The 144,179-nt window shown below is 38.5% G+C and overlaps 2 protein-coding genes across 4 annotated transcripts in view; one reads left to right on the forward strand and one right to left on the reverse strand.

Annotated features, from left to right (window-relative positions):
* Window positions 1–13,788: 13,788 nt before the first annotated feature.
* On the reverse strand, window positions 13,789–50,181 carry RAB18 (RAB18, member RAS oncogene family). 3 transcript variants are annotated; one of them, XM_055352431.2, is made up of 8 exons: window positions 49,677–49,935; window positions 44,189–44,244; window positions 27,058–27,119; window positions 22,334–22,420; window positions 21,371–21,443; window positions 20,100–20,218; window positions 19,959–20,025; window positions 14,118–16,070 (listed from the first exon to the last, which is right to left on the reverse strand). In XM_055352431.2, exons 1-8 carry the CDS (start codon window positions 49,742–49,744, stop codon window positions 15,895–15,897), a joined length of 708 nt encoding a protein of 235 aa, XP_055208406.1. In that variant the 5' UTR covers window positions 49,745–49,935; the 3' UTR covers window positions 14,118–15,894. The 3 variants fall into 3 exon arrangements, with proteins under 3 accessions (XP_055208407.1, XP_055208406.1, XP_004049255.1); XM_004049207.5 differs by lacking the exon at window positions 22,334–22,420 and having other exon boundaries at window positions 49,677–50,181; XM_055352432.2 differs by lacking the exons at window positions 19,959–20,025; window positions 22,334–22,420 and having other exon boundaries at window positions 13,789–16,070.
* Window positions 50,182–140,376: 90,195 nt separating this feature from the next.
* PTCHD3 (patched domain containing 3) overlaps window positions 140,377–144,179 on the forward strand; it is a 17,955-nt gene continuing 14,152 nt past the window's right edge. The window contains 4 exon segments of the mRNA XM_055352433.2: window positions 140,377–140,398; window positions 140,401–140,604; window positions 140,607–141,466; window positions 142,709–142,830. Coding sequence (XP_055208408.2) covers window positions 140,377–140,398; window positions 140,401–140,604; window positions 140,607–141,466; window positions 142,709–142,830 — 1,208 coding nt within the window.

A 144,179-nucleotide genomic window follows, 5' to 3' on the forward strand; every position in this document is an offset into this window, starting at 1 on the left:
GAAATTTTAAATAAAAAGTATTTAAAATTTATTTTAAAGTTTTTAAATAAAATCTTGGTTTTTGAAAACATGAATGAAACAGATTAAACCTCCAACAAGGCTGAACAAGGGGGAAAAAGAGAGATTATGGAAAATATACAAGTAGGAAGAAGAAATAAGATATCACCCCAACTACAGCTGATACTAAAAGTAAGAGACATGATATACACAATTCAGTGACAATACATTCAGAAACTTAGGGTAAACTGATCTACTATGGGCCAGACACGTTTTTAGGTAGGGTCTCCTGGATAATCACATAATTTTTGCTCACGGAATCCCCAGGAGGCACCATTCCCACAGAACACAATGGAACCCACTAGAAATCTACAGGGGGAGTACAACTGTGTCTATGAACTGCCCTCATTATAGGAGCTTACTGTAGATCAATTTACAAGACCCCATCTATGCCTTTCTGCAGCATATAGATGCAAAAGCTATAAATACACATATGAGTAAGTCGAATCCAGCAGTGCATTGAAAAAAATACAACATGGACAAGATACATTCCAAGAATGTAAAGATCGTTTTGAAATAGAAAATCTTCAACATAATTCATTATATAAACTAGCAACAAAACCATTTGATGATATCAATAGTTGGCAAAAAAAAAAAAAAAGAATCTGAAAAAATTTAGCTGCTATTCCAAAAAAGATTAAAGTAAAATATTAAAATAATACAGTTAACTCAATATTCTAAAATAGTAAAGACTATTTCTTAAAATAAAGGAAAAAAAAAGCAAATCGTACCTTAAAAGACAAAGTACTAAAACTATTGTTATAAAACAGGAACAGACAAAATTATCTTTACTCACACATATTGTGATGAACCTAAAAAACAAGAAACACTAAAAAGAGATTAGCATTAGTAGCAAATTTGGTAAGACGCTGTTATAAGAAATACATAAACAGTAATTTTTTTCTTTTTATGGAGAAAAATAAATGAGAAATGGAAATGGAAAAAAACCTAGACGCACGATAGTAACCACATACGATAAAATACCTAGAAATACATTAACAAATGTAGCTAGACAGTCTATATGAAGGAAACTCTAAAATTGTATTAACAGACATAAAACAAGAACTGAATAAATGGAAAGGTATGTCATGTTTCTGGATAGGAAGACTTTTTAAAATGTCACTTTTATAAATTAATACATAAATTTAATGCAGCTCCTGTCAGGATTCCAAAGGACTTTATTTTGTAACTGGGCAAAATGCTTGCCAAAATAGTAGTTACTAAAAAAAAAAAAAATAGTGAGAGGAGAACTTAATTTATAAATATACTGTACATCAAAATGGTTGTGATTTTGGCATAGGACTATGTCAGTGAACAGAACAGAATCTAGAAACAGACTCGACTGTATATGGGAACTTACTCTTTGAAGAAACAGAAACTCATTCTCAGCAAACTATCACAAGGACAAAAAACCAAACACCGCATGTTCTCACTCATAGGTGGGAACTGAACAATGAGAACACATGGACACAGGAGGGGGAACATCACACACCGGGGCCTGCTGTAGGGTGGGGGGAGGGGGGAGGGATAGCATTAGGAGATATACCTAATGTTATATGACGAGTTAATGGGTGCAGCACACCAACATGGCCCATGTGTACATATGTAAGAAACCTGCACGTTGCGCACATGTACCCTAAAACTTAAAGTATAATTAAAAAAAAAAATTATTCATCCAGCACCGGGGCCTCCTCCCTTTCAACTTTATCCCAGGTTATAACCTGGACCTACCCTCAATGTCTGAATGTCAAACATCTCTCTGACATTTCTTTCCAGGTCCCTTGCCTGAGTATATCTAGGCCGAAATATTGGCCACATTAGGAACACCCACCCTTTGGTTCTATCTACTTTTTTCGCCCTCCATCATCAACTTCTCACTGACCTCACTTCTCTCTTTATCCAGTTGAGATTCCATAATGCATCATTATAATTTGTCCCTTGTGTTTACTTTTAGATAACTTGTGGGGATGGACCTATCCCCATTTCGCTCCCTTAGGAAAATCCCAGCCCTGCTTAAATTCAACTTTTTACCCACTCTGTGTTCCTAGATGAACTTCCTAGAAAAACACACAGAATTAAACTGACTGGCCTCTATTTTTGACCACACATTTTAAAAAATCACTTTGCACTACTGATAAGTTCTATTACATTACCCTAATAGAGTTTCTTTCCTATTGTCCTAGATAATTATTTCCCATTTTCTTTTCTCAAATCCTTTCTTCCATTTACCTTAGTGATGATCTTGCTTTTTACATGAATAACACAGAAGAAATCAGAAGACAACTCTCACATCCTCCTACCCCAAACCTACAAGTCTGTCCATATGTGTGCTCCCCCGCAGTCTTGCCATCTGATATGAGGGCTGCACTATCTCTGCTCCTGTCTGAGGTCACTGTCTCCACTCAAGAAGTAGATCCCATTCCTCCTTACCTACTAAAGAGCTTTGTTCCTACCAGTTTCCCTTTTCATGACTGTTATTTTCTTTCTAGTAGATCATTTCTGATGCAGGGCAGGTGAGCCCCCAAACTGGGGGTTAGCCCAGGGGACCTCTTGCCTTCGCCCAGAAAAGAATTTAACAGCAAGTCAGTGATGTTGGACAGTAACTTTTACTGAAGCAGGGGGTGGGGGACAACAGCAGAGGGACTGCTCCTTGTGGAACGGGGCTACCCATCGGCAATGCACCCAGAGCAGCAGCCCAGGGGCAGTTCTGCAGTCATATGTATACCAACTTTAAATCATATGCAAATTAATGGACAGGTTATTTAGACATTTCCAGAAAAAGGGTGGTAACTTCTGAGTGTTGCCATGGCAACCGTAAACTGACATGGCACTGGTGGACGCATCTTATGGAGAGGTGCTTTCACCTCTTCCATACAGCCAGTCTTCAGTCTGGTCCAGAGTAAATTCCTGCCGCCTACCTCACTGTCTCATTCCCATCAACACAAAAGCATTCTGTAACATGTCCCATTTTCTCTCTTCCTAGGCCCACTTACCCTCTCCTCACTTTCAGCTAGGACTCTATTCCAACAAGACGTCTATTCTCTCTGCCTCCACTTGCTTCTTTGCCTATCTTCCTTTAACCCACTCTCTCTAGGCTTTCATTCCACCCACCTCTGAAATCCGTCAAAGTCACCAGTGACCCCTCCACATTACCAAATTCAAATGTGAATTCCCTGTTCCTATATGTCTCAGCTCTCAGCAGCAGGGGATAGTGTCTAAAAGCACTTTACACCAGAGGACAAGAATCTGGTCTTGAATCAACTGTGAAAATATGGGCAAGTTACTTACCTCCCTGTGCCAAGGTTTCCTCATTTGTAAAACGACGATGATCATACTACTCTAACACTATATTATAGGGTCGTGGAAGGATTCTGTGATTTAATATGTATAGAGCACTTAGACCTTGTCTGGCACAACATAACAATTCAATAAATGTTGGCTATTATTAGTATTGATTGTTCGCTTCTTCTTGAAACCTTTTTTTAGACTGACTTCTAGGATACCACACACCCCGGATTTTTCTGGCAACTTCCCAGTCTCCTTTGCTGACTCTTTCTTCTCCTGTCTAAACAGCAAAGGGTTCTAGGATTACTTAGCACTTTGTTATTATCTATCTATTTTATAGATATATTCTCCCCTTGGTGATCTCCTATATATCTCATGTGTCTATGGCTTTAAATTTCATCTCTGTGCTAATAATCCTCAAATATATATTTCCAGATCTCTATTCTCTCCTGAGCCCCAGACTCTTATACTCTTATATTCAAATATCTATTCAAGGCCGGGCACGGTGGCTCACGCCTGTAATCCCAGCACTTTGGGAGGCCGAGGTAGGTGATCACCTGAGGTCAGGAGTTCGAGACCAGCCCAACCAACATAGAGAAACCCTGTCTCTACTAAAAATACAAAAATTAGCCAGGCGTGGTGGCACATGCCTGTAATCCCAGCCACTCGGCTACTTGGGAGGCTGAGGCAGGAGAATCGCTTGAACCTGGGAGGCAGAGGTTGCGGTGAGCCAAGATTGCGCCATTGCACTCCAGCCTGAGCAACAAGAGCAAAAACTCCATCTCAAAAAAAAAAAAAGTACAAAACAAAACAAAACAAAAAACCTCTATTCAAAATTTCCACTAGGATATCTAACAGGCAACTCAAATTTAGTAAGTGCAAAATAATTTTTCCCCAAGTCTGTTTCTCCCTCCATATTTCCCATCTTATAATGGAGCACCGTTACCCAGTTGCTAATGCTAAACAACCAGGAATCATCCTTTGATTCCTCTCTTTTCCTCATCCAGTCTCTTAGCAGGTCTTACTGCATTTACCTTTAGAATACATCTTGGATCTGACCACTTCTCACTACCACCCTTAGTCCAATCCACCATCATCCCTTCGTTAGACTTAAGCAACACCCTCCTCATAGATCTCCTTTCACTCTTACTCCCAAATACCAGTTTAGCAAATATTTTGAAATAAGTATCAGATCACATTACTTCTATGGCAAAGTTGGTTAATTATCTTCCCAATAACCACCTAACACTTCTTCCTTACTGCCATTGGAGACAGCAATGTGCCTAACCTAGACTATATTTTCTAGCTTTTTTTGTTAGGTGTGGCCAGGAGATTACATTCCAGCCAGTGAAATAAATGGGAACGGTATACGTGTATCTTCAGGAAGTTCCCCCAAAAGACAACTGACTCAGTAGAGAGTGTGCCCTTTTGTCTTCCTCTCTTTTCTGCTGCCGGGAATATGGATGTGATAAACAGAGCTCTCCCACCCTGCAGCCACTTTGGACCATGAGGTAGTCTTGAGGATGGATAGAAATGGCCAATAGAGTCACTCTCAACAGTCCTGAATGATCATTTTTGGACTTCTCTGGTATGAGAAAACAAATCCTTGCACATTTAAACAACTATTATTCTGAATTTTCAGTTAATATACATCCAAACCTAATCCTAAATAATACAACTCCTTTGTTTTTTCTTAGTCATGCTAGTTAACATATCCACCACTTCATGTACTTATTTTTCTGTGGTGAGAACTTTTTTATTGGTACATAATTTTTGTATGTATTTATGGAAAACATGTGACATTTTCATACTTGTATAAAATGTGCAATAATCAAGTTATTTGATTATTCAGACTACCCATCACCTCAAGCATTTATCATTTCTTTGTGGTGAGAACATTCAAAATCCCCTCTTCTAGCTATCTTGAAATATACAATATAGTGTTAACTATAGTCACCCTACTGTGCTATTGAACATTAGAAATTATTTCTTCTATCTGTATTTTTGTAACCCTTAACCAACTTCTCTTCATCCTCTTGCCCATCTTCCCTTTCCAGCCTCTGGTAACTATCATTCTACTCTCTACCTCTGTTAGGTCAACTTTTTTAGCTCCCACATATGAGTGAGAACATTCAATATTTGTCTTTCTGTGCCTTGTTTATTTCACTTAACATAATAACCTCCAGTTCCAACCATGTTGCTGCAAATGATTTCATTCTTTTTTATGGTCTAATAGTATTCCTCTTTCTTTATCCATTCATCCACTGATAGACACTTAGGTTGATTCCATATTTTGGCTATTGTGAATAGTGCCACAATAAACACCGGAATGCAGATATTCCTTTCATAGACTGATTTTTTTTCCTTTGAATAAATACCCAGTGGCGGAATTGCTGGATCAAATGGTAGTTCTATTTTTAGTTTTTTTGAGAAATCTCCATTCCATGGTCGCTGTGCTAATTTACATTTCCACCAACAGTGTAGAAGAGTTCCCTTTTCTCTGCATCCTCACTAGCATTTATTTTTGTCTTTTTGATAATTGCCATTCTAAAAGGTGTGAAATAATATCTCATTATGGTTTTGATTTGCATTTCCCTGATGATTACTGATGTTCAGCATTTCTTTTTCATATACCTATTGGCCATTTGTATGTCTTCTTTTGAGAGAAGTTTACTCAGATCCTTTGCCCACTTTTTAATGGGATCATTTGTTTTGCTGTTTGTAACTTCTATATTTAAAGCTCTTCAGTGGTTTCCCATCACACTCAGCATAACATCCAAACTCCACAAAGGATCTACATGTTCTGACTCCTGCTTCCTTCTTCTAACACCCTCCTGCTCGCTTTCTGTGCTACATAAACACCGGCCTTGTTATTCCCTGAACTCACCAAGCAGGATCTGCTCAGGCCCTTTCACATTTGCCAGTCCTTCTCCAGTAAACTCTCTTCTCCCACACGTAGGTGTATGCATAGCAACATCTTTTCTTGTTGACTAGAGCCTCTGCTCAAGTGTCACTTGCCCAGAGAGGACTTGCTTCAGACTGAAACACTTTTTATCCAGTTAGTGTGGTCTATTTTCTTCCCACTCTTATTTCAAAATCATGTAATTAATCTTTTTACTCTCTTTTCCACCCTACTACATACACTAACATGAGGACATTGATTCCGATTTATTCACCTCTCTATCCCTAGGACTTAGAACCGTGCCTGGCAAATAGGAGGTCTGAAATAAATCTTTGCTGAATAAATCAACAAGTTATGGAATTTCTATTCAGGGGAGAAAAGATTAAATTGTGTTGGCACAGTTTGCTATCTGCCTGGAAGAAAATAAACATCATAAAAACACCATAAACACAAATAAATTCCAGATGGATTACATAATAAAATGTGAAGACAAATAAGCAAACAACAAAACTATGAACATAGTAGGAAAAAAATGTTTGAGAATGGCTGTATAATCTTGGGATGGGGTTGCCTTCTTAACTAAAAGGGAAACATGAAAGCCATAAAGGATTAATAATGTCGTCCACACAAAAGTGAAATAATTAAATTTAAGAGTTAAAAAACAAATGATTGACCAGGTGCAGTGGCTCACACCTGTAATCCTAGCACTTTGGGAGGCCAAGGCAGTGGATCACTTGAGCTCAGGAGTTCAAGACCAACCTGGGCAACACAGTGAAATCCTCATCTCTACAAAACAAAAACAAAAGAGCCAAATGACTGCTCTGAACCATTGCGCCCGGCCAAGAACAAATGCTCTGTCTCTGACAGAGCATGAGTTGGTTCTCATGCCCTCCCTGAGAACATGTTAAAAATATACTTTAAACATTAAAGAACTTTGGGAGGCCGAGGCGGGCGGATCACGAGGTCAGGAGATCGAGACCACCCTGGCTAACACGGTTGAAACCCCATCTCTACTAAAAATACAAAAAATTAGCCGGGCGTGGTGGCGGGCGCCTGTAGTCCCAGTTACTCGGGAGGCTGAGGCAGGAGAATGGTGTGAACCTGGGAGGTGGAGGTTGCAATGAGCCGAGATTGGGCCACTGCACTCCAGCCTGGGCGACAGAGCAAGCCTCCATCTCAAAAAAAAAAAAAAAAAAAAAAAAAAAAATTAAAGAAAAGAACAAATCTTTGTTGTTTTGTTTTTGTGACGGAGTCTTGCTCTGTCGCCCAGGCTGGAGTGCAGTGGCGCAATCTCGGCTCACCGCAACCTCTGCCTCCTGGGTTCAAGTGATTCTCCTGCCTCCCAAGTAGCTGGGACTACAGGCGACCACCACCATGCTTGGCTAATTTTTCCATTTTTAGTAGAGACGGAGTTTCACCATGTTGGTCAGAATGCTCTTGGACTCCTGACCTCAAGTGAACTGCCCACCCTGGCCTCCCAAAGTGTTGGGATTACAGGCGTGAACCATTGCGCCCAGCCAAGAACAAATCTTAATAGTAAAGGGCTGAGGCGGAAGGATCACCTGAGCCCAGGAGGTCAAGACCAGCCCGGGCAACATAGAGACTCTCTCTCTCCAAAAAGTAGAAAAATTTGCAGGGCATGGTAGTGCCTACCTGTAGTCCCCACTACTTGGGAGGCTCAGATGGGATGATTGCATGAGCTCAGGAAGCTGCAGTGAGCTATGACGGCAGCACTGCACTCCTGCCTGGGCAACAGGGTGAGATCCTAACTAAAAATAAAATAGTGAAGGCAGCGAAGAATATCATCCTGAGATATTTCTACAGATTTATGCAAGACAGAGGCCTCTAATAGATAAAGGAAGAGAAAAAGGAAGTCTAGAACACGTAGGTAGAGACTGCAGAGTGATGAGAGCCAACCTGCCTCGGGGTGGCCAGGAAAGCCCTGATCAGTGTCAGGTATAGTAGAGGTGGGAGGAAGGAGACCAGACATAATCACAAGGAAACTTTCTGGTAATACGAATATTCTGTATCTTAACTGACAGTGGTTCTTTAGGGAGTGGGGAGGACAGGGTCTCACTCTTGCCAGGCTGGAGTGCAGTGACACAATCACAACTCACTGCCGCCTTGACCTGGGTTGCTCAAACCATCCTCTCACCTCAGCCTCTGGAGTAGTGGAAACCATAGCTGCACCACAATATGCTTGGCTATTTTTTTTTTTTTATAGTTTTTTGTAGACACGAGATCCCACTATGTTGCCCAAGCTTGTCTGGAACTCTTGGGCTCAAGCAATCTTCCTGCCTCAGCCTCCCAAACTGCTGGGATTACATCCGTGAGCCACCACACCTGGCCTTGATTGTGATCGTATTTATACAAGTGCATATACTTATTAAAACTCATCAAGATGTAGCCTTATGTAATCAAAGTAGATTACAGTACTTATGGGAATTTCATCTAAGGCAATAAACATAAACACTGAAAAATTACAAATTGCATTTTTGCTATTTTGTCTAGAAAATGAAAGAAACCCTAGTTAAACCAAAGTACCAAATGAAAGAAATTAATTAGGTGTCTCAATAAACTTAGAAAAGTCTATAGCTTTTCTTTATTAGTGACAACTACATAGAATTCTGAAATGAAGAAAACCTACGTTCTATTCACACTGACAAAACAAAATTCATAGGGATAATTTTAATAAAGAAGGTATAGGTCCTATGTGAAGAAAACCATAAACCACTAAAAACATAGAATCTGAATACAGAAAGATACACCATGAATCCTCATGGCAAGTCTTGTAATAAAATTATCAGTTTTCTCACAATTAATGCAGGAATATCATGTAATCCTAATTAGAATCCTGATTTTAAAAAACTAACTAAAAATTAAATTTTTGGTTTTTAAAACTTTTAAGGATGCAAAACTTCAATCAAATTCAAAAGACAAGTCACTGGGTGAAGATGTCAGCAATACATATTAATGACAAAAGATTAGTAACCATATTCCATTAAAAGAAATAAACCTCCTTCATATGAATATTTTTTAAAGGACCCACCAAAAGGAAAAATGGGTGAGGGATCATTTTGAAGATTCATATGTGAAGAAAAAAAATAAAGCACATAGAAGGATTTGCCTTACAAGCTATATACTATGCTTTCTGTTATCTAAAGCCATGATCAAGACTTTTGCTTTACCAAACCCCTGTGGCAGTCTGATGAAACCTGCAGAGCTATTTTAAGAATGTTTTTTAAAACATAAAATACACAGGATTAAAGAAAAACCAATTATACTAAAATACATTACTTTCCAAGGTTAAGAGCCCCTAAAATAGAAGGTCAAAGTAGATTACAGTACTTATGGGAATTTCATCTAGGGCAATAGCAGTACTTCAGCTCAGTAGGAAAAGCCAGGCTTATTTCATGTTTTGTGCAGAACAACAAGCTACATTTACGAAGAAGAATGAGATGGCTCCTTATCCTGTGCCATAAATAAGTGAATTCCAAGGGATTCAATATTTTAAAAGAAAAAAATAAAATAAAAATCTCAGAAGAGGTTAAGGAAACTATGTCAAATTTAAGAGCTGAGGAGCCCAGAAGCAATAAAACATTTTTTTAATTGTAAGGAAAATATAGTATAAACAAAATTTAAAAAGGCTTAGGTTTGAAAAAATGCTTATAACATACACATTTAGATTAATATCTGTAGTATACAAACAGCTCATATAATAAAACCACAAAAAACTGAACAGAGAAACTGGCAAAGGATATAAATAATCATTTCAAAAGAGTCCACAAACATGAAAACGACTGCAGAAAATGCAAACTAAGTTACACTCAAAAGTTACACCTGGCTGGGCGCGATGGCTCGTGCCTATAATCCCAGCACTTTGGGGGGCTGAGGGGGGCAGATCACCTGAGGTCAGGAGTTCGAGACCAGCCTGGCCAACATGGTGAAACCCCGTCTCTACTAAAAATATAAAAATTAATCAGGCATGGTGGCACATGCCTATAATCCCAGCTACTTGGGAGGCTGAGGCAGGAGAATCACTTGAACCTGGGATGCAGAGGTTGCAGTAAGCCAAGATCACGCCACTGTACTCCAGCCTGGGCGACACAGCCAGACTCTGTCTCAAAAAAATATATATATATATATATACTATCTGGGAAAGATTCATTTGTATTCCAAACCTCAGCATCACACAATATACCTTTGTAACAAACATGCACATGTACTCCTGAGTCTAAAATAAAAGTTGAAAAAAAATTACACCTTATAAGTATCAAAGTAACTAAAATGTGGTAACACCTCAGGGCTGATGGGGAATGCAGGGAAAGTGATATGTCCATAGTTATTACACTAGTGGAAATGTAGAAGGTTACAGACTTTGGGAAGCTATTGACAAAATATATCAAAACTTAAAAAATGCATTGTCTGATCTATGGATCCAACACATAGATATCTAACAAAAGGAAATGTGTACAAGGATATTTATCGTGGTACTATCTATAGTAGCAAAAACATAGAAACAAGATAATTGCCCATTACTAGAGGAATAGTTGAATAAATTGTGGTATCTGACACATTTAGAATTTTAATGTTGTACCATCACAGAAATGGATCTTAGATGTACAGAAATTGGTTTGCAGGGATTTTCACAATCTACTGTTAGGAAAGAAAAGCAGCCAGGTGCGGTGACTCATGCCTGTAATCCCAGCACTTTAGGAAGCCAAGGCAGGATAGCTTAAGCCCAGGAGCTTGAGACCAGCCTGGGCAACACAGGGAGATCCTGTCTATACAAAAAGATGTTTAAAAAATTACCCAGGCATGGTGGTGCACACCTGTAGTCCAGCTACTTGGGAAGCTGAGGTGAGAAGATCACTTGGGAATGGAAGGTTGAGGCTGCAGTGAGCTGTGATCACACCACTGCACTCCTGCCTGGGCGACAGAGCGAATGCCTGTCTCTAAAAAAATAAAAAAAAAGACAAAGAAAAACAACATGCAGAGATGAATATACAGATGGTTCCAATTTACAATATATATTTAAAGAAAACTGTAACTATATAAATATATATGTATCTATATGTATTTGTATATGATTATAAACATCGAGAAATACAGAAAGAGCATATGTGCTAGGATGCAACAGATAGCTCAGGGAGGAGAGGAACGAGAGGGCATGCTCGGGTGACAGAGGAAATGAAAAGAAACCACATCATATATGTATGAAGTTAACTCATTTACAGTTTTCTATGTAGATATCCATAAAGAAATACGTAAAAGTATTCTAAAATGTTAATAGTTATTTAAGAGTAGTGGCTTTTCAAGTGGTTTACTTTTTTTCTTCCTTATGCAAATAATCAATCTATTACTGATGTAACTAACTTGACGTACGAGCACCTCTGTAAATAAGAAAAACACACACATTCTCACACTACTTATATTTGGTTGCAAGAAAAAAGAAAATCCAAGTCAAATTGCCTTCAACAAAAAAGGAATTTATTGGCTCACATAAGTGAAAGCTGAGAAATAGATCTCAATTCAGGTCCAATTTGATCCAGAAGTTCCCAAGGGCTCCAATAGACTCCCTCTCACCCTGGTACTGCCTCAGGCTGGCTCCTTTATATTAGAAAAACGAGCTGCAGCAAGTTCAGAATGTGACTCCTCCCAGCACACTATCTCCAACAAGATGTCTTCAATAGCTCCTGAAAAAGCCTAGGCAAACATCTTTATCTCAGTAGTCTGGTCTGGGTCAGGTGCCTACCCCTGAACCATTGCTACTGGGGAAGTGGGGCACTGCTAAAAGGTAACTGGGTTAATCTAGAAAGCCGAGGGTGTGACAATGCCACCCAAATCACATGCACGATTGTTTGCAGGGGTGGGGGTGGGGGTGGTATGGTGGGAGAAGGAAGTAGGTGCTGGATTGGGCAGCCACAGCACACACAAACAAGAAATTAAAGTCAGTCACAAACATATCCAATAAAATATTAAAAGTACTCAAGCTCACTAGTAATCAAAGAAACACAAAAAAACTACGTAATTTGTTGCTTCTCCGGTTAAAAAAGAGGAAAAAAAAAAAAACAAGAAGTAACCTGCATGAGAAATGGTAAAGGGGACAAGACTGAGAACAGGCATGAACACACGACTATTCAAAATATGTGTGTAGGTGTGTGTGTGCTTGCATTCATGGAACAGCTTTAACTAAGGGGCACTTAAGCAAACATTATACCACAATCAGAAACATGACTGATTCCCAAATATGAAACAATAAGCTAGCAACAAAACAGTAAAATGTAAAGCCCCATCACAGTAGTCCTCCAGCATGATAGATGTTCCCAACTGGGGAGAGAAAAATTTAAAAAAAAAAAAAAAGACCTGGGTGATTCTATATTCCTTAGCCCCTAGTCTTGACTTAGCTAGCCTGTCTATGTCTATTTATTCTCGTCTTTCAACAGTTTAGGCAAAACCCAGGGTGAAGTCTATATAGTTGAGTATACACGGCAGGGTCGGAGTCAGAACAATGTCTTCTGAAAGCTGAATAACATTTTTACCCCTATACTTAACTAGGGAAATACACGAAAGACAAAATAACTTCTTAAGTATTACTAGTGAAATGTACCCCCAAGAAAGAGAAGCATAATGCTTGAATATGGAGAGGATCTCTGATCTATAATACCTGAAGAATTGTTGAGTTCATTTGAAAAAAATACACAGAAAAAATATGTATTAAGTTGTACTTAAAGACACTATGGATATTAGGTAAGTCTGTGCCAACTCACAGGCAGAACAAGTACTGTTGTAAGAAGGATTCTTTTATGAGCTATGGTGCTAGCCCCACCCTTAGTAGAGAATCATGTCTCTTGACCATGCAAGCTACGATGAATCAAAATCAAGTCTATTTCCACAACACTCAACTAGAATGTCAACACCAAGTATGAGTTTATGGATGGCAATCAAATACATGAAATGAAAACATCACCCCAGATTTCAGTTTTGAGCAAATTACTGTTTCCATAATTTCTATTCTCACATAAAAAGTGAAGGTACCATAAGTCCCCTAACTTTGTACCTTTTCTAAGTCAGGATTTTCAGTCCACTCTGAGCAGGTGAAAGAAATAAGACCACTTACTCCACTACCTTAACTTTTATGTCACATGACTTATGAGGTAGGTTTACATCATGGGATTTACTCTATAACCCAAAAGTGTGAAATACTTCTATTACATATAACAAAAGAGTGATAAAGAAATAGTGGAACTGCCTTAACTCGGTTGTGTTACAAAAAGCTGCTAACTACCCATTGTAAAAGCAGCGATGGTGAAGAGTATGGGCTCAGAAGTAAAAATGCCATGACTGGAATCCAGCTCAGTGACTGAGTAGCTATGTGATCTTTGGGGGTTACCTAACATACCTACATTGTGTTGTCCTCACCTTTAAAATGGGCATAATAGGAGTACTAATCTCTTAAGGTTGCTGTGAGGTTTAATGAGATAATTCAGCACTTAGAAAGGCATCTGGCACCAAGGAAGCTTTCAATAAATATTAACTATTACTCAGAAATTGAATAGTTTTTTATTTGTTTGGGTCAATCTCAGTACTCCTAGAACTCAAAATACTATATTCTAATTGTTCTAATTTGTACCATCTGCAAAAGACCCTTTAAGACTGCTTCAATGATTCTGAAAAGAATTAACAAAACCCTGTTACTAGGTGCCTGACCTTAGATATTACAACTGTTTCATTTACAAAACCTCCACTACAAAACACTAAGCTTGCAACAAAATAACAAAATGAAAGCCACATAATTTGAGTAACACAATAGTACATATTCCTCAGCTGATGAGAGTAATAGGCAAATGTATATACTTCCTACACAAATGCATCTAGGGAAAGCAGGCTATATTTATTCAAGAACTAGAAAAAGGTTACAATATAAATCTATCAAACAAAATTCATTTTTGTTATATTCAAGTAACTCATATATATTCAAATTTAGACCAAATCAAGACAACAATCCAATACACAGATTATTATATAGCTCAAGGAGCAAAAAACAACAGTCTTGTCAATACAGACTCTACATAAATACACAAATCTCAAGTTTTAATATAACATGAACAAATCACAAGTACATGTGTTAGTGTTCTTTCTCCAAATTTCTAGTAGTAAATCTTGTATATTTAGTAAAAGCATATAGAATGTATAAAACCTTCAACCACATGTAATGTAGACTAGGAAGTGTAAATCAAATAGAATGTGAGGTTTTTATATGTAAAGATGTACATTTCAGAAAGAACCCAACATGAAGCAAATTAACAAACATATTGCAAAGGTGGTCACTCACAAAAATGCTTATCATTTGCAATTGTATACAGAGAACAAACTGCCCACAAATTAATACTGGAATCTTACTGAGGGGTATTATAGTAACCAACCTTAAAGGACAAATAACTTATTTGGGGGGTTAAAATAGCAGAGATCAGTGTAAATTAAATAACACATGAATGAAAAAAATCTACAATATACAATAGCAAGAGGTGAGAAAACTGAATACTGTGAAAAAGATTAGTCTGTACAAGTTGGTTTTGATGAACTATTGGTTACTTGTTAAGTAAATTGTCAAGATTTTCATTGTGACAGTATTTTCCCTCACACATCAGAATCTGGAAGTATTATGCCTTTTTCAAATTATCACTTAGTGTTTTTTTTCCCCACCCCTCAAAACACAGAAATAGGTTTTTGAATATCAACTAGCCATTATGGAAGCCGTAAGATACAGATATTCATCAACATTACACAAGCTACAATTAAGGTACCTGGACAAACACTACCAACATTTATGAAAAAAGATGTTGGTTTTAAAAGTGTATGAGGAGTTACAATAAACACACTATTCATGTCCTCCTGAAACCAAAATGGGGGAAACCCTTATTGTCATTCTGCCAAACACCACATAACTAAAAATGCTGCACAGAGTCATGAATCCAATGTACATATCACAGGATTAAAACTCCAGTTAAGCAACTGAGCTAATCATTGAAGTAAATTAAAAATACCAAGCTTCTTTAACCTATCAATGCTGTTTTAGAAGCATCATCCGAACAAATAGAGATTTAGTTATAAATTGGCCTGGGCTACATTCTGTGATGAGAATTTTGCTCAGTACTAAAAAAGAATCTCAAACATCCCAGAAAAGCTGTGGAATCATGCTCTTTATTATTCCTGAAAGAAAATTTGCCACGTTTGATGATACCTCTATTCTTCCCCGTGGTTCTAGGAGTTCTAAATACCAAGTAATTTAGAAAATGATAGGAGTATTTAAGCAAAAAGAATAGCAAAAGCAGACTTTGTATCAACATATCCTAGATAGATGGATTTTTTTAAAAATTACATGATAAATGTAAATCATAAAATTGAATGTACTTATAAAGGTACACCTATTTTGTGCTACATAAAAAAACTGTAGACTGCAAACTGTGCATGCTTACCATAACATTTTACCCGGGGTCGATGAGTGGGATTTCTTGCAAATATTTACTGCTATGATATAAAACAATTATGTGCAAACTGCAAGGTCCCTAAAATAGCAGTTAAAGAGTTTGTATACAGAAAGATGTCACTATCTGATCAAATATGCAAGAGATGGAATTTCCCAGAGTTTATAACACAGAGCAATAACCACCACAGGCTCCTCCTCCTTGGCCTTCTTCCCTGTGTGACAGTTTGACTCCTTTATTCTGGTTCTCACTTTCCCACAGTCCAGGGGTCTGAATGATCTTTTCAACAAGTTCTTCAAAGGCACATTGTACACCATCACAGGTTTTTGCACTTGCCTCTGAAATTCAAGGAAAAAGGTCATTCATAGTATATTCCTTTCTGGCCATATTCTCATGTTTTTCTGGGAAACTATCAGGGCATAAATATCAGCCTACAATATATTAAGATCCAAATCAGCAATTTTTCCCCAAAGGTCAATAACTAGTGAATTTCCAAATCTCAAAATTGAGCTAATTAAATTCTATCCATAAGAATACTAGTATATAATTTTATACCAAAAAAATACTGGTTTATAATCTTAAAACTGTGATAGAATTGTAACTTGTAAAGCCCTACTTAAATAGCAAGTGAAAGTTTTTTCCTTAAGCTTTCAGTTAACTCTTACAACTCGCTCCCAAGGCAGATATTATTCCTATTTTAAAATAAAGAAATTCATAGAAGTTAAACAATTAACCTGATTATTCTGTGCCTTCAACCAAGCAGCTCCAGGCAGCTGGACAAAATGACAAACCACCATGAAAACTGGTCCCACAGCAAATGTTTGCTCATGAAACTCAACTGGACACTCAGCACTGCTTTCCAACCCTGCGTTTCCTTAGTAATGATCTTTCTCACCATCTGAGATGAGTACTTTATTCCTTCCTCTCAAAACTCCATCGCAGCTAATAATCTAGCTGCATTATGCTGAGAAAATCAGAAGCAATCTGGCAAGAACTGCCTGATCATCCCACTAATAAATTTACCAAGCTACCTGCATATGTATCCTCATGCTCTGCTTTCCCTCCTGTGAGAATGGATAAACTGTCCCTGCTGCTATCCAAGCCATCGCCTTCTTTTGTTCCTGGAGTCCCATCCCTTCTCATTCACCGAAGGACCAAATGCTCTCTCTATTGGATCATACCAATCAGCCTAAAAGTCTGCCGAATTATTTTCCATCCTATTAAAAAACAAACTTGCTCTCTAGGCCACATGCCCTTCTTGTAGCCACCCATTTCTCCACTCTCTTTGAAACCTCTTCTAAAGAGTTATCCACATAAGCTGTTTCTACCTTCTTATCTCACGTTCTTTCTTCAAACTACTCTAATTAGGCTTTCATTCCCACCACTCCACTGAAATCATTCTTTTCCAAGACCACCAACACCCTTTATCTTGTCAAATCCAATATCCTAATTTTATTTGACATCTTTGGTATCTGATACTGCTAATCACTTCCTCTTCTTTTAAACAAGTTGTTCCCTTGACTTCCAGGACACTGAACATGCCTGAAAATCCTCTGAGCCCACTGACATGTCATGTGCAGCCTTGTTTGCTGGCACTTCCTCTTTCTGCTGACCTCTAATTGCTGGAATCCCCCAGGGTTCAATCTTCTGCCATTTTCTTTGTTTTGTTTTGTTTTGTTTTTGAGACAGGGTCTCACTCTGTCACCTAGGCTGGAGTGCAGTGGGAGCTCCACTGCAGCCCTGGCCTCCCAGGCTCAAGTGATCCTCCCACCTCAGCCTCCAGAGCAGCTGGAATCACAGGCACATGCCACTATACACAGCTGATTTTATTTGGAGATGAGGTCTCACTATGTTGCCCAGGCTTCTTCAGCCCTTTTCTATCCACGTTCTTTCCTGAAGTCACCACTCTAATCACATGACCTTGAATGCCACCTAAATGCCAATGACCACCATGTCCACCGGTTATCGGAAAAATGTCTCATTCTTATGTCAAAGTGAAATTCTTGATTCCTCACTTCCCTACCCTAAACCTGCTCTTATCTCAATCTTTCACATCCTAATTATTGGCAGCACAATCTACCTCACTGCTCATGCCTAAAACACGGAGTTATCTCTGATTGCTCTCTTTTTTTTTTTTGAGACGGAGTCTCGCTCTGTCGCCCAGGCTGGAGTGCAGTGGCGCGATCTCGCTCACTGCAAGCTCCGCCTCCCAGGTTCAAGCAATTCTCCTGCCTCAGCCTCCTAAGTAGCTGGGACTACAGGCACCCGCCACCATGCCCGGTGAATTTTTTGTATTTTTAGTAGAGACGGGGTTTCACCGTGTTAGCCATGGTCTCGATCTCCTGACCTCGTAATCCGCCTGCCTCGGCCTCCCAAAGTGCTGAGATTACACGCGTGAGCCACTGCACCCGCCCGATTGCTCTTTTTAATTATCCTCCATACCCAATCCACCCACAAATCCTGTCAGCTATACCTTCACTGTATCTCCCAGAACTGCCAATTTTCTACCACCCTCTACGGCTACACAGTCAAACCGCTTCTTCCTTCATCTGGGCCACTGCAAGAGAAGAACTAGTCTCTTGCTTCTGTTTCCCCTAGTCAACTTTCTACACAACAGGATCTTTTTAGAGTATCAGGTCACACCGCTGCTTCCCTACTTTCCACCACAATTGGAATACAATCCATCTCTTTACCATTTGAATGGCATCTCTCACCATCTGCCTTCTCCTTAACACACACTATGCTCCAGTACACACGCTTTCTTCCTGTTCCTTTAACACAGTAGCCTGATTCCCACCTCAGGAAATATTTGCTCTTCTCTCAGCCTGAGATGATCTCCCTCTAGACTAGGGGTGTCCAGTGTTTTGGTTTCCCTGGGCCATATTAGAAGAAGAAGAACAGTCTTGGGCCACAAATAACATACAATAACACTAATGATAGCTGGAACTTAAAAAAAAAAGCACAAAATCTCATAATGTTTTAAGGAAGTTTACAAATTTGTATTGGGCCACATTCAAAGCCATCCTGGGCCACATGCAGCCCATGAGTTGGACAAGCTTGCTCTAGATCCTCACCTGAGGGATTTCTGCTCAAATGGGACAGCCTCTAAGAACTTTCCCTAAGCAGTCCCCACTCCAGTCATTCTCTCTCCCCTTATAATGTTTTATTTCCTTCATAGCACTACTTACTTATTTAAGTCTGTCTCCCTTACTAGAATGTAAGCTCCATGTGGGCAGAAAGTTTGTCAGTTTTGTCCACCGTTACATCTTGAGTGTTCAATAAATATTGGGTAAACTAATGTATGGAAATGAGGGACATACAGCAAGTAAAAGTACTCGATTCCTTTCTGAAAATCTCAATACTTTCCACTAATTCCATTCTGCTTCTATCTATATATGAAGTCCTCTCAACTTCATTTGCAGACTCCTGGTAACTTCTAACACCATGGAATGGTTAAATCCGTAATTCCTAAAGCTGGCTTCACATCATAATCAACTAGAGTGCTTTCAATAAACTGCCTTTCAAACCTGTAATAAGGCACAGGGCCCAGGTGATTCTGACATAGCTCATCCAATTTTCTAGATGAGGGGTTGGCAAACTCTTTCTGTAAAGGGCCAGATAGAAAATATTTAGGCTTTGTGGGCCATATGGCCTCTGTTGTAACTACTAAACTCTGCCATATGGCACAAAAGCAGCCACAGACAACATGTAAACACATGGACATGGCTGTGTACCAATACAAATGGTGGGGCCAGATTTGGACCAGGCTGTAGTTTGGCAACTCTTGCTGGACCGTGTTTCTCAAAAATTAATGTGCATACAAACCATATGAAGAGCTTGTTAAAATGCAGATTCTAATTCAGAAAATCTGGGGTAGGGCCTGAGCTGAAGCACTGCTAACAAGCTCCCAGGTGGTGCTGATGGTATCAGCATATGGACCAGCAAGGCATAACTTTAGCACTGGGTGCCAAACTTTACTGAATGCCACTATATCCTGTGAGGAATGATTTGGCTGTTTTTTAATATGATTTCACATAATATGATCACACATTTTACAGGAAGAAGAATAAAGAACCTTGTTATATAGTTAGATTTTGTAACACAAGGCAACTAGGAACAATACTCTAAACACATTTTATGGTTCATAAAGAAATAAACTTGGCAAAAACTCCATTCAAAAATTCCTCATTAATAATGAAAGGACAGATATTCATTCACACACCTACCTATAAATAACATGGAATGCTTTCGTGCAAATTTCAGGCCTTCATTTCTATCGACTTCACGATTTTCCTAAAATATAAATGCAATGATTAAGAAAGGCTACCAAAATATAGAACCAAAATGCCAAGTGTCTGCCTTCTTACCTTATCGATTTTATTTCCAACTAGCATGTTTACTATGTCATTTCTTGTACAGTATGTTTCCAATTCATTTAACCAATTATCCAGTTTAACAAACGTATCTCTTCTTGTGACATCATAAACTGAAATAAAAGGAGTCATTTGTTAAATAAGCATTAAAGAAAGAAGCAATGGCATATTTCTGATATGTAGCTAGGAGTTAGCATTACTAAGCAATATAGACAAGTCTGTTTTTTATTGTCTTCAACGATTAATATTGAGTGTCTACTGATCCAAATGGAAGAAACAAGTGTTTTTTTTTAAAAGCATACACATTTCAATCCTATTAACATATACCGTCACAGAAATGAAATTATATCCTGTGTAATAAGTGAAAACACATTTAATACCCATTAAAGCAAAACAACAGCTATTCCCATTCATAATGATGAATGAGGTCTATCCAAAAACCAGAGTGTTTAGATTCAAATCTGTGGCAAAATATTAAAAAAAAAAACATGAATGTAAACATCTATGACCCCATTAATTTATTACAAGAACCAAAATTTACAGCTTTGAAAAAATTGTAGTACAGTTAGTAGATGGGTTCCTGGTGGTCTTCCTGTTATCACTTTCATCTTATGTCATTCTGCATTATAACAAAAACCTTATTAAAGTGTTTTATAAACTCAAGAGATGCCGAACCAAAAGGCTGTCACTACCAAGCCATAATATTTAAAAAAAGAGAATTCTACCTATTAATACAATTGATCAATATTCATTTTAAACAGTTTCCCAGGAATATCAAGAACAAGCACTTTTCAACAAATTACACTGAGAATCCACATCTGGTTTCTAAATTTTGTTTGATTATAAATCAATAGTGTTAAGTGCTTTGTGATATTTTTAGGACTAATAAAACAGATTCTACTAATCAACAAATACTTTTCGTCCTTTATAAACTACAGCAAATATTAATATGCTGATAACTGAAGCCCAGTTTCTGTAATACTCCAAGACAGTCCAACATATGCTGATTAATCCTCAATTATGTTCTCATTGACATGTGTTTTCAAACCAAATAAATTAGCCTTGTCTTTATTTTTTAAGTGCTAGACAAGACTAAAATCAAAAGTTTTAATATTCATTAATGTTACATGAAGTTAATACAACTACAAGTTACATAAAAGTAGCTCTAACGAGAAGTAAAACAAAAACATATTAACTTTCACAGACTAGGACAATCAGAAACTCCAATAAATATTTTTAAATAGTATATTAAAGTAAACACTTACCTAATATAACACCCTGTGCACCTCTATAATAGCTGGGAGTTAATGTTCTAAACCTCTCTTGACCAGCAGTATCCTAAAAATGATCATTATTATTAAATTAAACAAAGTATAAATAGACCTTCAATATACTAGTTTAAGAGTAGAAAGTCAAACAGCATTACTAAAAATAGTATTAATGCATGAGCTCATTAAAAAACTGGAACTTAAATAAGATGTGTTCACTTACTGACAAGTGTCACAAAATAACATTATTTATAAATGCTGATCTCTAGAAAAATGAAACTATGTAAAGGTTTTCTGCTGTTTTGAATTTAAGACTTTTATCATACATGAAATGAAACCCATGGTTCTAAACTCCAGCTGCACAGTGAAATTTTCTGGGAATCTTGAGTCTAACCTCCAAAAAATTTCTGCTTAATTGGTCTAAGGTAATGACAGGAATTTTTTTTTTTTTAAATCTTACCAGGTGCTTTTAATGTAGAATCAAGGCTGAGAACCACTGATTTGAAGAAAATTATGGGATGTCTTACTTTAGGTAACTGATTTTTAGGTTGGGCTCTTTTAAGTGTTTTCTATGTATCTCCTTTTGAGAAAATGCATATAACCAAGCCATTCTTTATTACATGTTATTTCTGACTCATGTTAGGGTTAGTGAACAATGTACACTAGGTAGAAAATGTAAATTTCATAAAGCAGGGACTCATCTGTTTAATCACCAGTTTAACCATTGTGCTGAGACCAATTCTTGAAAAAAGACAGTTGCTCAGAATTTGTTGAGAAAAAAAAAAAGAATGAACCTATTTAACAAGCCTTTACTTCCAGGCCCAATTCCTTCTCTCTGTTGTCTTTCTACCATCCTTGGACTATGGATTCAAGGTACCTAAGATTATACAAAGCAGCTCAGCCCACCACCTGTTTTATTAAATAAAGTTTTATTGAAACACAGCAGGCCTATTTGCTTACATATTGCCACATGGCCCACTTCAGGATTGGACTATTTCCTATCTGGCTCTTTAAGAAAAAGTTTGCAGTCTGCTGATGCAAAGTAACCTAAAGAAAAGTAAAAGTAAAAACATGTATCAAACCTCAACTTAGCTACCAGTCCCACTGCTGTAAATGAGGGTTTGCTATGGGACAAGCAGAAGCTCCCCCAGATATAAAAATGTTAGAATAACCTGTAAGAGGTTTATAAGATTGGAGAAGAATTCAAACCAGGGGCGTGAAGGGCTTCAGCAAGACAGTAGGGAGGATCTGCAGTCATTTATAACCCCAGAAGAGAAACTTAAGAGGAAAGTAACGTTTCAATGTAAACCACTTCGAACATTCACCACTCTTCCACAGATATACTTACATAAATTTGAAAGCCTTTCCTTCCAGATCCTTACCACCACAGAAACTAATCCCCACCCTGCCATGCTTAAGTGAAGAATTAACAGATTTAAAGTAAATGTTCTGAACAGATAAATTTATAAAATAAATAATTTTTCTCTTTACAAAAATTCTCTCTGCCTCTAAGTTTCTTACAAAACCTGCCTTGGATTTTAAAATTATTCAATTTGCATATTTACTCACCTTTTCAAGAACAATAATATAAATTAAAAGCTGTTTAAAGCAAAGTGAACTTGCTATATAAAGCAGATTATAACTTTGATAACGAGACAAGTCAATATTGTAGTCCATTAATCATTAATGAAACGGTATATGGATGCCCAGTGATCTTTTTTGATCACTATGCTCAAGTAATCAAAACCCAAATTTGCAGGGAAAAAAAAAGTAATCAACTAGAAGCCAAAAGATGTAACTACTATGCATATCATAGTAAAATGATTACTATGTGTATCAGTAAAAGTGTCACCACTTTTAGGAAGCAATTGGTAATATATATAATAAGAAACTAGAAATGCTCTTCATAGCCTTGTACTAGTACCTATTTCAGACAATCTGATTCATAAAAACTCAATAAAAAATGTATGTTTTTAAATGACAAATCATTATGAGAACGTATCCTAGCTATTTGCTTACATGCAAAAAATGACAAATCAGTAATATTCAAATTATTCAGTATCCAGATACATTATAACTTTGAGAACTGCACCATGTTAAGCATTTAACTTTTAGTAGTACAGACTATCTGTTTTAGAGAGAAAGAAAGAAGAAAGAAGGAAAAGCCATTACTGAAAAGACAAGCCTTGGATTTGGAACAGCGAATTACTGAATTACTGAATTTGGAAATTTAAGAAGCAGCTATTTTTCTATACAGTGAATTAGTGAATTTGGAAATTTAAGAAGCAGCTATTTTTCCGTACATGGAACACTGTTCTATATTCATAACAAATAGTTTGAGGCAAGGACCAAGTATGAAATATTTTAGCCCCAAGACTTTTTGATAACAGGAAGAAAGTTTATTCTATTTGCATAAGGAAACTGTATCCATAACTTCCAGAGCTGGCAGAAAAACAAGTGAACATGAACTTTGTTCTCTCTGGTCTTCATTCAGATCAACTTCAAAAACTGCCTTAATGAAACACAACATAAAAATCAGAACTGCAATTCCAGTTAAAATATCCATAAATCCTGATGTTTTAAAAGTAAAAACCATAGCAAGAAAGTTTTAATGTTGAAATATTACACTTGACTTTGAAACTTTGCTTGTGAATATTTATTAATAATTAGGCCAGATGTTTAGAGGCTTGCCATTTTTGGATTCACTTATAAAAGTGTTTAAATAGGTGTTATAATTTAGGGGGTGGAGGGAACCATGTGCAATAGCATTGCATCAGGATTTATACTAACTATAAAGTGTATATGCTTAAATAGAAGTTAGATTGTTGCTTGTGTTTGTTTTCAAAACAGGAATATGTGGTAGGTATAATAACATCTTTGTAAGATAAATGAAGCACAGCTTTTTGTCTCTATCCTGTAGTTTTATTTTCTGATGGGGGAAGGAGAGAAGAAATTACTGAAAGATATATAAATAAATTCAGGGCTAGGAAAGATCTAGAAAGGCTTAATAGATGTAGGGAGTGAAAGTGAAGCAAGGACATAGAAAAAGGCAGTAGAAGAAAATAAGGTCATGATGAGTATGCACTTTCAGGAGGTAGGAGGGGCAGGGCTATGCTTAATTATTCTATTTCATCCTAGAAGAAGCTTCCAAGTAGGAGAGAAACTCATTTTATAAATAAAACTATAGAAGAATTAGGCAACTATGGATTCATATATTTCTAATACAGAGGAAACGCCTTCCTAAATACGTTACACCCAAATGCCATGATGAAAATAGCTGATCCAACCATATAAATATTAAAACCTTGAAATGACAAGAACACCCTTTACCTCCTCTTCACCTCCCCATCCCCATATTCATCCTTAACAATATTGGAAGGTAAACGACAAACTGGAAAAAAAAATCTGTAGCATATGGCAGTACCACACACACACAAGAACACAAACATATATTCAACTGATACATGATTTTAAAGGCAAATGATAGCTTAGAAAATTGTACCACATGACAAAGAGCTAATAATTTTATTATATAAAGACTTTAATGAAGAAAAAGATGAATGCTAACATATAAAATGGGTAAAATACGTAAAAAGAAAACTATTTTTTAAAATGATCAATAAACAGGCAAAAATCTCTTATCAAAAGAAATGCAAATATAAGTAAAACAGCAACACTCAGAGGCAAAAACAGAAAGAATGATAACAGTAGAGATAAGGATGTGGCAGAATGAATATGAATACAATTGGTGGGAGTATAAACTGAAAAAAAAGGCTTTTTGCTGTACATTAATGTTAAGACTTCATATTCATTTCTACTTCCAGCTACACATTCTAAAGTAACTGGACAAGTACACACAGATGTATAAATCAGGATGCTCAAAGAGCTCTAATCTTTGTGAAAAGCTGGCAAAAATGTAAGTATCTCTCACTGAAGGCTGACTAAAGTACAGCTATGAAATGGAATACTAGCTGGCCATCTAAACGGATACAGCACATACTATGAATGGGGGTGAGGTGGTAGGAAAGGAGGACAAACAGGTTTAAAAATGTAAGATATAATCCCTTTGTTTTGGAAAACTCACATACTCGTATGTATAGTGGTATGTATACATATCCCTTGATATTTTAAAGAATGCTCACTAAAATGTATTCAGTGGTATACTTTTATAGATGTTCTTCTCTGCTACTGTCTTATTGTCTCAATTATCCCTTTTAGAATGACCCTGTATTATTCTTACAGCCAGGGGGAAAACCTCTCTTCTTTAAAAAATGTTTATAGGCCTATGGTAAAAATGTCTCTTCAATAATACCTGCCAGCCTTTTTATTAGGCAGGAACTAGAAAATAAATTTAAAACAAAACGAAACTATGAGAGAAAAATCTCACTGCAACCAGCAAGTCTCAGATACTACTCTAATCTACGTATTTCACAAAGCAGCAGCAAGGCCGGAAAGGGATAATAAATTAACCATGAAAAGCATATGGAAATCAGGCCCCCACTTTAGTATGGAAAAAGCCAGCATTCTTATATCGTTCAACACATTTTACCATAGTCTAGTCCAACATTTTCCAAATTGTTTTCTGTTAGACATTACTGTTCTGATTGATATTAAACATATTTGGGGGAAAGGGGCAAACAGGTTAACAAATTTAAAGTATTGTATGTTAGGAAAAACTGACATAAAAACATTAAACACACTTACACAATTATTTGTTATTTGGGGATAAATGTGTATTAGAAACAGTGTGCCATTCAGAGAATGCCAAGAAATATGACATCATACAATGCATGAACACTTGCTGTTTTCAATCTGTGACTGATGTACAAACAGCATTTACCATTTAACCACCATGTGGAAATAAGTCTCAATTTGATGACTGATCAGTTCTAATATGACTTCTTATATTACAAACATATATGTATAATTATCACAGTCTATGTGAAAAGTAGATCTATAAAACAGTATATATTTAGAATTAATATAGGTATATATATAACCGATATTTAGATAGACAGATATAGATAGATCGGTATGTAGGTGGGTAAATAGACTGATGAAAGGGAGACACAGAGAGAGACAAACACAGACACTAAGCATCTTGGATATTTTTGACAGTTAATGCTACCTTATTTGACACTAGCATGAGCGGTCTAGCTAGTACAGTAACGGGGATCAGAATGGTTGGATTGACAGGAAAACGAAAAGAAGCCAGTAAGGAAAAACAAGGCATTAAAAATAAGCCCAAAGTTTGAAACCTCAAATTTTATAAATATCTATACTAACAAACAAGAAAAATAAAATTTTTTCCTAAATATCACGTCATTCCTCCTCCCCTTAAAAATTGTCTTTAGTGTTAGTTCAGTCTAGATGGTCTTTTTAAAACTTCAAAGAAACATATCCAATTATGATTCTCTTTGGCAGATGAGATGATTTTTTAATATTCTGTTCTGTTTTGAAATATTCATAAAGAATTATGCATTGTGAAAATTTAAACAAAACATAGCTGCCTAATTACCCAATTATAAGATATTACTGTTTATCCTTTAATCAGTATCAAATCTCCCAAAAGTTATTTAATACAAATTGTTCATTCACCACCTCTAGAACACTACACAAATCAATTTCTGCATCCTTAAAAAGTAAAGTTTAATATTTTAAAAATACATTTTAAAAACTCTTACCCATATTGCAAGTTTAGCCTTATTTCCATCCACTGAAATTGTTTTCACCTTAAAGTCAACACCTTAAAGAAATGAAAATTTTGATAAGTCTCCCAGTAAAACAGACTTTTAAAATCCATTACCAAGAAAACCAGAAAACAGAAAAGTCACTATTATCAAATGTCCAATTCACACCCCAACTTCTTAGAATTCTGGATGTGGAGATAAAAAGTGTCATTAAAATCCAGGATCTTAGGATTTAATCAGGATAAATAAAAATCAAATGCTTGTAGAATTCACTCACTCACCTACCTTCTGTTCTTCCAAAAAGGAAAAACAAAATTCAATTGAAGGTGATAACTCACTATGCGTGTTAAAAGTCAAGAGCTGCAATTACAATGCTCACATAAAGAAGACTATCCATGGCTGGCTGTGGGTCATGGCAGCTTCCAGGGGCTCCCTAAGCATCCACACGCTACTGTTAAGAGTGCTGTCCACTGCCAGCCAACCACTAACTCAGATCTTGACTGTAAGCAGCTTGGGGAACCGGTAAAAATATTAAACGGCCACTCACTCCTTGTCATATAATCTCTTTATTTTATTTTTATCCTAAAAAAATACTATTTTTATGTAATAACCTAATCAATAACTTGCTACAGCACGATTTCAATAAAACAATTTATACATGAAAACATTTATATACAACCATCTAAGAATCTTCACAAGTGAAAGAGGAGTGCCCAAAGTTCTATGAAAAGCTTCTATAAGTACTAATTTATGTAAAGAAAAGAGTTTCATAAGAAGTCACACAAGGCTTTATTACAGCAGCCAAAAAAGAAACCTCTCCCTTTCCAGGAAAAGGAGTTGACACATGCCATCTGGCTTAAATGAACAGCAACTGCCCACATGTCTTTAAAGAGTTCAGTCTACCCCACTGGCCAGAGGGAAAACATTAGCTCAAGAAGCTTGGAAAGAAACTTTCAAAAGATCTTATTAGCTTGTCACAATTAATTCAGAACAGCCCCAACTAAGATGAACAGCACCCTCACATACTAAATGCTTAATAGAACACCTGTCACCAATATGGAAATATATTCGTAATTCTTGGAAGACTTGTGGTGATCCACTACATATACAAATTCGGTAATAAAAATGCACATTCAAAATGTGCATTATGCCAGGTCTTTCTGTATACCAAATATATATATTTTTAAGTTTGGTGTTTTGAGCTGGGGTGATAAAGGAGTTGATAAAGCCTAGAATGATGGGCAACCATTAGTAAAAGGACAGTGCTGATTACATAGCCCAACAAAAACCTAAATATAAAATTTCTTCACAGCCAAACAAACAAAAAATCCCACATGCTAAATAATCTTGTATTAACCAGGTCTAAATAAAGAAGTTACTATGCCATTTTAAAAGTGGAACCATCTACATAAACAACATGAAATTATCTACATTTTCTTCCTATTGCTTTAAAAAAAAAAAAAAGCAAAGCACAAACCCTGAGAAAATTCAGAGGAGGAAAATGGTTCTGACTTGGTGCAGGTACTAAATGACAGCCACTGGCAGACACCACACAGAGATAGCCTCTGTCATGCACACTCTACAATTAAATTCTCAAGGCTTTTCAGGGAGTATATAAAGAACTAATTTTTTTCCTTAATAATCCCAGATACATGTTCAAGAGCAGACAAGCATCTTTCCTAACTATCAGCTAATTTGTTTACCCAAGAAAAGAAACCCACCGCTTCCAGAATGTATGTGTTTTCTTCCCATACCCCAACTCCTCTTTCTCTATTATTATTTCCTGGTTCTGCAAGTTTGTTGTGAACAGTCTAATGACTGTCTCTGACATAAGAATAATTTGCATGTGGATAACTAACAATGTCTCTAAGTTATGCTTTTGACATATTATATCTGAAACTTACCAATACCATCCACAGGAGACACTGACCACTGTCGTCCTGCCATCAAAGCCAACAGACACAGGTAGCCTGAAGGGGCACCTAATCTAAATCCAGACCCCTAAAGTCCCCAGTCATCTTCCCTAGGTTCCTCTGGTGAATCTCACATGCAGCAACTGAGCTCTTCAGATCTCACACGCTAAAACTGCTTCTTCATCATGCTTCTCTTTTGTTAAGTGGCTGATAATTTATCTTAATTGCTAGCAGCAGTGGGAGTCTTTTTGAGAGATTTGATTTTGCCAGTTTCTTACCCAATTTGATTAAACTGTGTCTTCAATCTCTTCATGTGGATAACATGGAGCTCACAACAGAAACAGAAGAACTGTCATCTCAGCTTTTCCTTGTTCATTTGTGTTTGCGTTTTTAATATGATCTTTAATTCAGTTTCTTTGCAAGAATCTTTTTTTAGGCACACTGGTAAATTTTCATGTTGCACTTACTGCTTATTTCAAAGGCTCCATTAACTATATTATCTAGTTTTAACTAAAATAACCTTCAAGAAAAAGGCCAAAGAAAATATGAACTCAACAGTAGATATATGTGAATGGGAGACCAGAAGATATTAATGGAAGCAGAAGCACACATCTTGTCGAAGAGGAGAAAAATCAATCAATAGAAACTGACTCGGAACTGACACAGATGTTACAACTGTACACCACATGTTCAAAAAGTAGACATGAGTGACATAAAAAAGGATCAAACAGAACTTTCTAAAGATGAAAATGGGCTGGGCACAGTGGCTCACGCCTGTAATTCCAACACTTTGAGAGGCTAAGGTGGGAGGATCGCTTGAGGCCAGGAGTTTAAGACCAGCCCCCGGCAAAACAGCAAGACTTCATCTTGACAAAAATAAATTTTTATTTTTATTTTTTTTTGAGACGGAGTCTTGCTCTGTTGGCCAGGCTGGAGCGCAGTGGCAGTGATCTTGGCTCACTGCAAGCTCTGCTTCCCGGGTTCATGCCATTCTGCTGCCTCAGCCTCCCGAGCTGCTGGGACTACAGGCACCCGCCACCACGCCCGGCTAATTTTTTGTATTTTTAGTAAAGACGAGGTTTCACCGTGTTAGCCAGTATGGTCTCAATCTCCTGACCTCGTGATCTGCCCGCCTCGGCCTCCCAAAGTGCTGCGATTATAGGCGCGAGCCACCGCACCCAGCCAAAAATAAACTTTTAAAATTAGCCAGGCATGGTGGCTTGCGCCTGTAGTCCCAGCTTCTCAGGAGGCTGAGGTACGAGGATGGCTCGAGCCTGAAAGGTCGAGGCTGAAATGTGCCGTGGTTGTGCTACTGCAGTCCAGCCTGGATAACAGAGCAAGACCGTGTCTCAAAAAACAAAACAAAACAAAACAAAAAAAGGTAAAAATGGCAATGTCTGAGATGAAAAATACACTGGATGGGATTAACAGCAAATTAGGTGCTGCAGAAGAAAACATCAGTGAATGTGATGACACAGCAACAGAAACTACCCAAAAGGAAGTACAAAGAAAAGGTTCAAAGAAAATGAGAGACCATCAATCATCTGTGGGACAACTTCAAGCAGCCTAATATGCAAACAATGGAGTTGATGAAAAAGAAGAGAGAAGGGGGAAAAATATATCTGAGAAATAATGGCTGAAAAATTTCAAATTTGATGAAAAATATAAATCCACAGATCAAAAAAGCTCAATAAGCCCCTAGCAAAAAAAAAAAAAAAGAAGAAAAACTCGGAGACATCATAATGAAATTTTCTAAGTATTTTAAATTAAATATTTTAAACAAAAAGAAAAACAACATCAAAATTTGTATGATGCCACTTAAGCAATACTTATAGGAACATTTATAGCACTAAACACCCATATTAGAAAAGAAAAGTGATCTAAAATCAATGACCTAGGCTTCTAAACTAAGACAATAGAAAAAGCAGCAAATTAAATCCGAAGAAGTAGAAGAAAGAAAATAAAGTTCAAACCAGAAATTAAAAACAGAAAAACAACAACAAAAATCAATGAATCCAAAAGTTGCTTCTATAAGAAAACCAATAAAACTGATAAACTTCTAGTCAAATTGATCAGGAAAAAGAAGACAAAAAATATCATTACAAAGGATGAAAAAAATCACACCATTTATAGACTGTACAGAAGTTAAAGGAATGACAGAATGTTATGAACAAGTTTATGCCAATAAATTTGACAATTCAGATAAAAATGGACAATTTCCTTGAAAGATTAAAAGCTACCAGAATTTACTGAAATAGATCACAAAGAAAATATATATAGAATATAGATAAAAAAGGAAATGTGAAGAGAGTCGAAGCATATTATTATGAAAAATCCCTAAACAGATAAGAAGGCAGTAATGGTAAGAATTCAGGAACAAAAACTCTTTAAGGAAATAAATAGCAAAATGGCAGAAGTCCTTCCTTATTGGTATATTAAATGCAAATAGAATAAACTCTCCTATCAAAAGATTGGCAGAATACTTTTTAAAAATTCAACTACATGCTTTCTATCAGAGATTCACTTTTGGTCTAGAAACAAATATAGGTTGAGAGTGAAAGGACAGGAAAAGATATTCCATACAAATAGTAACCAAAGGATAGCAAAGGTAATTATTCTAAAATCAGACAAAATAGACTTTAAGTCAAAAACTGTTAGGAGACTAAAGACAAAATATTTTGATAAAAAGGCCAATTCTCAAGAAGATACAACAATTATAAACATATACACCACAGAACAGAAGTCCACTATATACGAAGCAAACACTTGATAGAATTAAATGGAAAAATAGTGTTACAACCATCGGAGATTCTATTTATTTATTTATTTATTTTCCTAAACACAAGCCCTCCACTGAAAATACTGATTATTTTTATTGCCTGACTGAATTCCAAAACGTCTTTTTTTTTCACAAATTACATTTTATTTAGATTTTTACAATTACAGTTTCATTACAAAGGATACAATATCAGGACCAACCAAAAAGAGAAACACATAAGGATGAGGTCTGGGAGGGTCCCAAACACGGAGCTTCCATGCGTCTCCCCTTCCTCTCCCTGCAGAACCAGAGCACATCACCCTCTTGTTTTTTTTTTAAATCCTCCCATATACTTTATCCTATTTTTTTTTTATTTCAATAGGTTTTTAGGAACAGGTGGTATGTGGTTACATGGATAAGTTCTTTAGGGTAATTTCCCAGATTTTGGTGCACCCATCAACCGGGCAGTGTGCACTGTACCCAATGTGTAGTTTTTTAAATCCCTCATCCCTCTCCCACCCTTCCCCCTGAGTCCCCAAGTTCCACTGTATCATTCTTATGCCTTTGTGTCTTCATAGCTTAGCTATCACTTATAAATGAGAACATACAATGTTTGGTTTTCCATTCCTGAGTTACTTCACTTAGAATAATGATCTCCAGTTCCAGCCAGTTTGCTGCAAATGTCATTATTTTGTTCCTTTTTATGGCTGAGTGGTATTCCATGGTATGCATATGCCACATTTTATATACTCATTGATTGATGGGCATTCGGGCTGGTTCCATATTTTTGCAATTGTGAATTGTGCTGCTATAAACATGCATGTGCAAGTGTCTTTTTCATAGGATAAACAGTCGGAGATTTTAATACACCACTTCCAATTATGAATAGTGTACTGAGATATATTATCAACAGAAAACAAAGGGTTTGAAGGCCAATTAGAGCCAACAGAATACTCCGTATAACAACAAATTTTTTTCAAGTATACATGAAACATTCTCCAGGATAGGCCATATGTTGGCTACAAAACAAGTCTTAATACATATTAAAAAACCGAAATCATGCAAACCATTTTTCTGATTACAATGGAATAAACCTAGAAATTAATAACAGAAGGAATACTGGCAAATTCACAAATACGTGAAAATGAAACAATACCCTTTTAAACAACCAATAAAATCACAGAAAAAAAATTAGAGAATGCCTTGAGGCAAATAAAAATACAATATATTAAAATTTAGGGAATGCCGTGAAAGAAATGTTAAGAGAAAAAAAATTTTCTTTTTCTTTTTTTTTTTTTTTTTTGAGATGGAGTCTTGCTCTGTCACCCAGGCTGGAGTGCAGTGGTGCGATACCGGCTCACTGCAACTTCTGCCTCCTGGGTTCAAGTGGTTTACCCATCCCAGCCTCCCTAGTAGCTGGGATTACAGGTGCCCGCCACTATGCCTGGCTAATTTTTGTATTTTTAGTAGAGACGGGGTTTCACCATGTTGGCCAGACAGATCTCGACCTCCTGACCTCAGGTAATCTGCCTGCCTTGGACGCCCAAAGTTCTGGGATTACAGGCATGAGCCACCATGCCCGGCACAGAAATTTATAGCTGTAAATGAATATATTATAAAGGAAATAAAACTTCAAATCAATAACCTAACTTTATACCTTAAGGAACTAAAAGAGAAGAGTAAACTCTGTGCAAAGCTAGCAGGGCAGAAGTAATAAATAATATGAGCAAAGATAATTAGAGAATAAAACACAATAAGGAAAACTGATAACCAAAGTTGTTTTTTCTTAAAGATCAACAAAATAGACAAACTTTTAAACTAGATTAACTTCAAAAAAAAAAGAGAGTGAGAGAAAAGGTTCACATTACAAAACTCAGATATGAAAACAGGGTCATTACTACCAATTTTACAGAAAAAAAAGGATCATAAGAGAATACTATGAACAACCGTTACGTCAACGAAATGGATAACATAATTAAATGGGCAAATTCTAACAAATACACAATCTGCCAAAATTTACTCATGAATAGAAAACTTGAATAGACCCATAACTAGTAAGAAGATTGAATCAGTAATCAATCAAGTTTATTCCCAGAATGCAAGAACAGTTGAACTTTAAGAAAAATGAATCAAAGTAATACATCGCATTAAAAGAATGAAGGTTTTTAAACACATGATCATCATCTTGATGCAGAAAATGCATTTGACAAAATTCAATTCCCTTTCATGATAAAACACTCAACAAACTAGGAATAGAAGGGAATTTCCTCAACATGATATACACCATATATGAAAAACCCATGGCTAATGTCATACTCAATGGTGATAAAGCTTCGGTTTTTTTCCAAGTTGTTTTGGCTAGTCTACTTCCTTTGCATTTCCTAGTGAATTTTAGAATCAGCTTGTTGATTTAAAAATAAAAGCCTGCTGGGATTTTGATAGGGATTATGTTGAATCTATAGATCACTTTGGGGAGAACTGACCTCTTAGCAATATTAAATCTTATGGCTACTGAAAAAGTTATATCTTTCCATTCATTTAGGTCTTTAAAAATTAATCTGAAAGTATTTTGTAATTTTCAGTATTACAGGTCTTCGACAAATTTCGGTAAATTTAGCCCTGGGTATTCCGTAGATTTTTATTTAAAATTGTATTTAAATTTTTCATCTTCCTTTTATTCATTAATAATAAACAGAAATACAATTGATACTATAAATATGGATTTTGTATTCCTGTGGATTTTTACATTCTTCTTTTCCAATCTGGATGCATTTCTTGTCTTACTGCCCTGGCTAAAAATTTCTAGTACAACAGAAGTGGTGAGAGCTTATATTCTTATTTTGTTCCTCATATTAAGGGGAAAACATTCTTTATTTTATCATTAAGTATGATGTTAGTTGTATGTTTTTTATAGATACCCTTTATCAGGTTTCTATTCACAGTCTACTGAAAGATGTTATCAAGAATACATGATGGATTTTTTTCAAATGCATTTTCTGCATCTATTGAGATGATTACGTGATATTTCCTTTTTAGTTTAAAGTAGTGAAGTATGCATTGATTTTTTTTTTAATGTTAAACCAACTTTTCCTATGTGGGATAAACCCCACTTCGTTTTGTTGGTTTATTATGTGTTGTTCTTCATATGTTTCATATCAACTGATAATTTTTCAAAAGTGCAAAAGCAATTCAGTGTAGAAAGGACAATCTTTTCAACTAATAGTGTTAGCACAACTGGATATCCACATGCAAAAGGAAAAAAAAGAACTTCATACCTCACACTGTATTCAAAAATTAATTCAAAAAATTATACTTAATGTAACACTTTATAAACTATAAGACTTCTGGAAGAAAATATAGGGGAAAATCACTGCAACCTTCTGTCAGGCAAAAGATACAACACTGAAATCATCATCCATAAACGGAAAAATTAAGAAGTTAGATTTCATCAAAATAAAAAACATATGCTGTTAGAAATATACTTTTACACGAATGAAAAAACAAGCCAGAGACTGGGAGGAAAACATTTGCAAAGCATATATCATCTAATAAGAGACTTAAATGCAGAATATATTTTAAAAACTCTCAAAGCCCAAAAAAAAGCAAAAAACCCACTTAAAAATTAATGAAAGGCTTGAACAGACACTGCAAAAAAATACATACATACAGCCTATATAAATGTGCGTATAGACGTTAAAAAGATACTCAACCTCATTAGTCATTAGCAAAATTCAAATTAAACCACAATGAGATCTGAACACATACCTACTTACTCATTTGAAAATATGGTTAAAATTTCAATAAGGCTGCTCGTAGATATATAATAGGTGAGGGGTATAGAAGAATAAGAATTCTCATATGAAGCTAGTGGGAATGTAAAAATGATACAACCACTTTATAAAAATATGGCCAAACTGTTTTCCAAAGTTAAATATGCATTTATCATATGACCCACCAATTCCATTACTGGGTATGTATTCTAAAGAAATAAAAATTAGTATTCATACAAAATCCTATACCTGAATGTTTACAACAGGACTATTCATAATCACTAAAAACTGGAAACAACACAAATGTCTTACAATTGATGAATAGATAAACCAACTAAAACTGTGGTACATCCACACAATGGAATATAGCTCAGCAATAAAAAGGAACAAACAATTCACAGGAACTTGGATGACGCTCAAAGGCATTAAGCTAAGTGAAAGCAGTCTCAGAGGTGCACATGTACCCTAAAACTTAAAGTATAATTAAAAAAAAAAAAGGTAACATACCATATGATTCCACTTACATGACATTCTCAAAAAAGTTAAAACTAGAGACCAGCTAAGTGGCTGCTGAGGTTAGAGGCAGGAGGACCAGACTAGAATAGAACAGAAAGGGATAGCACCAGGTAGCTTTGGGGATGATGGAACTATTTGGTATGCTGACTGTGGTGGTGGCAATTATATGACCATAAACATTTGTTTTAATACATATGTTAAAAATCAAACTGTATACCAAAAAAATCAACTTTAATGTATAATTTTTAAAAAAATGCTGCTATGAACTCATATGTAAGAAACACAATAGGGCAAACATATTTTCTGAAAGAATAAATTATCAAGAATATGTATTGTAAAACCTCTACTTCTTTTCAATTTAGGATTTACTTTGTTGTTGTCAAGTCTGAGATTGATTCTGTATATTGTTCCATGGGCTTTTAAAGTAGTGAGGTCTTTATTCAAAAGATTTGCTGATTTTGTTAGTCCAATTCCCTATGCCTTTATCTGTATCTTTTGGGTCTATGTATCTACAAAAGAAATGCAGCAAATCTAATATAACTGTATTTTCATCAAATTCTTTTTTTTTCTTTGAGACAGAGTCTCGCTCTGTCGCCCAGGCTGCAGTGCAGTGGCACAATCTCGGCTCACTGCAACCTCTGCCTCCCGGATTCAAGTGATTCTCCTGCCTCAGCCTCCCGAGTGGCTGGGACTACAGGTGTCAGCCACCATGCCTGGCTAATTTTTGTATTTTTAGTAGAGACGGGGTTTCACCATGTTGGACAGGCTGTTCTTGAACTCCTGAAATCAGGTGATCCGCCCTCCTCAGCATCTCAAAGTGCTGGGATTACAGGTGTGAGTCACTGCACCCGGCCCTCATCGAATTCTTTTCTTGTGTTTTGAAGCTTTTATAGAGAGCTTCTATGTTTGGTGCCTACTTGTTTATGACTGTTATAGCTGCTTAGTTAATTTACTGGGCCAGCATTACATACTATCCACTTTATTCTGTCCAGTGCACTAACCTTAAATTCTACCTAACTTAGGCTATATTTTACCATACCACTTTTGCATTTTTGCATTTGCCTGGTTCATCTATTTTCAACCTTTTCTTACTTCTTTTTCAACTCTAGCTGATAATTTGAATTATTAAGAGAAGTGGACCCAGGCACATTTAATTAATTAACATTTTTTTTACTGCTTCCCTCTTAATTATATTTAGCATTCTTTGACATTCAGGTCAAATCTGTGGTTGATATACTGTGAAATAATTAAAAGAATTCCAAATTAGAAGTTGGGAGGCTGGATTTAGCCCCAGCCTTCTGACTAAGGTATAGCCTAAGGAATATAGACTAAGGTATAGAAATCAAAGATTTCTTTCTTTTTTTTTTTTTCTTTTTGAGATGGAGTCTCTCTCTGTCACCCAGGCTGGAGTGCAGTGGTGCGATCTTGGCTCACTGCAACCTCCATCTCCTGAGTTTAAGCGATTCTCCTGCCTCAGCCTCCCAGATACCTGGGATTACACACACCTGCCACCATGCCTGGCTAATTTTTGTATTTTTAGGGGAGATGGGAGGTTTCACCATGTTGACCAGGCTGGTCTCGAACTCCTGACCTTCAGTGATCCACCTGCCTCGGCCTCCCAAAGTGCTGAGATTACAGGCGTGAGCCACTGCGACTGGCCCAAAGATTTCAAATGTTCAAAGGGGAAAACTAAACTGAAAATTCAAAGTATCCAGAGCAATGACAAAGAAACACTCCATACCAAAACCTATGGAACACAGAATTGGTTCTTGAGAACATCTTTAACAAAGAATAAGCATTAAAAATAAGGGGACTTAATATTTATCTTAACAAACCAAAAAAATAACACCAAAAGAAAAGCAGGAAGAACAACGAGGGAAAAAAATTAAAGCAATCCTCAAAACAATAAAATAGATACATTCCTTAGGAAAAGACAACAAAAATAGACAATTTTAGAAATGAAGAGCCACGATCACAGATAATGAAAAGTTTCAAATAATACTATGTGCAACTATCTTAAGAGAAAATGAATACTTTCCAAGTTACACTCCCAAGACTATTCTAAGAATAGAAAACTTGAAGAGGTTGGAATGATAAAGAAGGAAGGAGGATCAGATTGATTCAACAGGTAAAATGTAACCTTTAAAGAACAGATAATTCCAATATTATTTAAGTTTGTCATGAAAAAAAATTTTTTTTTTTTTGAGACAGGTCTTGCTCTGTCACCCAGGCTAGAATACAGTGGTACGATCACAGCTTACTGCAGCCTTGACCTCCCAAGCTCAAGTGATCCTCCTGCCTTGGCCTCACAAAGTGCTGGGATTATAGGCATGAGCCACTGTGCCCAGCAGAAGTCATAGGTATTTTTGAAAGCTCACTAAGGAAATAACATCAACCCATAACAACCACAATTTGTCTAACTGTAGTTGAAATATACCAACCCTCAAAAGACATTTTCACATATTTTAACAATTATAAGTCTTAAAATAGATTAAGAAATATGTTGTGACCCAGTCTGAAGTAGAACAATGGTTTTACATTCATTTTCTAGGTTTTTATTTGAAAATAGTTTTTAAAGCACCCTTTTTATAGTCAAAAGGTACATAAAACAGGGTAAATAAAAAAATAAAAAACTTAAAGCGAATTGTGCCTATTTAATCAGATTATATAAAATTAGTATAACTAATTTCTACAGGATCTAATTTCCATGCTTACCAATTCCATCTATGCTACCAATTACTTAGATAAGTACCTGATTAAGGACCACCATGTGATCCTGTCATAGCAGAAAAAGAAACCTAATACTATCTTTTATCAAACACTCCTATGTAATAACCAAACAAACAAACAAAAAAACTGGTCAAGATATTTTTGCAGGCTGAGAGCAGTGGCTCACACCTGCAATCCCAGCACTTTGGGAGGCCAAGGTAGGAGGACTGCTTGAACCCAGGAGTTCAAAACCAGCCTGGGCAACAGTTTGGTGAGACCCCATCTCCAAAAAAATACAAAGATCACCCGGGCATGGTGGCACGTGCCTGTAGTTCCAGTTCAGGAGGCTCAAGCAGATCACTGGAGCCCAGGTGGTTGAGGCTGGAGTGAGCTATGTTTATGCCACTGCATTCCAGCCTGGCGACAGAACAAGACCCTGCCTCAAAGAAAAAAAAAAAACAAAAAAACAAAACAATTTGCAATTTTGTGTGTATGAATGTTTATTTTTATGTCAGAAATGTTGTCTTGTACTACATTTTTAAATATTTGTGTTTCATTATGTTTCCTTCTTAGTCTCAAATATGCATATGTTGGATTTCCTTTTCTGATTTCCATATCTATCATTTTCTAATTCGTTTTAACATTTTCATTAATTTTGGTAAATTCTACCTGCTTTTCCCATTTCTAGACTCTGTCTCTTACTGTATTTTCCACAGTTCTCTATTATCTATGTGATCCTTTCAATTTCATCTTCATTTCAGTAATAGTTTTATTTTCTAATTTCATTTATTTTTCTTTCCACTCAATCAGCTTACCTTGCATTTTCTCATGCAATCATTCTATTTCTTCCCCGGCCTCTTATGTCAAGTGCGTTGTGCTCTCAGCAGTAAATACTTCATTAAGTTTTCTAAACTCATGGCAAAATGTTTGATCACAATATTCATCTTCTTTATGGCAATATTTTAGGTTACTGTTCTTCATCTGTCCTTTGTTTTTCTGTTTCTTTCTTCCTTTTTTATTTCCAAACATTTGTGGCAGTCAAGCTTAATGAATTCCTTTTGATTATTCATCTCTGAAGAAGTGCTGGTTGTCCAGAACCTGATATTTGTAGGAAGTTTATGCAGAAGGCCAGAGTGCCTCCAGTTCTGGACTGACAACTTTTTTGTGATTCAGAGATTTACCTAAGAGACAGTTTAGCATTTTACTTCTCAACAGCCAATGCAGACAGGCAGTCTGGAGGTTTTTCACAATGCAGTCATCTCCTCCCCAACTGCTATAGAGATAGACACATATTACTTCCTGCAAAAATGGCTTGTTTATGTGACTCCTTGTTTGGCTTCATTTCCCCGACTTCTTAGAATTAACCCAGGTGCAGGAAAGCTCCTGCCTTGAGCTGAAGAAACCCACTTCACTTTTGTAAACAAGGGGTTTAGGTTTTATACCTCAGGGGGGCCTTGCAGTTTCATGGGTGTTTCTTGCTGTCTCTGAGCTTCACAGCCACGGCATCCTACCTACTTCTTCCCACATGCAGCCAGCCTGATGGCCACTGCTCCTGGCAACATTTCCACCTATTTTGTGGCTTGGGGTTTTTAACTGTCTTCTAGTTTAGTGGAATGCTGGGTTTGTGTGTCAGTTTTTCCCTCTCTTTGTTGTTTTTAGCTAATTGCCAAGAAAGAAGAATGCTAACTTTATAGTACCATCTGCAAATCCCAAATCCAACAATTATCTTAAAAGAGTATTTTATGCAAGACAGAAACTTAAGTGTCTCACTAAGTTACTAAAAGGTGACAATACACTTCCCTTACTACTATTTTACTGTGGGGTAAAATACCAATTTTCATAAAACACTAATTTTCACAAGGCCGTTAAGTAATTGTTTTTATGTTTAAAACTCATGTGTGGGCTGGGCGTGGTGGCTCACACCTGTAATCCTAGCACTTTGGGAGGCTGAGGCGGGTGGATCACTTGAGGTCAGGAGTTCAAGACCAGCCTGGCCAATATAGTAAAACCCCATCTCTACTAAAAACATAAAAATTAGCAAGGCATGGTGGCACACACCTGCAATCCCAGCTTCTTGGGAGGCTGAGGCAGAAGAATCACTTGAACCTGGCAGGCGGAGATTGCAGTGAGCTGAGATCATGCACCACTGCACTCCGGCCTGGGCAACACAGCGAGACTCTTGTCTCCAAAAAAAATAAAAATAAAAAATAAATAAATAAATAAATAAATAAATAAATAAATAAATAAATAAAATATATATGTTATTACCTAAGGCAGAAAGTAATCTGATGTTTCAATGTAAAAGATATTTTGTTCAACATATTCAAGATCTAGGGCCTATTTGGGGAACAAATTACATATATTTTCACCAGCATACTATAATCTTAGTATTTGTCTTTGCAGAAGACAAAGCCTTTTTAGTAATAAAGACAACCCACGATTTGTCATGCTACAAGTCCCCAAATTCCATTTGGGTTTGTAATGAAGACAGTTAATATTATATGTATGTTCATTCCTTCAGTAAAATTTTAACTTTAGGCAAGTTTATTTTCCTGCCAGTTGCTACTGCTCTCCTCCTGGCTAGCCAATACCAATATGTACTCAGGCAGGTTCTGACCAAAATAAGGTTTTACCACTAAGTAATTTTTTATAGGAGTAATACACTAGTATGGGCACAGTGGCTCACATCTATAATCTCAACACTTTGGGAGGCCCAAGGTGGGTGGATCACTTGAGGCCAGGAGTTCAAGACCAGACTAGCCAACATAGCAAAACCCATCTCTACTAAAAATACAAAAATTAGCCAGGTGTGGTGGTGCATGCCTGTAGTCCCAGCTACACAGGAGGCTGAGGCACCAGAATCACTTGAATGGGGAGGTGGAGGCTGCAGTGAGCCAAGGTTGTGCCACTTCACTCCAGCCTGGGCAACAGAGCAAGACTGTGTCTAAAAATAAATAAATAAAATTAAATAATAATTATTATTATTATAATACAACAAAGACAAATTACAATGGATTTTGAATTCGTGTTTTAAATGATTCCCTTTCCTATGACACAAATAAGAGTAAATCTGTAAATCTTAATATCATGCAAAAGCTAAGTAATGCCTAATTTATTGAAAATTTAGAGGCACCATGAGTTCATATGAAGAAAAAGAAACAAACAAACATGAGCTCCTCCTGAGCTGGGCATGGTGGTACATGGCTGTAGTTCCAGCTACTTGGGAGGCTGAGGCAGGAGGATCACTTGAGCCCAGGAGTCTGAGGCCAGCCTGGGCAACACAGTGAGACACTGCCTCACAAAAAAAGAAAAAAAAAAGAGCTCTTACTTACAGAATTCCAAACAAGATACATAGACAGAGTGATGGCATTTTAAAAAAATCCCCATTTGATAACCATCACAGTTGGAATGACAAGATCATATACTGTCCTTATCACTTGTCACAGGCAAGAATTATCAATGGATGCTACAACAGGAGGGCAAAAAGTGTAAGAAGGAGGATACCTATACAGTCTCAATGTATCTCTCTACAAGAAATATATTAGTTATGAAGGGAAAAATAATAACTTCACAGAGGAGTAAGTTGGCATATATCACCTTAAGTAACCAAAGTCCCACCACCAGTAAATGGGATAAACAGACACAATGTGCCTCCTGACACTATGTTCTGAAAAACACTTCTGTGGAATTGCTGCCAAAACTGCATAACCTGAATCTAACCGTTAAGGACATACTGGACATACACAAATTGAGAGACATTCTACAAAATAATTATTTACTCTTCAAAAATGTCAAGGCCCTGAAAAGGCAAATAAAGACTGAAGAATTGCTGATTAAAAGAGGCTGAAGAGGCTCGACGTGGTGGCTCACACCTGCAATCCCAGTACTTTGGGAGGCCGAGGTGGGTAGATCACTTGAGGTCAGGAGCTCAAGACCAGCCTGGCCAACATGGTAAACCCCATCTCTATCAAAAACACAAAAAAAATTAGCCTGGCGTAGTGGCATGTGCCTGTAGTCCCAGCTACTTGGGTGGCTGAGGCAGGAGGATCACTTGAACCTGAAAAGTGGAGGTTGCACTGAGCTGAGATGGTGCCACTGCACTCAGCCTGAGCGACAGAGCTAGACTCTGTCTCGAAAATAAATTAATTCATTAATTAAATGAAATAAAAGAGGCTAAAGAGAAATAACTAAAATCAGTGTATGATCCTGGACCCGAAACAATTATTTGTCTTTTGCTATATGGGACATTAATGGGACAACTGATAAAATCTGTGTATAGACAATAAAATGTATCTATGTTCATTTAAGAAATACACATTAAAGTATGCAGACATTGAAGACATCATGTCTACAATCTACTCTCATTTTTTTAAAAAAGAATACTGTGTGTATGTAGAGAGAGAATGATAAAGCAAATGTGACAAACATTAACATTTGGAGTAATTTAATAGGATACACAAGAATTATTTGTGCTATTTTTACAAATCTTTGAGTCTGAAATTGTTTTACAATAAAATTTTAAAAATAGACATACAATCAGTGAAAACAAATAAAGCCCGTTAAGAGAAACTCTTTATTTTCCCTAACAATAATGCTAGGATCATCTTTACTATATTCTCCTCATCAGATCATGAAATTTTAAAGCTGAAAAAAAAAAAGTATTCTCTCTCCCCAAAACCTCCCAATTTACAGATGAAGTCAGTAAGTCAAGTGACTTCATCAAGATTACATGTAATTCAAGGCAAAGTCAACCAAGGCTATTATCTAGCTCTGACTCAGCTCAGCTACCTTTCAACTATTCCAAGTCGTCTCTTCATCCCTTTACGTTGTCTGCAGTCTAAACACATGATACCAAAATACTTACCTCTATCTTCTCATATATTCTCATAAGTTAGTGTGACTAACCACTTTCAGGCGATCTAAATCTTATCCTTAAAAGGCATTTAAGTATCATTGCTCCTAACAATCCTTAATAACTAGTATCAATACATATGTGAAGATAAGAATACATGTCAAAACACTGTAGCAAATGCTGAACATACAAAATTAACACACTCTGTTAGGTCCATGATGACAGAGACCAAGTTTGTTATTCAATATTATAACCCCTCCTCTTAGTAGCAGTCCCTGGCATACAATAAGTATTCAAATAACTGTTGTATATTACAAAATAAAAGACAATCCATAGTATAGGAAAGAAATGTGTATACAGATAATCACATTAGCAGTTTTAATAAAGTATCATGAGACAACAGATAAGGAAGTTATTTTCTCTTGGTAAGATCTAGAAAGGCTTCAAAGATTTAATGAAACCAAAATTAAGTCTTGAAGGACAAATAAGATTTCAAGAGACATGGAGGCAGCGGGGTGGTGAGAGGAAGGTAGAAGGATTTAGATTAAAAAGGCCAAAGGCAAGAAAATACTGGCCATTTCTATAGAATTTTTAAACACAGGCTTACCTATTGTTGCTGCAAGTTCTGGATCAAACGTATCATCTGTGAACCTCAAGAGCAGGCTGAAAGAGATATTAAAAAGACAGGTTGGGAACTTGAATTTTCTAATCATATGATAAATGTGTTCATGATTATTTGGTCACAAATTATTAGATGTAGATAAAAATAACTGATGTAGGCCTGTTCCTAGGAATACTGCCTCAGAGCAGGTATACACAGAAAAATTAAATTACTAGAAAGGCAATTTAAAAATCCCAAGAGCAAAGTAGTTTACTATGAAATATATTCCCCGTGCTCTCCTACACAATCCCCCAAGTACAAAAGGTGGGGGTTTTTGTTGTAGTTGTTTTTTAACTGTTCTGGTATGTCCTTCTGAGAAAATGATATTAGCAGCATGTCATGCTTTAACTGACATAGATGAAAACTGAAAAAATAAAGTCTCTTAGAATTCAACAAACTAGCTTTAAAAAATCTGATTGTGTAATCCACTCTGAATTCAAGCAAAACCAGAAATATATCAAAGCCAAGCATTCTGTAACACGCAGTATGGCTACTACCTAAGAGAAGATACAGTAAAAAGAGAGGTTAAAAGAAACATCACAGGACAGAGTAGGTAGACTTGGGCAAACACTAGGTAGAGTGTGTAAAACCAAGTAGACAACTGGAGGCTACTGGAGGCTTTTAAAGAAAGTTAAGACAAGTACTGCTCTTTGTTTTGAAAAGTTAATACTAACAAAAAATGGAAGAAAATCAATGGAAGACAACCGCCATGGTTATGGCAAGAGAGAACAAAGGACTAAACCTAGGAAATGGTAAGAAACTAGAAAGAAAGGATAAAAGCAAAAGACACCAGATTAGAAGGGTACTCTAAGATTTTACATCTTCCAGAATTATTTTACTTACTATGAAGCAGAAGTGTCAGTTATTAGAAACTCTTCAAAAATAAAATCTAAGCTTTTGTTAAAGCCCTTGATTTTAAAGTCATTCAATCTTCCCTCATGTTAACTTCTGCAGTATAAGACTCTCCTAATTGACCTGTTTGCATGAATAAAATCAAAGAAACAGCCATCAGATATCTAAATTATAGAAAAATCTTATGACTCTTTCTATAGGTTGTGATTATTGCTGGTAGAGGTATGTTTTGTCCATAGAGTTTCTGCAAAACATAATGGCCTCCTGGTAGTTTCCAAACCCAGTGTCATTAACTATATTTGAACGATTAACTCTCCCTTACTTGGTTTTGTTTTCTTGTGTTTACCATAAAACCAGCATCATAAAATCAAAGTAAAAAAGAAGAGTCAAATTCTAGATTTATCTACTTAACATCTTGACTATATTTACTTACTTGGAACATAGGTAACAATACTAGTAAGACTCTTAAAGACTACCTATAAAATTTTTCTTCTCTCCCAACATACTCAGTTACCCATAATTTAAGAAAAGATACATAACATCTACACGTGGTCACCACAGAAAATATTACTACAAAAACATAAGTTAAGATTACCTTGTAGACTAGTTGTAATAATATCATAATAATAATACAATAATGATGATATTGGGTATTATTTATTGAACATATGGCAATGTGCAGACACAAAGCCAGAGGTTTTTCTCTCATAATTGCTAATCCTTAAATGGCCTTTGTTATTAACAGTACTTTGTAAGGAGAGGCAGGGAATTGGTGGCATGGTGTGAAGCAACAAATTTTAATACAGGCTCTGGGTATACATCAGATCTTAGACAGAGGTACCCTGGTAGCCCAAAAAGTATTCTAAATTCTACGTGTGCATTTTTCTAGGCAGAGAGTCCATTTCTCTATTAGACTTCGAAAGGGACAGAGAGTCCATTTCTCTATTAGATTTTGAAAAGAACTGACAATCTCAAAATAATCAAGAAGCACACTTTTTTTTTTTTTTTTTAAGAGAGAGGGTCTCACTCTGTCACCCAGGCTGGAATGCAGTGGCACAATCACAGCTCACTAATCCTCCCACCTTAGCCCCCCAAGTAACTGGCATGACAGGTGTGCATCACCATGGCTGGCTCATTTTTTTATTTTAATTTTTTTAGAGGCATGGTCTCGTTATGTTGCCCAAGCTGGTCTCGAACTCCTGGCCTCAAGAGATCCTCCTGTCTCAGCATCCCAAGTAGCTAGGATTACAGGATGAGCCACTGCACCTGGCAGAAGCACCATTCTTATAGTATTGTATATTTACACCCTCATATTTTCAAAGTTAAAGGAGCAAAATGTTTCCCATGCAGAAGTAGAGATGGAAGGAGTAACTACCACCATGGCATTTAGATGTGACCAAATTTATAATAAACAGAGTGTGATTATAACTAATCTGCATTTTTAAAATTTACATATGAAATTCGCCAAAAAAAAAAAAAAAAGGGAAGGCAAGGGACATAGGAGGGACAGCAATTTAGATAGTAGGTCTCTCTAATCCCTTCCAGTTCTTGATACATTCTGCTACTCTTTACCTTACCAGGCCTAGCCACAGAATCGGAGTCTTACACATTTAGGGTCTGAGAGGTTTCTATTCCAACCCCCTCGCTTTTGAAATGAAGGCCTACAGCATTCAAGTATCACACACAAGGTCACACAAGTGGCAGCCCCAGTTTCATAATCCTGATCTCCTGACTACTATCACATATCCTTTAGACTCTAACACTATGAAATAGACTAGAAAGTAATCCACTAATTTGGATTAAACATATCCTTTGTTTTCCCCAACAGCACAAGTGCTATCTCACTTCCACTAGCTCCAGCTCTGTAATGAAATAGAAACAAACTTGTTTAAAACAATCCTTTAAGATCATATCCACAACAAATGTTTTTGTACTAATTCACTTTAAAAGGCATAGACTTCTATTTCAGTGGAGTCATTTATTCTCATCTTATCCACAGTGTTGAAGATTGTTTTCCACAGCATATCACACAGGCCAATAATGTATATCTAGCTAGACAAATAAGACAACTTTCTCACTATATGTAATCCTTTCACAAAAGAAATAAAGTGACAAAATCCTGCATCGAGCAGTTGATAATCCATTGCTACGTATTGAGGAAAAAGTTTAAAACAGATTAGGCCCACGGTAAATTTGTTTCTTTGTTTCGGTGGCATGAACTAGGGAGACTGATAAATCCACTTAACAGGCCTTACTCTACAAGGAGAACCTCGGTTGGGTGTCATGCCTTGTGTCTGTAATCCCAGCACTTTAGGAGTATGAGGCAGGAGTTTGGCTTGAGACCTGTGTGTTGGAGACCACCTGGGCAACATAGGAAAATCCCATCTATGCAGAAAATTTTAGAAGTAGGGCCGGTTGTGGTGGCTCATGCTTATGTTCCTAGCACTTTGGGAGGTCAAGGCAGGAGGATCTGTTGAGCTCAGGAGTTCGAGACAGCCTGGGCAACACAGTGAGTCCTCCTCTCTATAAAAAATAAAAAAACACTAGTCAGACATGGTGACTCGTGCCTATAGTCCAGCTACTCAAAAGGCTGAGGTGGGAGGATCACTTGAGCCCAGGAGATTGAGACTGCAGTGAGCTATGATCATGCCACTGCACTCCAGTCTGGGTGACAGAATAAGACCCTGTCTCAAAAAAACAGCGGGTAGAGCAGAGGAATTTTGTTTATATACTCCAGTTAACCTTCCAGAAAATTTTAACATACCCTAACTTGTCATCCATGCAATACATTTAGAAAAAGTGCTAACCGACCATGTATTGGGTTGAACTACATGAAATGACAACCAACCATTCTTGACTTCAAAAACACTAATTTCATATGCCTGAACTTAAATGATATCTCAAGGAAAAAAGGAGAAAAGAAAAAGAAAGATCACAAGGCTGTGAAATTCCTATTAAGACAATGTTTACATTAACTTTTTAACACTCAAATATGTATGTGCAATAATAGATAATCATGTAAATAATTTTACTCATGCCTTTTACACACACACAACTCATGCTGGTTTGCTAACTCATAGTATTTCATTATTCTGTTCCTTGGTATGTGCAAATCATTCCAGTAGACACAGAGGACATTACATGAGGAACACTATGAAAATGTGTTGTCAAACTGGTGGCTCACGCCTGTAATCCTAGCACTTTGGGAGGCCGAGGTGGGCGGGTCACGAGGTCAAGAGATGGAGACCATCCTGGCCAACATGGTGAAACCCCATCTCTACTAAAAGTACAAAAGTTAGCTGGGCATGATAGTGCGCGCCTGTAGTCCCAGCTACTCGGGAGGCTGAAGCAGGAGAATCGCTTGAACCCGGGAGGCGGAGGTTGCAGTGACCCGAGATCGCGCCACTGCACTCCAGCCTGGCAACAGAGCGAGACTCCGTCTCAAAAAATAAATAAATAAATAAGTAAATAATATCAGAATATATTACATAAGCTTTCAAATTCTGAAGAAGCTTTTAAAAAGTAAGACTTTATGAAGTGACTTTTACAAGTTATTTGAGGAGAGCTTTCATTCGAGTTTGTAGAATTAAGGCTATTTCAATTTATGAAATACAAAAAATTATTTGAAAGATATGTGTATCAGAAGGTATAGCTAAAATATGAAACTGATTACAGCCCCTGGAGTGCAAATGTGGTTTAAGGATCAGGACGGCCTTGAACATAACCTACTCATAATCAGATGGCAAGAATGACATCAGCTGGAGAACTCTGTTCCAAGACCTGGATGAAATCACAGCCCTCTAGCAACATCCACCTAGATCCATCTTACCTTATACTCAACTCCACTGTCAGTATTATTTTCTCCAAGGAAAAAGTAAAAAATGAAAGCACAACACTAATCCTCTGTCTCCACAGGATGTGGCAAAATAAGAAATAACAATTACATTTTATTTTCAAAGGTGGCCCACGGCTGAAGCACTCGGACCTTACACTAAAGCGAAATTTTCCAGCAGTCACAAGATCCAGTTCATTCACAGCCGACTAATAAAAAAGTAAAAGAATCGACATTAAGCTGCGCCCAAACAGGCCAGGAATGGGACCTAAGGCGTCACGAAACTTCCCGAGGACATTATGTATTTAGAAAAGGCCCCACAGAAATCCTCAAGTGGGAAAGTTATGCCTCCCGGGTCTCGGGGTGGCAGGCAGCCTGAACCCCGAGAGGTTCGAGGCAAGGCGCCCCCGGCCGGATTCGGGCCCAAACCAGCCCGCCACGCCCTGAGCTCCGCGCAGCAAACCGGCCGGCCGAGCGGCGGCCCTCGGAATGGTGTTTTCTCGGCGCTACAGGAGGGAGAGCGACCCAGAGAACTTGGGCCTGGCAAAGGCCGGGAACCAGGCAGGCGCGGGTGGGGAGAGGGAAGCAGAAGTCGCGGGAGAGCGCGGCCCAGAGGCCGAGGAGGGCGCGAGCGGAGCCGGCCCGAGCCCGCCGCTGCAGTTTACAGTTCCCGTCGCGGCCCAGGAGACAGCAGCCACCGGGGCAGAAAGAGCCCAGTCACCCTCGTCACGACCCGCACCTCCGCCTCACCTGGACTTGCCCACCCCACTCTCGCCGATGATGAGGATCTTCAGGGTGGTTAGCACGTCCTCGTCCATTCCGACCCCGTTCCGCTCCGAGCCCAGCTGGCCGCCCGGGTGCGCCTCTCAGCCCTTCAGCAGAGTGAGCTGCTGCGCATGCGCGCCGCTCCACGTCTGCCACCTTCCTTTCACACCGGGTGTTCAGGCTGCCGAAGCCCTGGACTCCCCAGTTCCGCCTTGAGGTAGCTCCACGGCTGCGCAACCCAGAATCCCCGGCGTTTTTCCGGACTGCGTGTTCCTCCCCTGCGCAAGCGCAGGTGGGGAGCGCTGTGTGTGACTTTGTTGGCTTCTTCTTGAGGTCTAGCTCCGCCCCAACCTCAACCTAACACTCCTTTTGAGTCAGTGGGAGGACTCAGTCAGGAGAATATCAAGCTGTTTTATTTCAGCAGCTGCTCATAACAGCTGCACTGCGGTGGGAAAAGCACTGTGCTTGAAGCAGATTATCTTAAATTTAGGTCCAGCTCTACCTTATAACTGCCTTGTCATACTACCCAGCTTTCTTAGCCTTTCTCCATCTCTGAGAGACACAGTAACACTTCTTAGAACATCTGCTTCTTATTGTTATGAAGGTTAAATGAGTTAATTTGTGAAGACATGTTGTTAACCAAAGTGCTCTATAAAGGGTGTGATCAGGTATTAACTTGCTGGCTTCCCCTCTGTTATAGTGGAGAGCACCCTCTGCACCCTAATTCATCTTGAAAGGGAGGCGTAGACTTCAGGTAGGTCAGGTGCATTACTTCTGGCGGTGCAACTTCAAGTCAACTCTCCCTCCTCATAAGAACTGCTACACCCAGACTGCAGGAAGTGTATGTCTACACCTTGCCTCCTGCATTAAGTTGTAAATCTAAGTGAAGGTACCAAACCTCATTCATAATACTTAGCACAGTGCCTGGTACATGGCAGGCACTCAATAAACCTCAGCTCTCTTGTCTTATCTCCTTATACCTGCAGCTAATGTCATATACAATGGATATTTGATTAAAGACTACATATAAATAAAATTTCAAATGTTATGAAATTAATTTGTTAAATAGCTGGAAAAGCCCTTTCAAAAGATATCCAAATGGCTTCTCCTCCTTCAGGTCTTCACTCAAATGTTGCATTCTTAAAGAGGCCTTCCCTGTCCATTCTACTGAAATATGCAAATCCCTCCAGCATTCTCTAGACCTCTTTACATTGTTTTTCTGCATAGGATTTAACCACCCTCTGATACACTATATATTTTACCACTTTATTAGAAGTCTCATGAAGGCAAGGATTTTTTGTTTTGTCTACTGGTATGTCTTCAGTATCTAGAGTACTTCATGGCACATAATATGTGCTAAATAAATGTATGCTGAATGAATTAATTGAATGAATGTTGTAGAGTCCATTCCTAACCTTAGAGAATAATGTCAATGAAACAACTTCCACTTCTCATCAGATAGCCCTTGAAACTTCAGTCAAGTCTATCTAGCTTACGTTTCATTACAACAAGAAGATCTTATTTATGAGGTTCACAGTATTGTCAAGCTCTCCTGCCCTGGGGTCCCCAGATCCCTAGAAATCCCTGAAAACCTTTCAGGAAGGTTGCAAGATCAAACTATTTTCATAGTTAATATGTTATTTTTTCATGCACATTCTCTGATGATAATATAATGGAGTTTTCCAGAGGCTATATATTAATAACATGTAATAGAAAAACAGATTGAAGGCAGAACAAGATATGTGAACTTATTGGTTTTCTATGATATTAAGCCAGATATTAAAGGGATTTCCTAAAACGTAAAACATTGCCACTGTTCTCAATTTTGTTCTGTTTTAAAGTAGTTATTTTCATAAACATTTCTATTAACTGGTAATAGGTTTATTATTGTTTTTAAGTAAATTAACATGTTTGAAATTTTCTCAGTTTTAATTTCTAGTAGGATAAATAAGAGATGTAATCTCTTTGGGGTTCTTATAATCAAAAGCTCTTTCAGGTCCTCAATGATTTTTAAGAGTATACTATAATTTGTACAACCAAAAAGTGTGAGAACCATTGCACTGTGCTATTCACACCAAGATAAATACAAAAACAAAAACTTCATCAATAAATCCAGTGCTATCTCTTGCAACCTGTAATACTGTTGACAGACTTTGGCAATATCATTTTCTCTTGGATTTCCTCCATCTCTTGGCCATTTCCTCTCTTTCTTTTTCTTTTCTTTTCTTTTCTTTTTTTTTTAGGAGATGGGATATTGCTATGCTGCCCAGGGTGGTCTCTAACTTCTGGGCTCAAGAAGTAATCCTCCTACCTCAGCCTTTGAGTAGCTGGAACTGCAGGCATGCATCACCATGCCTAACTAATTTTTAAAAAATTTTTTTAGAGATGGGGTCTTGCTATGTTGCTGGTCTCAAACTGCTGGGCTCAAGCAATCCCCCTGCCTCGGCCTCCCGAATTTATATCTCTGGCTGAGATTTTTCTCCTGAGGTTCAGGCCAACATACACAACTGCCAAGACATCCCCACATGGGGGCTGGCAATAAAGAGATGTATTTAAAAGACACAATGAATAACTGTCCCATGCTTAGTGAAGGAGAGGGGAAAGAAAAGGGAAAGAAAAACATCAAACATTTCTCTAATGTTTCAAGCCTCAGCACTACCAATCTGAGAGAAAACCCAAGACAGAAACAAGAAGGAATATGAGTTTCGTTTCAGCCATAGTGAATTTTATGTAAAGGTGAGCCTTGAAGGCAAAATTTTTCAGACCTCTTTTAGAGCAGTGGTTCCAAGATTCAGGACAGATAGCAAGACACTAAAAAAACGAACCAAGGAGATGGCATTCCTAACCAACAATTTGGTCTAGGTGTTCTGTTCTATATACTATTATCCTTACATCCCTGGAAAACACAGCCAAATCCTTTCTTAGGTTTCAGACATACCTGACTGCCCTTTTCCCTGTGGATCCATCTTCTAGTATTAATTATTTTTACCATACTCCAAATATATGATCACCTCATAAAGGAATGTCTATGGCAATATTCTTAAGACCTGAAGTTTGGGATAAGCAATGAGCAAGCCCAGTATGTAGGAAGAAATTGAAATGGCGAAACCACTTGGAGATGTGATGGAGAAGGCCCATCACACGTTGCTGTCAGTAACATGCCTACAGCGGGCAGCCCCAGAGACAGACAACAGATGAGAGAAAAAAACAGATTCAGGCCTTTGACTTTTCTCCATCCTTCAGCATCAGTAATGAAGATAAGAGAAATGCTGCTTGCAGAACTCACATTCTGTGAACAGGTACCAACATGAGCACTGTGACTCATGGCTTATGTAGGACTGCTTGGGTCCAAGTGTAACAGGCGTCTGTGGCTGGAGTTTAGGAGTTGGTAATGAGAGAAGTCATACAGCATTGCCACCTCCGCCCCCAGCTCCATTGCCCCTGGCTGAGCTGAGGTTCCGAAACAACCCCCACCCTCTCCAGGTACTGCTTCTCCTTGCCTGGGTTGATATGCACAGGAGCTTTGGTATGCAGTCAAGGAAGAGTTTACTTTTTGTTGTTGTTGTTGTTGTCGTTAGAGATAGGGTTTCACTATGTTTCCCAGGCTGGACTCAAACTCCTGGGCTCAAAAGATCCTCTTTCCTTAGCCTCCCAAGTGGCTGGGACTACAGGCACATTCCACCATGCCTGGTTTAAAGAGGAGTTCATTTCGTTGTTTAATTATTTGGGTGAAGGCTTGGGGATTTGAGAGAGAAGGGTTAGAAGTAAAGTCTGTGGAAAAGGTAGCTGAAATGTCATTTTGACCACTTGGGTGGGGTTTTAGCCCTATGATTAGAGGGGTCAGGGTCAAGAGCTGGAGTAGCTACTTTAGGCTTGCAGCCTGACACAAGCAACTCTGTCTGAGGGCCCATGGGACAGGATAGCTGGGGCTGAGAAGAAGGTCCTTGCACTATCTTTTCCATTTGACCCAAGACCCTTTTCCAACCTTCTCTGTTACAATCTGTATAATATCACCTTCTACCAAGGAACTTATTTTACAGCAGAAGTGTGGCTGTGGGCTCAGGCATGCCCTTGGACTTCACTGGTGTTGTCACCAGACCCCACTTCAGGAAGCAGCTAGTATGATAGACAATGGGTTGGCCCAATGCCCACTCAGTTAAGGTGGCAGCAGGGAGATAATATTCTGTAAGGTTGCACTGCTGCTCTATAGGATGTAGTAAAAACTTTAAACCTGCAACCTACAAATGATGCTGTTTTCCTAATAAAATTCACAGTCAATGAGGAGCATCTGACCTCCTGGATCATCACATGTTTCTCTTATGTGACTCCCACCCTGGCCCCAGCACTTAGTGGGCTATGGTAACATTATTTTCTGCCTTTGCTTCCTCAGATCTAGGGTGGAAAAGGCTGCCTACTGAAGTTAATTTCTGGGTTCCTCACTTTTTGGTGGCCCTAACCTGGCCATGCTGCTGTAAATAGTCTTTTGGTTATACTCTCTTGAGACATCTGAGTTAGATTTTGTTTCTTGCTGGGACCCTGACTAACCATTCTATTCATTTATTCATTGACCTGAGCACCTAAAGCTCACTTCCTTGGAAGAATTAAGAGATAGCATCTTTGGCACAAATATTAGTGTTTTCAGGAAAGTTACCGTCAGCAGTGATGATTAAACTTTTTTTTTTTTTTTGAGACAGTCTCGCTCTGTCACCCAGGCTGGAGTTCAGTGGCGCCATCTTGGCTTACTGCAAGCTCCACCTCCCGAGTTCTCGCCATTCTCCTGCCTCAGCCTCCCGGGTAGCTGGGACTACAGGCATCCGCCACCATGCCCAGCTAATTTTTTGTATTTTTAGTAGAGATGGGGTTTCACCATGTTAGCCAGGATGGTCTCAATCTCCTGACCTCATGATCCCCCTGTCTTGGCCTCCCAAAGTGCTGGGATTACAGGCGTGAGCCACCGGGCCCAGCCAGTGAAACTTTTTTAAGAGGCGGTTTCTCGCTAATTCCCAGGCTGGAGTGCAGTGGCTCTTCACAGGTATGATCATAAAGCACTGCAGCCTCTAATTCCTGGGCTCAAAGGATCCTCCCACCTTAGCCTCCCCAGGAGCTGGGACTGTAGGTGCATGCCACCATACCCAGCTCTGATTACACAACTTTAAGAGGCTTTGTGGGCAAAAGACATCAATCCATGATAGCATGAGCAGGAGGAAAAGATGGCAGAGTCAATATGATAAAAGCCTGGCACCCACATAAATAGTCAACTGATCTTTGACAAGGGGCAAAGGCGATACAATGGATAAAAAATAATCTTATCAACAAATGGTGCTGGAAAAACTGGAGAGCCACATATGAAAAAATGCATCTAGAAACAGACCTTACGCTTTTCACAAAAATTAACTCAAAATGGATTACAGACCTAATGTGTGACACAAAACTATAAAGCTCCTAGAAGGTATCATAGGAGAAAATCTACATAACCTTGAGTATGGCAATGACATTTTAGATACAACACTGAAGATGTTTCATGATCCGTGAAAGAAACTGATAAGCTGGACATAATTAAAACTTTAAAAATTTTCTCTGAGAAAGACAATGTTAAAAGAATGAGAAGACACCTCTGCCAAAAGACTGCTATCCAAATGTACAAAAAAACCTTAAAACTCAATAATATGAAAACTAACAATCCGACCAAAAACTGGACCAAAGACCTTAAGAGATACCTCACCAAAAAAGATATACAGATGGCAAAAAAGCATATGAAAAGATGCTCCAAATCATATGTCATTGGGGAAATAAAAAGAAAACAATGAGATACCACTATACACCTATTAGGATGGCCAACATCCAGAACACTGACAACACCAAATGCTGAGTAGGATATGGAGCAACAGGAACTCTGTTTCATTGCTGGTGGAAATGCAAAATGGTACAGCAACTTTGGAAGTCAGTTTGATGGTTCCTTATACTACTACATATACAGACTCTTACCATGTAATTCAGCATGCAATTCAGTTCTCCTTGGTATTTGCCGAAAGAAGTTTAAAATTTATGTTTTAACTTTTTTAACACAAAAACCTGCCCTCATATGTTTATAGCAGTTTTATTCACAATTGCCAAAACTTGGAAGCAACCAAGATATCCTTCAGTAGGAAAATGGATATGTGAACTGTGTTCGAGCCAGAGAATGGAATATTATTCAGCATGGAAAAGAAATGAACTAACAAGTCATAAAAAGACATGGAGGAAACTTAAATGCATATTACTCAGTGAAAGAAGCCAATCTGAAAAGTCTGCATATTATATAATCCCAAATATATTACATTCTGGAAAAGGTACAACTATAGACACAGTAAAAAGATCAGTGGTTGCTAGAAGTTAGTAGGGAGGAAGGGATGAATAGGCATAGAATAAATGATTTTTTAGGTCAGTGAAACTACTTTCCATGATACTGTAATAGTGGATACATACCATATACATTTATTCAAACCCATAAAATGTACAACAGCAAGAGTAAGCCCTAATATATACTATGTTCTTTGGTGATAATGATGTGTCAGTGTAGCTCCATAAATTGTAACAAATATAACACTCTGAGGGGGAAGGATTTTTTTTTTTTTATTTGAGATGGAGTCTCGCTCTGTCACTGGGGCTGGAGTGCAGTGGCGTGATCTCGGCTCGCCGCAAGCTCCACCTCCCGGGTTCATGCCATTCTCCTGCCTCGGCCTCCTGAGTAGCTGGGACTACAGGCACCCGCCACCACACCTGGCTAATGTTTTTTTTGTGTGTATGTATTTTTAGTAGAGACGGGGTTTCACCGTGTTAGCCAGGATGGTCTCGATCTCCTGACCTTGTGGTCCACCCGCCTCAGCCTCCCAAAGTGCTGGGATTACAGGGGTGAGTCACAGCGCCTGGCCTACTGTCTATTGTCTTTGTCTAATTTTGATATTTTATGCTGACCTCATAAAATTAGTTGGGAAGTCTTTTCTTTACTATTTTCTAAAAGAGATTTTGGAAAATTGACCTAAATTCAAACTTAACTCTTCCTTAAATGTTTGTAAAATTTACCAGTGAAGGCATCTGGGCCTGGTGCTTTATTTTTTGAAAGGTTATTTGTTATTGATTTAATTTCTTTAGAAGCTGCATGGAATTGGTTTTATTCCTTCTTTATATGTTTGGTAGAATTTACCAGCAAAACTATTTGAGCCTGGAGATTTCTTTTTCAGAAAATTTTCAACGGAGAATTAATGATTTACAATAGTCACAAGACTATTGAATTATCTATTTTATCTTGCTCAGTTTTGGCAGTTTGTGTGTTTTAGAAATTATTCTTGTTCAACTAAGCTGTCAAATTTATGTGAGTGAAGCTGTTTATTATCTTTTTAAAGTATGCAGGGTATGTAGTGATTTCCCCTATTTCTTTCCTGATATTGGTAATTTGGACTTCACACTTTTTTTGTGTGTCACTCTTGCTAGATAGAGATTTATCCTATTGATCTTTTCAAAGAAACAACTTTTAGTTTTATTGATTTTTCTCATTTTTCTGTTTTCAATTTCATTGATATCTATTCTTATCTTTCTTAGTTCCTTCTTACTGCTTGCTTTTTGTTCTTGTTCTTCTAGTTTTACATAAGGAAGTTTGGTTATTGATTTGAGATCTTTCTTCTAATAAAGTATCTAATGGCAGAAAATTTCCACTAAGCACTGATGTAGCTGCATCCTACAAATTTAAATATGATATATTTTCATTTATTTCATAGATTCCTGTAACTTCCCCCTCTTCTGTTATGGCTGTCTTGTACATTACATCTACATTCATTGAAATCCTCACCAGACATTGTAACCACCCAGTGGGTTCACCTTGCCTGCTGCCTAGACAGAGCCAGTTTATCAAGACAGGGGAATTGCAAGAGAGAAAGAGTAATTCACGCAGAGCCAGCTGTGCAGGAGAGCAGAGTTTCGTTATTACTCAAATCAATCTCCCCAAGCAGCACTCAGGGATCAGAGTTTTTAAGGACAGCTTAGTGGGTCAGGGGAAGCTGGTGAGCTAGGAGTGCAGATTGGTCAGGTCAGAGATGAAATCACAGGGAGTCAAAGCTGTCTCCTTGCCCTGAGTCCGTTCCTGGGTGGGGGCCACAAGATCATCAAGTGTATCAATCTGGGTGGTGCCAGCTGATCCAACAAGTGCAGGGTCTGCAAAATATCTCAAGCACTGATCTTAGGAGCAGTTTAGGGAGGGTCAGAGTCTTGCAGCCTCCAGCTGCATGACTCCTAAACCATAATTTCTAATCTTGTGGTTAATTTGTTTGTCCTACAAAGGCAGTCTAGTCCCCAGGCAAGAAGAAGGTTTGTTTTGGGAAAGGGCTGTTATCGATTTTGTTTTAAACTAAAACTGTAAACTAAGTTCCTCCCAAAGTTAGTTCAGCCTATGCCCAGAAAGGAACAAGGACAGTTTAAAGGTTAGAACCAAGATAGAGTAGGTTAGATTAGCTCTCCTTCACTGTCTCAGTCATAATTTTGCAAAGCCAATTTCAACATTGTTAAAATTTTTGCTTTCAAACATATTTAAAGGACTAAAGAAAAAATAATAGCCCATTATATATGCCCATATACCTATTATTTCTGTTGGTTGTCCTTAATTAATAGTTTTCCAAGTATACTTAATCTAAGAATGTCTTTCACTTTTATTCCTGAAACATATTTTTTTAACCAGATATACAATTATGAATTAACAGTTATTTTCTTTCATCACTTGAAAACTGTCTCACTTTTTTCTGGCCCCTGTGGTTTCTGAGGAGAACTCCATAGTCATTTGCATCATTCTCTCCCTGTAAGTAATGAGCCATTTGTCTCTGATGGCTTTCAAGATTTTTTATTTGTCTTTAGTTCATGTGTTATATATATACTAGTTATAATGTGTCTTGGAATGGGTTTCCTTGGTTTTATCCTGTTCAAGGTTTGCTGATTTTCATAAATCTGTAGGTTTATGTTGTCTGCCAAATTTCAGGATTTTTAGCCAGTTTTTTTAAATAGTTTTTTTGGCACCACGTTTTCTTCTCTCTTTTTGGGACTCTGGTGACATAAAGGTTAGGTCTTTTGCTATTGTCCCATAGGTCCCTGAGTCCAAGTGGGTGTTTTTATATCTTTTTCTCTGTTACTCAGGTTAGATCATTTCTATTGAACTTTGTTCACATACACTGGGTCTTTACTCTGACATCTCTATTTTGCCATTAAGCCCATACAGTGAGTTGTTTTTGTTTTTGTTTTTGTTTTTGTTTCAATTACTGTGTTTTTCAGTTCTCAATTTCTATTCAGTTTTTATGGCTAGAGTACATTAGCTTTTCACAGGCATGATTATCGCACATTACAGCCTCAAACTCCTGGGTCCAAGCAATCCTCCTGCCTCAGCCTCCAGGGTAGCTGAGACTACAGGCATCTGCCACCATACCTAGCAATAATTTCTGTTAAGTAAAAATTATAGATCACTTTTTTGAACTAAGCTCTTGCTCTAGGCCCCAAAAGACCAAACTAAAAATCAAAATGGAGACATCCATGCTACAGTTTCATGTCACCAAACCCAGACTAAGTTGTTATCTGATCTTCAGAGAAATCGCAAGAGACATAACAGCAATCTTCAATCCAATCTTCAATCCATATGATAATGAAGTTTCCTCTACTTAACTCCTTACACAAAAGAAGCAGCCTAAGAAATCTCGATGGTGTTTTTGTGGACAATATCTGTGTCCACAAAGTGGCTGTGCTAATTTATGTTCCCACCAACAATAAGAGTTCCCTTTTCTTCACCACATCCTTGCCAGTTTCCCTTTTCTCCACATCCTTGCCAGTATCTGGGTTTTGTTGTTGCTGGGTTTGTGTGTGTGTGTGTGTGTGTCTTAATAATAGCCATTTAATTGGAGTAAGATAATATCTCATTGTGGTTTTGATTTACATTTCCTTAATGATTTGTGATGTTGAGCATTTTTTCATGTACCTGTTGGTCATTTGTATGCCTTCTTTAGAGAAATATTCATGTCTTTTTCCCACTTCTTAAGGTGATTATTTGGTTTTTTTACTATTGAGTTGTTTGAGTTCCTTGTACATTCTGGATGTTAGTCCCTCATGGGATGAGTAGTTTGTAAATATTTTCTTCCATTCAACAGGTTGTCTCTTCACTCTGTTGATTGTTTCCTTTGCTATGCAGAAACTTTTTAGTTTAATATTATCCTATTTGTTTATTTTTGTTTTTTTGCCTGTGCTTTTGAGGTCTTAGCCATAATATCTTTCCCTACACCAGTGTCCTGCAATATTTCTCCCATGTTTTCTTCTAGTAGTTTTATAGTTTTGGGTCTTGCATTAGTCTTTAATTCATCTTGAGTTGATTTATGTGTATGGTGAGAGATGGGTCCAGTTTCATTCCTCTGCATGTGGATATAAAATTTTCCTAGCACTATTTATTGAAGAGGGTGTCTTTTCCATAATGTATGTTCTTGGTACTTACGTTAAAATTCAGTTTGGCTGTAAATACATGGATTTATTTCTGGGTTCTCTATTTTGTTCCATTGGTCTAAGTGTCTGTTTTTATACCAATACCATGCTGTTTTGGTTACTATAACCTTATAATATATTTTGAAATCAGGTAGTGTGCTTCTAACTTTGTTCTTTTTGCTCAAGAAAGCTTTGGCTATTCAGGCTCTTTTTTGGCTTCACATGAACTTTAAGATTTTTTTATTTCTGTGAAAAATGATATTGGTATTTTGATATGGAATGCATTGAATCTGTAGATAGCTACAGAATAAAATAAAATAAACATACATTATGGAAAAGACATCCTCTTCAATAAATGGTGCTAGGAAAATTGTATATCCATATGCAGAGTAATGAAACTGGACCCTTCTCTCGCCATATACAAAAATCAACTCAAGATGGATCCCATGAGCATGGGATGTCTTGTTTGTGTCCTCTTCAATTTCTTTCATCGGTGTTTTGCAGTTTGTCTTGAGAGCTCTTTCACTTCCTTGGTTAAATTTATTCCTAGGTATTTTATTTTATTTTGTTTTATTTTATTCTGCAGCTATTAGAAATGAGATTGTTTTCTTGATTGCTTTCTTAGCTAGTTCATAATTGGTGTGTAGAAATGCTACTGATTTGTATATGTTGATTTTTTGACCTGTAACTTTAGTGAATTTTTTTAAATCAGAGCTCAGAGTTTTTGAGTGGAAAAACTAAAAATTGAACTTCTTTATGCTCCTGCAATCCCACTACTGGGTATTTATTCAGAGGAAAAGGAATCAGTATATTAAAGGGATGCCTTCACTCTTGTATTTATTGCAGCACTATTCACAATAGCAAAGATACAGAATCAACCTGTGTCCATCAACAGATAAATGAATAAAGAAATGTGGTACATGTACACAATAGAATATTACAAGCCATAAAAAAGAATGAAATCCTGTCATTTTCAGCAACGTGGATGGAACTGGACATCATTATGTTAAGTGAAATACACCAGGCACAGAAAGACAAATATTGAATGTTCTCACCCATATGCGGGAGCTAAAAAAGTTGATCCCAAGGAGGCAGTGTAGAATGATAGATACCAGAGGCATGGAAGGCTATGTGCTGGGAGTAAGGGAATGAACACAGATTGGTTAATGGAACAAACATACATTTAGATAGAAGGAATAAGGTCTAATGATCAATAGTGGAGTAAGGTGAGTACAGTTGACAACAGTGTATCATATATTTCAAAATAGCTAGAAGAGACAATTTGAAATGTTCTCAAAATACAGAAATGATAATTACTCAAAATGATGGATACCTGAAATACCCTAATTCAATTATTACACATTCTATGCGTGTAACAAAATATTACATATACCCAATAAATACATATGAATATTATATATCAATAAAAAAATTTAAAACACACGCAAAGTAGCCTGAAGCAACCTGATATTAACTAATCAGTTTTTTTCTATTGTTCTTTCTCCCTGACCCAGCCTTACAAGAAAAAAAAAGCTTTGAAATGACTAATATGCTCTTTGTTCTTTGCTTCTGCTTTCTGCAGCTCTTCTCTGTCTATAAAGCCAAACTCTTCTGCTCAGCTCATCAGAACACTTATTCTGTTTTGTGGAATGAAGTTTTGCCCTATTCTGTAATTGCAATGAAGCTAACTGAAATCTTTAAATTTGTCCTACTTTTGTTCTTTGATATTTCAAAATCTGCATCATCTCAGCACTGGAATCTGCTTATTGTCTTTTTGAGTTGTCCCTGATTCTTTGTAAACTGAGTAATTTTGGATTATATTTTGAACAGTTTACATATTATGTTATGAGACTTTGAATCTTATCTAAATCCTATGTAGACTGTTTACATTTTGTTTAAGCAAGGAATGAGGAAACAAATTTCAAACTACCTTCTTCAATTTTCAACAATTTTGCAGGGCTATTGGATCTATCCAATGTATGCACTACCCAATGGCCAATTTGGCATAAGAGCAGTCATCTTTGGTATGCTGGATAGGATCAGACCCAATTGTGTGAGCTTGGTAATTAGTCCAGGATAGTTACCCCTGCTATGCCATGAATGTTCATAACTGAGCCCATGTCCATGGTCATGATAGAGGCAGGAGGCAGACAAATCTATGGCAGACAGGGGCGGGTCCCAGTGAAACCCAACCTTCAAGCCTAAGACAGTCCTGGGTAAATCCTTGGACTGGATTGAGAACCTCTTTTCCCATTTGGCGTGCTTTCCTCTGATTGATTCCCACCCTTCACCTATTTTACACATACCTACCCTTTCCTAATTGGTTTTCTGAACTGTTGTGCCCACCTTTGAGTGGTGCCTTTGTTTTAGCCTTTTTTTTTTGCATACTCACAAACCAATCAGGACACACTCCCCATTCTGAGCCCATAAAAGCCCCAGACCCAGCCACACTGAGAGACAGACCACCAAACTTCAGGTGAAGGATCACCCTCACATCCCCCATCTGCTGAGAGCTGTTTCATTGCTCAAAAAAATTCTTCTCCACCCTCCTCACCCTTCGATTGTCAAAGTAGCCTCATTCTTCTTGGACATGGGACGAGAACTCGGGACGCAACAAACACAGGTAGAAAGAAGGCTGTAATACTGTGGCCATCTGCCCTCTGCCATCAACCCAATTATATTGTCAAAGAAGTATCCATTTAGGAATAGGCTGCCTCTCCCTCCACCAAACCAACAATGAGCCAGTCCAGCACCGTATCAAAATCTCTTGCCCTGCTGTTCTCATGTAAGGGTACTCATGGCTAGTATGCCTATAGCTCCAGGGCACAAGTAGGTGCTGGCAAATACACACCATGGAAAGTTTAGGCCCCTACCTAACTCTCCTACCTACAGCACTTGGAGAGTCAGAGCTTCTCTACTCACAGTGCCAGCTGGCTGGAATCTGCTCTATGAATCAGGCCAGCTGGCTGGATTCTGCTTCCGGCCTCATTCCTGCCAGTCCCATTGCCTGGGGGCTGTGTCCTGTTCTTTTCCTCTAGTTTTGGGATAATTCTTAGAACAACCTGGCTCTGTGTCTAATACTCCCACTGCTCCTGTTCCAAAGCATGCTTGTGTCCTTGTCTTTTAGATTAGGTTCTCCTTGATGATAAACTGAACTGAATCTGTCCATGTCTGTTAGTTTTGATCTTTTGTTGATAGGACAATTCTCCCACTTTCTGTTTACTATACTTTTTGTATCTGCCTTTTATTTTAATGCATTGACTACTATTTTAGAAAAAATAAAATAATAGTGACAATAACATGCATCACTTTTTTCTTATTCCTAATTTTAATGGGAATATCTGTAGAGCTTCACCTATGGTTTGTCATTTCTCATAGCTTATTAACGCAATGTATTATGTTGGATTTTGTAATAGATTTTGTTATATTATTTTGTCCTAAGATTCATTTGGTAAGTTATTCCTTTATATACTGTTCAATTACATTTTCTGACATTTCATTTATGAGTTTGCATATGTAGACATATTCCCAAGTGAAACCAATTCATATTTCCCTTTAACTTACTGTCACTTAGATACGGGAAAGCACAGCAGGCACTGTTCTAAGATAATCATTGATATAGTGTACACGCAATTCTTTATGTAAGACTAGATATCTGTTGTTTCTTATTATCCCAGATCTGTTTCTCCTGGTTCAGTTAACACACTCCTTTTTCCTTGGGAAACCTCTCGCTTAATGTCCTTTGAAAGAAGCTGATCTCCTATCTCACCAATTCCAGAGGGTGCCCATTAAAAAGGTCCAGCCTATCAGCTCACTCCCTGTGTGAAAATGAAGTAATTCAAGGATGGGTACATTACTCAATGGGGTGAAATTCTGGGACCCTTGCAAAAACTTTGAGAAAAGAGAAGTCCATTTTGCAAGAGATGCCAACAGGTTAAGATAGGGCCCTGGAGGTATTAGGAGCCCTCTAGCTGCTGAAAATGAAGAACCTAAATAAGAATAGCACCTAGAGAAAAGAAAGTAACTCCAAAAGCTGGAGACAGCTCCTGACACCACAACTGGATCCTCTGGATTGAGTCAGACTCACAGCCAGATACTCATAGATCTTTCTGTGACATGACCAGTGGATTCCCTTTTTAAAGAAAATTATGAAATATTTTAAACATACACATCTATAGAGAATAATATGAATAACCAGTTTTATCAAATGTATTAAGCATCAAACATTATGTTATTAATGTGAAGCACTAAACATTAAAGACAAGTTCAAGACCCCCCTGTGTGCTCCTCCCTGATCCAATCTATTATTTTCCTCTCACCCAGAGGAAAACATGATATGATATGAAAATTGATATGGTTTGGCTGTGTCCCCATTCAAATCTCAACTTGAATTGTATCTCCCAGAATTCCAATGTGTTATGGGAGGGACCCCGGGGGAGGTAATTGAATCATGGGGGCAAGTCTTTCCCATGTTATTTTCATGACAGTGAATAAGTCTCACAAGATCTGATGGGTTTACAAGGGGTTTCCACTTTTGCTTCTCCCTCATTTTCTCTTGCTGCCACGATGGCAGCCTCTCACCATGATTCTGAGGTCTCCCCAGCTATGTGGAACTGTAAGTCCAATTAAACTTCTTTTTCTTCTCAGTCTTGGGTATGTCTTTATCAGCAGTGTGAAAACGGACTAATACAATAATTATTGTCATAAATTCAGTGTTTGTCATGCCCATACATTATGCTATATTTTTACCTATATATTTATGCATCCTCAAACTTACAGAATTTTATATATTATTATTTTATCAAATTATACAAATACTTCTGCAACTTGTCTTTTTCATCCAGGGGGTTTACCTATGTTTTGGGTGTTTAACTATGTTAAGAGATGTAGCTGTAGTTCATTTAAAGTGCTGTATTCTACGGCCATAATAAAAAAAATCAAAAAGTAGTAGATGTTGGCATGGATGCGGTAAACAGGGGACACTTCTACACTGCTGATGGGAATGTAAACTAGTACAACCACTATGGAAATCAGTGTGGAGATTCCTTAAAGAACTAAAAGTAGAACTGCCATTTGATCCAGCAATCCCACTACTGGGTATCCACCCAGAGAAAAAGAAATCATTATACGAAAAAGATACTTGCACATACGTTTATAGCAGGACAATTTGCAATTGCAAAAATGTGGAACCAACCCGAGTGCCCATCAGTCAACTAGTGGATAAGGAAACTGTGGCATATATATATGATAGAATACTACTCAGCCATAAAAACGAATGAATTAATGGCATTCACAGCGACCTGGATGAGATTGGAAACTATTATTCCAAGTGAAGTAACTCAGGAATGGAAAATCAAACATCATATGTTATCACTCATAAGTGACAGCTAAGCTATGAGGATGTAAAGCCATAAGAATGACTTTGGGGACTCAGGGGGAAAGAAGAGAAGGGGGTGAGGAATAAAATACTACAAATAGGGTGCAATGTATACTGCTCAGGTGATGGGTTCACCAAAATCTCACAAATCACCACTAAAGAACTTGCTCATGTAACCAAACACCACTTGTTCCCCAATAACCTATGGAAATAAAAAAATTTAAAAATAAAAAAAAAAAATAATAAAAATAAAGTGCTGTATTCTATATTCCATAAAGCTGTGTGTTCATCTGTTCTTTCACTCTCTGGTGTTTCTGTAGGGGATCAAAATATGCAACCCCAAAATGTGCCACTTTGGCATATGGATTATTTTGAACCGAAAGCATTTGAGATCCAACAGATGCAGAAAGAATCCTTCCCAGAGCTAAAATCAGAAGCTTTTCAGAAATGAAGATTGCCATAAGTCCCCTTTCCTGGAGAAGCTTTACGGCCATGAAGAAGATCGAAAGTGGGTGTCAAGACAGACCTTCAGAAACAAATCCTGTTCCATTTGCTTCTCCCATATATTTACCTTCCCATAATTTTCAGACTTTGAAAGCCTAAAGCCTCTTCCTTTGTTTTCTCCATAAATTTATTGTCCTTTGTTAAGATGTTATATAACCCCAGATTCTAACCACCCCTTTGAGTTACTTATCACTGGGTTTCTCTTGCGTGTTTGCACGCTGCATATGGTAATAAACTATGTTTTCCTCTTGGTCATCTGTCTTTTATCAGTCTAATTCACAGGTCCCCAGTTAGAAAACGTAGGAAGATAAAGAAAATTAAGGTTTTCTTCCTCCCCTACATTTCCAATGTTTTGCCAGTATACTGTCTTTTCCTTTAAGCCAGATTACATTTGGGTTCCCCTTACTTGCCAACCAAAGAGTGCTGACTGGCACATTCAGAAAATCTCTAAAAGCTCCCAGTATTACTCTCCCTTCAAGGAGCCTAAAATCCCTAACATTAGAGTCAATCCTGGCTGAGGCATTGTATTTGGAAAACTCCCATAAAGTGAAAGTACTATCCAGGAAGAACCAAAGATGAACTCATCAGATTTTGCACAGAGCATAGAACTGTTGCTATTTAGGAGATAGGCAGCTATCTCCTAAAAGAAGACAGGGCCCTGAGTGGAGAACAATAGATAACTACTTTTTTTTTTTTTTTTTTTTGAGATGGAATCTCACTGTCACCCAGGCTGGAGTGCAGTGGCACGATCTTGGCTCACTGCAACCTCCACCTCCCAGGTTCAAGAGATTCTCCTGCCTCAGCCTCCTGAGTAGTTAGGATTACAGATGCGTGCCACCACATCCGGCTAATTTTTGTGTTTTTAGTAGAGACGGGGTTTCACCATGTTGGTCAGGCTGGTCTCAAACACCTGACCTCATGATCAACCTGCCTCAGCCTCCCAAAGTGGTGGGATTACAGACGTGAGCCACCACTACTTTCGAAGGAGGAGGACAGCCCTGAGCTGCGTTGTAACTGGGGAAGACTTGGGGAATCTAGGGTTGGGATAAGAGCACCAAACATTTAAGAAGAGTTAATGACTTTGCCTTAGAGGGGAGACATGAAATATCAGCTTTGTTTATTAAATATCAGCTTTGTTTATTGGCAGCATCTAATCAGACAGACTTAATTTCAAAGCTTCATTCAGTCATTTGCTGTCTGTACGATCTTGAGGCAAGTCATTCTGGTTTTTGAGCTTCGATTTCTTCACTTGTAAAATGGAATGAATTATACCTACCTTTAAGGGTCGACTGCATTATTTAACACAATGAATACATAATGTCTAGAAACTAGCACATTTTTAATAGATAATGGTTATTATCATTATCATTAATTTAGCCAGTCCCATAGATAATAGTTACATCAATGACAGTGATTCCCCCAGGGGTTGTACTATGAAGGGCTGACTTGAGAACCCGGGTTCAAAGCCAGGGCTTAAAGGTAAGAGGTTTATCAGAAAGTATATTTTTTCTTCTAGCAAAGGTGACCCAAAGAAGGCACAATTTAGTGCTAGAGAAGACTGGGCTTATCCTGAGAGTGGATTCTAATGATCAGATCTCCATCCAAGGTGATCTGATCATTCCTGCCCAGTGCTCAACAGAAGTAAATTGGGATATAATAGGAGGGTTCTGCCAGTTTCTAACAACTTAAGGACAGTCTCTTAATGTGAAAAAAACAATGGTGCCCTATCCAATGTTTAAGAGGTAGAGAATCAAGCTTGAGCTAAATTTGATCATCTTGATAATGTAGTTCTCTCAGAGTTGCTGATACGTCTAACACTGAGATGGAAGGGAGCTTCACGGAGAGGGTGAGAAGTTGCACTGCTTTTCAACCTGAGTCACACTTTAGAAACACCTGGAACTTAAAGCTGTTGATGTTGGATGCCATCCCTCAAGAAAGTCCCATGCCTTAGGTCAGGGTGGGGCATGAGCTTTAAAAAAATTATTCAGATAATTCTAACATGCTGCCAGAGATGAGATCCATTAGGTAGAGAATTCCACAACTTTGGGTCCCATATATACAGGAACAACTACAGTATAAAATGGTGGTGTTGGTGATTCTGGTAGCAATAAGTATCACATGCAGTTAGTGTGAGCTCTGCTGGCAGAGCTGGCATCACTTACTAGAATAAATCATATCCGTGGAACCCAAGGAAAATCAGGAGTTCTCAGGTGATAAGGAGAGAGCCCTACCTATGAATGACTGATGGACTCTGAAGAATCCCAGGACAAGGAGCTATGAAGTTGCTCTCTTTCCCTTGTGAACCCTTAAACCACAAGATTAACACAATCACTGCATTTTCAATGACTTGTATACAAACTAATATAAGCAATTGTGCCTCATGTAGGCATTTCTGACTAGATACAACACAGTAATAAAACCAGTCACTCATTGCAAAGCTCTTGGTTAGAGACCAAAGGCTGGCATATACAAACTCTTTGTCATTAGAAAATATTACACTGATGGGTAGAGGGAACAGAGGGTTCTGGAATGCTTGTACTGTTCTGTTTCTTGTTCTGGATGCTGGAGACACGGGTATGTTCAGTTTATAAAAATAGGTATGTACACTTATGAATTGTGAACTTTTCAATATGTATTTTATACTTCAGTAAAGTATATGACAAATATTAAAAACTGACTAACCACTGCTTCCTTTCAGCATGTGTATGGAGGATGGCTAGATAATTCTTATCAATGGGAAAATAAATGTCCACATTGAATTCTTCCACTTACAGAGCTTGGGAGGAGTTACACAGGGAAAGGGTTACAGAAGAAAGATGGAAATTGCAAAGTGTTTGCTGGTTCTTCAGTGCTACCCAGGGGTGAACAGGTGGTCTTTTGTTTAGCAAAGTGATGAATGTGTTTTCAAACATGCAGAAGGTGAACAGACCTCAACATGAGGAAGAAGCAGAGAGCTCATTGCTCTGTCCTGTAATTAAACAGATTCTAATTTAGGAGAAAGCTAAAGGTGAAGGGACCTGGGGAATCAGGGAATAAGAGGAGATACCTGAGAGAGAGGATTGCTTAGGCTATGCGATGGCATATTGCAGCTTGGGAAAAGATGCCCATACAGACTGGGAATGCATTCTGAAGACGCGATGGTTAAAAGACTCTTAAGAAAAGAGAAATCTATTATTTAATTTCAAATTTGTTTGTGTGACTGCAGTGAAAACCCCATCCATTGATTCAGACCCTTGGTAACATCTGCTACCTTAGCTACCCTGTTACCCACCTGTTTTGTTGTATTTATTTATTTACTTATTTAGAGACAGGGTCTCACTCTGTCTCCTAGGCTGGAGTGCAGTGATGTGATCTCAGCTCACTGCAGCCTCTGCCTCCTGGGTTCAAGCGATACTCCTGCCTCAGACCCCACCAAGTAGCTGGGATTATAGGAAGGCATCACCATGCCAGGCTAATTTTTCCATTTTTAGTAGAGATGGGGTTTCACTGTGTTGCTCGGGCTGGTCTCGAACTCCTGACCTCAGGTGATCCACTCGCCTCAGCCTCCCAAAGTGCTGGGATTACAGGTGCCCACCACCATATCTGGCTAATTTTAAAAATATTTTTAGTAGAGACAGGGTTTCACCATTTGACCAGGCTGGTCTTGAACTCCTGACCTCAAGTGATCAGCCCACCTCGGCCTCCCAATGTGTTGGGATGACAGGTGTGAGCCACCATGCTCAGCCAGCTACTTAACATTTCTAAGCTTGTTTTCTTTTGTATAAAATGGGGGAAAATAACTCTCAGGCAGAGATTCTGTGAGACCTAAATGAAAAGGATGTATTTGAAGCAAGTCCCTTACCAGATAGCATATAGTAAATAATAAATATTAACTCCTTTCCTTTTTGCTCATCCATAATATGGCATATAGAAATATTTTATAAATTACAAAGTGCCATACAAATAATTGTTAAAAAAATTAGTGATAACTAAAATTTGTTGACTGATTACTTGCAAAGCATATTCCTTCCTAACAATTAATTTCAAGAAGTAGAAAGAGTATTTTCATACCATAAATTCAGTGAATGATTTTCATGCAGTGATTTTCACCTGGGAGCATTTTGGCCTCCCGAGGGTCATCTGGCAATGTCTGGGGACATTTTCGATCATCACAGCTTGGGGAATGCTACTGGCATCTAATGAGGACAGGCCAGAGACGCTGTTAAATATCGTACAATGCGTAGGACAGGCTCCCACAACAAAGAATTATCCAGCTCAAAATGTGAATGGCTCCACTCTTGAAAAACAGTTTTGGTGGCAAAGCAAGTTAGTCCGGTTTGTCTTCATATCAATTTTATTGAGTGCCCACACACACGTCAACATCTTTTAACCTTAAAGTATCCCCTCCTTATCCTGCGAACTCTCAAAAGGAATGAGAAAATTCACTTCTAAGGTGACCCTGTTCTTAGATGTTCAGGCATATAAACCATGAGCCTGTAATATCAATGCAAAGCTTGTGTTCTGCCCCAGAAAAGTCTAGAGAACTCTCTCACTAGACACTCTCCTCCACACCCCATTAAAAGGTGCGTTATATTTTGTACAGTGTTACCACTTTAAATGACCTGTACTGTCCTGCCTGTCTCAAGCAATACTTAGTAAATCAAATTCCATGGTACTCAGCTCATTTCATGATTCAACAATGTGGATAGAGCTCTTTCCGGTAGTGAAGATGATTGCTTCAGAGTAAGAACCTGCCTTCACAGCAATCCTGAATCTTAATTTTAGAAATCAGAATGAGACAATTCACAGCTAATGAAAAGATTGTTCAGAAACATTTCTGTTATCGCTAAGTAAACGTTCTTCCCGGCTATGAACCTAACAGAGGGTGGAGCTAGTAACCTGGGGCAACAGAGCTGTTGATATTGTGCTGTTCTGCTTCTTCATCTCCCACCGTCCCTGCTACTTTCTTAATCCCTGGCTCCATGAGAGCAGCCAGAGGTCCTATAACAAAGTCAGAGCTGGGTCAGGGGCAAAGGATGCTGGGAAAGCTGTGTGCAACATGCAGTGGAGTTGTTCTAGAATGCAGTAATAATTATTCTAAAATTTACTTTGTATTTTCACAACACATTACTTTTTTTGTTTGTTTTTGTTTTTGTTTTTGAGACAGAGTCTCACTCTGTGGCACAGGCTGGAGTGCAGTGACATGATCTAGGCTCAGTGCAACCTCTGCCTCCCGGGTTCAAGCAATTCTCCTGCCTCAGCCTCCCTAGTAGCTGGGACTACAGGCATGCGCCACCACACTGGCTAATTTTTCTATTTTTAGTAGAGGTGGGGTTTCACCACGTTGTCCAGGCTGGTCAGTCTTCAACTCCTGACCTCAGGTGATCTGCCTGCCTCGGCCTCCCAAAGTGCTGGGATTACAGACATGAGCCAACGCACCCAGCCCAAGACATAACTTATTTGATCTTTCCAACAACCCAATGATGTAAATAAAATAAATATCTTTAAGCCTACTTTACAGATTAAAAGAAAAAAAATCCTATAAAGGTTAAATGTCTTACTTTAAATCCTGCAACTATTAAGTATCTAGAGAGCCAGGTACAGTGGTTCATACCTGTAATCCCAGCTCTCTGGGAGGCCGAGGTGGGAGGATCACTTGAGCCCAGGAGTTCAAGACCAGCCTGATCAACATAGCAAGACCCCGTCTTTACAAAAAAAAAAAAAAAATTAATTAGCTGGTTCCAGCTACTCAGGAGGTCAAGAGGCTGAAATGGAAATATGGCTTGAGCCCTGGAGTTCGAGGCTGCCATGAGCTATATGATTGCACCACTGGTCTCCAGCTTGGGCAATAGAACAAGACTCTGTCTTAAAAAAAAAAAAAAGAAAAGTATCTAGGATCCAAGCCTTCTGTGATGGTTAATATTGAGTGTCAACTTGTTTGGATTGAAGGATACAAAGTATTGTTCCTCAGTATATCTGTGAGGGTGTTGCCAAAGGAGATTAACATTTGAGTCAGTGGACTGGGAGAGGTAAACCTACTACCCTCAATCTGGGTGGGCACCATCTAATCAGCTGCTAGCATGGCTAGAATAAAGTAGGCAGGAGAAGATGGAAGAGCAGACTTGCTGAGTCTTCTGGCCTTCATCTTTCTCCTATGCTGGATGCTTCCTGCCCTCAAACAGCAGATTCCAAGTTCTTCAGCTTTTGGACTGTTGGACTTACACCAGTGGTTTGCCAGAGCTCTCGGGGTTTTGGCCACAGACTGAAGGCTGCACTGTTGGCTTCTCTATTTTTGAGGCATTGGGACGCGGACTGATCCACCACTGGCTTCCTTGCTCTTCAACTTGCAGATGGCCTATCATGGGATTTTACCTTGTCATCACGAGTAAACTCTCCTGAATAAACTCCCTTTCATACATACATATATCCTATTAGTTCTGTCCCTCTAGGGAACCCTGACTAATACACCTTCCAACTCCTAAGAGTTCTTTACACTTAGAGTACACAAAAATATAGTTTGTGCTCCTTTTCTTCCAGTTCTCTTCATTTACTTCCCTTTTCTCTGTTGCAGGAGTGCAAAAGAAAACCGGAGATACTGACCTGTTGTAACCCAGCCTGCAGACTCCAGAAAAGGTGCAGAAATCCTTGACTTAGCCTGCTGGTATTCTCCAAATCAGAAAGTATCTGCCCTGCAAAAATGCCTATGGGAAATCATTCATTTCCTAAAAACTCATTTTCATAACGTAATTAATCATCCTGGACAGATTTTTCAAAATTAGCCATTATTTTTTCCTGCCTAATTTCACCTATTACTGTAATTTAAACCATATTACTGTGATTTAATGTGCTTTTCTTCAGGATTATTACTTTAAACATTGGAAGACGACTTGTTCCAAATTAGCAATGTCATGACCTGAATGGATGTACTTATTCCCTTCGTTAACTCTTAGCTATTCATTCTTCCTTGAAAGGATCTTTCAGTTCCCTTAACTTCCTCTTATTTGAATACTCACTGTAATTTTGTTCATACAGAACATAAGGATCTTTTCTTCCTTTCTGAGAAGTTAGAGCCACCCTTGTTCCAGTTATAGGAAGTTTTAATGAGGGTTTTAGGTGTGTGTATGTAGGGAGATAATTTTATTATTATTTTTTATTCTTGGAGGGGTTAAAAATTTGACAACCAGCTCTTAATATTATTAAAACTTAGAAATTTATTATATATAGCTACAAATTGTAGCTTGTCTCTAGAACTGTGAAGGACAAAACCAAGAATGTAGTACTCCTGTAGCAGTGTATGGGCCCTGAATTCAGAATACATACCTTCTAACTTCTGTAAACATAACCCAAAATTATACTGTTATTCCTTTTTGCTACTGTACTTTGAAAATTCATAACTTCAAAGGCATAGTAAAACTCTGAGTGAGCAGATGTGATTCATTAACTTCTCCATAATGAGGGAGGCTTCAGCTGGGAAAACAGAAATATTCTGTTCTGGTATCTTCTACCTCTAGGAGAAAACTTTATAATTACTTTGAAGTCACTAAGAACATAGGAAACTTCAGCACAGATAAAGAAGGGCAAGGATGTCACTGGAGGAAACAGACAGTGCTTGAGCTCACCAGCCCTTTGCTATGTCAATCTTTGTCTACCTTTGAACTATACCATCATGACTTCTCTTCTTGTAACTGAATGTTGAGTTTCTTGTCTTCAATTCCTTTTTTTTTTTTTTTTTTTTTAGACAAGAGTCTCCCTCTGTCACCCAGGCTGGAGTGCAGTGGCGTGATCTTGGCTCACTGCAACCTTCGCCTCCTAGGTTCAAGCGATTCTCCTGCCTCAGCCTCCCGAGCTGTAATCCCAGCACTTTGGGAGGCCGAGGCGGGTGGATCATGAGGTGAAGATATCAAGACCATCCTGGCCAACATGGTGAAACCCCATCTCTACTAAAAATACAAAAATTAGCTGGTCATGGTGGTGTGTGCCTGTAGTCCTACTTCCTTTTCTTTAAGCAGTAAAAGCTTTATTGTTGTTAGCAATTCCTGCTTCAGTGAACAAGTTTACTGGGACCACATATGCCAAACCAAAAATCAGTCTCTCTCAATCACATACAAACATACATTTTTTATTGCGAAATATTATTCATATATAAAATGTATATGTATAGTTTAACAACTAGTTGAAGAAACATACACTGGTGCAACCATCATATAGGTCACAAAATGGAAATTTTCTAGCACTGCAGCAACTGATCAGTGCAGTCCTTCCTACTGCCAACCCATCTACCCATTCAAGATCACTGCTATCCCAACTTACACTAATCATTTCCTGCTTTTTTTTAAAATATATAGTTTTACCATATGTACTTTGTTTTCTCAATTTTTTTTTTTTTTTTTTTAGATGGAGTCTCACTCTGTCGCCACACTGGAGTACAGCGGCATGATCTTGGCTCACTGCAACCTCCGCCTCCCAGGTTCAAGCGATTCTCCTGCCTCAGCCTCCCGAGTAGCTGGGACTACAGGTGTGCACCACCACACCCAGCTAATTTTTGTATTTTTAGTAGAGGTGGGGTTTCGCCATGTTGGTCAAGCTGGTCTCGATCTCCTGACCTTGTGATCTGCCCGCCTCAGCCTCCCTAAGTGCTGAGATTACAGGCGTGAGCCACCATGCCTGGCTGTTTTCTAAAATTTTTAATAAGATGCATACATATTGTGTGCAAATTTAATGCATCCAAGTTCGTTGCTGTATTAGATTCTACTTTATAAAAATACCACAATTTGTCCTTTCTGCTGATAATAACCATCTGGGTTGTTTCCAGTTTGGGGCAATTTTATCAACACTATTGTGAACATGCTTGTACATGTATCTAGGGTATACCTTGGAGTGAAGCTTCTGAGTCACAGGGTAGGCATATCTTGAACATTACCATATAGCGTTAAACCATCTCGCAAAGTAGTTGTACAGATTTAAACTCTTATCCATTGTACATGTGAGTTCTTGCAGTTCAACATTCTGGCCAACTCTTGGTACAGTGAGATCTTAAATTTTTGCAATCAAATGGTTTAAAGAAAGGTATGATTCTTGCAACTTTTCTGTCAATCCAAAATTATTTACCAAAATCTCTTTGATGGTCAATCTCTCCTACCATTTTCAACAAGTGGAGCTCCACATACCAAATGTCTAGATATTTAAAAGATGCCAAGCTAATAAGCAGTGAAATTCAAAAGTCACCTATATGATGATGTTGTAGGAGTATCTCATTGTGATTTTAATTTGCATTTCTCTGATCACTAATGAGATCACTAATAAGCCCCTTTTATGCCTAGTTTCCATTTAGATTTCCTCTTTTGTGAAGTGCCTGTTCAGGGTCTTTTGTCCATTTTTAGCATTCTCTATGTTTTTTCCATCATAGATGTTCTCTAAATGTTCTGAATACCACTCCTCTGTCAGTTATACAGTTGAAGATGTCTTCTCCAATACTTAGTATATAGTTTCATTTATTTTATGATGTATTTAGAAATTCTTAATTTCAGTGTAAAAAGTAATGAAATGTGGCCTATGGTTGAACAAAGAAACAGTCTATAAAAGCAAACCTAGAGATGGCTCAGTTACTGAGTTTATCAGACAGGGACTTTAAAATAACTATAATAAATATGTTAAAGGATCTAGTTGGTAAAAATGGGCAACAGGCATAAAACAGGTAGGTAATATCCAAAGAGAGCTGGAAATGATAAAAAAATTAAAATGTAGAAATAATAAGTACAATAACAGACATGAGAATCATTCAGTGGTCTTAGCAGACTGGACATAACAGAAGAAAAAAAAGTCGGTGAGCTTGTAGACAAGTCAATTGAAATTATCCAAATTAACCTAAACAGGAAGGAGGTGGGGAAAGAAGGTTAAAAAAAAAAACAGTCTGAGTTCCATGGGACAATAACAATAGTGGCCTAACATTGTACATGTCATTAGAGCTCCAGGAGGAAAAGAAAGAGTGGAACATGGGAAAAATTGGAAGAAATAATGGTTGAGAAATTTCTTTTCTTTTCTTTTTTTTTTTTTTTTTGAGACAGTCTCACTCCATCACCCAGGCTGGAGTGCAGTGGTGTGATCTCAGCTCACTGCAATTTCTGCCTCCTGGTTTCAAGCAATTCTCCTGCCTCGGCCTCCCAAGTAGCTGAGATTATAGGCATGCGCCACAACGCCCAGCTAATTTTTGTATTTTTAGTAGAGATGGGGTTTCATATATGGCCAGGCTGGTCTTGAACTCCTGACCTCAAGTGATCTGCCCCCCTCAGCCTCCCAAAGTGCTGGGATTACAGGCGTGAGCCACTGCACCTAGGCATATCAGGAGTTTTAGAAGTGGAATAGACACACAGAAGAGCAGTTACGGAGAGGCCAGGGTTGGATCAGTGGAGAGGGGGCATGACTCTGGCCAGCTTATAATGGAGCCATATATGGCAAGGAGATAGTTGAATGCCTCTTTGAGGCTGTAGGTCAAGAGAGCTCCTTGTTCTATGCAGCCAGCTGAGGTGAGTCAAAGCCTTTTTCTTTCTTTATCCCTGTTATTCCTGCTGCTCTAGTTTACAGTTCACAGCACATATAGTCCCAGAACATGTCCCTTTTCCCCCTTCCAATGATAGCATAGTGGAAAATGTGGGAACTGTCTTCAATTTTGCCGACTTTTCTCCCCCTTAGTTTCCAGTTTTGTTTCCAGTTTTTGTCCTTTTGTGTATCTTCTTGGGTAATCTAATGGGAAAGTTGGAGAGGTCCCATCAGGCACATCTAGCCTGGTTTTCTTCACAACTTTTTATTATTTAAATTTTCATATAGACAGGGAAGTGGGAAGAATTTTACAGGGAACATCCATATACCCACCAAATAATTCTACCTAAAGTATTATTTTAACTTATTAACAATAAATTTTAACTTGTATACATGCTTTATAATAAATTTTAGTTTAATTCAAGCAGATTCTTATCATGCACATTCTCAGGACCTATAAGCCTTAGATAGACTTTAAAATATTAATTATAAAAAAATTAACTAGAGAAACAAGAACTGCAGTATATGTCATTGGGCTACAAATGGTATGTCTGCATTATATTAATAAGTAGAGAGTTGTAGCAATCATTTTAATAACTTCTGTTTTAAAAAATTTTGTGATGGTTGGTTTAATAATTTTTTACAACTGTCCACCTCATTCCATAGATAAAAACTGGTCATAAGAGTTGAAAAGAGAAATAAAGTGATCCTGATAACAATTTGGGCCGTATTGTTTCATGTAAAAATTTACCTAAAAATCAACCAGCTGTAGTGGCTCACACCTGTAATCCCAGCACTCTGGGAGGCTGAGGCAAGAGGACTGCTTGAGCCCAAGAGTTTGAGACCAGCCCAGCCTGGGCAACATGGTGAAACCTTGTATCTACAAAAAATACAAAAATTAGTTGGGCGTGGTGGCGTGCACCTGTGATCCCAGCTTCTCAGGAGGCTGAGGTGGAAGGACTGATTGATCCCAGGAGGTCCAGTCTGCAGTGTGCTGTGATCATGCCACTGCACTCCAGCCTGGGTGACAGAGCAAAACCCCGTCTCAAAAAAAAAAAAAAAAAAAAAAAAAGAGTAAAATATAAATCAATCTTGAAATTCACGGAATCTCCTTTTGTAGATTTTTTTTTTTTTTCAGAGTCTCACTCTGTCACCCAGGCTGGAGTGCAATGGTGTGATCTTGGCTCACTGCAACCTCTGCCTCCCAGGTTCAAGTGATTCTCCTATCTCAGCCTCCTGAGTAGCTGGGATTACAGGTGCACGCCACCATACCCTGCTTCTTTTTTTTTTTTTTTTTTTTTTTTTTTTGTATTTTAGTAGATAGATATGGGGTTTCACTGTGTTGCCCAGGCTGGTCTCGAACTCCTGAGCTCAAGCAATCCACCCACCTTGGCCTCCCAAAGTGCTAGGATTACGGGCATGAACCACCACACCTGGCCGATAATTTTTAAGGATACTATATAGTCACATAGTCTTGTGGCAGATGATGAAGACAACAATCAGAAGATTCTTCTTGGTTTGTGATTCATCATTTTCCAGTCCTTTCATGACTTGAGAGAAAACAACAGTAGCAGCAGCAAGTGGACTGACTTCTTGCGAAGCCCAAGGATGGCCTCAAAGTTCTTTAAAAGGAGTGCTTAGATCTCAGTCTTCTTAAGAAGGATATGTGTTAACAAAACCTTGGATGTAATGTTCCTAAATTTTACATTATTTCCCTTGTAATAGCGTTTGAAACATCCCAGCCAAAGGACTACAAAGCAATCTTACTTCTATACGACAATTCGCTGCATATTGTTATTATTATTTTTTTAATTGCATTTCCCTGGCACACATTACAAAGAAGTTTTCCTACAAGTCAAAACCAAAAGCTTGGATGAAGCCAAAGTGAGTTTCAACTTGAATCACCACCCACCTGGGCCTGCCTCAGGCTGGCAGCCCGAAGGGAAAATACTGCCTAAGTATATTACCAGCCTCTGGATCTGTCCCTTCTCAGGTGTAGAGAACCAAGATTAATCGGGAGAGGTGACAAGGCAAATTTGACTGGAGATGAATTCTTGGAGGCAGCAGCTTTTAGAGTAGCCTGGCCATTTGGCAAGGAGTAGAAGAAATGACTTTTGATTGGAACAGTTTGAGAAAGAACAAGGTTGTTCATGATTCCAAACTGTTGCCAGAGCTTGCTGAAGCCTTTTAGCTAGAAATGCTTTCAAGAGAACACTTTTCCTACTGGAGAAGCTTAAGACCTGAAAGCAAGCCAAATTTTGCTATGATGAAACTTGACAATATGTAAAATGTTAAAACATAGACTCGGGTTCAAGAATTTACTTAAAACAAAAAGAAACCAGAATTGATCTGTTGTTGATTCTAGAGATCCCTTTCAAATCTAGGTTTTTTATATACTAAAAGTTCAATCCTTTTTCAAATTAATTTTCAGTAAAAGGAAGAGTAGTTTTATTAGACAATTATTGTTCTTTCCTTTTTCCCACCGACCAGATTTTGCCAGGTAAGTAAATGGTGTTAGTTGGCTGAGTCTTTCTAGCTTTAATTATCTTTAACTCTCAAGCCTCTGGGATACTGCTCGTAAAGAACAGGTATTAATTATTCTCTACCCAAGAGCCTAGCAATGTGGTATGGGTCTCCTAAAGTTGGTGAAGAGGAGGTGTTGGTGTTGTACACCTTTCTGGGTTGACTCATGAACCCAGAAGCCTGGGAGTGTATGTTGGCTGCTCTTGGGAGGTTTTATAGATGTGCCTGTTTGGAGAACTATGACAGAGTTTCCACTTGCCCCACTTAGTGGCTGGATAGATTGGGACAAGTTACTTAATCTCTAAGGCCCATTTCCTCATCTGTAAAATGGGGCTAATAGTAATGCCTATATCATACAGCCATTTTCAAGATTAAATGCTAAAAACAAAGCAAAGGAAATGCTAAACAGATGTTAGCCATTTTTATCAGACGTGTGTGCACACGTCTGTGTGTCTGTATATGACTCATGTAGCTCCATTAAGACCTATTTTTCTTTTGCCAGCAGGATTTCATTGTCAGCTTGAGTCAGGAATATTGTGTTTTTAAACATCTCTCAAGATTGTGAAAAGATCACAAAAAAGAAGCAGCGAACTGGCCAGGCGCAGTGGCTCACGTTTGTAATCCCAGCACTGTGGGAGGCCGAGGCAGGCAGATCAGGAGTTGAGGTCAGGAGTTGGAGACCAGCCTGGGCAACATGGTGAAACCCTGTCTCTACTAAAAATACAAAAATTAGCCAGGCATGGTGGTGGGCACCTGTAGTACCAGCTACTCAGGAGGCTGAGGCAGGAGAATTGCTTGAACCCAGGAGGCGGAGGTTGCAGTGAGCCAAGATCATATCACTGCACTCCAGCCTGGGTGACAGAGCAAGACTTCGTTTCAAAAAAAAAAAAAAAAGGCAGCAAACTGAACCAAGGCAGAGGAAGAACAGAAATCCCCAGGAATTGTCACTCCCAATATCTTTTTCAGGCACCTTTGGGAGGCCTCTATGGAGCAGGCTTTGTGTGTTTTTCTAACGTTCCTCAACAAATATACAGAGCTTTGCTTTGGGAACACATGTCATAAATCCGTAAAAAGAAATCCATCAAAAACCATATTATGGATGTAAAAAATATTGTAGGGACTTCATTAATGCATGGCTACTTACACAGTATTTATGTTTATGAAGACACCCTTGAAATAACCCAAAATGTTGACTCAAATAGGCACAACTTGAGCATGCTTTTAATCTCACTGGTGTCCATATGACAATGAGCTATAATTTCATTTCAAATAAATTAGCAATAAATGAAATTACAAAATGTGGTTTCTGTCCCCAAGTGGTGGTTTTTGTTGCTTTTACAATTTTGCCAAGTACATTTTCAAGATAGAGACCTGTATACCCAGTAACAGTAAACAAGATAATTGGATATTAAGAAATTAGCTTCAGTGAAGGATATCCAGATTCTTGGAAATTTTAATTTTCACTTTTCTGCTTTCTTTTTTTCTGTAAGAAGAATGTAATTAGTTTCTTGCTTCTATCTCTAGAGAAACATGAAAAGAGTCTTCATTTCACTGCCATTTGGAAGGTGATGTAATGCACACTTTGGATTCTGATACTTGTGCAGACATTCTGAGCCACGGGGGAACCCAGCTCAGAAGCTTTCAAATTCACAATATGCCCACTGACATCATAGGCAATTATTTTATTGTCCCTTTGGCCAAATATTAGGCGAAATTTCAGACATTCAGTATGACTTTACTAAATATTAACAACATCTCTGGGTATTTATAATGTCTCTGAGTATTTATAACACATTATATTCTGGTATCACCCACGGTGCTAAAAGAGAAGGTTTTTTTTTTTCTAGTTTATATAAATTCTTGATTTTCATCTTCTGAGACCTTACATTGGACACAGAAGTCTCATAATGTCATAGTTATCTTAATTTTACACACAGACAATGGCATGAAACTAAAAGGATTTGGTCCAGCCACTGTAATGAATTTATTTCTATGTAAATTCCCCAAATCTAATATTAATGTTTTGATTCTGCTGTAATGTAGATACTTCAGGGAAATAATAAAACCAAGAACACTTGACTTCAATCGTGTAGTCAAAGAAAGATCATTAATTTCTTAAAGCTGGAAATGCTCCAATGTATTTTAGACAAGTTTTACCAGGAGATTTCTATAAACATGAATACATTTCCTAATTATGCTCTACAGCACAAAGTTACTGTCTTAAATATTTACGGAATACTAAAACTTTTAAAATTAAGAGACCAACCTTACCAACTGTTTGTTAATTGAGGATATTTAAAACAACAACAAAAATCTACCATTTACTACCCGGCATCATTTCACCTCAAACATCAACACGTAAAACTAAATCCTTGATCCCTTCCTGCCAACACAAACCTTTTCACTGATGTCATCTAACTTAATAAATGGCACCCACCATTTACCAAAAAATATTTGCTCAAGACAAAGCCTTAGAAGTCAGCCCTACTCCTTTATTTCTCCCATATCCAACATTCAATTTAAGAGCAAATTCCTTTGGCTCTGCCTCCTCCAATTCTCTCCAGTCCAACCACTTCACACCTTCATCTGCTAACACTTGTAGTCTAAACCACTGATCTTTCTAGCCAGATTTACAGCAGTAGGTTCCTAACTGATCCCCTACTTCTGCTCTTGCACCTGATATTTAGTCTATATTCCATACATCTGTCAGAGTAATTCTTCAAAATATAGATTACATTATTTCACCACCCAGCTCAAAATCCCCCTATGACTTCTTATCACGTTAGAATAAACCTGAGTTATTTCCTTGCCTAACAGGGTTCTAAATGACCTGGCCCTTGTCTACCTCTCCAATCTAATGCTACACCATTCTTTCCCTCACTCATTCTGCACCACCCAAACTTACCTCCCTCCTCTTCCCAGGGCAAGCCAAGCATCCACTCACTCCAGGACTTGTCTGTGCGGTCCACCTAGCCGAATGCACTTGAGATATGCTCTTAGCTCATTCTCTCTCTTCATTCATACCTCTCCTCATGTTACCCAGTCTACCTTCCCACCTAAAACAGTGTGTTTTGTCATTCTCCAACCTAGTGGTTCTCAATGCTGGCTGTACATTAGAACCACCCAAAGTGCTTAAAAATCCATATTCCCAAGCTGTTTTCCAAACCAACTGGAATAGAATCCCTCCAAGTAGAACCAAGGTGACAGGATGTTTTAAAGCTCTCAGGTATTTACAGCATTGGCCCCAGGTTGAGTCCCACTGCTTGAGCTCCTGGTTCTGCTTCACGTCTCTTCAAGCACTTACTACTATTGGCATGGCATTATATATCTGCCTTTTTCTGTATTCTAGAATTTGCTCTTGTGCTTTGAGCTAAGTCATATGCTGGGAACATAGGCAGCCTCCCTCCAGCCTCAGCCCCACCAACCCCTCGCCGAGGGCCTGGGTTCCCCCATCCAGCACTAGAAGGGTCCCTGGACTATATGCCTAAGCACTATTGTATTTTGGCTTGCTGCGTATGCTTTTCATTGAGTAAAATTCCTGTTCTTTTTACGATTCAACTAACTATTTCATTTACTGTAGCTTTGAAGACAAAAATTGTAAGAAAAAATTCCAATGACTGTGCTTTGGTTGAAGACTTCATTCCCAAGGTGTTAATATCTGCCTTTTCCCTGTCATTTTGAGGAGGTATTTGACTCCTCCTCCTCCTCCCCTAATGGCTTGTAGTTTTTCCCATGTCATAATAAAGCTACATTTTATTCTGGAGGGGAAAAAAAAAGAATTTGCTCTACATGCTTAGAGATGCTCTGTTTTGTTCACTGTCAACTCCTTAGGACCTAAAACAGTTCTTGCAAATTTCATGTTTCTTATGTCCTTCCTCTTATGAAATTAATTTCATACATTAGTTATGATTAATTTCATAAGACGAAGGACATTCCTCCCCACAAAAGAGAAAGAATATGATCTAAAGAAAATGACAGTTTTTTCTAAGAAAGAAAAATTGGCAGCTTTATACTGATTTTATTTTCACTGTGATTGCTGGAAAAAAATTGTATGCTATTCCACTGCAGGTTGTGTGATCATTTGTCCCCTAGATCCATGTTTCTAAATTAGGAGTCTTCAACATTGCAAGAGAAGTGGAACTCAAATGTCCAGCTTGTTCAAGTACTTCATTTCTAATTCTCCACCAAAAATGGAAGGAACACTCACTGCTCTTTTACTCAGCTTGAGGGAGTCCTCCAAGGTACCAAGCAGATTCCTAGCACAGCCCAGGAGGACGAGCCCTCACCATCCCTCCAGAGCTGAGGGCTGGGAGCTGCCCTCGTGCATGAGTGATGGCTGAGTATGAATGGGCCCTGCCATCCTTTTCCAGCCTTCAGTAGCCAAATCCCTGGGATTGTTCTTCGTCTCAGTCACTTGCGGGGAAGACGAGAGAAAATGGATATAATCCTTCTGAGTTTCATGCACATCCGTGTGAAGAGACCACCAAACAGGCTTTGTGTGAGCAACAGGGCTGTTTATTTCACCTGGGTGCAGGCGGGCTGAGTCAGAAAAGAGTCAGCGAAGGGAGATAGGGGTGGGGCTGTTTTATAGGATTTGGGTAGGTAAAGGAAAATTACAGTCAAAGGGGGTTGTTCTCTGGCTGGCAGGGGTGGGGTTCACAAGGTGCTCAGTGGGGGAGCTTTTTGAGCCAGGATGAGCCAGGAAAAGGAATTTTACAACGTAATGTCATCAGTTAAGGCAAGGACTGGCCAATTTCACTTCTTTTGTGGTGGAATGTCATCAGTTAAGGCAGGAACAGGCCGTTTTCACTTCTTTTGTGATTCTTCAGTTACTTCAGGCTATCTGGGTGTATAAGTGCAGGTCACAGGGAATGAGATGGCTTAGCTTGGGCTCAGAGGCCTGACATTCCTGTCTTCTTATATTAATAAGAAAAATAAAATGAAATAGTGGTAAAGTGTTGGGACGGCGAAAATTTTTGGGGGTGGTAATGGAGAGATAATGGGCGATGTTTCTCAGGGCTGCTTTGAGCAGGATTAGGGGCGGCATGGGAAGCTAGAGTGGGAGAGATTAAACTGAAGGAAGATTTTGTGGTAAGGGGTGATATTGTGGGGTTGTTAGAAGAAACATTTGTTGTATAGAATGATTGGTGATGCCCCAGATACGGTTTTGGATGAATTGAAAAACTAAACGGAAGATACAACATCCGAATACAAGGAGGAGAAAAATAGGTATTAAAAGACTAAGAATTGGGAGGACCCAGGACATCCAATTAGAGAGTGCCCAAGGGGGTTCAGTGTAATTACTTGCTTGGTTGGCAAGTTTTTGGGCTCTATCCTTGAGTTTTTTTTATGTTGTCATACACCAGGCCAGATTGATTTAGGTAAAAACAACACTCTTCATTTAAGAATATACAGAGTCCTCCTTTTTCAGCAGTGAGTAAGTCAAGGCCTCAGCGGTTCTGGAGGACAACTGCAGCTAAAGAGTCTGGAGGACTGATAAAGTTTGTGATATGTCTGTGATGCTAGCAGAGAAGTCATTAGTGAGGCTACGGAAGGTCGTGACAGAGGTTGAAATGCCTGCTATTGCAGTACCGAGACCAACAGTGGAGGCAGAAAGTCTTAAACTGACAAGCAAGGGAATTAGTGGAATAACTCTTTTTTGTCGTGTCGGTGTCAGGAGGGGAATGGGGAGCTCTTCGGTCCTATTTGCAAATTGAATTTTGGGAGTAAGGAAAACTAGTGTGCATGTGCCTGTCCAATTAGCAGGTAGATACATGTAGGCAGAGGATCCATAGAGGAAGAAGAGACCTTGTGCGAGGCAAAACTGGAGATGCAAAGTGAAAAGGTGAGAAGGAGTGCTGAAAGGGGTGTCTTGTACCCAGACTCCTAGGGATCCAGCTAGGGTGGCAGCTGACAGAGGTTGTAACGGGGACTGATGGGGTAACTGTGTAGAGGGGGAGGTTCGATTTTCATGGTGTATGAGAAAACGTTGAGTGTCTACGAGCAACCTTTCACTGCTATTTTCGGGACTGGGTATAAATAAACAAGAAGAGGGCCTGGGAGGAGATTCTGACAAGCAAGGGGAAGGTAGCCAAGGATGGAGTGAAATACAGGGTAAGTGTCTTCCTAAGCAATAATTACTGCTAATGTTTTTAAGTTTGCCCATATTGATAGAGGGCTTGTCTGTAATATGGAGCTGGGAGCCTCCAATTGTTTCAGTGATGTGTGTAGTTGGGCTTTGGAGAGGAAGAGTAAAGAACATTGAGAAGGTGAAAGGTTACTTAGGGGAATTCCAGTGGGTCTTTGCCGAGAGATACATAAAGGAGCGGCCACAGGAATAGTAGTTTGTGTTGTGAGAGGTCCAAATATGGGGGGAGTAGAGCTGATATAAGGAGAAAGGTTTTTTAAGTAAGTGCGGAGGAGGGTGGCAGCTTGCTGATGTGAAATGTCTGGGGAGGTCTTGCTGGACCTGTCTAGAAAGCAAATGAGTTCTTCAGGAGGGTAAAGGTGAGGGCTGTTAAAGGAAGTTCGGAGGTGTAAGGAGACAGGAGATGTTGCCTAGTCTGCATGTAAGGCGGGGACAGCTGTGTAAGCGCTGGAAGAAAGGGAAATGCAAAGCCAGCAGTTGTTTGCTAAGGAGGGATTAGAAATGGCTAGGAGAGAAAGGGTAAGGTTGATAGTATGGTGGAGATAGCTGGAGAGAGGAAGAGGGTGGCATAAGAATGGGAATGAGAATAAGAGTGAGTATAAAAGTAAAGAATAAAAGTAAAGAATAGAACTTCATCAGGGTGAAAGTATTGGAGGGTCTCCTGCCAGCAAAGATCATCTATCCACTCTAAGAGGGAATTAAGAGTGGCGGTTTGGGGATAGCACCAAGAGATATCAGCTGTGATGGCTTGAAGAAACAGTGTAAACCGGCAGTGCAAACAAGAGTGGGGCATTTATAAGTAGTTGAGAATGGAGAATAGGAGTATGACTAGACAGAAGAGAGTAGGGATGATTAGTTTTTGGGGTCCGGTGTAAGTAGTGGGGGTGACTGCATAAAGCCCTGTTGCAAAAGTAGGGTAAGGATGAACAGACCTAATAGAATGAAGGGATGTATTAGGCTTATAAGGGTTATTAGTGTTCTTCAGAAACATGAGTGAGTTTAAGGGAAGTAGGGGAGGGTACTTGTGACTTCCAGGAGGAAGAGGAGGGATTAGGCTGGCTGTCCAATGGACATAGCTTTATTCTGGAATGGTGAACCCAGTGGGGAGGATCCTGCAGGCAGACCGCAGTTGGAGTACTATAGATGACTAAGTAGGGTCCCGTCCATCGAGGTTGTAGAGTTTGAGGTCAGATTCTTAGCAAGAACTGATCGTCCAGCTAGGGTGTCTTCATATGGCTGAGAATCCTCCACTGTAAGAGTTACCCGAAGCTCGGTGTGCGTGATGGTCCAGGGGGCTTCCGAGGCAATCAGGCAGCGTCAGTCTTCAGCTGCTAAGCCGAGGAGATCTGGGAAGGAGTCAGCCAAGGAACATTGGATTTGGGCTCCAGGGGCTTTAGGAGCGGCGTCAATGTGAGTCAGACAGTCCGACCTCCAGTGGGGGCCCGCACAGACATGGCACAGCCTAGGAGGAATCCCGGGCTGTGGGCATTTCTTGGCCCAGTGGCCAGGCTTTTGGCATTTGAAGCAAGGCCCATGAGGATGTTTTGAAGGAGCCCCTGGGAGCTGTGGCTTGGATGTTCTGAAGTTCTTGTATGCTGGAGACGTGTTTGTGGGCTGTCTTACAGCGGAGGCAAGTAGCTGTAACTCAGAAATGTGTTGCTGTCTGGCTACCTCCTGTTATCGTACACCTTGAAGGCGAGGTTGATTAATTCCTGTTGTGGGGTTTGAGGGCCAGATTCTAATTTTTGAAGTTTTTTCCTAATGTCAGGAGTGGATTGGGTGATAAAATGCATATTAAGAATAAGGCCGCCTTCTGGCCTTTCTGGGTCTGGGGCAGTAAAGTGTCTAAGGGTTGCTGCTAAGCGGGCCATGAACTGGGCTGGGTTTTCGTCTTTACCTTGGGTAGTTTCTTTAAGCTTGTCATAATTAACAGCTTTGTAAGCTGACTTTTTAAGCCCTTCAACTAGGCAGGAAATCATGTAATCTCGCATAGCTATACCTGGGGAATCTGCCTGATAGTTCCACTGGGGATCCTCTTGGGGAACTGCTCTAACGCCTTCCTGGAGGTCTGGCTCGTGAAGCCGGTTGTTATCAGCGTGAGATTGGGCTAGAGAAAAACCTCTTTCCCGTTCATCTGGGGAGAGGGTAGAAGTCAGGATGACATTTAAGTCACTCCGAGTTAAATTGCAGGACAGAGTTAGATATTGGAATTATTGTATACATTTAGTGGGGTCTGATGAGAAAGAGCCTAAATGCTGACTGATCTGAGAGAGGTCTGATAGAGAAAAAGGTACATGTACCCTGACTATGCCTTCAGCTCCAGCCACTTCTCTAAGAGGAAATTGTCAGGCAGGTGGGGAAGAGCTAGTCACGGAACTAAACTGTAAGCCGGACCGGGTGTGAGGAGGGGAGGTGATAGAAGGATTATAGGACAGAGGAGCAGAGGCTGAGGAAGAATTGGGACTTAGCTCAGCCTGGCAACGAGCAGCCTGGGGAGGAGGGGAGAGGTCAGATGGGTCTGTAGATAAGGAAGACTGGAAAGACTCAGCGACGCTTGGGGTTGGGACTGAGGGGACAGGCGGGAGGGAAAGAAGGAGGATTTGGGAGGAATCGCTTTGGGAACAGAGACTAGGGAGGGAATGAAGTGTGAAAAATGCCTGGATGTAAGGCACCATTTGCCCATTTTTTGACAAAAATTATTTAGGTCTTGTAGGATGGAGAAATCAAAAGTGCCATTTTCCAGCCATTTAGAGCCATTGTCAAGTTTGTATTGGGGCCAAGCGGTGTTGCAGAAGAAAATAAGATGCTTAGATTTCAGGTCAGGCGGGAGTTGAAGAGGTTTTAAGTTCTTAAGAACACAGGCAAAGGGAGAAGAAGGAGGAATGGAGGGTGGAAGGTTTGCCCATAGTGAAGGAGGCAAGTTTAAAGAGAAGGGTAGAGACATGGAAAAGGGGGTGGGGAGCAGCCCTGGGCTGCAACGTGGGTGAGCAGCCAAAGCAGGCATCCCCGCGATTGACTTGCCACTAAGGGAATGTGGGTGAATGATCAAGGTAGGCGTCCCCGCAGAGATCAGACACCAATCGAATGTGGGTGAATAATCAGAGAGGTGTCCCCACAATGATTAAACACCATGGGAAGGCTGGCTTCAACCAAGTTCATGACCGGCACCGGAGTTTTGGGTCCACAGATAAAATGTGTCTCCTTTGTCTCTACCAGAAAATGAAAGGAATTGAAATTAAGAGAAGGGAAAGGTTGAAGTGTGGAGCCAAGATTGAAAGGAGAAAGAGGTTGAGGGATAGTGAGGGAGGTTGGAGAAGAGAGTAAAAAGAGGCCGCTTACCCGATTTGAAATTGGTGAGATGTTCCTTGGGCTGGTCAGTCTAAGGACCCAAGGTCGTAGGTGGATCTTTCTCATGGAGCAAAGAACAGGAGGACAGCGGATTGATCTCCCAAGGGAGGTCCCCCGATCTGAGTCACGGCACCAAATCTCATGCGCGTCCGTGTGAAGAGACCACCAAACAGGCTTTGTGTGAGCAACATGGCTGTTTATTTCACCTGGGTGCAGGCGGGCTGAGTCGGAAAAGAGAGTCAACGAAGGGAGATAGGGGTGGGGCTTTTTATAGGATTTGGGTAGGTAAAGGAAAATTACAGTCAAAAGGGGTTGTTCTCTGGCTGGCAGGCATGGGGGTCACAAGGTGCTCAGTGGGGGAGCTTTTTGAGCCAGGATGAGCCAGGAAAAGGAATTTTACAACGTAATGTCATCAGTTAAGGCAAGGACTGGCCATTTTCACTTCTTTCATGGTGGAATGTTATCAGTTAAGGCAGGAACAGGCCATTTTCACTTCTTTTGTGATTCTTCAGTTACTTCAGGCCATCTGGGTGTGTAAGTGCAGGTCACAGGAGATGCTATGGCTTAGCTTAGGCTCAGAGGACTGACACTGAGGGCATGAAGATGTCAGGTTAGCACATCTTTCCCCATCTCAAAAGGGAAACAGTGGTTTCCTTAATCTTTTGAACAAAGAAGAAACTTCCTATTTCACCTCTAAGAGCAGAAAGTGGAACAGATGACAAGCTGTTTGTGAAGGATGCAAATATCTTCATGTCAACAGGAAACCCAGGGCCCCTGTGTAACTCTGAAAAGAAGAAAGGTGCCTTCTACTCCTGATTAAGTCAGGTTCATCCGAAATAGAGGAACTGGGCATTTCTTGGTGGCTGGATAATCTTCTTTTTCTCTAGGTGCCATCCTGGGGAAATTGATTACTAAATAATCTATCCACCGCTTCTCAATACCTAAGACACTTGAAGGAGAGTTAAGTCAATTTACCTCACAAAAGGGAAAACCAGGCCAGAGAGTTCTTTTCACCATATTATGCGGGTTTCTGAAAATAGCATTACAAAGACAACAACCTCACTTAAAATTTCAAACAGCATAGGATTAAAATGTAGACATCTCCTAATTCTATATTATCCATTTCACTCCTAAAGGGCAAATACTGTTTGCAGTTTGGGGTGAAACCTACTAGACATTTTCTCTGTACACACACACACAATGATTTCCTCCATTCTGTAATGCCATTGAATGTAAAGCCCAGGAGTGAACTGGTGCCACTCCTCAAGGCTACTGTCCCCTCCCATTGCGTCCTCTCCCATTGCACCCCAAGTGTAGGCACAGCCCAATCCCTTTCTCCACAGCAAGATTGATCAAGTAAGTGATGGTTTGCATAGTGATACTGGTATTTTTGAGGGATAACTGGCAGGAATTACGTCACAGAAAGTGAAACTAGATTATTGCTCTGGAACTGGACAGCCTAGGTTCGTATCCCAGCTTTTCTACTCACTAATGGCCTGACTTTGAGAAAACTACTGAAGTGTCTCAATTTTCTCATTTGTGAAATGAAGATAATAATGGTACCTGCCATATAGGGTTGTTCACAGAATTCTATTACATACATGAGAAGAGCTTATAGCCCTGCTGGGCAAGAATGAGTGCTTGGCAAATGTTACATTTGTTTTACTCTTCCGAAAATCCACGCATTATACCATAAGGATGGGGTCAGCAAACATTTTCAGTAAAAGGTCACACAGTTAATATTTTAGGCTTTGGAAGCCATATGGTCTCTGTCAAACTCTTCAACTCTGCACAGGGGAAAACAGCCCTAGACAATACGTAAGTGCAAGGGTCTGGCACTCTCCAATAAAGCTTTACTTATGGACACTAACATTTGAATTTCATATAATGTTCCCAAGTCATGAAATATTGTTTTTCAAACATTTCTCAACTATTTTATGTAAAAACCATTCTTCACTCCTAGGCCATGCAAAATCAGGCAGTGGGCTGGATTTGGCCTACAAGCTGTAGTTTGCCAAAAAATCCCCTCACTACCATCACAGGTGTCCCCACCTGGCCACTTCTGCACCCTCTCTTCTCTAGGTCCCCATCTCCCTGTTTTTGCTCATCTTTCCTCTATAGGAGAAAGCAAAACTCAGTAACCACCTTTTTACTCAAGAAGAGCCCTTTCCCATTAGGACACATGTAGCATGGTCCCCCTGTCTCAGGCTCTACACTCCAGGTTGAGCTCTGCCCTCACCTTTGAAAACTAGAGGGACCGGGGAAAATGGTCACATGTGTTGTAGAAAGAAGCTCACCTTCTGTTGGGAACATATATTTTGCCTGCATAGCAGTCAACTGCTTGAGTCCACCAACTTCTTTAACTTGTCCCTTTGTAATTAAACCCCATGTTTAAACTGTAATCCCCAGTATTGGAGGTGCGGGCTGGTGGGAGATGATGGGATCGTCGGGGGTGGAGTTCTCATGAATGGCTTAGCATCATCCCCTTGGTGCTGTCCTTGCCACAGTGAGTGACTTCTCGCAAGATCTGACTGTTTAAAAGGATGGCATCTCTCTCTCTCTCTCTCACACCTGTTCCCACCATGTGAGATGCCTGCTCCCCCTTCACCTTCTACCACAATTGTAAGCTTCATGAGGACTCCCCAGAAGCACATGCTGTGTTATGCTTCCTGTACAGCCTGTGGAACCATAGGCCAATTAAACCTCTTTTCTTTATAAATTATCCAGTCTCAGGTATTTCTTTACAGCAATGCACAAACCAGCCTAATACAGTAATGAATGTCTATATTACATTGTTTTCAGGTTTCAGGTTTGCACTATTACAAAGAATGATGAAAGAACTCTATGAGAGGGGAACAATTCAATCCCATTTTACAGATGAAGGAATGGAGGCACAGAAACTTTGAAGTAATTTGGCTAATCTCACACATGGTTATGATAGAAACTGCTATGACCCCACTTCCTGGATACAACTGACTGACCTCCAAGAGTGGTCCCCTGAGCCAAGATGTTGTTACTGTAGTAATTCATTTCCTTGCATCAGTTGACTGGTCTTTAAGCAGGCACATGGTCCATGCTAAGCCAATCAGTGGCCTTTTCCTAGAATTTTACAACTGGACTTGTGAAACTCTTAACGATTCAAACTCCGGTCTCCTAGCAGACTTTTGGAGAAAAATTCACCTGTTTTCAAAAAGAAGGAAGCCAAGACAGGCAGAAAAAACAAATAAACAAACAAACAGATAAACCATAAGAATCCTGTGGGCAAACAAGGCTTGGTTCCAGGTGTCCTTGAGGCCCAGCTATCCCCCACATCTTCCAGAAGCTACATTGTTTTATAAGAGTCCGTAGTATATATTTAATAAATTACTGATATGGTTTGGCTCTGTGTCCCCACCCAAATCTCATCTTGAATTGTTATCTCCATAATCCCCACATATCAAGGGCAGGACCAGGTGGAGGTAATTGGATCATGGGGATGGTTCTCCTGATAATGAGTGAGTCTCACGAGATCTGACGGTTTTATAATCTTCTAGCATTTCCCCTGCTTGCACTCACTCAGTCCTGCCACCCTGCAAAGGTGGTGCCTGCTTCTCCTTTGCCTTCTCCCATGATTGTAAGTTTCCTGAGGCCTCCCCAGCAATGCGGAACTGTGAGTCAACTAAAATGCTTTCCTTTATAAATCACCCAGTCTTAGGCAGTTCTTTACAGCAGCGTGAGAACGGACTAATAGAATTACTTTTTTTTTTTTTGAGACAGAGTCTCCCTCTGTTGCCCAGGCTGGAGTGCAGAGGTGTGATCTCGGCTCACTGCAAGCTCCGCCTCCCAGGTTCTGGCCATTCTCCTGCCTCAGCCTCCCAAGTAGCTGGGACTACAGGTGCCCGCCACCATGCTCAGCTAATTTTTTGTATTTTTTAGTAGAGACCAAGTTTCACTGTGTTAGCCAGGATGGTCTCGATCTCCTGACCTCGTGATCCACCAGCCTCGGCCTCCCAGAATTACTTTTTAAAGTGATTTTATTAAAAAAAAGATTTTCCTTCACTATACCCAAGAGAGTTCTAATTATTTTAAGTAAATTAATCAGCTGGTGGTACTGTAAACATAAGAAGACAGCCATCAGGATAAGGACTATTTCTCTGAAGGCCACTGAAAGTTTAATAGGTTTGTAAACAAAATAAATTCCTAAGCCCCTCCAACTGACTAAATGGATTCCCTCTTGGCCAAGGGGACCCCAGAGAAATCTGAAAAACTGAATTAATGACATTAAAGGAGGTTGGACACACCTCATTATACCCCCTCCCTTTTGGAGTTTAGACACAACTGACCAACATTACAATAAATTTTAAAATAAATTAATTTAATAAAATAAAAGTAATAACTTTTATTAATAAAAATAATAAAATTAAAGTACTTAAAATAAATTTAAATAAAATTAAAATAGAGATCACAAGACTGAAAAAACAGACTCTTTGTGGCAATAAGCTACCAAATTCCAACCTGACTCTGGTGTAGGATTGCATGACACATAGCAGACCCAGAGAGAAATCAAAATATTTTAACCCAAAATATATTTATTTGACATATTATGAAATTGCCCCACAAAGCTGTCTTTGTGGGGGAAATTTGCATCTGTAGAGAATCTCCATTAATGCAGACAGGCCTTCCCTTTGCAGGCCTTTCCTGGATCTAGGAGAGATTAACCAAGCATCTGATACCTTTAAAGATACAAAAAGAGACATTTACTATCTATTCGCTCTGAAGCCTGCTACCTGTGAGACTTTATCTACTTAACAAGAACTTTGGTTTCCATAAGCCCCCTTATCTTAACTCAAGCATTTTTTTCCTACTGACTTCAAGTCTTTAGACAAAGCTTAACTCTTTCAACCAATTGCCAACCAGAAAAATCTCTGAATCCACCTATGACCTGTAATCCTCCCCACCCCCACCCCTCATCTCACTGCCCGCTTCAAGATATCCCACCTCTTTGGGCTGAGCAAATGTTTACCCTCCATGTATTAATTTAGTATTTTACCTGCAATTCCCATCTCCCTAAAATGTATAAAACCAAATTGTAACCCAATTGCCTAGGGCACTCTTTCTAAGAAGTTCTCAAGACCGTTCCCTGGGCTATGGTCACTCATATTGGCTTAGAATAAACCTCTTTAAAATACTTTACAGAGTTTGAAGTTTCTTTCCATCAACAAGTTATAGACTCAACACAAGTATTTCTACTGAATAGCCAAAAGAAAGTACATTTAGCAAACCGAGACGCATACTCTATTAGCTATGGCATAAAAATAGACAAAAATAAAGCCATCAGTGTTGCAGAACTTTCTTTGCTAAAAATAAAGAGGGAAAAATATAGAGAAGTGAAGTAGGAATAACAGATCCCAATCACCAGGACTAAACCATTTAAGCTCTTCTCTGTAACCTCCAAAGTTTTATGTAAGATAAAAGAGGTAGCGCAGATAACTGCCTAGCTCCCTACTATCTGTAAAATTCTTTAGCTCTAATATTAAAAAATGTCAACAGTTATTCACAAAATTTTTAAAGTCCTGAAAGTATGACAAAGATTATTTTCATACTAAACACAACTGCCAAAAATGGAGGTCTTACAACTGACTTAGCTGCAACAATATAATTAGACTAAACACTTCAGAATACTTTTATTGGTTAATTAGTTTGTTGATGACAAATTATTACCAGCTCTTAGAAGTGAACTGTGAAGTCTAAGATATAGCTTATGCTTTTTAGATACTAAAAATATATAAAACTGTTGTGTGACGATTCAAGAAAGCAAAATCAAATTGCTGTATGGCTTTTAATTTAAAATTGCTACTCAGCTCAAGATCCAACTCATATTTTTGTTTTAAAATGCAGTTCATTTCACACCAATAATTCACTTTATTATGAATGTTTTATTTACTGTGATTCAGTACTATATATATATATCCACACACACGCACACACACATGAACACACACATATATATAATTAGGGTAATGATTACAAAACATTTTTGACAAGTACAGAAAATAGTAATGTTTTCCAGCTGCGACATGGTGTGTCACCAAAAGAACCACTGGCCCCACAGAATAAGGCAACACTTATGCAAGTACATGACAGAAATCTAAATGTCTAATGAATTAATTTTGATCATTGACTTACAGATTTTTCTAAATGTTCCCATATGTTGTTTAAATTGCCCATTATCAAAGTTAGTGCCTGAATGTTGTCACTTTCAGAGCTTCACTCTGGAAAGTTTTAAACATTGTAATTATTTAAATGTATTTGTGTGCAGTGTACTGTCATTGGGGAAAAAAATAAAACTACTGCCTTGCCTAATAGACTATTTCTAGATATCTAATTTTTGAAATTAAATTTAAAGTTCTGAAGTCTCTTTGTTTTATTAGCTGTAGTGGTGCTGTAGCAAGATATTTTGTTCCTTTGGTAGACTTGTGTACTAAAGAGTCAAAACGGAGAAATATATGTAAAGACCTCAAATTCAGACTACACACTGCTGAAAGAAAATGCAGAATGCGTCACAACTTGAATCTTCAAGCTCAGAAAGCACTGCAGATTGTCCATATTCTAGGAGGCTGCCATAGCGTAAGCCATCTGTCCCCACCCCATCCCAACCTTCCCAAGGATTGTGCTGGAAGGAGAGAGCTCAGCCAGGGCAAAGCACAAAAACCTCAGAAACTATTTCTAGATGAGTCAGTTTCACTGGTCTGGCATAAAAGTAAAGATCAGAAAGCCTTCCTATAACTAAAACAATTGTTCTAAACATTATAAATACTAACATAGTTATTTTGCTGTTTAGAAAACAACACTTATAATTTATTGACTTCTTACAAAGTACCAGCACTACCTAAGCTCCTCAGAGGCAGGTACTCTACTACCCCATTTAACTTGTCCAAAGTTACACACCTAAGGCACTGTTGACCCAGGATGTGAACACAGGTGCCTGACTATAGAGCCTGTGCCCCCTGACAGTGCACAATGCTACTCCTGAAATGACCGAATGTAAAGGGCTTGATTTATTGGTACAAATGACACAAACAAACTTCCTGTGTTCTTGTCCTAGCCTAAATTATCAGGATGTAACTAAGCAGCCATTTTGTCCTGAGATTCTTTTAGTTCTATTAAAGTTTACACACCCTCCAATTTTTATTGTATATGCAAATACCACACAATGAAAATTTTAAGAAAAAATAGGGTTTATGTCATGTAGCTCTCCCTTTTACAGTACCAGCAAAATAGGCACCAAAGAATCTGCGCCGTTCTCCCCTGACCAAATCCTCAAGTCAAGGATGGGAAACGGGCTCAAGAGCCATGAGTTTTGTACGCCCATGTTTATAACAGCGTTAGTCACAACAGCTAAAACATGGAAGCAACTCAAGTGTCTGTCAGTGTTTCAGGGATATGCAAAATGTGGTATATACACACAATAGAATATCATTCAGCCATTATAGGAAGAAAATTCTCACATAGGCTAACACACGGATGAAACTTGAGGATATCATGCTAACTGAAATAAGCCAATCACAGAAAGACAAATACTGTATGATTCCACTTGTCTGAGGTATTTATTTAGAGTAGTCAAAATCATAGAGATAGACAGAAGAATGATGGTTAGATGGGGGCTGGGGACAGGAAGGAATAAGGAGTGGCTTAAGAGATAAAGAGTTTCCGTTTTGCAAGATGAGTGGTCTGGAGATGGATGGTGGTGATGGTTGCACAACCTTATGCCACTGGACAGTACATTTAGAAATGATTAAGATTGCAAATTTTATGTTATGTGTATTTTACCACCATTTTTTAATTGGGAAAAAAAATAAAATTGAAAAGAGGATCCCTGGGACAAAATTGTTATCTATAATGACTAGCTAGATGGATTGATTCCCTTCCCCCTGCCCCAGACCTCCCCATTTTGTCAGTAGCAGGTAGCTGAGGCATCTGCTTCAGGTTGGAGAAAAGTGTGGGTTTTTAAGGTGGAGAGGCAGGGCAGGGCCTTTGTGAATGGCATTGTCGAAGCAGTCCAAGGAGCACCCCCTAAAGATGCGGACCTGGCATTCCTCATCCAGTAACACATCTGGTTCCTCCTCCACATCCTTGGAGACAGACCTCACACAAATACAAGATCTAAGCCAACAATTACCACACAGATGAGGAAAACCAATCTCATAAAAGAGACATACTCAACTTAATCAACAGAAGTAACTCCCTGGGGAAAAAGGTTACTAGAGCAAACAAAATGAGCCTTTAATAAAAGTAAAATTAATATCCTCAGGAGGATATCGTAACTATAAAAATACAACTATGAAAACAATTTGAGATCTTAGAAATATAAAAATACCACTCACTATTAAAATGAAACTCAGTACCAGGGCTGAGTGATAGAATGGACATGACTGAAGAGCATGTTCACAAAGCTGAAAGATCAAACTGATTACCTTGCCCTAAATGCAGTGCAATGGAATGAATGGGTGGTAAACACAAAATAAAAACTAAGGCTTGAGGGAGAATTCCAGAAGGTCTTGCAACCATCTAACTAGAGTTCCAGGACAGAACAGAAAGTATTGAAAAAATAATAATAAAAGTAATGATAGAAGAATATTTCCAAGAATATCAAAAGACATGAGTCTTCAGATTGAAAGGGACTACTGAAATGTTTTTATTTTTTTCAACCCTGCTCCTTCTGTAAAGACTACTGAAAATTGATCCAGATGAAAACAACCATATATAAGTTCTTATGAAATATTAAAGGGTAAAAACAATATCTTCAAAGCCTTCAAAGAAGGAAAATAATTACCTGCAAAAGAGGAAGAATCAGATTGATATTAGATTTTATCATTACAATGCTGGATGCAAAAAGACATTTGAGCCAATTTTCAAAGTAGCAAGTGAAAATAAATTTAAATCTAATTTAAATTTGAATGTGAACAACTCACATATCCACCATAACAGAATGATTAGATAAGCTATGCTATATACTTATTGTGGGACATTTTTTGTGACATTATGCAGCAGTTAAATATGCCATCTCTGAAATACATTGTTAGTGAAAAAGCAAGCTACAGAAATATAATATGCCAGACATGGTTCAAGCCATCTCTAAGACACATTGTTAGTGAGAAAACAAGCCATAGAAATATTTATATATATCAGTCATGGTTCAACTAAAGAAACAAAATCAGTAGGAAATACATGTTAAGAGATTTATTGCAAGGAATATGTGTATCCAATTGTCAGATTGGCTAGGCAGTCTGAGAACCACAGAGCAGGCCATCAGGGAGAGAAGTCTGGAACTGTCAGGCACGAACTGATGCTGCTATCCACAGGCAGAATTCCTTTTTCTTCAGGGAAGACTCAAGTCTGCTCTTAAGAACTTTCAAATGACTGAATCAGGCCCATCCAGATTATCTAGGATCATCTCCCTTACTCAAAATCAACAGAATATGGATTTTAATCACATCTACAAAAATGCCTTTACAGCAACACACCCAGGTTAGTGTTGATTGAATTAGTGGAAACTGTACCTTAGCCAAGTTGACACATAAAACTGACAATCACAATCATATATATATATGCATCATGATCCAGATGCAGTGTGTGTGTGTGTGTGTGTGTGTGTGTGTGTGTGTGTGTGTAGATAGAGTTTGGGAAAGATTCACATGAAACAGCTAACAATGGTTACTATTCAGGAACAGAGGGAAAACTGGAAAGGAAAGCTCAGGAACACTGAAAATTGAAATGAGAAGTGATCTAGGGCAAAGAGGAGACTCATTTTCTGCTCTTTATAGTTCCAATTTTTAAACCTTTTTTTACCACTAGATCATATAATGAATTACATGTGTTTATGGTTCCAATTTTTAAACCTTTTTACCACTAGATCATATAATGAATTGTGTGTGTTTGTGTGTGTGTGTGTGTGTATTTTTTTAAGAGACAGGATCTCACCTAGGCTGGAGTACAGTGGCACAATCATAGCTCACTGTAGCCTCTAACTCATGGGCTCAATCCTCCAGCCCCAGTCTCCCAAGTACCTAGGACTACAGACACATACCACCATACCCAGCTAAACCTTTTAATTTTTTTAAGTAGAGACAGGGTCTTGCTATGTTGCCCAGGCTGGTCTGTAACTGCTGGCCTCAAGTGATCCTCCAGCCTCGACTTCCCAACATACTTGGATTACAGGTGTAAGCCACTGTGCCCAATGCTACATTTTTAGCATCTATAAAAATGTATGTCTAACTCTTGCCAACAAGTGGTTTATAATGAGATTAAAAACATTAGTAACATGCCTGTAAGTCATCTACAATGAGATAAAAACATTAGTAATATGTCTGTAGGTAAAGAATGAGTATAATCCACCAATTTCAATGCCAACTGATTTTTTTTTTACAGAGCTGTCATTTTATTTATAAGGATATTCTTTTCAGTGTTAATAAAGACACCTAAAGTTCAGTTTAAAAATTAAATAAAAATATATAAATAATAAGAATCTTTTTTTTTCCAGTAAGCCAGGAACCTAGTTGTACCCCTAATGAGTGAGATATATTATCTCTCTTAGGTCACAGGGGACCTGTTTTTTAGCATTCCAATCTAATAGACTTCGAGTGGCCTCCCTAAGCACCTAGCTATAGACAAAGTGGATTAGACAATATGGAAAATCCAGCTCATTAGGACCCAACTACTGAGAACTACAGAGTCTCACCTCATCAGACTCGAGAATTCATCATAACACTGATACAGAACAAAGGTCATTGTTTCACAAGTGAAGATGGCTCTTTCTTTTGCATTCTGAATGTACACAGTATAATCTCCTTCTTTGATGTTTCTGGTTAATTTACAAGGTCAGCGTTTTCCAAAGGTTACATTCTAGATTTATATGGGTGTCCTGGGGTTGGGCTGCTCGATATACTTCAACTGGTTTCTTACCAGATTTCATCCAAATGCTTCTCCAAGTGTACCCTCTGTGCTTAGACTGTAAAACAAAAGCAAGGCAGGAGGGAGCTAAAAAAACAGTAGAAATGAATCAAGGCATAGATAGAAACATCAAATTAGAGCTCATTCAGAGCTCCGTTTATTTCTCTTTCATATTTATTAATTATTATTATTTTTTTGAGACAGTCTCGCTCTGTCACCCAGGCTGGAGCGCAATGGCACGATCTTGGCTCACTGCAATCTCTGCCTCCTTCTCCCTTCTGAAAGAAAATTTAAAAGTAATCCTATTTATAATAGATAAAATAAATGCCTAAGAATTAATCAAAAAAGTGAAAGAGCTCTACAATGAAAACAATAAAACATCAATGAAGAAAATTGAAGAGGACACAAAAAATGGAAAGATAGCCCATGTTCATTGATTGAAAGAATGAATATTGTTAAAATATCCATATTACCCAAAGCAATCTACAGATACAATGCAAACCCTATCAAAATATCAATGACGTTCTTCACAGAAATAGTAAAAATAATCCTAAAACTTATATGGAACCACGAAAGACTCACAACAGCCAAAGCTATTCTGAGGGAAAAAAACAAAATGAAACTGGTGGAATCATATTACCTGACGTCAAAAGTATTACAGAGCTATAGTAGCTGAAATGGCATAGTACTGGCATAAAAACAAACACAAAAACCAATGGAACAGAATAGAGAACCCAGAAACAAATCCATACATCTACATTGAACTCATTTTTGACAGAGGTGCCAAGAACATACATTAGGGAAGGGACAGTCTCTTTAATAAATGGTGCTGGGAAAACTGGATATCCATATGCAGAAGAATGAAACTAGAACCCTATCTCTTGCCATATACAAAAATCAAATCAAAATGGATTAAAGACATAAAACTAAGACCTCAAACTATAAAACCACTAAAAAGAAACTTTGAGGAAACTCTCCAGGACGCTGGACTCAGCAAAGATTTCTTGAGTAATACCCCCAGTCACAAGCAACCAAAGCAAAAATTTGACAAATGGGATCACATCAAGTTAAAAATCTTCTGCACAGCAAAGGAAACAATCAATGATGTGAAGAGGCAACCCAAAAAATGGGAGAAAATATTTGTAAACTATCCATCTGACAAGGGATTAATAACAAGAATATATAGGAATATACATAAGAATATATATATCAAGAATGCATTGGTCAACTCAATAGGAAAAAAATATAATAATCCGATTAGAAAATGGGCAAAAGATCTCAATAGACATTTCTTAAAAGAAGACATTCAAATGGAAAAGATGCTCTGTATCATCGATCATTAAAGAAATGCAAATTAAAACTACAATGAGATATCATCCCACCTCAGTTAAAATGGCTCATATCCAAGGCCAGATGTAGTGGCTCATGCCTATAATCCCAACACTTTGGGAGACAGATCACTTGAAGTTGGGAGTTCAAGACCAGCCTGGCCAACATGGCGAAACCCCATCTCTACCAAAAATACAAAAAAAATTAGCTGGGCACTGTGGTGTGTGCCTGTAGTCCCAGCTACTCAGGGGACCGAGGCAGGAGAATTGCTAGAATCTGGGAGGCAGAGGTTGCAGTGAGCCAAGATCACACCACTGCACTCCAGCCTGGGCAACACTGCAAGACTTCATCTCAAAATAAAAATAAAAATAAAAATAAAATAAAATGGCTTATATCCAAAGACAGGCAACAACAAATGCTGGAAGGATGTGGAGAAAGGGGAACCCACATACACTGTTGGTGGGAATGTAAATTAGTGCAACCACAATGCAAAACAGTTGGAGGTTCCTCAAAAAACTAAAAATAGAGCTACCATATGATTAAGTAATCCCACTGCTGTGTATATACCCAAAAGAAGGAAATCAGTATATCAAAGAGATATCTGCACTCTGATGTTTATTGAAGCACTATTCACAATAGCCAAGATTTGGAATTAGCCTGTGTCCATCAACCGATGGATGAATGAATAAAGAAAACATGGTACATATACAAAATGAAGTACTATTCAGCCATAAAAAAGAATGAGATCCTGTCATTTACAACAACATGGATGGAACTGGAAGACATGATATTGAGTGAAATAAGCCAGGCACAGAAAGACAAACTTCACATATTCTCACCTATTTGTAAGAGCTCAGAGTTAAAACAATTGAACTCATGGAGATAGAGGGTAAAATGATAATTACCTGAGGCTAGAAAGGGTGGTGAGGCAGGGTGAGAGTGGGGATGGCTAGTGGGTACAAAAATATAGTTAGGTAGAATAATAAAATCTAGTATTTGGCAGCAAAGCAGGGTGCCTACAGTCAACAATAATTTATTGTACCTTTAAAAATAACTAAAAGAGTATAACTGGATTGTTTGTAACACAAAGAAAGGATAAATGCTTGAGGTGATGGATACCCCATTTACCCTAATATGACTATTGCACATTGTATGCCTATATAAAAATATCTCATGTACTCCATAAATATGTACACCTACTATGTATCCACAAAAATTAAAAATTAAAATATTAAGGCCGGGTGCAGTGGCTCACACCTGTAATTTCAGCACTTCGGGAGGTCAAGGCAGGTGGATCACCTGAGGTCAGGGGTTCAGCACCAGCCTGGCCAATGTGAAGAAACCCCATCTCTACTAAAAATACAAAAATTAGTCAGGCATGGTGGCATATGGGGCCTGTAAGCCCAGCTACTCGGGAAGCTGAGGCAGAAGAATTGCTTGAACCCGAGAGGTAGAGGTTGCAGTAAGCTGAGATCATGCCACTGCACTCCAGCCTGGATGACAGAGAATCCGTCTCAAAAAAAAATTAAAATATTAAAATGGCAGATTAACTATAAAGAAATGGCCAACACATGGGTAGCAAAGCACATACAAAAATAAGCAAAAATGAATGCTAAAAGATCACGGAGAAATATCTTCAATGTACCTAAAGTAAAGAACTCTGAGACTAAACTTCTACATATAATGAACTATCATTGAAGGAGGAACATCATTAAACAAATATACAGATATTAAAAAAACAAAAGTTTATGCCTCAATGACATCTGCAAAGAAACTACTGAAGAATGGGCACCAGCCACAAAACTGATTCAAGGAGGAGGGAGGGAAATGCAATGGTGAGCAAATCAATTTGAAAACATATTGCTGAACTAAAGTATTAACTGTGAAAAAAATAACCGCAATAGTGTTCATGTATGTGTTTAAAAATCAAAAGGGAATTAAAATTCTAAACAATAGTAACCAAAAGTTGAGTGTTTCAGCAAGTAATAAAATACTATAAATATTTTTGTTCTTTTTAGAAGATAACAGAATTATCCAACAAAAGGAGCAAAGAATAATATCTAACAAAAGGAGCAAAGAATAAAAATTTTAAAAGTAGGTGGGGATAAAAGCATGGTAGACAATACAAAACTGGATAACAGAAATAAACCCAAAAATAAATTATAGGCTGGGCGTGGTGGCTCATGCCTATAATCCCAGCACTTTGGGAGCTGAGATGGGGGGAATCACTGGAGCCCAAGAGTTCAACACAAGCCAAGGCAACATAGTGAGACTATGTCTCTACAAAAAATAGAAAAAAATTTAAAAAGAATTAGCCTGGTGTGGTGGCAGATACCTGTAGTTCCAGCTACTCAGGAGGCTCAGATGGGAGGATAAGTTGAGCCTGGGATATTGAGGCTGCAGCAAGCTACGATAGCACCACTGCACTCCAGCCTGAGTGACAGAGCGAAACCCTGTCTCAAAAAGTTCAAATGGGTTTAAAACATCTATTAGGAGACACACTTTAAGATAAGGTCTCTTTCTTTTTTAAAATCCTGCTATATGTTGTTTTTAACAGTCATACCCAAAATAAAACAATATTAAAAGCTTAAAAATAAAGCCATGAAAAAAGATATACCAGAAAGTAATAAATGATGCTAACATAGTGATATTTTAAAGTATCAAACATTTAATGAGGTAAAGAAAGACATGTGATATTGATAAAAGGAGAAATTTCCAAGATCATAAACAAAATAACCTGGAATATAAAGGAAACAAACAGTATTACAAGGATAAATTAACAAATTCACAATTATAGTGAAGGACTTTGCATCTCTTTCGCTCGGAAATTGGTAGGAAAAGCAGATAAAAGAGATAGAAATGTGTAGCATATTTATGGAAAAAAATGAATCTTATACAAAAAGGAATCATTATTATTTTCAAGTACATATAGAGATTTACATCTATAGACCAGAAAAGACATCTCAATAAATTCTAAAGAACTGACATTATATAAGCCATTTTTGACAATAATATAAAAAAATTATAAATAAAATATAACCAAGAAAATTCAATAGTTTTAGAAATCTTTCTACTTTAAAATAACTCATGGGTTAAAGAAGAAACATCTAATAAAATTATTAAATTTTTGAAACATCATTAGGACACTATACATCAAAACATGTAGAATGAAGTTAGTCTGGTATGTAAGTGAAAATTTATAGTTTTAAATGCATTTATTATAAAACAAAAAGCAGATAATATAAGAAGTTAGAAAAAGAACACAGAAAACTGGAGAAAGAAAATAAAGGCAAAGTAGAAACAGAAAGATCAAAGAATTTTAAAACAGAGTGAAACTCTAAAATTAAAACCTGTTTCTCCTAAAAAAGTAGTAAGTATAAAAAGCTTCAAAAGCTTTATTAGAGAAAGAAGACAGTAGACACAAATTCATACTAAGAATAGAAAAAGGGTCTCAAAGTACAGATGAAGAACATACGTTTAATCTTAATCAATAAAACATGACAATTAATTTGAAAACAAATGACATAAATGCATTTTTAGAAAAATATAAATTACCAAAGTTGGCTGAAGAAGAAATAAAAAACCTGACTCGCCCTATACTATCAAAGAAATTGAACTGGTTGTTAAAATTTCCCATTCCTTACAGAGACAGGTTTTAGACCATTAAAAAAAAAAATTCCATTCCTTAAAGGCACTAGACCCTGATAATTTCACAGAAGAGACTGAGCAATCTTTCAAGTAACAGGTTGTCCTTATCTTATAAAAACTCTTGTGGAAAATAAAAAGGAGAAGTGAGCCAACTTTTTAATAACATTGTTACTTACCCACATTACATAATAAAATAAAATTGGAGGCCAATCTCACCTAAAAACATGGATGCAGAAATGCTATATAAACTATTAGTAAATTGAATCCACATTGTATTTTCACATATAGGGTTTTCTAGCATCCGTCGAGGTTAGAAAACATAATAACACCATTTACCAAATACACAGATTGAAGGAGGAAATCATATGATCTTCCCAATGTATCACACAGATGATCTGATAAAATTTAACTCATTCATGATTAAAAGAAAAAAATTGTAGAAAATTTTCCTTACCTTGATAAACGTATAAAACAAACAAACAAAAAACCCACCTTAATCTTAATGTTGAAAACATTTCAAACAATAACAGCTAACAAACACATAGCCCTTATTGAATTTCACATGTTTGAAATAATTTCACATTTTAAATAACTTGGTCTTGGTAACAACCTCATGAGCTACATATTCTCTTCTCCATTTGATAGTTGGAGAAATTGCAACAGAGTGAGATTCCGTAACTTGCCTCAAGTCATAGAAATAGCAAGAGGTACATCTGAGATTTGAACACCTTGGCCCGAGTCCATGTTTTTAACCAGGATGTCATAAAACCTTGGAGCACATCCCAAACCTCTGAATTCCCATTGCCCATGGGAATGAACTCAGGTATCTCCTGGATTTGGGCTCCCTCTGGGAACATCACTCTGGTTTCCTCTCTGAGATTTCTTCAGATTCTAGTCACTCTCTGAGATTTACCTTTTATATAGTTCAATCTCAAAGAGCAGTCGAGTCTAATTTATCTTATTTTCCTTTTTGTGTGTTGAGTGTGGCTTTCAAGATCTCATTTTTCCTTTTCTGCCTAGTTTGAGCTTCAAAACTGTAACACTTCTATTAAAGAAATCTCTATTTTTCGTTACCTTAAGCAGTCCCCAGTTTGTCTTCTGCTGATTCCTGGGGCATCTTTTTTTTTTTTTTTTTTTTTTTTGGCATCACTATACTACAGGAAATTAAAGATTCATTTCATTGTATAAAAAGGAATTTAATGAAAGTCAAAAACAATGTAAATCCTTCTAAGAGTTTTACAATCAGCATTGTGAACCTCACCACCAAGTCAATAGAAGCCTGCACTCTCTTGCTTCCAAGCAAGCAAATCCCAAATGCATGTGTCATACTTGCTAATGCCCTACTAGACCAAGCGTCACATGGCCAAGCCAGAGCCAGTGTGGGAGGGAACCACAAAAGGTCATATATGTTGGGAGCCATGATTCAATGGAGGCCATCAATGAGTCTACCACCTGCCCATAACATTATATGCATTTTAAAAATATGGTTCCCCTGTATTCATGGACTATATTCATGGTCATTTCCTGCTGCTGTGGACTTTAGTTCCTCCTTCAGTTTCTTTCGTAATTGTTCACATATCAGTTTTAGAGCCTCTCCTCAATATCTGATACAACTTATTGAATCTTTAGATTTTTAACCTATAAAAAGAAAATTGAGTGATTTTATAATGTTCTGTGGCAGACTATTATAAAAGTTAAGATAAACTTTTACAGGAGATTTTATATCATTTAAATTCCCAACAAGAAAGGAAGGGAGGAAAAGCTGAAGATGGGGCAGACGAGAAGATGCAAAGACAACTTGTATTTCCGTTAGAACAGAGGCATCTGAACAGATCCTAGAAGACCTATTTATCACAGAATCCATTTCAGCCATTATACATGCCATATTTTGTTTGTTTGTTTGTTTTTATAAATAGAGATGGGGTTTCACCATGTTGCCCAGGGTAGTCTCGAATTCTTGAGCTCAAGCGATCCACCCACCTTGGCCTCCCAAAGTGCTGGGATTACAGGTATGAACCACCATGACTGGCCTATACCTGCCTATTTTAATTATATAATTCCAAGAGCTATGGGAAAGCAAGCAGCAACAGATAAGTAGTGAGAATAGGGGATACTGACATAAGAAAACATTCTTATCTTTGCAACTGATGCCTTTACCCTCACCCCATCTTGGCTAACAGTGGAGTGTTCTCCAAGTACTGAATGCTGGGATGAGTAAGACACAGCCCTTGTCTCTGAGTTGCTCATAATCAAGTGTAGTGTAAGAGACAGCTAATCCATAACTTAAGTATAATTTTAAAAGAGACGTAGTTACTAGTGGGCAATTTTACTTTATTTATGTCAAGTTTGGTTTAGCTGACCTGAGGGAATGGGACTTAGAGAAAGCAGGGAACAGAAAATTATGGAACACGAGGGCTGCTTGGGAAGAAATGGAGGAAAATGGGAGGAAAATGGAATCTGCATATGGCAGGAGATAAAGGAAGGAGAGATAACTTAGCACCAAGTGATGCTTTACTTGATTAACTTTATCTGAACTGAATATGGGTAACTAAGAGAATAAACAAGTTTTTCATTTCCAAGCTATGTTCTTGAATTACCCAATACCCTCACCCTTCTCATGCAGAAAATATTTTCTGGCCTATAGAGAAGCCCATCCTGAAAAGTGGACATCATGCCCAGATTAGAGGCCAGAAGGGTTGGCTGAAATTGAGAGGAAGAACCCGAACAGACATGTTCACCAGAAGCCTTGTTGCTTCTAGGACATGTTATGGCTGCACCCGCAGCAGAGTCTAGAGCTCTGAAACCAATAGGAAAGGGTTGCACAACTCAAACACAGCAGAGGGGCTCATAGAACATTTGGCCTGATTTTATTTTCTACACATTTTAAGAAAGCCAAATTCCTTCTATAGAATGATACAAAAAAAACGATAAGAAAGTAACAAATGGTGGTCTTTTTCAACTGACTTACTAAACCCACACAAGCATAAGTAATCTGCATATCTGGATTACTAAAATAAAATAATCAGAATAGATCATCTAAAGTCAGGAGAGTAGATTGAACCAGATCCTGAAACATACATGTTTTACTATAAAATTTAGTACTTTGTAGTGACTGATTTGTTGAGTAATTGTAGACATTTAGTTGCTGTGTTTTGAAGGGGTAGAAAAATCTGCTGATATGTAATAAAGAAATACCATAAAACCTGGCACGGTGGCTGGGGCCTGTAATAGCAGCACCTTGGGAGGCCAAGGCAGCAGGATTGTTTGAGTCCAGACGTTTGAGACCAGCCTGAGCTACATGGCATGACAACATCTCTAAAAAGTTTTTTTTTTTTTTAGATAGCCGGGTGTGGTAGCATGCGCCTGTAGTTCCATCTACTCTGAAGGCTGAGGCAGGAGGATCACTTGAACCCAGGAGTTGGAGGCTGTAATGAGCCATGATCATGCCACTACGCTCCAGCCTGTGTGACAGAAAGACCCTATTTCAAAAAAGAAAGAGAGAGAGAGAAAGGAGGAAAAGAAAGAAAGAGAGAGAGAGGAAAGAAAGGAAGGAGAGAAAGAAAGAAAGAAAGAGAAAGAAAGAAAGAAAGAAAGAAGAAAGAGAAAGAAAGAGAGAGAAGGAGGGAAGGAAGGAAGGAGAGGAAGGAAAAGAAAGAAAGAGAGAGAAAGAGAGAAAGAAAGAAAGAGAAGGAGGGAAGGAAGGAAGGAAGGAGAGGAAAGAGAGAGAGAAAGAGATAAAGAAAGAAAGGAAAGAGAGAGAGAAAGAAAGAGAGAAGGAAGGAAGGAAGGGGAAGGGAAGGAAGGAAGGGGAAGGGAAGGAAGGAAGGAAGGGGAAGGGAAGGGAAGGGAAGGGAAGGGGGGAGGAGGAGGAGGAGCAGGAGGAGGAAGGAAAGAGGAAGGGAGGAAGGAAGGAAGGAAGAAAGGAAGGAAGGAAGGAAGAAAGGAAGGACCATAAATACCCAGTGAGCCTGGGTTTAGACTTGCTCCATTGCATATTACTGGTGAATTCCTGCACTCTGACATTTCATCTGAAATGCTTAGGAGAGCAGCTGAGCCATTCTCTCCTTAACATGGATATGGTCCAAGAAATGGAATTCACAAACTGATTACTTTATCTACCAACTTTAAATGTGATCCAGCTGCTACTAGGTTTATAGCTCATGAATGATAAACTCAAGAGGCAGCTGTAACTAGGACTTGGAACATGCAAAGATGAAAGACGAAAGGGATTCTCAGTCTAATGTACCATATTTATTTTAAAATAGAAAACCGATGCCATCTTGTGGTTAGTTTAATAAGGTCACGCAACTAAAATTCTGGAAAGCCAACAAACAAAAGCTCCTCTTCCTTTCTCCTTTAAAGTATTGTTAAAGATATTTCCCCTGGACTTTTAGACACATTTCTCTTACAATCTGGAGATTTTGATAAAATGCTGCATATACCCACATGAAAACACAATTAGTATTAAACTATAAATGCTAATTAAGTGATTGCTAACCACGGAAAAAGCACCAAGCAATTTTCATAATTCTAGAAAGTGCACATGACCTGCCTTTCAATAACTGAGTTCAGTGCATGTGAAAAGGTAGGATTTTCATTAAAATGGTGACATAGGAACTGCAGAATACACCAAAGAAGTTGAACAAAAAGGGACAAGCTTACAAAAATGCTGGAGACGGGAGGTGGTACCATTCATATCTCACAAATTTTGGAGAGTTTCTTCCAGATAGAATTCAGAGGAAATCAGATTTAAAAAATGATCCCATGGACTACTCAACTACTCATAATTAATTGCTGGGATAAATGGTGCAGGCAAGTCCTCTAAACATGACTAGATAGATGCATTTGTTTTATTCACAGATTCCTAATATCATTAAAAGAATGTATATATCAGTCCTCGAAAGTATGCTCTCTTAGCCAAAATTACCAGCATAAGAATGGTAACTTACATATGTGAATACAAAATACATTAAGATGAAAAGGGAAATACTGTTAACCAATATATTCCTCTGAAATGAGAAAGAAAATAACAAAATGTATCCTTGTGACACCTGTAGACGTATGCATGGCTTGCATGTGGAAGTTGTGGATGAGGATAGAGAATGACTTGGGTATAAGATTTTCCAAATACAATTTGACTAAATCAAACAGACCCCAGGTTCTTCAGCTCTTGGACTCTGGGACTTGCCCCAGTGGCTCCTAGGGCAGCGTGGGAGGATGGATGTTCCTCGGGCCTTTGGCCAGACTGCAGGCTGCACTGTTGACTTTCCTGGTTTTGAGGCTTTCAGACGTGGACTGAGCCACTACCAGCTTTTCTCTCTCCCCAGCTTGCAGACGGCCTATCGTAGTACTTCACCTTGTAATTCCATGAGCCAATTCTCCCTAATAAACCCCCCTTTTATTTTTTTTTTTTGTTAATTTTAATTTTTTTGAGACAGACTCTCAATCTGTCACCCAGGCTGGAGTGCAGTGGCTCACTGCAACCTCTGCCTGCTGGGTTCAAGCAATTCTTCTGCATCAGCCTCCCAAGTAGCTGAGACTACAGGCCAGCACCACCGCACCTGGCTAATTTTTGTATTTTTAGTAGAGATGGGGTTTCACCATGTTGACCAGGCTGATCTCGAACTCCTGACCTCAAGCAATCCACCTGCCTCAGCCTCCCAAAGTGCTGGGATTACAGGGATGATCCACCGCAACCGGCCCAAACCCCCTTTTATATATACATATATCCTATTGTTTCTCTCCCTCTGGAGAACCCTAATAGAATAACCTATCCCTTGATCCAGTAAACTAGACTTACTCTTCTTGCCTCAGATCAGTTATTACCTCAGCAAAATTAACATCTTCAGTTCTTGTACTGGGATCACCTTCAAATCTAAAGATAACACATGCAGTACAATCTCCATTGATGACTAAAAGCACTGCACCTCCAGCCAGTTGGTTAACTACTTAACAATAGGATTCCTTTCTCCTCATAGTTCTTTTTTTAATTATTTTTATTTTTATTTTATTTTATTTTATTTTTTGAGATGGAGTTTCGCTCTTATTGCCCAGGCTGGAGTGCAATGGTCACTGCAACCTCTGCCTCCTGGGTTCAAGCGATTCTCCTGCCTCAGCCTCCCGAGTCACTGGGATTAAAGGCACCCGCCACCATGCCCAGCTAAATTTTGTATTTTTAGTAAAGATGGGGTTTCACCATGTTGGCCAGGCTGGTCTCAAACTCCTAATCTTAGGTGATCAGCCTGCCTTGGCCTCCCAAAGTGCTGGGATTACAGGCATGAGCCACTGCACCCTGCCGAGTAAAATCCATTAATAGGAACTTTCAGAAAGAGGGAGGGAGAGGCTGGATGCGGTGGCTCATTCCTGTAATTCCAGCACTTTGGGAACTGAGGTGGATGGATCATTTGAGGTCAGGACCAGCCTGGCCAACATGGCCAAACCCTGTCTCAAAAAATAAAAAAAAACAACAAAAAAACAGAAAGAGGGAGGGAAAACATATATATATTCCATATGTATATATATTCCATATATATTCCATATATATTCCATATGTATATACTCCATATGTATATATATTCCATATGTATATATTCCATATATATTCCATATGTATGTATATTCCATGTGTATTCCATATGTATGTATATTCCATATGTATATATTCCATATGTATGTATACTCCATATGTATGTATATTCCATATGTATATATTCCATGTATATATTCCATATGTATGTATATTCCATATGTATATATTCCATATGTATGTATATTCCATATGTATATATTCCATATGCATGTATATTCCATATGTATATATTCCGTATGCATGTATATTCCATGTATATATTCCGTATGCATGTATATTCCATGTATATATATTCCGTATGCGTATTCCATGTATATATATTCCGTATGCGTATTCCATGTATATATATTCCGTATGCGTATTCCATGTATATATATTCCGTATGCGTATTCCATGTATATATATTCCGTATGCGTATTCCATGTATATATATTCCGTATGTGTATTCCATATATATATTCCGTATGTGTATTCCATATATATATTCCGTATGTATATTCCATATAGATATTCCGTATATATATTCATATAGATATTCTGTATGTATATATTCCATATGTATATATTCCATATGTATATATTCCATATATAGTCCATATGTATATATTCCATATATATAGTCCATATGTATATATTCCATATACATAGTCCATATGTATATATTCCATATATATACACATATATGTGTATATATACATATATGTATATATTCCATATACATGTATATATATTCCATATGTACATATGTGTATATATGTGTATATATATGTGTGTATATATATGTGTATGTATATATATGTGTGTGTATATATATATGGAATTAGAATGAGATTCATATCAGGCTTCCTATCAGCAATGCTGGAAGAAAACAATGCAGGAAAACGATAGAGTAATATCTCTAAAGTTTTGATAGACAAAAATATTGACCCCCAAATGTGATAACAGACAAATAATCATTCAAATGAGCTACAAAATGCTACAGTGAGCTAAGTGATTAGGATATATTTTATTGCTTAAAGCTAAATAGGTTTGGTTTTTTTTTTTCACGGAAAAAACATTTATAATTTTAAGGAATAATCCCAATTTTCTCTTTTTCCCGTGTTTTTTTTTTTATTGATGCATAATAGAAGTCCATAGTTTTGGGGTACATGTGAAAATTTAATACATTCATATAATTTGTAAAGATCAAATCAATGTACTTGGGATACTTATCACCTAAAATATTTGTCATTTCTTTATGCTGGAACTATTCAAACTCATCTCTTCCAGCTATGTTGAAATATCCAATAGATTACTGTAAAGTATAGTAACCCTACTGATCTATCTAATACTGGGTTTTATTTCTTCTTTTCTTTTTTCTTTTTTTCAGATGGAGTCTCACTCTGTCACGCAGGCTGGAGTGCAGTGGCGCAATCTCGGCTCGTTGCAACCTTGGCCTCCCAGGTTCAAGCGATTTGTATTTCTAGTAGCTAATTTTTGTATTTCTAGCAGAGACAGGGTTTCACCATGTTGGCCAGGCTGGTCTCGAACTTCTGACCTCAAGTGATCCACCCGCCTCGGCCTCCCAAAGTGCTGGGATTACAGCCACCACGCCTGACCTAGGTTTTATTTCTTCTATCAAACCACATATTTGTACTCATCAAACAACTTCTCTTCATCCCCTCTCCTGCTACCCTTCCCGGCTTCTGGTAACTACCAATCTACTAGGTTTTTTTTGTTTTTGTTTTTTGTTGTTGTTGTTGTTGTTGTTTTAAATAGGAAAACCAGGAACACAAATCCCAAATATGATCAACATGGGCGGTAGCTGTAAAGGAAAAGGATGCTGGGGAAATGCAGAGGAGGAGTAAAGAGGTTTTTTGAATGTATTAGATTTCTTATATCAACTAGAGCACATATATATATATTCCTGATATTGTTTCAAAAAGATAACCTTAAGAATGTTTGTAAAATCTAAAAGTCATAAACGGGCTGGGTGCAATGGTTCACACCTGTAATCCCAACACTTTGGGAGCCAAGGCAGGAGGATGGCTTAAGCCCAGGAGTTAAGAGACCAGCCTGGTCAACCTCCACATCCTGACTAAAAATTAAAATAATAATAATAACAAAGTAATAGAAAGAGTTATAAGTAGACTAACAAAAGTAGAATTATAATTTACAATCCATTAAAAGAAAAAATTGAACAAAGAAAACTGGCAATCCCATCCCCTTGCCTTCACCTGGGTCTGGTGCTCCTGAACCCAGGCATCCTTAGCTTGACTGCTTCAAGGGAAGATATTGTTTCCTACCGGGATAGAGGAGGAGCAGTCATCTGACTACAGAGGCTGTGGATGAGTAACCTGATGGTCTAATCTTTACACAGACTTTCAACCCATTCTACATTTAGCTTTCTACCTGGCACTGTTTTTCAGAGGTACCTGGTGCTTCCACTCCTGAGCTTTACCAGTTTCTGGCAGGATCATCGTTCACTGCAGCCTTATGGCACAATCATAGCTCACTGCAGCTTTGAATTCCTGGGTTCAAGTGATCCTCTGTCCTCAGCCTCCCAAGTAGCTAGGACTACAGACACATGCCACCATGTTTGGCTAATTTAAAAAAAAATTTTTTTTTGTAGAGACAAGTCTCACTATGTTGTCCAGTTTCCTCTGGAACTCCTGGCCTCAAGCTATCCTCCTGCCTTTGCCTCCCAAAGCGCTCGGATTATAGGCAATATTTCTTATCTTTATCTGCTCTTCTAGGTCAGCTGCTACGGCTGATAGCTCTCATTTTCTGTTGTCTTCTCTCTCATTTCCTTATTCTTATGGGTTTACACTTACATAGTTCCCGAAGGGAGCTCACAGAGGCATGTACATATCTAACAGCCTTCTCTGCAGCTAGAGAATACTTGCAGCCAATAATTCCCTGGGCTTATGTTTATCATTCCTAACCTCACTTTTGCTGAGTGAACCCGTGCCAAAACGAACCCATGCCAAAAATGTCAACATTCCTAGTGAACTTAGAGAAACTTAAAAGTCAGCCTTAAGGAAATATTAAATATAAACTGGAGAAAAGCAAAGATATAAAAGTAATTAAAAAGATGATAATAGATACAGAAGATAATGTATGTAATTCAGCATTTCTATAACTGGGGTTGCTAAAGAAAAGAATCTAATAAACATTTCTTTATCCAAGCCCTCAGAAAACCCTCAGGAAAGAATTCAAAAACAAAATTGGAAAAGAAAAGTTTATTAAATAAATGAAAACTTGAATATTCACATTGAAAAGGAGAAACTGACAAATGCAACATATGCTAATGAAGGTACTGATTTTCAAACATAAATAAAGACTACTGTGGACAACCAGCCAGAAAAAGGGTAGTGGGGAGGCACCTACAAAGGGAGAGATAGGAGAATGATGTCATACAAAAACACTGAAGGCCAGGAGACAGTGAAGCAATGTCTACAAAATTCTCTTAGAAAGTAAAAGAAGACTACACACATATCTTCAAAGATACAAGATGCAAAGAGATGTAAGTCCTTATTTTTAAAAAACTAAAACTTCTTGGCAATTAAATCAGTTCAGCTAATAAATAAATCAAAATTAAGACCTCAGAAATAGAGAAGTCATGGTAAAGGAGCTTACAGAAAATATCGAATCCATTAAAAATAGAGCTACAGATGTAAGCAGCTGCAAGAATTTTGGCTACAGAATAGAATGTAAGCTGAATAAATTATAACAATGTAAAACACAATGGTATTTTTCACCAAACTCAGTGGTTGGTGGGGAAAAGGACAGAAAAGAAGAAACTTCTCTACTTTCAGGTTAGAAAGTCCAAAGTCAATCATGAAGTACATGTTTAAGAATATCATTTAAAATTTATTAATTTTTCAACAATATTTATTGGGTACCTGATATGTCCAGGCTTTTTTCTAGGTACTGAAGATACAAAATATAAACCACAATTAGAGACTGAAAACCAAACATAACTGAAATGTCAGTAAATATAAACAGAATAAATTATTAAAAGATAATCATTCTTAGATTGAGTAAAAAGCGAATCATCTTCTATTAGTCGGGATAGGCTAGGTAATAGTAATGCTAAAGGAAGAATAAAAAAACAACATTTCAGCAACCTAACAAAAGTTCAATTCTTGTTCCATATAATGTTTAGGCTGACTTCTATTCTGTGCAATGGCTAAGAATTCCAGGCTGCCTCTATCTTATAGCACCTCCACCTCAACATAAAGCATTAGATTAGGACACAGAGAATTAGAACAGTGGCTCTGAAGTGTGTTAGACTGAAAGTAATACACAAAGCTTTTCATTATAACTCATTAGTCAGAGCTAGTCACATGACACTAGAGACTGGGAAATAATATTTTCCTTGTGTTTAAAAGGGAAAAGACAAGTAGAAATGCTAGTATGCACTAGTAATATTTATCCTACTCCTGTATGATGTATAAAAAAGCACATCAGGAATAAACAGACAAAAAAAGATTAAAGAAAATGTGGTCAAAAATAAATAAGGCAAATGAAAACCTAAAGATGTATGTATGTCTGTGTTTAAATACTGAGTTAATTTCCTTTAGAGTTATAGAACTATCAAAGTTTCTCATTTCTATTTGCATTTGTTTTGTTAGGTTTTATATTTCCAGATTTCTATAAATTTCCCCAAAGTTTTGCCTTTTTAATTTAAGTCTTTAACTGATTAGGAATTTATCTTTATATGAAATATTATGTAAACTACTGTTTACCTATGTTAAATTGTTAAATTGTTGTTATAATTAATGCTATTAATTAGTTATGTTATAATTAATGTATAACAATTGTTATGTGAACAATTTAACATAAACAATAGTTTAACATTAGGAAAATCCATACCTATAATGTTAACTATTGTCTAACATTATGTGCATTCTCGAATTGTTGGTGAAGAGTACTAGAAATGTCTAATAAGTCAAGTTTATTAACTACATTCTTTTACACCAGCAAGTATTTTCTGGCAGATATTAGAATTTTCCTGTAAGTTGAACTATTTGTCATTATGTAGTCATCTCTTTATCTCTAATAATTACTTTTTATTGCATTTTATATATATTTTTCCTGAGAATAATCTACATACTTCAACTTTCTCTTGGTTAGTATTTATTCACTGGATATTTTTCTATTTCTCTTCATTTTTTGATTGTTGATTGACAAAGTATAGAAACACAATTGATTTTTTTTAATATTGATCTTGAATCCTGCAACACTGTTGAATTCATTTATTGGTTCTAATTGTGTGTGTGTGTGTATGTATGTGCAAAATTCTTCGGATTTTCTACATATAAGATCATGTCATCTGCAAATAGAGATGCTTTTACTTTTTCTGTTCCAATCTGGATGCCTTTTGTTTCTTTTGCAATTTCTCTTAATTCTGTCCACTTTTGCATTACATATTTTTAGTCTATTTGGTTAGTTACATAAAAGTTCAAAATAGCTATAACTTTTTGCTATATGAATTTTGCATTATAAATTTTTAAATACTTTCATTATCATACTTCTTAAATTATTAACATCTTTTATCATCTTTTAGCATATAATTTACTAATATGATATCTTGATTGGTCGTAAGATTTTTCTAGCTTTCTTTTTTTACAAATTCATTAGGTCATCAAAATATATACCTTTAGTAACTTCATTATCAAATAACATAATTGAAAGCTAACATTTACCAACATCTTAACAAATGCAATATCATAAACAATTTTAATGATTTTTAATCTTGAGAAAGATCTTAATGATAAGTGTTGCTGGAGTTGCTAGGAGTATTTTATAGGTCATGACAACATTTGGATATATTTATCATAAATTGTTTTGAAATACAAGTTTTAGTAAAACTAGAACTAATAACTCTTGTAATTTTTCTTACAGCATTTACCTTGTAATACAAATCAGTTCCATGTACATCTGAGTTTAATTTTAAATTTATACAATAGAATGTTAATGTTTCCTCTGAAATTTCCTGTAACTTATGGAGGTTGTGTAAAATATTAAAAGTGTCTTTTTGATTTGTATATATTTCAAAATATCTACGTACTCATTCTATCACTGTATCTTCAATTATAAGAAAAAATTAATTTCAATATTGTCCTAATAATTGGTTTATCCAAAACTTCATTCGAAAATAGTGTTATTTCCTGTTGAATGTAAAAATCTTTCAAGTCTAATTTTTGTTTCTAAGCCTGTAGAGATTTGCCTTGCAATGTTGCAGCAGTGTCAAAACCAGAGGTTCTAACTTATTTGAAGAATTCTAACTCCTTGATATGCTTTATTGAAATGCCCACATGAGGACTTTTTTTTTTTTTTTTTTGAGACGGAGTCTGGCTCTGACACCCAGGCTGGATTGCAGTGGCGCGATCTCGGCTCACTGCATCCTCTGCCTCCCGGGTTCAAGTGATTCTCCTGCCTCAGCCTCCTGAGTAGCTGGAATTACAAGCATGCACCACTAGGCCTGGCTAATTTTTGTGTTTTTAGTAGAGATGGGGTTTCGCCATGTTTGCCAGGCTGGTCTCGAACTCTTGACCTCAAATGATCTGCCCGCCTTGGCCTCCCAGTGTTGGGATTACAGGCGTGAGCCACTGTGCCCGGCCTGAATGCTTTTATTTGGTAATAATTTACTGACAAAGGTTACTGCCTGAGCACCAGCAGTTTCTGCCTCCACACAGATTTGCAAGTAAATATATGCAGCTGTCACAGGAATAAGCTCCAGGGACACACCAGCAAGTCAGCTTCCTCCACAGTTGCTACTACTTCTACTGCTGTTCCTGCTGCCACCATGAATCTGGCCCAGATCCTGGTCCTAGCTGCTCCCTTGGGACCCTGTGGCACCCCTGACTCCCCTTGGCATGCATGTGTGCACCAGGCACCCAAGTCTACAGTTTAGTACACACACTGTTTCATACCAGCCATGCCCATGGAACTGAGCAGCACACGCACACACTGCCATTGGATACATGTCTTATGCTTCATTCACTCATTAGACTTCACTTTGAATACATAAGTTCAAAGATAAAAATATTCAGAATTTCAAGTCAGCAACAGCAGAGCATTAAGTAAAGGGTGGGGCCCATCTGAGAATGGACCACCAAGCCCGCCCAGACCCCCAGAGTTGTCCCACATCATTGTTCCTATTTGGTATTGCCAGTCTTTTTCATTTTAGCCATCTACTGAAGGTGGGCTGGTAACACACAGTGTTCTTAATTATTTCCCCTATGACTTTTTATGTGCTTTTTGATCATTCATTTATGTTCTTTTTGTGAAGAGCTTTGTCAAAGTCCTTTGCTCATTTTTATTGGGTTGCTGGTAACTTTTTTTTTTTTTTTTTTTGAGAGAGGGTCTTGCTCTGTTGCTAATGCAATGGCACAATCATAGCTCACTGTAACCTGGAACTCCTGGGCTCAAGACCCTCCTGCCTCAGCCGCCAAGTACCAAGGACTACAGGCATGCACCACCATAAAAGGACTACAGGCATGCACCACCATATGAGCTAATTTTTAATAATTTTTTATAGAGATAGGATCTTGCTATGTTGTCCAGACTGGTCTCAAACTCCTAGCCTCAAGCAATCCTCCCACCTGGGCCTCACAATGCCTAGTTGTTTGTAATTTTCAAGTTCTTTACATAACCTGAATACAAGGCCTTTTTCAAATATGCATATTAAAAATTATTTCTCCACTTTGGGAGGCCAAGGCAGGTGGATCACGGGTCAGGAGATCAAGACCATCCTGGCTAACATGGTGAAACCCCATTTCTACTAAAAATACAAAAAATTAGCCGGCCGTGGTGGTGGGCACCTGTAGTCTCAGCTACTCGGGAGGCTGAGGCAGGAGAATGGCGTGAACCTGGGAGGCAGAGCTTGCAGTGAGTGGAGATCATGACACTGCACTCCAGCCTGGGTGACAGAGCGAGACTCTGTCTCAAAAAAAAAAAAAAAAATTATTTCTCCCACTCAGGGGCTTTCCTATGCATTTTCTTAATGGTGCTTTTTGATGAGCAGAAATTTTTAGTTTATAGAGTCCAATTCATTAATTTTTCCTTTTATGGTTAATGGTTTGTGTGTTCTACCTAAGAAACTGCTGCCTACTCCAAAGTGACCAAAAAACGAATCTTTATTTTCATCTCAAAACTTAAGAGTTTTAATTTTTACATTTGGGTCTATGATCCACCATGAATACATTTTTACATCTCCTAGAAAGTATGGATACAGGTTTATTTTCCTCCCAAAACAGTTACTCAGTTGTTCCAGCATCATTTGTGGAAAGACTATCCTTTCGCTATAGGATTAAGTTGGCAACTTTGTCAAAAAATTCCGTTGATCATTTATATGTGCTTCTACTTCTATGCCATTGATTTGTTTGCCCATTCTAAGGCCAATATCACACTGCCTTGATTACTGAAATGTTATATTAGTTTTCTTAAATTCAGTTGTGTAGATTGGTCAAAAATTACATTTTTTTTCTTTTCCAAATTGTCTTGGTTATTCCAGGTCCTTTGTATTTACTTGCTAATTTTAGAATCACTTGTCAATACCTCCAAAGCCAGCTGGGATCTTGAATATGTTGTAATAAATCTACAGATCAATTTGGGGAAAATGGATATCTTAGCAATATCGAGTTTTCTAAACCATTAGCATCATTTATCTCTCCATTTACTTAGGTATTCTTTAGTTTCTCTGAGATATTTTGTGCTCTTCAGTAGACTTATTCTTGAATATTTTATTTTTGTACCATTAAAAATAACATTAATCTTAAATCCCTTTCCAATTTTTTTCTAGTACAAAAAAATATAATTGATTTTGGTATAACTACCTTACATTGTGTAACCTCGTTATTCTCATTTATTAGCTCTTACAAATTTTTATGATTTCTTTAGCACTTTAATCTACACAATTATAATCTTTATCTCTTGTCTTAATGCACTGACTAAAACATTCAATAAATTGTTTAAAAACAAACAAACAGCAAACATCATTGCCTTGTTCCCAACTTCAGAGGGAACATGTTCAATATTTCATCAGTAAGTATAATGATTATTTACAAGTTTTTTATAGAGGTCTCCTATCAGATTGAGGAAGCTCCTTTCTAGTCCTAGTTTGCTCAAATGTTGTATCATGAATGAGTACTGAATTTTGTCAATGATTTCTGTTCATCTATTAGGATTGTTGTGTCATTTTTCTCTTTTAGTTAATGTGGTAATTCAACCCGAATGGTCTTTCAATATTACACCAAACTGAAATTCCTTGAATAATTCACATTGGTAATGGGATATTATTTTCATATACTGCTATTTTTCATTTGTTAATATTTTGTCAACTATATTTATTCCTATGATCGTGATGCATATTGGTCTGCAATTCCCTGTTCTTATAATGTCTTTCTCAGATTTTGAGATCAGGGTTATGCTACCCTCAGGAAATGAGCTGGTGTTACTCATCCTGTCTTCTGAAATAGATGATTTATGGTTTACATAATTTCTTCATTGTTTCTTCCTTAAATGCTTGGTAGAATTTAGCAATGAATCAATTTGGACCTGGAGTTTTCTTTCCGGAATGATTTTTTTTTTCAAATTCATTTTCTTTCACAAATATAAGGCTATTCAGATATTATATTTCTTCTTGCTTCAGTTTTAGTATGTCTTCTCTCATAAGGAATTTACCGATTTCAGCTATGAGGTGAATTGATTACTTTCTTATTATAATTTTAATGTCTCTAGATTCTCTAGTGGCATGCCCTCTTTAATTCTTGATGTTGCTAATTTGTATCATATCTCTTTTATTTTTATCAGTGCAGCCATGGGCTTACAAAGTTTATTAAATTTTTCAAAGGATTAACTTTCGGTTTCATCAATTTTCTCTATTATTTTTCTATTTGCTAATTCACTGATTTATCCTCATATTTATTTCTTCTCATTTTGTACTTAATTTGGGTTTAATTTTCACTTTTTTTTACCCTTTTAGGGTGGTAGCTTAAGTAATTGATTTTACACCTTTTTATTTTTCTAACATAATTTTCAAAGCTACGAATTTCCTTCTAAACACTGTTTTAGCTTCATCCATAAATTTTGATATAGCCAGCATTCATTATCATTTATTACAAAATATGTTCTTTCCTTTGTTACATCTTTTTTGGCCTACAAGTCAAACAATGTTTATATTCTCTTCACTTTTTAATGATACATTTACCAGATATATAATTCTAGGTGGAAAGGTATTTTTTTTCTTTTTTTCAGCATTTTAAGATTTCATTGCAATTGTCTTCTTACTACAGTATTTGAATATAAGTCAGCCTTCATTCTTAGTTTGTTTTATGCAATGTAAAAATGTCTTTTTTTTCTCTCTCTCTAGCTGACTTAAGACTTTATCTTTTGTTTTCAGTCATTTGACTATGATGTGCCTAAGCGTGGTCCTCTTTGTATTTAAAATGCTTGGGTTTCTTGCAGCTTCTAGGATCTGTGGCTTGATTTTTTCCCATCATATTTGGAAATTTTTCTGCCTTTATTTCTTAAAATGTTTTTACGCCACTTTTCTCTCTTCTCTCCATCTGGGACTCAACTACAAATATGACCTTGAATTTCTTTTAGTTGGTTCATAAAATTATCTGCAATTTTATTTAAATTTGTATCTTATGGTAGTTAATTTGAATCTGTTGACACTTTCAATGGAACCTTCTTTATGCAGCCTATTTTATTGAGAAAGTACTCTCTCTAGAGACATTGAGATTCCTGGTGAACTCAAGAAGAATCTGCTTTGTGAATTTTGCTCTTTTTTTTTTTTTTTTTACTGAAATCTTAAAATACTTAAGTACAATTATTTTCATTGTTTATTATCATTATTTCAGGGTTCGCCAGAGAAATAGAACCAAGGTTCACCAGAGGAACAGAACAGTGTGTTTAAACACACACACACACACACACACACACACACACACACTCACACGGAGAGGGAAGGAGGGAGAAAAGGAGGAAGGGAAAGAAAGAGAGAGACTTGAAGGTACTGGCTTACACGTTTGTGGGGGCTGTAAATCCAAAATGTATGCCCGATTGGCAGGCTGAAAACTCTTGGACAGGAGCTGATGTTATTTACATGCAGTCTTGAGACAGTATTTTTTTCTTTTTCTGGGAAACATCAGTTTTGTTCTTAAGGCCTTTCAACTGATTTGATGAGGTCCACTTTCATGATAGAGGGTAACTCCTTTACTTAAAGTCAACTGATTGTAGGTGTTAATAACACCTACAAAATATCTTCAAAAATAAAATAAATACATAGAATATCTTCATAGCAACACCTAGATAATTCTTTGATTAAATTACTGGGCACTATAGCCTAGCCAAATTGACACAACAAACTAACCATAAGTTATCATAGTCCACTCCCTCATCAACTTGGCACCTATACACATTTCCTTAAACCATACATAATCTCCATATAAAGATAATTTAAAAGTTTTAATTCTGATCTGCTGCTGGATTCGGTTTGCCAGTATTTTATTGAGGATTTTTGCATCAATGTTCATCAAGGATATTGGTCTAAAATTCTCTTTTTTGGTTGTGTCTCTGCCAGGCTTTGGTATCAGGATGATGCTGACCTCATAAAATGAGTTAGGGAGGATTCCCTCTTTTTCTATTGATTGGAATAGTTTCAGAAGGAATGGTACCAGTTCCTCCTTGTACCTCTGGTAGAATTCGGCTGTGAATCCTGGACTCTTTTTGGTTGGTAAGCTATTGATTATTGCCACAATTTCAGATCCTGTTATTGGTCTATTCAGAGATTCAACTTCTTCCTGGTTTAGTCTTGGGAGAGTGTATGTGTCGAGGAATTCATCCATTTCTTCTAGATTTTCTAGTTTATTTGCGTAGAGGTGTTTGTAGTATTCTCTGATGGTAGTTTGTATTTCTGTGGGATTGGTGGTGATATCCCCTTTATCAATTTTTATTGCCTCTATTTGATTCTTCTCTCTTTTTTTCTTTATTAGTCTTGCTAGCGGTCTATCAATTTTGTTGATCCTTTCAAAAAACCAGCTCCTGGATTCATTAATTTTTTAAAGGGTTTTTTGTGTCTCTATTTCCTTCAGTTCTGCTCTGATTTTAGTTATTTCTTGCCTTCTGCTAGCTTTTGAATGTGTTTGCTCTTGCTTTTCTAGTTCTTTTAATTGTGATGTTAGGGTGTCAGTTTTGGATCTTTCCTGCTTTCTCTTGTGGGCATTTAGTGCTATAAATTTCCCTCTACACACTGCTTTGAATGTGTCCCAGAGATTCTGGTATGTTGTGTCTTTGTTCTCATTGGTTTCAAAGAACATCTTTATTTCTGCTTTCATTTCATTATGTACCCGGTAGTCATTCAGGAGCAGGTTGTTCAGTTTCCATGTAGTTGAGCGGTTTTGAGTGAGTTTCTTAATCCTGAGTTCTAGCTTGATTGCACTGTGGTCTGAGAGACAGTTTGTTATAATTTCTGTTCTTTTACATTTGCTGAGGAGAGCTTTACTTCCAACTATGTGGTCAATTGTGGTGTGGTGCTGAGAAGAATGTATATTCTGTTGATTTGGGGTGGAGAGTTCTGTAGATGTCTATTAGGTCCGCTTGGTGCAGAGCTGAGTTCAATTCCTGGGTATCATTGTTGACTTTCTGTCTCGTTGAAAAAAAAAAAAAGTTTTAATTCCACCTAACCTGACACAACTATCCTGGATGCAACTGAAGATGCACCCGCATTTTCCCCAGCAAAGTATACAAAGTCCTTGGGTGATATTCATGTTAATTCTCTTTAAATACTGTGATGTAAAAATAACTATCATTAATGTATCTTATCTTACAGGGGGATAAGAGAGGAAAAATATAAAAACTCCTAATAATTGCAGTCTTGGTTTCTGCAACTGGTCGTATATTTGTAGGTAGTATTTATAACTACCTTCTTCCACTACCCATTCCATAGTTTCTGTGCCCTAAGCAAGCACCTCAGCTTGCTTGTGGTTCTTTGCATAGCAGAAAAACCCAAACCTTTATTGCTGAAGGGTCTACGCCAGCTGTGTCCAACCCTTTGAACATGAGGACTTTTTTGCTTATCTGTGGTGGTGGATATCATGAAAATTTTGCACAGACTTTTTTTTTAATAGCTCATCAGCTATTGTTAATATTAGTGTATGGCCCAAGACAATTCTTCTTCTTCCAGTGTGGCCCAGGGAAGCCAAAAGGCTGGAGACCCGTGGTCTAGGCCATTAATAGTTCTGCCTGAATTGGATTGTTGTAGTTTTCCATTGACTTTCATCACAGGGATTATAATACCAACAGACATGCTATAGGATCTTCTGCATTCCATACATACTCTTCCTTACCTCCATTATGTAGCAGCACTCCAATTTCTCCTTGGTAATCAGGATCAGTCCTTCCAGACAGTACAGTAACTTCCTTGGCTGCCTGTTAATTCAGAGGCATCAGGAGTCTAAAGTGGCCAAGTGGAAGTCTGAACTTCCATCTCAATGAAATCATTGTTGTGTCTCCAGGTGGAAGCATACCTTTATAATTGAGACTCTAGACCAGCAGAACATAAAGTTGTGCAGACAAGAAAAAAAATAGTGTGCATCAGTAAGGGTAATAGTAATGGCAAGTGACACTCCTTTTTCCACTCCTTGATTCCTAGACCTATGAATCCTGGATATAGGAGAAAAAGTACCATATGTTGGATGCTGATTTAGAGTATATGTGGCATCCTGGAGGACATTTCCCCAGATCTGCAATGTAGTGTCATCTAGCTGAAGCCGAGACTTCCTAAGTCATTCCACTGTTCTATCAATCTACCTGCCTCAAAATGATAGGAAACAGTTATTATAATTTGATGAGCATGGGCCCATTTCCACTCTTCATTTGCTCTGGAGTTCCTTGAGCAGAAGCAATGCTACATGTAATGTCATGATAGTGAAAAAGGCATTTTGCAAATCCACAGATGGTAATTTTGCCAGAAGTATGGTGTGTAGGGAAGACAAATCCGTATCTACAGTGTCTATTCCGGTAAGAATAAAAGTCCACCCCTTCCAAGATAAAAACAGTCCAATGTAATCAAACTGACACCAAGTAGATAGTTGATCATCCCAGGGAATGGCTCCATATCAGGGACTCAGTGTTGGTCTCTGCTACAGGCCGACTGGGCACTGAGAAATAGCTGTAGCCATATCAACCTTGGTGAGTGGAAGTCAATGTTGCTGAGCACATGCATAACCTCCATCTCTGCTACATAGCCACTTTGTTCATGAGCCCATTGGGGGATGATAGGGTTGGCTGAGGAGGAAAGTAAGCCAACTGCTATCCACAGAATAGGCCATCTTATCCACTTGATTTTAAAAATCCTCCTCTGTGCAGTTTACCCTTTGGTGAGCATTCACATGGAACACAAATACCTTCATTTTTTCCCCACTCAGAAAGGCCTATCTTTCCACAAGACATACGTCTTTCCCAGATGTCCTTGTCACCAATTTTTTCACTTCTGTTCCTTACAAGTACCTGACCATCCAGCCAAACCACTGGCCACAGTCCATGAATCAATATATATTCATACCTCTAACCATCTCTCCTTCAAGCAAAATTAACAGCCAAATGCGCTCTGGGAGGACCTCCCTTCACTGCTGTCCCTCAGGGATGTCCTAGAAAGGGACTGTAGTGCTGTAGCTATCCACTTGTGGGTAGTGCTTGCACATAGTGCAGAACCACCTATAAACTAAGCCCTAGTTTTCTCTTCCTCAGTCAACTATCATAGGGAATTCCCCATGAAATCATAAGGGTGGGCTGGGGCAGAGAAGGTAATGTAGCAGGAGCAAGGACAATGGGCATTTGGGCCACTTCATGTAATTTACTGTGCCTTCAGAGCCTCCTCAAGCCAGATCCTGTATATATCACTGTTGTATGATGATGGAGTATTGCTCTGCACACCCAAGTTTATGGTTTGTTGGCTCAGACAACACTCAGGTTGTAAGAGTCAGTTCAGATCACATGGTAGCCCATGGTTAAGCATTCAGTTTCTAAGGCCCAGTAGATAGACAAAAGCTGTTTCTCAAAAGGAGGGTAGTTATCCACTGAGGATGGCAGGGCTTACCTCCAAAATTGTAAGGTTCTGCACTGTGATTCACCCATAGAAGCCTTACAAAGGCTACAGATAGCATCTCTATATGCCAATGGTGCTCAGATCTCCTAGATCATACAGCTCAAGTGGCAGAGCAGCTTGTATGTCTGGACCTGCTGCAGAACCCTTCTCTTAACCAGGTCCCACTCAAAACCAGCAGTTGGGCTGGGCGCAGTGGCTTACACCTGTAATCCCAGCACTTTGGGAGGCCGAGACAGGTGGATCACCTGAGGTCAGGAGTTCGAGACCAACTTGACCAACATAGCGAAACCCCATCACTACTAAAAATATAAAATTAGCCAGGCGTGGTAGTGCATGCCTGTAACCCAAGCTACTAGGGAGGCTGAGGCAGGAGAATCATTTGAACCCAGGAGGCAGAGGTTGCAATGAGCAGAGATCATGCCATTGCCCTCCAGCCTGGGCAACAAGAGCGAAACTTCGTCTCAACAACAACAACAACAACAAAAACTAGCAGTTTTTCAGGTCACTTGGCAAATGTGCCAGAGTAGCATATCCAAATGAAGAATATGTTGCCTCTATCAGAGACGGCCACTAGGCATTGTACCTCATTTTTAGCTATAGGAAGAGACAGATGCAATCATTTATCCACAGAAATTTCACAGCTGTGGAAGTCCCAGTATTTTTGTGGGATCTATTTTCCATCCTCTTTGTTGTTATTCTTTTGAGATGGAATCTCACTGTTGTCAGCCTGGGCTAGAGAGCAATAGCACGATCTTGGCTCACTGCCAACATCAGCCTCCCAGGTTCCAGTAATTCTCCTGCCTCAGCCTCCCAAGTAGCTGAGATTACAGGCACCTGCCAGCACACCCAGCTAATTTTTTGCATTTTTAGTAGAGACGGGTTTTACCACGTTGGCCAGGCTGGTCTCGAATTCCTGACCTCAGGTGATCCACCTGACTCGCTTCCCAAAGTGCTGGGATTATAGGTGTGAGTCACTGTGCCCAGCCCTCTTTGTTTTTAGGTACATGGGGTCTCACTATGTTGATCAGGCTGGTCTTAAACTCCTGGCCATAAGCAATCCTCCCACCTTGACCTCCCAAATTGTTGGGATCACAGGCATGAGCCACCCTGCTCAGCCTATTTTCCATGTTCTGACATAAAAATGTCTTACCAGTAAGTTAAGATTAGTTATTACTTCTTGCTCATTAAGTCCAGTCAGCATAATATCATCAATGTAATGAACCAGTGTGACATCTTGTGGAATGGAAAGGCAAACAAAGTCCATGCAGACCCAATAATGATACAAGGCAGGAAAGTTATATACCTCTGAGGTAGGACAGTAAAGGTATACTGCTGGCATTGTCAGCTAAAGCAAAACAACTTCTGGTGATATTTACTATAAAGTACGGAGGGGAAAAAAAAGCACTTGTTCAAGCAATAAAGTCACATCTGAAACAACAGCTGCAATTGGAATCACCACTGGCTAAGTTTACATCCTAAGTACATGCAGTCCTGGTGGCTTCCACTTGGCCTTTCCCACCATAATGGCCCTCACTCCACAGGTCAGGGAACCAATGTGGGAATTCTGCCAGTTGCTGAGTATTTCTTCCAATTAGGCCCTCTGGAACTGGGGAAATAACAACAATATTGATCCAGAGACACGCTGAACACACTGTGAGATGTCTAAAATTCTATTGATCACCTGACCTCCGTAAGACAAAACTCTGACTGGTGGACCACAGTGAAATTTTGGGTCCTGTCAGTTCAGAGGTAGTGTCCATTAATCCCCACAAAATACAATTTTTTCCTTTTGCCAAATGCACAGTCACCTAGTAAATGGCTTTAGTCTCCTGTGGGAAAGATAGGAGAAAGATTAACAGCACAAATTTTTGGCAGTTAAATCCTTTAAGAAGGAGACCCACCCTCCCATTCATCTAAAGGGTTCTGGGTCTACAAACTGGATCAAGTCTGGAAATTGATTGAGTGGCTGCAGCTCTCTATTTTGATGATTCAAGTTAAACTTCTGTATACTTGACCTAAAATTCTTCCACATATACAGTAAAATCTAGAAAATTTCATAGTCTACACATGTATTTCTCTTGTAGAGACACCATAATCAAGTAGCCAATGCCAGATGGTTGGGTCTCTGCAATGGGCTTCTGCAAGTTAGAATATTCTTATTACTGTTTTGATTCTGGTAACCACACCCACCTTGTCTTTGGCAATTAAGTGTCACCACATGACGTCTGTCACCCTAGGACTCAATTATCCCCATTTCAGTGGCAGAAGTTCCCACTGTAATTTCCAGCTTATAAAGAAAAGTGAACACAGAGATCTTCAAGGATGCTGGACCTTTTTCACAAATTCAATCCTCACAAATTTGGTGAAAGATGTGTCCTCTAGTCCTCTTGCTCTTGGTGGATATGCAAGTTTGACATAATGAACCCACCCTAACATTCTAATCCAGTATATATAACCTCATCTGCAATATATCAAGGCAGTTCTAGCATTTCAATTTCATTTAGTGTGGGCCAATTTTTGGTCCATGTTTCAGCCAACCAGCCAATCAAACTGTTAAAGCCCTTTCTAACACTTTGAGATTCAACATTGAATCCAGAATCTCTGTTTAGTAAATCCGTATCAGTAAATTCAGCCTGACCCAACTGTATTTTCTTTCCACCATTATCTCACAGCTTTAATATCCATTGCCACACATATTCCCCAAATTTCTATCGGTATAAACTGGAAAAATCATGTGGTCCTTTTGGTGTGTAACATTACTCTTCATGGTTTACAGTTTGTACCCAACCCATTGGGAACAACTAGGACTTAATTAAGTCTATGTATATGCCTAAAATCAAAAGGGGTATCTGGGATAAGTTTTGAGAATAATCAACAGTATCTTGCAAGGAAACAACCTCCAGGAAAACCATTACAGATTCCTTAGGAAAATCAGCTTAACTTATTCAGACAGGGGTAGGAAGGCTGCTTCTATTGGTAAAAAAGATTCAGCAGAATATAGGAGTTTAAAGACCCCAGCCAACTTCATCAGCATCTTCCTATATATCCCCATTCGAATTTTCAGGATCCCATTCCTAACTAATCAATGTCTGCACTTTAACAGAAGACACCTTGCAAAGCTGGAAATTCAATTTGCATTGTAATTTAGCCACTCGCAGAATGAAACTCTGGGTTTGGTTTTCAGAAATCTCAGTCCTACAGATACTGGAGATAAGGGTTTCCTTAACGACAGACATTAAAACTTTCAGTTCCTTTAGGAAGGGCTTGAGCTCAGAATGTGAAGCTCTGAGATCATCCTTTTCTTTCCCCACTTTCTCCAGTGCAGTTAGGAGCAACTAGTCAACTGTATTATACTAGTTAAACTAATATGTTTTAAGGTATCAAATACATGGTCATGCAGGACATTGCCTTTCATAAGCATGTGTTTAAGAGTAACCAATGATAATGTTTTGCATATCTACTACCACCTCACAGCATGGTCTATTAATACCCTCTTTACCACTGGAAATACAGTAATTTGTGCCTTTAAATATAATCAGATTAGAGAACCATTCCAGAAAACTCAAACTCAATTAATAAAACTCAACCTTAAGACTCTATTTCTCTGGAATAACTCTTGCTACATATACATAGGTTAGAGTCCTGCGAGAAACAGAACCAGTAGGATTCTCTCTAACATCTATCTATCTGGCATATTTCAAGGAATTGGCTGTTAGAATTGTGGGGGCTGACAAGACCAACATCTGTATGGCAGGCCAGTAAGCTAGAAACTCCTGGGCAGGAGCTGATGTCAGTCTGGAGTTAGAACTTTTTCTTTTTGGGGGAAATCTTGTGTTTGCTGTTAAGGCAATTCAATTGATTGGATGAGACTCATCCACATTATAAAGGATAACTACTTTATTTAAAGTGAACTGATTGCAAATGTTAATAATCTTCACAAGTTATCTTCACAGCAACATCTAGATGATTGGGTATTGTATTGATTAATTAAATGATTGGGTATTGTAGTCCAGACAAATGGGCATGACAAATTAACCATCACACATAGGTACTGTCTTCTTTTTTTTTATTACTATACTTTAAGTTTTAGGGTACATGTGCACAACGTGCAGGTTTGTTACATATATATACATGTACCATATTGGTGTGCTGCACCCATTAACTCGTCATTTACATTAGGTATATCTCCTAATGCTATCCCTCCCCCCCACCCCACAACAGGCCCCAGTGTGTGATGTTCCCCTTCCTATGTCCATGTGTTCTCATTGTTCAATTCCCACCTATGAGTGAGAACATGCGGTGTTTGGTTTTTTGTCCTTGCGATAGTTTGCTGAGAATGATGGTTTCCAGCTTCATCCATGTCCCTACAAAGGACATGAACTCACCTTTTTTATGGCTGCATAGTATTCCATGGTGTATATGTGCCACATTTTCTTAACCCAGTCTATCATTGTTGGACATTTGGGTTGGTTCCAAGTCTTTGCTATTGTGAATAGCGCCGCAATAAACATACGTGTGCATGTGTCTTTATAGCAGCATGATTTATAATCATTTGGGTATATACCCAGTAATGGGATTGCTGGGTCATATGGTATTTCTAGTTCTAGATCCCTGAGAAATCACCACACTGACTTCCACAATGGTTGAGCTAGTTTACAGTCCCACCAACAGTGTAAAAGTGTTCCTATTTCTCCACATCCTCTCCAGCATCTCTTGTTCACTGACTTTTTAATGATCGCCATTCTAACTGGTGTAAGACGGTATCTCATTGTGGTTTTGCTTTCCATTTCTCTGATGGCCAGTGATGATGAGCATTTTTTCATGTGTCTGTTGGCTGCAAAAATGTCTTATTTTGAGAAGTGTCTGTTCATATACTTTGCCCACTTGTTGATGGGGCTGCTTGTTTTTTTCTTGTAAATTTGTTTGAGTTCTTTGTAGATTCTGGATATTAGCCCTTTGTCAGATGAGTAGATTGCAAAAATTTTCTCTCATTCTGTAGGTTGCCTGTTGACTCTGATGGTAGTTTCTTTTGCTGTGCAGAAGCTCTTTAGTTTAATTAGATCCCATTTGTCAATTTTGGCTTTTGTTGCCATTGCTTTTGGTGTTTTAGACATGAAGTCCTTGCCCATGCCTATGTCCTGAATGGTATTGCCTAGGTTTTATTCTAGGGTTTTTTATGGTTTTAGGTCTAACATGTAAGTCTTTAATCCATCTTGAATTAATTTTTGTATAAGATGTAAGGAAGGGATCCAGTTTCAGCTTTCTACATATGGCTAGCCAGTTTTCCCTGCACAATTTATTAAATAGGGAATCCTTTCCCCATTGCTTGTTTTTGTCAGGTTTGTCAAAGATCAGATAGTTGTAGATATGTGGTATTATTTCTGAGGGCTCTGTTCTGTTCCATTAGTCTATATATCTGTTTTGGTACCATTATCATGGTGTTTTCGTTATTGTAGCCTTGTAGTATAGTTTGAAGTCAGGTAGCATGATGCCTCCAGCTTTGTTCTTTTGGCCTAGGATTGACTTGGCAATGTGGGCTCTTTTTTGGTTCCATATGAACTTTAAAGTAGTTTTTTCCAATTCTGTGAAGAAAGTCATGGTAGCTTGATGGGGATGGCATTGAATCTACAAATTACCTTGGGCAGTATGGCCATTTTCACGATATTGATTCTTCCTATCCATGAGCATGGAATGTTTTTCCATTTGTTTGTATCCTCTTTTATTTCATTGAGCAGTGGTTTGTAGTTCTCCTTGAAGAGGTGCTTCACATCCCTTGTAAGTTGGATTCCTAGGTATTTTATTCTCTTTGAAGCAATTGTGAATGGGAGTTCACTCATGATTTGGCTCTCTGTTTGTCTGTTATTGATGTATAAGAATGCTTGTGATTTTTGCTCATTGATTTTGTATCCTGAGACTTTGCTGAAGTTGCTTATCAGCTTAAGGAGATTTTGGACTGAGATAATGGGGTTTTCTAGATACACAATCATGTCATCTGCAAACAGGGACAATTTGACTTCCTCTTTTCCTAATTGAATCCCTTTATTTCCTTCTCCTGCCTGATTGCCCTGGCCAGAACTTCCAACACCACGTTGAATAGGAGTGGTGAGAGAGGGCATCCTTGTCTTGTGTCAGTTTTCAAAGGGAATGCTTCCAGTTTTTCTCCATTCAGTATGATATTGGCTGTGGGTTTGTCATCGATAACTCTTATTATTTTGAGATACGTCCCATCAATACCTAATTTATTGAGAGTTTTTAGCTTGAAGGGTTGTTGAATTTTGTCAAAGGCCTTTTCTGCATCTATTGAGATGATCGTGTGGTTTTTGTCTTTGGTTCTGTTTATATGCTGGATTACGTTTATTGATTTGCATATGTTGGACCAGACTTGCATACCAGGGATGAAGCCCGCTTGATCATGGTGGATAAGCTTTTTGAGGTGCTGCTGGATTCGGTTTACCAGTATTTTATTGAGGATTTTTGCATCTATGTTCATCAGGGATGTTGGTCTAAAATTCTCTTTTTTTGTTGTGTCTCTGCCAGGCTTTGGTATCAGGATGATGCTGGCCTCATATAATGAGTTAGGGAGGATTTCCTCTTTTTCTATTGATTGGAATAGTTTCAGAAGGAATGGTACCAGCTCCTCCTTGTACCTCTGGTAGAATTCGGATGTGAATCCATCTGGTCCTGGACTTTTTTTGGTTGGTAAGCTCTTAATTATTGCCTCAATTTCAAAGCCTGTTATTGGTCTATTCAGAGATTCAGCTTCTTCCTGGTTTAGTCTCGGGAGGGTGTATGTGTAAAGGAATTTATCCATTTCTTCTAGATTTTCAAGTTTATTTGCATAGAGATGTTTACAGTATTCTCTGATGGTAGTTTGTTTTTCTGTGGGATTGGTGGTGATATCCCCTTTATCATTTTTTATTGCCTCTATTTGATTCTTCTCTCTTTTCTTCATTAGTCTTGCTAGTGGTCTATCAATTTTGTTGATCTTTTCAAAAAACCAGCTCCTGGATTCATTGATTTTTTGAAGGGTTTTTTGTGTCTCTATCTCCTTCAGTTCTGCTCTGATCTTAGTTATTTCTTGCCTTTTGCTAGCTTTTGAATGTGATTGCTCTTGCTTCTCCAGTTCTTTTAATTGTGATGTTAGGGTATCAATTTTAGATCTCTCCTGCTTTCTCTTGTGGGCATTTAGTGCTATAAATTTCCCTCTACACACTGCTTTAAATGTGTCCCAGAGATTCCGGTATGTTGTGTCTTTGTTCTCGTTGGTTTCAAAGAACATCTTTATTTCTGCCTTCATTTCCTTATGTACCCAGTAGTCATTCAGGAGCAGGTTGTTCAGTTTCCATGTAGTTGAGCAGTTTTGAGTGAGTTTCTTAATCCTGAGTTCTAGTTTGATTGCACTGTGGTCTGAGATAGTTTGTTATAATTTCTGTTCTTTTACATTTGCTGAGGAGTGCTTTACTTCCAACTATGTGGTCAATTTTGGAGTAAGTGCGGTGTGGTGCTGAGAAGAATGTATATTCTCTTGATTTGGGGTGGAGAGTTCCGTAGATGTCTATTAGGTCTTCTTGGTGCAGAGCTGAGTTCAATTCCTGGATATCCTTGTTAACTTTCCATCTCGTTGATCTGTCTAATGTTGACGGTGGGGTGTTAAAGTCTCCCATTATTATTGTGTGGGAGTCCAAGTCTCTTTGTAGGTCTCTAAGGACTTGCTTTATGAATCTGGGTGCTCCTGTATTGGGTGCATATATATTTAGGATAGTTAGCTCTTCTTGTTGAATTGATCCCTTTACCATTATGTAATGGTCTTCTTTGTCTCTTTTGATCTTTCTTGGTTTAAAGTCTGTTTTTTCAGAGACTAGGATTGCAACCCCTGCCTTTTTTTGTTTTCCATTTGCTTGGTAGATCTTCCTCCATCCCTTTATTTTGAGCCTATGTGTGTCTCTGCATGTGAGATGGGCTTCCTGAAAACAGCAGACTGATGGATCTTGACTCTTTATCCAATTTGCCAGTCTGTGTCTTTTAATTGGAGCATTTAGCCCATTTACATTTAAGGTTAGTATTGTTATGTGTGAATTTGATCCTGTCATTATGATGTTAGCTGGTTATCTTGCTCGTTAGTTGATGCAGTTTCTTCCTAGCATCGATGGTCTTTACAATTTGGCATGTTTTTGCAGTGGCTGGTACCAGTTGTTCCTTTCCATGTTTAGCGCTTCCTTCAGGAGCTCTTTTAGGGCAGGCCTGGTGGTGACAAAATCTCTCAGCATTTGATTGTCTGTAAAGGATTTTATTTCTCCTTCACTTATGAAGCTTAATTTGGCTGGATATGAAATTCTGGGTTGAGAATTCTTTTCTTTAAGAATGTTGAATATTGGCCCCCACTCTCTTCTGGCTTGTAGAGTTTCTGCCTAGAGATCAGCTGTTAGTCTGATGGGCTTCCCTTTGTGGGTAACCTGACCTTTCTCTCTGGCTGCCCTTAACATTTCTTCCTTCATTTCAACTTTAGTGAATCTGACAATTATGTGTCTTGGAGTTGCTGTTCTCAAGGAGTATCTTTGTGGCATTCTCTGTATTTCCTGAATTCGAATGTTGGCCTGCCTTGCTAGATTGGGGAAGTTCTTCTGGATAATATCCTCAAGAGTGTTTTCCAACTTGGTTCCATTCTCCCCGTCACTTGCAGATACACCAATCGGACATAGATTTGGTCTTTTCACATAGTCCCATGTTTCTTGGAGGCTTTGTTCGTTTCTTTTTATTCTTTTTTCTCTAAACTTCTCACTTCATTTCATTCATTTGATCTTCCATCACTGATAACCTTTCTTCCAGTTGATCGAATTGGCTACTGAAGCTTGTGCATTCATCACATAGTTCTTGTGCCATGGTTTTCAGCTCCATCACGTCCTTTAAGGACTTCTCTGCATTGGTTATTCTAGTTAGCCATTCGTCTAATCTTTTTTCAGGGTTTTTAACTTCTTTGTGATGGTTTGAACTTCCTCCTTTAGCTCAGAGAAGTTTCATCGTCTGAAGCCTTCTTCTCTCAACTCGTCAAAGTCATTCTCTGTCCAGCTTTGTTCTGTTGCTGGTGAGGAGCTGCATTCCTTTGGAGGAGGAGAGGTGCTCTGATTTTTAGAATTTTCAGTTTTTCTGCTGTTTTTTCCCCATCTTTGTGGTTTTATCTACCTTTGGTCTTTGATGATGGTGACGTACAGATGGGGTTTGGTGTGGATGTCCTTTCTGTTTGTTAGTTTTCCTTCTAACAGTCAGGACCCTCAGCTGCAGCTCTGTTGGAGTTTGCTGGAGGTGCACTCCAGATCCTGTTTGCCTGGGTATCAGCAGTGGAGGCTGCAGAACAGTGAATATTGGTGAACAGCAAATGTTGCTGTCTGATCATTCCTCTGGAAGTTTTGTCTCAGAGGAGTACCCCACTGTGTGAGGTGTCAGTCTGCCCCTACTGGGGCGTGCCTCCCCGTTAGGCTACTTGGGGGTCAGGGACCCACTTGAGGAGACAGTCTGTCCATTCTCAGAGCTCAAGCTGTGTGCTGGGAGAACCACTACTCTCTTCAAAGCTGTCAGACAGGGACATTTAAGTCTGCAGAGATGTCTGTTGCCTTTTGTTTGGCTATGCCCTGCCCCCAGACATGCAGTCTACAGAGGCAGGCAGGCCTCCTTGAGCTGCGGTGGGCTCCACCCAGTTCGAGCTTCCTGGCCTCTTTGTTTACCTACTCAAGCCTCAGCAATGGAGGGCTCCCCTCCCCCAGCCTCACTGCCACCTTGCAGTTTGGTCTTAGACTGCTGTGCTAGCAATGAGCAAGGCTCCGTGGGCATAGGACCCTCCGAGCCATGCGCGGGATATAATCTCCTGGTGTGCCATTTGCTAAGACCGTCGGAAAAGCGCAGTATTAGGGTGGGAGTGACCCGATTTTCCAGGTGCCATCTGTCACCCCTTTCCTTGGCTAGGAAAGGGAATTCCCTGACCCCTTGCGCTTCCCGGATGAGGCGATGCCTCGCCCTGCTTCAGCTCACGCTTGGTGCACTGCACCCACTGTCCTGCACCCACTGTCCGACAGTCCCCAGTGAGATGAACCCGGTACCTCAGTTGGAAATGCAGAAATCATTCGTCTTCTGCATCGCTCACGCTGAGAGCTGTAGACTGGAGCTGTTCCTATTCGGCCATCTTGGAACCGCGCTGGTACTGTCTTCTTTACTTCATTCAGAGTATCATTCTTAAGAAACACTTGATAAAGCAAAACAAATAAAATAAGTAATCTCTAGTTCTAATTATCTTGAATGTTTTGCCAAACCAAATGAGATGCTGCAAAATAGGCATTTTCAATATTCCTTTCATTACAGAATATATATTTGTCCAAATAAAAATAGAAGCTTCAGACAGTTTCACTCTCATTGCCCAGGCTGGAGTATAGTGGCATGATCTCAGCTAGCTGCAACCTCTGCCTCCCGGATTCAAGCAATTCTCTTGCTTCAGCCCCACAAGTAGCTGGGGTTACAGGTGTGCACCTCCATGCCCAGCTAATCTTGTATTTTTAATAGAGACCAGGTTTCACCATGTTGTTCAGGCTGCCCTCAAACTCCTGACCTGAAGTGATCCACCCACCTCAGCCTCCCAAGGTGCTGGGATTACAGGTGTGAGCCACCATGCCCAGCCCAAAAATAATTCTTCTTACAAGTTCACATTCAAAAACACAATTATAAAATTTCTAATTTAAATCTTGTACAGTGTTTTATTCTCATAGCATATATTCACTTCCTTCCTCACTTTTGTAGTGACGATTTCAATGGCTTCTAATACAAATTTTGTTTTTAATAATTGAAATTTGTTAAAAGTTTCAAAACTTTAAGTTTGGTTGAAATTCTATCCAATAAACACTTTGATTAAAGATCCACAACTGATTTTGAACAAATTGCAACAAAAATGAATAGAGGACTCATTTACAAACTAGTTCAATACATTGTAAGGCACTAGATTGATTTTCAAAGTCTTTCTTCAAAGACAAGCATTTGTAAAATGTGACTGACTTTGGACAACAAACTAAAGTGCATACTTTCATGTTTCTTTTTTTTTTTTTTTGAGACGAAGTCTCACTCTGTCACCCAGGCTGCCATGCAGTGGCACGATCTTGGCTCACTGCAACCTCTGCCTCCTGGGTTCAAGCAATTCTCCTTTCTCAGCCTCCAGAGTAGCTAGGACTACAGGCATGCACCACCATGTCCAGCTAATTTTTTGTATTTTTAGTAGAAACAGGGTTTCACCATGTTAGCCAGGCTGCTCTCAAACTCCTGACCTCAAGTGATCCACCTGCCTTGGCCTCCCAAAGTGCTGGGATTACAGGTCTGAGCCACCAGGCCTGGCCATATGTCATCATTTTTTAATTCAACATTGATTTAATCACCAAATATTTGTCCTTCAATTACTTTAGATATTTTATTAGCTCATCTTCCTCCTTCTTCATGTTATTCCTCATGATTATTCACTTATATTTATAAAAAAGGGGTATTTTGCTTAATATAGGTTATAGTCCTGGCAAACCATCTAATTTAAATTTGTTTTGGATGCCTTATTTTAAATGAAGTATTATTATTGATAGTTGAATTAAAATAAGCAGGGACTGGTTTGATATACTTCTGTTTTTTGCTTTCTGATACTGCCATAGTCAAATCTACTGATGTGGATGACACAAGCGCACTGAATAGAATTCTCATTTTAACATCTGGTTAACCCTGAAGTACACCCACTGATAAACCACCTTTCTTCCAGATCCTTTTCAAATGCTATGTAATTAACACCTCTCTTTCAATGTCAACAGGTAGAGTGCTAAGTAAACTAAAGTGTGCTCAGATATGAGTGTTAGGGACAGCTGTATCTTCATGGATTATCTAGTAGTAAAGCCAAACTAATCATTTTAATAAATAAGCCATGACATTTTAGTGGCTTATCACAATACAAATATATCTGTCACTCATGTAACAGTCACTACAGATGTTCCTGGTCAGTGACTAGGTATCTTGCCCATGATGCTTCAGGAACCCAGGTTCCTGCCAGCTTATGTACCACAGTTCAAGTAGGTTCCTCTGTCACCTATGTCTAGATGATGGGATGGGATAGAGCAATTCTTAAAGGTCTTGGTCTGGAAGAAACACCCATCACTTCCACTTATATTCTGTAGCTGATTACTGGTCACAAGGCCACACAAAGGAACAAAGGAGATTCGAAAATGTAATCCTTGATTGGACAGCCACATTTCAATTACAATTCCATATTATGATGGAAAGAGTAGCACAGTTTTTAGTTGGCAACAATCACTTAATGTCATTGATTCTTAACTGCCTACATTAAACTAAAATAAATTCCAGATGGATTAATATTTAAATTTTTAAAAAGCAGATAATTATTGTATTAGTCCATTAGTGCTGTTATAACAAAATATCTAAGATCCTGTTTACAAACAACAGGAATTTATTTCTTACAATTCTGGATGGGGGAAGTCCAAAATCAAGATGTTGGCAGGTTTGGTGTCTGGAGGGCCCAGCCTTTGCTTCCAAGTTGGTGCCTTGTTGCTGCACCCTCTGGAGGGAAGGAAGGCTATGTCCTCACCTGGCGAAAGAGTGGAAGGGCAAAAGGGCCTAGCTAGTTATCTCCAGCCCTTTTATAAGGTCACTAATCCCACTCATTAGAGGTCTACCATCATGACTTAATCACCCCTAAAGACTATCACACTGGGGTTTGAGTTCCAACCTTTGAATTTTGGAGGGACACATTCATTCAAATCACAGCAATTATAATCACAAAAAAAGAAAAATTTGTTAAGACAAAAAATGGAATTCATGAAAGAAAAGTATTCATTAATTGAATTGCAAAAATAAGCCATGGCAATGAGAAAAATGAGGGGAGAGGGGAGGCTTGTAACTCAGACCACAAGAAAAGTGGTCATTTCTTTAACATATAAATCAAGAAGAAAATCCCAAAATCCAATAGGAAAACTATTGAATGGAATAGGCACGCAAAAGATATGATAGTTCACTCAAAAAGGAAAGATAAGGATACTAAGCAGTACATTCAAAATTAAACCAAAGTAAGATGCCAGTGGCACAAACCACTTTGCTGACATTGTAGGATAGGCTGTGGCAAATTCATATATTGCTTATGAGGGTATAAATCAATACAACTTCTTTGGATTTTAATTTCTCAATAGCTCTAAAAATTTAAAAGAACCTATCCTTTGGCCTAGTGAATCCACTCTAAAGAATTATCTCTCACAGATATGGTTGCTGTGTACAGGTTAAAAAATGATATTTATTTACTGAGCACTGTTTATAAAAGCAAATCACTAAACAATGTATGGGTCCATCAGTAAAATTCTGGCTAAATTATGTTTCATCCATACATTGGAAAAGTATAGAGCAGTTCAAAAATATAAGATAAATCCATATGCACTGACATGTTCAAATCTTCTGCCACTGTAGATGAAAAATGTAATCTACATAACATGAATAGTGAAGTAGTATTTATGAAAAAGGTATATTTACTATATCTTTGATATGCATGTATATGCATAGAAAGGGTTTGCAAGGATGTAGACCCACTTTTTAACACTTCTTTTAAGAGGAATGGGAGTGAAAGATTTTGATTTTTTTTCCCCACTTTTCATTCTATGCATTTACTTCTTTTTACTAGGAGAATGTATGTACATGTTACACTTGTGGACAGAAAATAAAAATAATAACTAAGTCAAGTGTGTCAGGTTCATAAAAGTCTTACTTGAAACTGTTACTGGGTGAATGCCAAGAAAGGTAAAATCTGTCACTCAGGACACGTGGAATTTCTGTGCCATTTGTGTGCGTGGAAGAAACACCCACATTCTCCCAATAAATTGCGAGTCCATAGGATAGGCACGCATTTGATGGCCTTGAAGAAGCGTTTCTTGTATGTGCAGAACCCCTGAGAAACCAGGCACGCCACAAACACATTTCAGATTAGTTGGGCGACGGGGCAAACCACGTGCTCCCAATGCAGCCTCCGCTTCCGGAGCGCAGCTGGAGGGCAAACTCCCCTAGAATTTCTCCAGGAAACCGTTGGGTGGGCCAGGAGAGCGTTGGGTGGGGCCAGGAAACCGTCTGGTGGGATCTCCGCAGCTGCTTTTCACCTGCTGTTCCTCCTGCGCTTCCTAAGAGGAAGAATCAATGCCGTGGGTGGAGCCCAAGCCCGGGCGGGGCCGGAGCAGAAGCCCAAGCTCACCAAACGGGACTCTGCCACCGGGCCGCAGTGGTACCAGGAATCTCAGGAATCGGAGTCGGAAGGCAAGCAGCCACCCCCGGGACCCCTGGCACCCCCGAAATCCCCCGAACCCTCAGGACCCCCGGCGTCGGAGCAGGACGATGCACCCCTGCCAGAGGGGGATGATGCACCCCCCGGCCGTCGATGCTGGACGATGCACCCCGCCTGCCGCTGGAGCTGGACGATGCACCCCTGCCGGAGGAGGAAATCCCCGAACCCACGGCCATCTGCAGGCACCGGCACCGCTGTCACACCGACTGCCTAGAGGGGCTGCTGTCCCGCGCCTTCCAGTGGCTGGGGTGGAAGGTGGGCGCGCACCCCTGGATCTTCCTGCTGGCGCCCTTGATGCTGACAGCCGCGCTGGGCACCGGCTTCCTGTACCTACCCAAGGACGAAGAGGAAGACCTAGAGGAGCATTACACCCCTGTGGGGAGCCCGGCCAAGGCGGAGCGGCGCTTCGTGCAGGGCCATTTCACCACCAACGACTCCTACCGCTTCTCCGCCTCCAGGAGGAGCACCGAAGCCAATTTCGTCTCGCTTCTGGTGGTCTCCTACAGCGACTCACTGCTGGACCCGGCTACCTTTGCAGAAGTCAGCGAACTGGACGGCGCGGTGCAGGATCTGCGTGTGGCGCGGGAAAAGGGAAGCCAGATCCAGTATCAGCAGGTGTGCGCGAGGTACAGGGCGCTCTGCGTGCCCCCCAACCCGATCCTGTACGCCTGGCAGGTGAACAAAACGCTCAACCTGAGCAGCATCTCCTTCCCCGCCTACAACCACGGCGGGCATCCCCTCTACCTGACCGGCTTCTTCGGAGGATACATCTTGGGGGGCAGCCTAGGAATGGGCCAGTTACTCCTGCGGGCCAAAGCCATGCGGCTGCTGTACTACCTGAAGACCGAGGACCCTGAGTACGATGTGCAGAGCAAGCAGTGGCTCACCCATTTGCTCGACCAATTTACCAACATTAAGAACATCTTGGCCTTGAAAAACATTGAGGTACCTGGTGGTGTGGGTTTACAGGGAGGCCAGGAGAAGGTGAGAGGGATGAGGAAGACTTGCTCCCCAGAATCGTAATAAAAGCACTTCCTGACTACTTTATGGGGCCCTTGCCTCTAGGCTGGGTGTGCTCTACTGTATTTGGTACTCAACCCAATTTTCTTAACACCGACGGATGCCAGAAATTGTGAATCCTTGGTAGCATTCTAGTCGATAACACAAATCCTATGTCCACCAGATGGGCCTGTTCAGTACAGACATTGATCTTCATGTTTAATTTTGGGGTTTGGTTTCTAATCAAATTACAGTATTCTGAAATTCTACTTTTAGTTAAAGTGTTCACTGGTTTGGGGGAACCCCTAAAACTTGCTTGGAGCTCATTGGGATTAAAAAACAAACCGTCTTTTAAGTAAAAGTTCCATAGCCTTAAGAAGATAACTAGCTTAGCATTTTTCAAGTTAGATACATATGAAGCAGCACCTGGCTTAGTGTGAGGTACATATTAGCTGTTCAGTTATTGGTGGATCTGCGACACTATTCAGATGTATAAATAAGCCTAGTGAAAGAGAAACCTGCTGGAAAGAGCTTTCAAAGACCAGGCCCTCCTGAAATATTTATGCAACTGAAATAGTAAAAGACACTAACCTAATACAAATTTAGAAAAAGTTACAATTTCTGCAGCTATTAATGAGAACAAGATTAAACAGTTTTAGGCTGGGCGTGGTGGCTCACGCCTATAATCCCAGCATTTTGGGACACCAAGGCAGGTAGACTGCTTGAGTCCACCAGGGGTTCAAGACCAGCCTCGGCAACCTGGCAAAACCCCATCTCTACAAAAATTACAAAAGTTAGCCAGTCGTGGTGGTGCACACCTGTAGTCCCAGCTATTCGTAAGGCCAAGGCAGGAGGATCACTTGAGCCCAGGAGGTTGAGGGCCCAGTCTCAAAAAAAAAAAAAAAAAAAGATTTCAAAGTTTTATATAAAATTCAGATTTTGTTTATTCAGGAGTTTTATTTAAACTTTGAATTTGAAAGAAACTTGGGGAATCCATAGATGTGTGGAAAGAAGCAAATCTACATTATTTTCTCTATTCTGAAGTCATAATCCATGTATTTTTATCTTTTGCTGAATTTTAACATACATATTGTTTCATCACTAAGATAAAGTGTTTCAATAGTTTTTGTAACTCACACACAAATATTGTAATTAAAAGTTATTTATCTGAGTATATTTTTGTGGCAGGTAGTCCACTTTACATCGCTTTCCAGACAACTGGAATTTGAGGCAACTTCTGTGACTGTGATCCCTGTGTTTCACCTGGCATACATTCTCATCATTCTGTTTGCAGTCACATCATGCTTTAGGTAAAAAGCTTTGATTAGTTTTTAAATCTCTTACTTTATGAAAAATACTTTATTGTGGTAAAATATAATAATATATATGACATAACATATGATGTTATAGCCACTCTTAGGTGTAAAATTCGGTGGCATTAATTACATCCACACTGGCATGCAACCATCACAATGATCTGTTTTCAAATATTTTGCATCATCCCAAACAAGAACTCTGTTACCATTTTGCAATAAATTCCCCATCACCACCACCACCCCCAACCCAGTGCCAGTTAACTTTAATCTACTTTGTCTCTGTGAATTTTCCTAAAGATTTCATACAGTGGAATCATATATTTATCTTTTTGTGACTGGCTCATTTCACTAGGCATAATATTTTCAAGGTTCATCCTTGTAGCATGTATCAGAACTCCATTGCTTTTTATGGCTGAATAATACTGATTCTTCAACTTTGTTGTTCTTCTTCAAGATTATATAGATCATCCTAGACTCCTTGCAATTCCATATGAATTTTAGAATCAGCTTCTCTATTTCTGGGGGGGAAATGGTTGTTGGAATTTTGATGGGGATTGTGTTGAATCTGCAGATTGTTTTGAGTAGGACTGGCATTTTAAAAATATTGAGTCTGCCAACCCAGGAACTAAGGATCTTTCCATTTATCCAGGTCTTTTTAAGTTTCTTTTACCAATGTTTGCTGGTTTTCGGTGTGCAGATCCTTCACCTCCTTGGTTAAAATTATTCTTAGGTGTTTCATTCATTTAGAGCTATTTAAATGGAATTGCTTTCTCAATTTCCTTTTTGGGTTGTTCACTGCCTATGTATAGAAACACAGCTAATTTTTTGGTGTTGCTCTTATATCCTGAAGCTGTGCTGAATTTGTTAACTCTAGTAGTTTTCTTCTGGATTCTTTGGTATTTTTCATATATACAATCATGTGATCTCTGAGGAGGGAGAGTTATATTTCTTCCCTTCCAATTTAGATGCTTTTTATTTATTTTTTTTAATCTAATTGCTCTGGCTAGAACTTCCAGTACAACATCGCATATCAATGGGGAAAGTGGGAGTCTTTTCTGTCTTGTTTCTGATCTGATCTGATCTTAGAGGAAAGCTTTCATTCGTTCACCCTTGAGTATGATGTTAGTTTTACTATTTTTATAAATGCCTTTATTATTTTGAGGAATTTTCCTTCATATTCCTAGTTTTTTAGTGTTTTTATTATGAAAGGGTATTGGATTTTGTCAAGTGCCTTTTAAACATCTAGTGAGATGAACATGTGGTTATTGTCCTTTGTTCTATAAATATGGTATATTACATTGATTGACTTTCTCCCGATGACTTTTCTGGGATAAATCCCAGCT

Source organism: Gorilla gorilla, chromosome 8 (assembly GCF_029281585.2).
Source record: "Gorilla gorilla gorilla isolate KB3781 chromosome 8, NHGRI_mGorGor1-v2.1_pri, whole genome shotgun sequence".
NCBI classification, from domain to species: Eukaryota; Metazoa; Chordata; class Mammalia; order Primates; family Hominidae; genus Gorilla; species Gorilla gorilla.

Excerpts from the sequence above, each read along its gene's own strand:
- RAB18 (XM_055352431.2), bottom strand. The coding sequence starts at position 49,744 with ATGGACGAGGACGTGCTAACCACCCTGAAGATCCTCATCATCGGCGAG. Across the intron at positions 20,219-21,370 it reads TGCACAGGGTGTTATATTAG|TTTATGATGTCACAAGAAGA; the intron begins GTAAGTGTTTAC and ends CTTTTATTTCAG. Across the intron at positions 20,026-20,099 it reads TTGGAAATAAAATCGATAAG|GAAAATCGTGAAGTCGATAG; the intron begins GTAAGAAGGCAG and ends TTTATATTTTAG.